The following is a 144,179-nucleotide window of genomic DNA, read 5'->3' as shown; positions in this document are numbered from 1 at the left end:
GGTAGTTACAGAACATCCCTATTAAAAATGTTAGCCCGCTGGATGTGTATACAGTACCTTTGGCAACTTACAGAACGTCCCTGTAATACTCTATGTACCGTGCCAATACACAGCTTGCCGTGATTGGCTCAGAGTGGTATATAGAGTATTACAGCACAGGGACGTCCTGTAAGTAGCCAAAGCTTACTGTATACACATCCAGTGGGCTAAACTATTCATAATAGAGAAGTTCTGTATGTAGCAGAAGCTACAGTACATATTAGGGCAAATCCAGCGGGCTAAAATATTTAATAGGGACGTGATGGCTCCACTGATGTTATGAAATGGTGTTGCCTCTGAAGGGGTAGTCTTATACGGCGAGTATAGGGCAAAACCGCAGAAGTGGACACAAACATTGCGGGTGCGGACGGGAGTGGACACAAACATTGCGGGTGCGGGCGGTCCTGGTCATACATTCAGCGGGTGCAGGTTTAATAAAACAGTCCCGTGCAGGGCTCTACTGCATACTAGTCCATTATAATTTAACCCTACAAGGTGGCCCACTATATTTTTATGGTAGTAGTGGTTTACTACCGCTTTAATATTATTTTTTTTTACGTGTTACAAATGCACCGTTCCCCCACACCACCTCTCCCCCCTTCCCAAGTCCCCATTTTCACAGCGAGCTTGCAGGGCTCCATCCATGCCATCCGTGACTGGGAAAACTACAAGTCCCAACAGCCTTTGTGGCTGACGGTTTGTAGTTCTCAATGAGAACATCACAGGGTGCTGTTGATCTCTGGGGTAGTTGATCCACTTGCTGCAAAATCACGTATCTGGTTCGTCATTTGACTTTAAGTGGTTTTTCCTGCAGCTGCATCGCCCCGGTACCGTTTTTAGAGCCGACAGTCGCTTGTCTTGTAATAACAACCAGAGCGGCAAACCAGCTGTTCAGTTGTTATTACAAGCAGCGGGAGCCCCCCCCTCTCACGGCTCGCTCGGGCTCTCTCATTCCACTGGGAGACCCGAGCTACTAGCTGGCTCATCCGCTGGCTCGTCTGAGACCTGAAGAAAGCTGGGATCGGCTTTAATTGGGTTGCTGCTATGGTAACCCAGAAGCGATGACATGACATTGGTTCTGGTTTGCCAGCATGCTAACGGCGCCATTTTTGTAAAAAAAATGGAAAGTATTCAAAAATGCAGATTTTGGCGTTTTGAATGCTTTCAAGTGCAAAGGGGGGGGGGGGGATTTAGGGTCTTATAGACCCCAGATTCCTCCATATAGAGTACATGTCACGTGCCTATTGCTGTCACAAGGATATCTACATTGTTTGTGACAGCAATAAAAGTGTTTAAAAAAAAATGTAAAGCAACAGTGTAAAAATAAAATAAATTAATCATTAATAAAAAAAAAAGTAAAGTGTCCCCGCCTCTCAACGTGCTAGCGTGCAAAGGTGGATGCATGAGTCAGTCCCACATGTGAGGTATGGCCGCAAACATCTGATCATGGGCAGTAATTCTAGTACTAGACCTTCTCTGTACATCTAAAGTGGCAACCTGTAAAGGCTTTTCAAGCGTCGCCTATCGACAGTAAAATATACATAATTTTCTTGCTGTTGTGCAGGTGTGCGCAATTTTAAAGTGTGACATCTTTGGTATCTATGTACTGGGCGTGACATTATCTTTTATATTTTACAAAAAAAAACAAATTGGGTAATATGCTGTGTTTTTGTGTATTAAAAAGTGTATTTTCCCCCCCAAAAACTGTGTTTGAAAAACCTCTGCGCAAATACCATGTGACCGAAAAAATTGCAAAACCCATTAATTTATTCTATAGGGCCTCTGCTTTAAAAATATAATGTTTAGGGGTTCTAACTAATTTTCTAGCAAAAAAAACAGTTTTTCACATGTAAACAAAAAGTGCCAGAAAATGCCCAGTCTTCAAATGGTTATTGATTCTTCTGTCAGAGTATAACTGCCTGCCCGTATCAGAAGTATGGGCAAACAGCTACACAGAAAGTCTGCAGGACTGTTATTTTTTTTTCCGTTCGGGACCAGTAAAGCATTGCAAGAGTGCAATGCTTTACAGGTCCCTATAAAAAAAAAAAAATAATAAATGCATATTTTTTTAACCTGCAAATAAATGTGCATATATTTATTTATTTTTAGAAAACTGAATGTATCCATACCTACCAACTTTTTGAGATGGGAACGAGGAACACCTTTTAGCAAAAGAATGTAGGCATGCTACGACCCTTAAGGCTAGATTTACACTAATGCATTTTTTCATGTTTTTTGCAGAAATGCATTTAATTTTTTTAACATGGGTTCCTATTATAGAACACGTTCACATCAATGCATTTTTGTGCCTCTGCGTTTTTTGAAAGGGTCAGGGACTTTTTTTCCTGCAAAATGCAGGATTTTGCATGTAATAGACTTCAATGGACCTGCATCCAAAATGCAAGTATTTGCTTTTTTACCGAGATTTTGCCGCAATTTGCGTTTTGCATTTTTGAATCTGCCCAACAACAACATTTTCACAACAAAAAACATAAAAAAATGCAAAACAAAAAATCGTGGTAAAAAAAAGTTGAAAGCACAGCAAAAAGCACTACAGAAATACTCAAAACAGGCATATGTGTGAATTGAGCCTTAAAGAGGTTGTAAACCCGCTCTTGGAAGTTGTAGCTATAGGTAAGCACTTTCTGCAGCAGCTCTGACATAATCGGGGTAATTTTTAAGGAACCTCTGCACCACCAAATTCAGCACATGCGCCAGGCAAGGGATGTTCGTCAAACCGGCTAGGCCCAGAGCTGCTACGAGATTTCGCCCATTATCGCACACCACCAGGCCGGGCTTGAGGCTCACTGGCAACAACCACTCATCGGTCTGCTGTTCCATGCTCCTCCACAACTCCTGCACAGTGTGGGGTTTTTCCCCCAAACAGGCAAGTTTTAAAACTGCCTGCTGTCGTTTACCCCTGGCTGTGCTCAAGTTGGTGGTGAAGGTGTTACGCTGACCGGATGAGGAGGCGGTAGAGGATGAGGAAGCGGAGTAGGAGGAGTTAGGAACAGGAGGCAAACTGAAGCACCCTGCAATCCTCGGTGGTGGAAGGACATGCGCCAAACTGCTATCCGCCTCAGGCCCAGCCGCCACTGCATTTACCCAGTGTGCTGTTAGGGAGATATAACGTCCCTGACCGTGCTTACTGGTCCACGTATCCGTAGTTAGGTGGACCTTGCCACAGATGGCGTTGTGCAGTGCACACCTGATTTTGTCACCCACTTGGTTGTGCGGTGAAGGGATCGCTTGCCTGGAAAAGTAGTGGCGGCTAGGCACGACGTACTGTGGGACAGCCACCGCCATTAGGCTTTTAAAACTCTGCTGTCACGAGGCTTACCTTTGTTGGAGTCTGTAACGCAGAGATGTACGCTCACCCTTGCAGATATCCACAGTCCAAGGTGACCAGGTAAGAAAGCCACCTGGGCTGTGAATTTGTGCACGGGGGCTTGGCGGGGAAGGTGCTCCAATAAGCAGGACCAGCAGGAATACAATGGGAAGGGAAGTCCAGGAATAACTGTAGTCACTGGATGACACGAGTCCGGATAAGGATCGCAGGAACAACAAGGAGCAAAGGTAAGGTTGGAAGCCGGGGTCAGTCTGGAACACACACTTAGAAAACAGGAACACAGGACCAAAGGAACAAAGTCTGTCAAACAGGAACTATCTGAAACATAGATCAGCAACAAGGATCAGCAATGAACTGACAATGTTCTAAGTGAGAGACAGTGTTTTATAGCGTGCTTAATTGAGCAATTAGCTTCAGGTGGACATTGATAGACAAGAGCACACTCAGATGAAGTCCAGCCCCCTAGTGCTGCAGGCAATACCAGATTAACAAGACTGGATCCATATGAGCTGAAGTGTGGCTCAGAGGCAGGATAACAGGACAGAATGTCAAAGTACACAGGTTCAAATCCCATGTCAGGTACTTAACAGCGACCACGCCTGGCTATCTGTAAACCTTGGCGAGAACCGTGACAGTACCCCCCCTTTAAAGACACCCTCCGGACAGGAACAGGTTCTTTGCAGAGGTCTTTTACAGGATAGGCATTCGCAGCTTTTAATACTTCCTCAAACAACTTCAGGTCCTCCTTACGTACCACAATGCCATTAGAAGCATATGTGCAGTCCGGTGAAAGAACTTCGTTGTCAGGGCAGGATGTAATGAAGGTGCTTGCTAGAACAGGAGTTTCTTTGGAAAGAGGTACAGACTTTACTGGAGCTGGAGGAGGGGCTTCCACAGGGTTATTGGTTTCAACGATTGCCAAAGTCTGGGTGCCCTTTTCAGACACAGAACGGGGACAGGGCTGGCAGCAACCTTGGCAGTTTCCAGGCTGTTTTTTTGGGAAGACAGGACGGATCTGCATGGTATCCACTGGGAGATCCTTAGACCTGGATGGACGAGTTGGGCAAAATGTGATAAAATGTCCCCTCTCTCCACAATGGAAACAAAGGCCACTGTTTCTCCTACGGTCTCTTTCTTTGGAAGACAGCCTGGTGCGCACCGCGCCGATCTCCATGGGCTCCTCTTTAACCTCTGGAGGATCAAGGCATACTGGATTAGTGTCAGGGTGACAAGGCCGGCTGGTGCAGGCAGGCTTGTACCGTGACCAGGCAGAGTCATCATATTTGTATGGGTTTCCTTTTTCTCTAGGTACCCGAGGTCTGCGGGAGCCTGGAGTAGGCTTGGAAGTAGCTTTCTGGGAGGTAAGACACTGAGAATCCATGGCAGTTATAAATGACTCCCAATTGTCCAAGATAGGACTTTTCTCCTGCAGCTTCTGGTATGACCATGTCTTCATCCTTCCGGAAAGCAGATTAATAGCGGAATGAACCTTGATAAAGTCACTGTAATAGGTCTTGGGCTTAAGGACAAACAGGAGCTCACAATTCATTCGGAAGGTTGTAAATGAGGAACGGGAACCATCAAATCTGTCAGGTAACAGGACATAGGGTTCTGGATGTGCAGGTTCCAGGGCTGGGCATACTGTGCCTTTAAGTATCAGGACTCCTTGCTGCAATTCAGCCACAGTCTGGGCCAGGCTGGACACCTGCTGGGTGAGCTGCTTGCACATCCCTGCGGACTCACTATGGTCAGTTTATTATGTCACGAGGCTTACCTTTGTTGGAGTCTGTAACGCAGAGATGTACGCTCACCCTTGCAGATATCCACAGTCCAGGGTGACCAGGTAAGAAAGCCACCTGGGCTGTGAATTTGTGCACGGGGGCTTGGCAGGGAAGGTGCTCCAATAAGCAGGACTGGCAGGAATACAATGGGAAGGGAAGTCCAGGAATAACTGTAGTCACTGGATGACACGAGTCCGGATAAGGATCGCAGGAACAACAAGGAGCAAAGGTAAGGTTGGAAGCCGGGGTCAGTCTGGAACACACACTTAGGAAACAGGAACACAGGACCAAAGGAACAAAGTTTGTCAAACAGGAACTATCTGAAACATAGATCAGCAACAAGGATCAGCAATGAACTGACAATGCTCTAAGTGAGAGACAGTGTTTTATAGCGTGCTTAATTGAGCAATTAGCTTCAGGTGGACATTGATAGACAAGAGCACACTCAGATGAAGTCCAGCCCCCTAGTGCTGCAGGCAATACCAGATTAACAAGACTGGATGCATATGAGCTGAAGTGTGGCTCAGAGGCAGGATAAAAGGACAGAATGTCAAAGTACACAGGTTGAAATCCCATGTCAGGTACTTAACGGCGACCACGCCTGGCTGTCTGTAAACCTTGGCGAGAACCGTGACATCTGTGTCTCCAACAGACGGAATGACAGCATTTCAAAGGCCAGGAATTTTGAAACGCTCAGGGCCAGGGATCGTGGGTGGGTAGGGGGATACTTCCTCTTCCGCTCCAGTGTTTGGGAGATAGAAAGCTGAACTCTTCCACGGGACATTGTGTAGATGGTTGTTGGTGACCCAGGTGGTGGTGTTGCTGGCAGAGCTTCTGTTTGCGGGGTGGCAGGTGCCACTGTCACTACAGATGAACCTGGATGAAGAGGCCGAGACTGCAGCAGAAGAGGAAGCAGGAGGAGCCAGAGACCTTTCTTGGTTTTTGAGGTGTCTACTCCACTGCAGCTCGTGCTTTGCACTTAGATGCCTGGTCATGCAGGTTGTGCTCAGGTTGAGAAGGTGTCACGATCCGGGGTCAGGCTCGAAGACCAGTAGCTATAGCAGTCGCAGGTCACACAGGAACCAGCAGGATAGGAACACTGACAGGTCACCCAGGCAGATGACGCAGGCTCACCTGAGGTGCGGAGTCTAAGTACTAACCGGTCTTCACCAGCGCTCCTGAAGGTGGAGATGGATTTTGCTGCGTGTTAGCACCAGGTCGCGGTCCTCAAGATCGCCCCACCAGGAAGTGAGCAAGTCAGAGTCCAGTAGCAGATAGGGATTAAGCTGAAGCGTAGTCAAGGAGTAGCCAAAGGTCGGTAACCAGTAGTTGCAGGTTGGGATCAAACAGAAGAGTAGTCGAGGAACAAGCCAAGTGTCGATAACGGATGGTAGCAAAGATACAGACGGCAGCAGGAGAGACAAGCGAGATATCGGCTGTTTAAGGCACAATATTCTGGCGACCAGGAAGTGCAAAGACATGGTTTATAACAGGAAGTTCATGGGAGGAGCAAAGGGTTCAAGGTTCAAGGCAATAAAGATTCACAGCAGGATCATTCAAGGATTTGTCCAGGGAGCTGTCCAGCATTCCAGGTAGCTCAGTGAGTAGAGTCATTGCCAGACACCATGGAGGTCCCAGGTTCAAGTCCGGGTCCTGACAGTACTCCCCTCCTCCTAGGACGTCCGCTGGACGTCTTAGGACCAGGTTTAAGGGGAAACCTCTGGTGGAACTCCTTTGTTAATCTAGGGGCATGAACATTTTCTTCTGGCTCTCAGGAATTTTCTTCTGGTCCATATCCTTCCCATTGAACCAGATATTGTAATTTATTCCTAAACATCCTGGAATCAAGAATTCTCTCCACTACAAATTCTTCTTCACCCTGTACTTCAACAGGTGGAGGAGGCGGAAGAATTCTTCCAGGAAAGGGATTTTCCTTAAATGGCTTGAGCAGTGATATGTGAAAAACTGGGTGAATTCTCATACTGTCGGGAAGTTTTAAACGGAAAGTGACTGGGTTGACCTGAGCAGAAATCTGGAAAGGTCCCACAAACTTTTGTCCCAACTTTGCAGATGGAACATGGACCTTCAAATTTTTGGTTGATAACCAAACCTTGTCACCCACTTGAAAGGTAGGAAGTGATCGGCGATGTCTATCAGCAGCCTTCTTGTAACATTCCTGAGCCTCCTTTAAAGTCTCAATTAATTTCTCCTGAATCTCTTGCAACATAGTTAATCTGTTGGCTACAGCAGGAATTGGAGTTGAGATAGGGAGATCAGGAATAAAAACTGGATGATAACCATTGTTTAAGAAAAACGGGCTTTGAGAGGTTGAGCTATGTCTAGAATTGTTGTAAGAAAACTCTGCCGTGGGAAGATAGTCCACCCAGTCATCCTGAAGATAACTAACAAAACATCGAAGGTACTGTTCTAAAGTTTGATTGGTCCTCTCAGTCTGACCATTAGACTGAGGATGAAAAGCAGAAGACAGGTTGATTGCTACTCCTAAAGCTGAGCAAAAGCTTTTCCAAAACTTTGAAGTAAACTGTACTCCTCGATCTGACACAACGTCTTCAGGAATTCCATGTAGTCTGAAGATTTCTCGAACCATCAACTCTGCAGTTTGTTCCGAAGAGGGTACCCCCTTAACTGGTATAAAGTGAGCCATCTTGGTGAGGCGGTCAACGACCACCAAGATAGTGGTCATTCCTTTTGAGGGGGGTAAATCAACCACAAAGTCCATAGAAATTGACCCCCATGGTCTTGATGGGATAGGGAGTGGTTGGAGCAACCCCAAAGGAGAAGCTCGGGGTGTCTTATTGCGTGCACAGGTCAGGCACGAGGCTACATACCTTTTAACATCTTTCTTGTACCCAGGCCACCAAAAGGAGCGTGATAAAAGTTCCTCTGTTTTAGAAACTCCAAAATGTCCAGCAAGTTTTGAGTCATGACTCAACCGGAGGACTTCAACCCGAGCAGACTCAGGTACATAGAGGCGATGCGTTTTAATCCAAAAGCCATTCTTGAACTCAAGACTGATGTCCATAGGAGGATTATTGAGGAGTGAGTCATTCTCGTAACCTTCTTTGAGGAGACTCAAGAATGCCTTTGAACTTGTGACACCTAGGAAGTTCTTTTGAGACAGGATTGTGCATTCAGCATTGTTCTCCTGGGAAGGCCCAGACAACATCCGTGATAAGGCATCAGCCTTACCATTTCTTGACCCAGGTCTATATGAGATAATAAAATTAAATCTAGAAAAGAACAGTGACCAACGTGCTTGTCTAGAAGACAATCTTTTGGCCGAACAAATGAATTCTAGATTTCTGTGATCAGTGAGAACAGTCACAGGATGCTTAGTACCTTCCAGCAAATGCCTCCATTCAGAAAAGGCTTCCTTAATTGCCAGTAACTCCTTATTCCCTATGTCATAATTCCTCTCGGCTGAAGACATTAAACGAGAAAAGTAAGCACAAGGATGAAGCTGCATCTTTTCACCGCTTCGTTGTGAAAGGATAGCTCCCACAGCAGAGTCAGAAGCATCCACTTCCACTACAAACGGTAGCTCAGGATTGGGATGTACCAATACTGGTGCAGAAGTGAACAGAGTCTTTAACTTATCAAAAGCAGCCTGAGCATTAGATGACCACACAAAGGGCACCCCTTTCTTTGTCAGCTGTGTAATCGGAGCTATCACCTTAGAGAAATTTCTGATGAATTTCCTGTAGAAATTGGCAAACCCGATGAATCTTTGAATTTCCTTAACGTTTGCAGGGACAGGCCAATCTACTACTGCTCTAATCTTCTCAGGATCCATGCTTACTCCATCTGGTGAAATAATATACCCCAGAAACTGGATCTGGGTTTGTTCAAACTCACATTTCTCCAATTTGATATAAAGTCGATTCTGCCTTAATCTTTCAAGGACAGTGCAAACATGCTTGCGATGCTCCTCTAGGTTATTGGAAAAAATGAGGATGTCATCCAAATAAGCAACTACAAATTGGTCCAACAGATCTCGAAAAACATCGTTGATGAAGTGTTGAAAGGTTGCAGGGGCATTACAAAGACCAAAAGGCATAACCAAGGACTCGAAGTGTCCGTATCTGGTTCTAAAGGCGGTTTTCCATTCATCTCCTTGGCGGATACGAACAAGGTTATAAGCCCCCCGCAAGTCAAGCTTTGTGAAAATCTTGGCAGAACGAAGTCTTTCCAACATTTCAGAGATCAACGGGAGAGGATAACGGTTTTTAATAGTAACTTTATTCATGTGCCTGTAATCAATGCAAGGACGTAAGGTAGAGTCTTTCTTTTCAACAAAGAACAAGGCTGCTCCAGCAGGGGATGTTGAGTGTCTAATAAACCCCTTCTCTAAATTCTCATCAAGCCACTCCCTGAGCACCTTTAATTCAGGTTCTGATAAATTGAATAGGCGGCCGAAAGGTATTTCTGCACCAGGGAGTAGCTCAATGGGGCAATCATATGGGCGATGAGGAGGTAACTGGTCGGCGTTCTTCTTATCACAGACATCCTGAAACTCATGGTATTGTGGAGGCAGTTTGAGATATGACTGTGCTGTAACCACATCCAACTGCGTTTCCTTAATCTGTGGAGAACTAATTGGACAAGGCTCTCTACAGTATTCCTCACAATGGGGGGATGTAAAATTTATAACGCGTGCTTCCCAATTGATTGAGGGATTATGGGTGGAAAACCAAGGGATGCCCAAGATCACAGGAAATTTAGGTGACGTAATCAGCTGAAAACTGATGGTCTCACGATGGTTAGCCTCAAATTGGAGAACCAAAGGGACTGTTTCATGGGTAACAGGTCCTGAAGTTAAGGGTGATCCATCCACTGTCTCCATATCGACTGGGGCTAATTTATTTCTTGTCTGAATCATATTGTTTTTGGCAAAGTCTATGTCCATAAAGTTCCCCCCTGCACCAGAGTCCAGCATAGCAGAGCAAGGAATCTCAATGCCCTCAGAGATAAGTTTAATAGGGAGGACAAAATGAGGTAGTGAAGAATTTACTTTATTTTCTTCCTGGACCAACGGGGAGATGGACTGGCTAATGGAGTTTATTTGTTCAGGCGTGATCACATCAACCGATGCAATTGTTCTTCTAACCTTGTTAGGGCAGTTAATTGCATAATGACCAGAATCTCCACAGTAAAGACATAGGTTCTCAGAACGTCTTCTTTCTTTCTCCTGAATGGAAATGGATCTCTTAATTGCATCTACCTGCATTGGCTCAGGAGTGTTAGAATTAGGAGCAACTTTGAAATCCTGCTGAACAAATGGAGTAGCAGAGAAACGCATGCCACTCTTACTTGCAAACATTCCCAGCCTCTCCTTCCTCCTTTCTGTAAGTCTCTGATCAATTTTGATACATAATTGGATGAAGGCATCAAGATCATCAGGAGTCTCAACTCTAGCGAGCTCATCCTTTACCTGTTCAGAAAGCCCTCGGCGGAACTGACTCTTTTGCGCAGCAGGGTTCCAAGTAGTATCTGCAACCCAACATCTGAATTCTGCTGTGTACTCAGCGACAGAGCGTCTTCCCTGCCTCATACTATGCAGCTTTGCTTCAGCAGTAGCACAGCGGTTGGGATCATCAAAAACCTGATCCATTGCGGTCAAAAAGGTCTGCAGATTATTTAAAATAGCACTGTCCTGCTCAATATATGGGGAGGCCCAAGCTAGAGCTTCTCCAGTCAGAAGTTCGAGAATCAAGGTTACCTTTCTCTTCTCAGAAGGAAATGCAGCAGGGTGTGTTTGAAAATATAAACGACACTGATTTAGGAAACCCCTGTAATGATGGCGGTCTCCATTAAACTTGGATGGTAAAGGCTGAGGCATATGTGTGATAGTATCACCTCGGTCCAGTAGTAGTCTCTGCAGAGCATGAATCTCCTTCTGTTGTCTTTCCAATAGACTTTCTAGTTTATTAACTTTTTCTTGGCAGGTAACACCAAATTCTTGCAGCTCAGCAATTTGTTGCCTAAGAGGAGTCACGATGCTTGCTATAGCGGCCTCCATATTTTGGGCCAGAATATTCTGTCACGATCCGGGGTCAGGCTCGAAGACCAGTAGCTATAGCAGTCGCAGGTCACACAGGAACCAGCAGGATAGGAACACTGACAGGTCACCCAGGCAGATGACGCAGGCTCACCTGAGGTGCGGAGTCTAAGTACTAACCGGTCTTCACCAGCGCTCCTGAAGGTGGAGATGGATTTTGCTGCGTGTTAGCACCAGGTCGCGGTCCTCAAGATCGCCCCACCAGGAAGTGAGCAAGTCAGAGTCCAGTAGCAGATAGGGATTAAGCTGAAGCGTAGTCAAGGAGTAGCCAAAGGTCGGTAACCAGTAGTTGCAGGTTGGGATCAAACAGAAGAGTAGTCGAGGAACAAGCCAAGTGTCGATAACGGATGGTAGCAAAGATACAGACGGCAGCAGGAGAGACAAGCGAGATATCGGCTGTTTAAGGCACAATATTCTGGCGACCAGGAAGTGCAAAGACATGGTTTATAACAGGAAGTTCATGGGAGGAGCAAAGGGTTCAAGGTTCAAGGCAATAAAGATTCACAGCAGGATCATTCAAGGATTTGTCCAGGGAGCTGTCCAGCATTCCAGGTAGCTCAGTGAGTAGAGTCATTGCCAGACACCATGGAGGTCCCAGGTTCAAGTCCGGGTCCTGACAGAAGGTTTATGCCTCGCTTCAGGCTCTGATTGCACAGCGTGCAAACCACTTCTGTCCTGTCATCATCACATTGTCTGAAGAACTGCCACGCTAGGGAACTCCATTGAGCTGGCTTTGGTGTGCTTGGTCCCTTCCTGCGTTGGGCAGTAGCAGGCGTCTAGGGCACGGCCGCTACGCTTTTGCACCCTGCTCCCTCTTCTGCTGTGCTGGTGGCTCTGTGCGACCACCGCCTCTTCCTCCAAACTACTCAGGTCACCTGCATGACCTTCATTCCATGTGGGCTTGAGGACCTCATCGTCTTCCACCCAGTCTTCCCCCCTGCCCTCCTTGTCGGTCTCCACAATTCGGAATTCCACAGCAGTTGGCACCTGTGTTTCATCATCATCCGAGACGGGCTGCGATGGTCCTCCCATGTACTCATCTTGAGACATAAGTAGTTGGGCATCGGTGCACTCAATCTCTTCCACTTCTGGGGCAGGGCTAGGTGGATGGCCCTGGGAAACCATGCTAACAGAGTCATCAAAAAGAAGAAGAGACTGCTGCATGACTTGGGGCTCAGACTGCTTGGCTGATTTGCAAGGGGGTGAGGTGAAAGATTGATGGACATCGGCTGCAGGTGCCAACTCTGACCTTTCAGTAGAAGACTGGGTGGGAGACAATGTGAAGGAACTGGAGGCACTGTCAGCAACCCAATCTACTGTACAATCGCCTGTACTTGTTCTGGTCTCAACATTTGTAGAGGTGCATTAGGCCCTGCCAAATACTGCTTCAGGTTCTGTCGCCTACTCGCAGCTGAGAAAGGTGTTTCACTTGTGCGTGTAGCTGGCACAGATCGACCACGTCCTCTCCTTGCAACAGGAGCTCCACCAGCAGCACCACGACCCAGCACTAACATGGTGGAGCAGTATGTGTGCACACGCCTAGACGTACTGAATGACAGGTCTGCCCCCTTCAACTTCTGGGTCTCCAAGTTGGGCACATGGCCTGAGCTTGCCCTTTACGCCTTAGAGGTGCTGGCCTGCCCTGCAGCCAGTGTATTATCTGAATGGGTATTTAGCACGGCTGGGGGGATTATCACAGACAAGCGCAGCCGCCTGTCCAGAGCCAATGTGGACAAGCTCACGTTCATTAAAATGAACCAGGTATGGATCCCACAGGACTTGTCCGTACCTTGTGCAGAATAGACATGTATACCGGCCTTACCCAGCCATTGTTGTATTTGATCTTTCTTACTCTTTTGGGGTGTACCCTAATTTAAAAAGAAATTAAATTAAAAACCAAAACCAGTTTTGGCTACCTCGTCACCGTCGCTGCCGCTTCCACCTACACCGCCATATACACCGCCACCTCAACCTCCTACTCCATATATGCCTTGTCCTCCTCCTACATCATTCAAGATTATTATTTTTTATTTTTATGTATTTTATGTATTTTATGTTATTTTAAGTTATTTCCCTATCCACATTTGTTTGCAGAGCACTTGCCATGCTCTTAAGAAGATGTTGCTGCCATTTGCAGCCCTCTAGCCTTTTCCATGTTTGTTTTAGAGCCATTTTAGTGCTCAAAAGTTTGGGTCACCATTGACTTCAATTGGGTTCGGGATCAGGGTAAAGTTCGGGTTAAGTCCGGGTCACGAACCCAGACTTTTTTTTCCAAGTTCGGCCGGACCCGCCGAACTCGGACGACGGACATCCAGGTGTTCGATCAACTCTATTTACAATCACTTTAAAGGAGAATTTTACAAAAAAAATGATTAGTTAAACCCACAAGTGCTTCTTTACCACTACTATTTTTTTATTTTGGCTTTTGAAGTTTTCCAAATGCAGCCATTTAGAAATTGGATGAAAGGTTTAGCACTGGGAAACACTTTTTGAAAGTTAGCCAATACATTTTATATACAACTTTATTGATTAGACCAAAATGTGGGACAAATGCGGACGAAAGAGGGACAGAGGGACTTTGTTCCAAACGAGGGGCAGTCCCTCTAAATCAGGGACAGTTGGGAGCTATGCTTATCCTCTAAAGTGGAGTTCCAGCCACACAAAAAAGTGTAGCTGCTGACTTTTAATAAACACACACTCACCTGTCCCACGATCCAGCGATGCGGCCACCCAACCCGGTCCCTTGGTTCTCTCCCTTGGCTCCCCCCCCCCCCCTGCGCCAGCATTACAAGTGTGGGCACCCGGCTGTGACAGCTTGGGGCCCCACAGCCGGGTGCGAACTGTGCATGTGCGAATTGCGCTGCGCCTCCTTAATGGCTGGCAATCTTCTGGAACCTGTCCCAGAAGATTGCAGGGAGGGAGAGGAGAACTTCCGCTCGGCGGCCTGAGCAGAAGTGGGAGCGCGGTACCTTTCAAAACTAGGTATCCCCCCCCCAAAATAAAAATGACATGCCAAATGAGGCATAGAAGGGGCATACCTCCCAACTTTCTGAGATGGGAACGAGGGACACCTATTAGCAAAAGAATGTAGGCATAGGACATGCCCCCCTTAAAGGAGAATTGTACAAAAACAAATGATTGGTTAAGCCCACAAGTGTTTTTATACCACTACTATTCCTTTATAGCAGTAGTATTATATGGAATTTACAAATGCAGAAATTTAGAAATTGGATGAAAGGTTTAGTACTGGGAAACACTTCTTGATAGATAAAAAGTGCATTTTATTTACCACTATATAGATCAGATCAAAATGAGGGAGAAATGAGGAGGAAAGAGGGACACAGGAAGTTTGTTCCAAATCAGGGACAGTTGGGGGGTAAGTTGGGAGGTATGGAGGGGGGTAAGGAAAGCATAACTTCCACTTTTTGGAACTCTGCTTTAAAGAGGTTGTAAACCTCAGATTTTTTTTTTTTTAAAGACGAACACCTGAAAGAAAAACACATAATGAGCTAGTATGCAACGCATACTAGCTCATTATGAAATACTTACCTAAGAATGAAGCCCCTGCAGTCCGGCCGCTTACCTGTCCATGGGCGACACGTTCTGTCGCCCTTCTTCCGGGTTTGCGGCATCCGGCCATCTGATTGCGCGGGAGCCGACGGTAACGGCACAGGGCTCTGAAGGAACGGCACGAGCGGCCGTTCCTTCAGAGCGCATGCGCCAGTAATGTCACTGGCTGCAGCTGTCAGGTTCCCTTAGCGTCTCATCAGGCACTGTGAGTGGATGGAGCCGCGGTGACGTCACTCCAAGTCCCGCGCATGCGCGCGGGGAGTTCGCTTTCCGGTGTTCCGTGAGAATTACCTACCCCGTGAGAAAAACCTACCCTCGTCACTTCCGGCCAGGAAAAGCTGAGCAGCGCAGCAGTACGCATGCTCACAGCCCCGGATACGTAATGGAACAGCTGAGGAGCTGACTAGTGCGCATGCGCACTAGTATGAAATGATCACGGTGTGCCGTGAAAAAAACCTACCCACGTGGCGGTTACATTAAAACAGCTGTGCTGCAATACGAGTCATCTCCGCTCCTGTCCCTGTCACTTCCCTGATCTTGCCTAGTAAATATAAAAGTGGCTCTCGGCTCCGTGATTTATGTTTTCATACACCCGCTGCCACTTTTATATTTACTAGCCCAGATCAGGGAAGTGACAGGGACAGGAGCGGAGATGACTCGTATTGCAGCACAGCTGTTTTAATGTAACCGCCGCGTTACGCACACTGCCGTGCACCGGCAGTGACGAGGGTAGGTTTTTCTCACGGGGTAGGTAATTCTCACGGAACACCGGCAAGCAACTCTGAAGGTCTAGCCGCTGCTAGAGTCAGCGGCTTCATGCAGTTCGAATATATCCTAAACCGTGCAAGTTTAGGAGATATTAATTGTACCTACAGGTAAGCCTTATTATAGGCTTACCTGTAGGTAAAAGTTAAGTATACTCCGATACTACCACTTTAAGTGACAGATGCAGATGCCTTGTTTTAGAGTTAGACGGCTCTGCTCTTCTATGCACATTTTTAACTCATCTCACCCTAATCTGGTTCTGGACAAATATCCTGTGTTATTGCTAAGTCTATAACTGTAGCCAATAATTGATTAATATATTTCACTATCACGTTCTGATTACTGACATCTTCCATCAGTCAGATCTCCGTATAGCCGCTGCATATTTCACTTCCTCTATACTCTATATAGTAATATACAGTAGAGGCGCTGACGTCAAATGACTGCCCCTTCCGCAATCCGCTGCTATTGGACAGTTCAGAGTCGGTGGCTCTACGATTGGCTGCCATGTGCAAAGTTCGCTGTGAATGGCTGGAGAGCTTTGCGCCTGGTTTGAATGCAGCAGTTACTAACAGGCGGGGAGCCAGGAGAGTGGAGGTAGCAGCGTACCGGTGCGGGGACTCGGTGAGTGATTGTAGACTGAGGGAATGCCGCTACTTCATATAGAATATTGTATAGTATGCTGGTTATGTATAGTGTGTATTATTCTACCATAGACGGCGTTCTGAATTTAGTCCATGCACACAGCCACCGCGTGTATGAATATATTCCATGTATTGCTGGGTGGTGTATCATTGTACTAGTCTGCTGGGTTTACAGCCTATCTGTCTCTCCTATGTCTCCTTGCTTTGACGAGGTCTCTGCATGAAGTGTGCTCCCATACCCAGCCAGCTACATAAAACCCCAGCATGCTGCACTTTATCTCTTCTTTTATTGATTATTTCACCTTCCTGTTGCTGGGTCTCTCCACATCATATGTGCTAATGAATTCTGCTTTATTAACCCCCCCCCCCCCCCTTCATGAACAGGCCATTTTTTTTGTGATATGGCACTGCGTTATTTTAAAGCGGAAGTAAACTCTTCCTGTTTTTTTCCCCTGCAAAATAAATGCATGATGTGCTAGTATACATTGCATACTAGCACATTATGTGACACCTGCAAACAAAGCCAGAGTTCTCCCCGCTGGTGGCCGCATCCATCCTCGCCAATCTTCTTTCCAGATCTGCGGACTCCGGCTGTATTACTGGCCGGAGCCATGTGACGTCACTACTGCACATGCGCGTGGGGGCGGCCGTTTCTTCAGAGCGCATGCGCCGATGACATCGGCTGCATGCAATGTAAATCTCTCCTAAGTGGTGCAAGTTTATGAGATATTTACAGTACCTATAGGTAAGCCTTATTAAAGGCTTACCTGTAGATAAAAGTTATAAAGGTGGGTTTACAACCACTTTAAAGCGGAGTTCCACCCAAAAGTGGAACTTCCGCTCTTTTGCTTCCTATCCCCCACCGGTGCCACATTTGGCACCTTTCAAGGGGGAATGGGTACCTGTTTTTGACAGGTACCCTTCCCCCACTTCTGGGATACGGCGCCGCGGTCCCTTGGAAGCTCGGCCCCCTCTGCCGTGCATTTTTTTTTTTTTTAACAAACATATGTAGCAGAAAACAAATTGGCCTAAAGTGTTAAATTTTGATTTTTTTTTTTTTTTTTTTTGGAATGTTGTATAGCAGAATGTGAAAAATGACAGAAAATATGTGGGGGTGCCCCGCGCTATGGACCAACCTGTGTACCAACTATTAAATATTTAAAAATGTTTCAAAGAGTTTCCACGGGGCGGATGCGAAGAAAATAACCCAGATCCAATGGTGGAAGACGCCAATCCACCCTATGGTGAATGGGCCATCGCATCCGCAACGCGGAAGGTCAAAGAAACAGGTAGGAGGGGCTGGCGGGATTTTTATGGTGTCCTACAAAAACGTATAGAAACAAACGTATAAAAACTAGAAAATGTATTATCAAGACAGACATTTCATTAAAAAAATACTCAAACTGAATAAATACATACATTCAGAGAACACATGATACAGCAAATGAAGATGTGTTATAACAACTATTAAATATTGGGTAGTGTGGCTGCTACCCTCACTTTAGTCAGCCACTGAAGTGGTGTCAAAAAGATGCTGGTGAGCAAGTGAGTGCTTAGAGTAAATTACCAGTGATTGAACTTTTTTTAAAAAACTAACCAGGTATAGCACCTGTATGTGAGTGGACTAAGCCACTAAATCCAGTAAAATAGGCTGCTGCCCTCACTCCAGACAGCTACTAAGAAGTGATGTCCAAAAATAAAAAATTCCTAAAGCGCAAGTGAGGAAATGGCATTGCCTAAAAGAAATAAAATTGTGTGATTGAAAAATGTATATGGTGGCAAACTAGGTATTACACCTATATGTGAGTTGGCTGAGTCACTAGATCCAACAGTGTATGTGATTGGTGTTTATGTGCTAAATCTAAATACCTGTGGTAACACGAGCATCACATACATATAATAAATTTAAATATTAGTAAATAACAAAAACCAAAAGTGCATGTGCTCCAATCATGAAATGTGAAAATCAAAAGTGCAGAAGTACTAGGGCTGCATGATATTGAAAAAAAAAATCACGTGATATTTTTTTTCCCCAACGATGTATATTGCAATATTTTTTTGCGGCGGATCCTTCTTTGCGCATTTTTAGTAGTGATGAATGTTAGCTGTGACTGAGCGGTGAGCAGCGGCACAGCAAACCAATCACGTCGTGAGCAGCGGCACAGCGAACCAATCACGTGTGCAGGCACGCGTTATTGGCAGTGGCGGCTGGTGCTCAAAATTTTTTGGGGGGCGCAAACAGAAAAATGTAATAGGCATTGCTTTGTGGCAAAAAACGCTATAAAAAATTGCTTGACTTTGAGGTCACAAAAGTGTGAAAGGGGCCTTCAGTAATCAATGTGTAGCGTGCCCCCTTTCAATGCAGAGTGACCAGCGTGCCCCCTATCAATGCAGAGAGACCAGTGCACTTACCTGCAGCGGAGGCTTCTCCTCAGTCTCCCGCATCTGCTCGAGTCCTCCCGCCTCCTCCTCGGTCAATGGCATGGGTACGCCTTTCGGCCAATCGGGAAGCAGGTCTTCCTGATTGGCCAGGAGGAGGATCCGTCTGACAATAGCGAATTTTCATTCGCTATTGTCACACAAATGGGTGGGCTAGGGCGCAGTGCTCTGCACCCCGGGTCCACCTTTTTCTGAAGCATATTAGAGCCTGTGGCTCTAATCAGGTGATTCAGAAAAAAAACCCCCATTGAACTCCATGCGCCCCGCATGTAGATTAGGGGGCTGGACGCATGGATAGGGGGGGCGGCGCCCCCAACGCACCAGCCGATTGGTTCGCTGTGCCGCTGCTCACCGCTCAGTCAGGAGAACTAGCTGCAGGGTGGACTTCTACTCACTGTGAGTCCCGAATTCTCTGCCTTCCACACTGTCTTCAATCGCATGTTCCGGCGATGTGACTATCGCTCAGGCTCACCGCACGATGTCGATGTGAACATTGAATATCTTTCAGTCCTAGTATGTACCCAATCCCTATAAAAAAAGAAAGGGACCACGGGAGAACCCCGGGTCACTATATGCTAGTGATGGTGCAATTGGTGACAGTCCATATGATGGTAACTAAGTGACTTTGGCCAGGTGAATACAGTCCGTCCTGTTGTGGTATACTTGAGAGACCCTCGGTCCCGGAACACAGCACCCGGTGTGCGGCAGTGCGGTCGGGCCTCCCCCCTATGGGTGAGCACTCACCAGAGAGATGGGTCCCCTGGGTAGGGGTAAATGCCTTGTATACTGGTGCTAACCTGTGGGTGGCTCCTCTCTCCCGCAATCTACCTCGGGTGATGGTTCCTCAGGGATGTAAGAACAGAGTACCCATAGCGTAGTATGCTCAAAAAAGGTTAATGCTTTATTGAATAAATACATCGCTTATATCAGAACAGTTAATAGCAGCGTAGTACAGTCTTATCTGCGCCGTTCGGAACTCTTCCTGCATTCCACGGGCGAAAATCGGAAGTCTCCCGTGGACACTTTTTTTTTAATAGGGATTGGGTACATACATTTGCACTTCTGATTTTCATTGTCTGTATATCATATGCACTTTTGGAATTGCATGAATTTTTTCACATTTCATGATTGTAGCACATGCACTTTTGGTTTGTGTTATTTACTAATATTTAAATGTATTATATGTATGTGATGCTCGTGTTACCACAGGTATTTAGATTTAGCACATAAACACCAATCACATACACACCATTGGATCTAGTGGCTAAGTCCACTCACATATAGGTGTAATACCTATTTTGCCACCATATACATATAGATTTGTCAATCACACAATTTTATTTATTTTAGGCAGTGCCATTTCCTCACTTGCACTTTAGGAATTTTTTAAGAATGTAAAAAATATAATTTTTTTATTTTTTTTTTCCAGAATTGTTGCTCTTTTTTTGTTTATAGTGCAACAAATAAAAATCACACAGGTGATCAAATACCACCAAAAGAAAGCTCTATTTGTGGGGAAAAAAAGGACATCAATTTTATTTGGGTACAGTGTTGCACAACTGCGCAATTGTCCGTTAGTAATGCAGTGCCAAATCGTAAAATATGGCCTGGTCATTAACCACTTGCCTACTGTGCACTTAAACACCCTTCCCATCCAGGCCAATTTTCAGCTTTCAGCGCTGTCACACTTTGAATGACAATTGCGCGGTCGTGCTACACTGTACCCATTTGAAATTTTTATCATTTTTTTCACACAAATAGAGCTTTCTTTTGGTGGTATTTAATCATCTCTGGGTTTTTTATTTTTTACAAAAAAAAAGAATAAAGACAGAAAATTTTGAAAAAAAAAAAAAGTTTTTCTTATTTTCTGTGAGTAAATTTTGAAAATAAATTTTTCTCCTTCACTGAAGGGCGCTGATGAGGCGGCACTGATGGGCACTGATAGGCTGCACTGATGGGCACTGATGAGGTGGCACTTATGGGCACTGATGAGGTGGCACTTATGGGCACTGATGAGGTGGCACTTATGGGCACTGATGAGGAGGTACTAATATGCCGCAATGATGAGCACTGATAGGCGGCATTGATAGGTGGCACTGATAGGCGGCACTGAGAGGTGGCACTGCTGGGCACTGAGAGGTGGCACTGCTGGGCACTGAGAGGTGGCACTGCTGGGCACTGAGAGGTGGCACTGCTGGGCACTGAGAGGTGGCACTGCTGGGCACTGAGAGGTGGCACTGCTGGGCACTGAGAGGCGGCACTGGCGGGCACTGAGAGGCGGCACTGGCGGGCGGCACTGATGGGCACTGGCGGATGGCACTGATGGGCACTGACGGGTGGCACTGATGAGCACTGATGGGCAGAACTGATGAGCACTGATGGGCAGCACCATCAGTGCCCACACTCAGTGCCCATAGTGCTGCCAGTCAGTGCTTATCAGTGCCTAGATGAGCAGGCACTGACTGGCAGCACTATGGGCACTGATTGTGGGCATTGATGGGGGACACTGATGGAGGGCACTGATGGGGGGGCACTGTGTATGTTTTTTACCTTTTAGTAATCAGGGCACTGGTAATCAGTGCCCTGATTACATGTCTCTTTGTCCCTGGCGCTGTGCAGCTCTCCCTCCTTCCTCACACTGCAGGCTCCGTGTGAGGAAGGAGCGCCGGCGATGAGAGATGATCTCATATGTTTACATATGAGATCATCTCTCATTGGATGATCCGATCACGTGGTGAATGGCCGCTGTGATTGGCCATTCACCACGATCTGTGATCGGCTGTGTCCAAGGGACACGGCCGACACAGATTCTCCCCGATGCGCGCTCGCGGGAGCGCGCGGGGGGCGTGTCACTGGGAGGCCGTTTTTAAACGGCCTCCCGAAAATTCGAGTCCGCGCTGCAGCCGTATATAGGCTGTAGCGCGGATGGGAACTGGTTAAGCAGGAAAATCTTCCGGTCCAGAAGTGGGTAAAGAAGAAAATAAATTTTTTCTCACTTTGTGCTATAAAACCTATCCAAAAATAAAATCTATAAAAAATAAAATTTCTTCATAAATTTAGGCCAATATGTATTCTGCCACATGTTTTTGGTAAAAAAAAAATTTCCCAAAGAGCGTATATTGATTGCTTTGTGCACAAGTTATAGCTTCTACAAACTATGGGATATTTTTATTCATTTTTATTTTTTTACTAGTAATGGCAGCAATCAGCACCTTCTAGCGGGACTTCCGATATTGCGGTAGACAAATTGGACTCTTTAGTGACACTTTTTTTTTGGAGACCAGTGACACCAATACAGTGATCAGTGCTAAAAAAATATGCAGTCACTGTACTAATGACTCTGGTAGGAAAGGGGTTAACATCGGGGCGATGAAAGGGTTAAATGTGTTCCCTGGGAGTGCTTTCCAACTGTGTAGGGGGCGCTTGTACTGTGGGAAGACAGAAATCTGTGTTCCTGCTTAGCAGAAACACGGATCTCTATCCTCCCTTGTCACAGAACAGCGTTCTGCCTTGTTTACATAGGCAAACCGCCGTTCTGCCTCTCTCGGGAACTGGTCTGGTGGACCTGCCGATTGGCTCCCACTGTGTCCAAACAGAGCAGGAGCAAGTTGCCGGCGGTGCGCATGCTTGCCGTAGACCTGGAAGCACAAGATGACGTACCTGTACGTGATTTCCTGTAGAAGAGCCATCGTCCCGCAGCATATGTATGTGGGGTGGTTGGCAAGTGGTTAAAGCTCCTCTAAAAACATGTAATATATGGCAGCTTAGCATTCCTTGGCTATTGAGGCTGCTTTAGTTGAATTTTAAGGCTCCCCAACCCCCCTTATTTTCACCGGGTGATCCTGTAGATTCATGTCTACACGTTTTTCTCCATTCTGTCTTGGATGGGAGAAAAAAAAAGTTTTATATTTAAGTGGTTGTTAAGCCACTGCCTATAAAATCATCGAATCCACTCTGTAATATAACACTAATGTAAGTGCTGCTGTGCCTGTTTTTATAAAAAAAATTTGCTGATCTGTACCTATAATCGGTGCGGCTCCCAGTGATCAGCTGATCCCTCCACTCTCTTCTCTGGCTGGGTGACAGCTTCAGTGGGCGGGCCTAAGCAATGCTGAGGGGAAGGGAGGAGAGAGAGTAGAGCTGTCACGTGATCGCTGGGAGCAGCTCTGATATGGGTACAGATTGGCATGCTTTTTTTCTATATAACAGGCACAGGAGAACTTAGTGTTAGATTACAGAGTGAAAGGGATTATTTTGTATTCCATATGAGAGCAGCAGGAGTGGAGTGGCGGGCGCTGACACAGCAGGCAGGGAAGGGGAGAGGAGGACACAAGAGTGAAGGGCTGCAGATGGGAGGCACATACCTTGACCATGGTGTCAGGGCTCAGCAGCCATGATACACTGTGGTCAGTTTACAGGGGGGGGGGTAGAAACTGGCAGGATTATCCAGGTTTTTTAGGTGATACAAATGACACAGTATCTTTTTTTTTTTTTTTTTTTTTTTTCCCCCCTCTCTCTAATCGTCTTCCAGGGTAGCACCTGTGAGATGGGCTTCTCCCACCTGAAACAGGAAACATATTAGTCCACCATTTTAAAAATGCCAGTCATGCCTTCAGCCTCAGTTTGATTGTGTTTCCTCCGGACCCACAGGAGCTGCATTAGTTTGTTTTTTTATTTTTTGTATTTTTCAGTCTCTGTGCTATTTGCAGAAGGCTCCCTGACCAGCCTCCCATCCAGCTCAGTGAGCCTTGGGCAGTGCGGCTCAGGGGCAGCACATTGAGGCAAGCAGTCCCCTACCTGAGGTTTCACCCTGCTGAGAGGTATGCAACCACCCCCCGAGCTGTCATGATGCCCCCCCCCCCCTTAGACCTTACCTGGTCATGGCCTCAAAGAGCTTTCAGGCTGGTCCCACGATCCCTCCGGACCTCGCGCCTGTACGGCGGGCTGCGCCTCATCCCCCCCCCCCCCCCGCCACACATGGCAGCCTCGCCTATTGGGCACCCCTTCCTGTCCAGGCTGACTACGTCGGCAGCACGGACAGAGTCTTTGGCTTTCTGGAGCTCCTTGCAGTTTGGAGGAGCAAGATGGCGGCGGGACCGAAACGTTGCATCACTTTGGTCGGCTCTGTCGACACCTCCCATGGTGTTATTGTAGTCTTATAACTACTTGTGGCTTCACAATTTCTTTCCCTCCTTTTGTGTGTCCCATAACAGTGGAGGTATTATGAACTGTACTTATTAGACACACATCTTTCTTGCCTCGGCATCGCAGTGCCATCACTTTGCCTTTCTGCCAGGCAACCATTTCTCCAGTCTTCAGCTCCTTATTGCCAAGCGTTGGTGGCATGTTGCGCCGGTTAATCCTACCTAGGGATAGACCGATTATCGGCAAGGCTGACAGGCTCTTTCCCCAATGTATCGGCCCCAGAACTGGCTGATATTGCCGATTTATTTTTGTGAAGTCATTCTGCCTTCTTAGGAGGCCTCCCTTGCCTTGGACAGACTCATCTGGTGTCGGGACTAGTTTAGCGGGAGTGTATCACAGCCAGTCAGCCACCCACATCCACAGGCCCTGTACCAGTCAGCCAGCCACCCACCACAGGGTGCCAACAAGCCAGCCATTAAGCATTAAACAAAAATTAACATATTCAGTACCAGATTTGTGTCAAAAATTGTGTTATTTTTCAAGACTTTAAATGTACAAAAGATTGGCCTATATTGGCCGATACCGATACGTTGTGACCAAAATATCGTTATCGGCCCTGAAAAAAACATATCAGTCTATCACTAGTCCTAACAGTTCCATAGGCATCTGTTTTGTTTTGCAGAAGAAACTCAAAGTTCAGGAGATGTTTAAAAGTTGTCAGTTGTTACACAATAGCCCTGATTTTAGCAATGGCTCAATGAGTGAAAGAACGGAAGATGTTGCCATTCCATAGTTGCTGTATTTTGTATTGAATTTTGTTCCTTTTCCAGTGTATATCACTGAATTCCAAATGTAGCCAGTTGATGATTCGCATAGCCTGCAGTAGGGCTGAACGATAGTCGATGTGCGATAGTCACATCGCCGAACATACGATATGGAAGGCAGAGCAGTCGGGGACTCAGTGGTGGTAGGACACAGCCTGACATCCGTCCCACATGTAGTCTGCCCTGCAGCTAGATCTCCTGATTGACCGGTGAGCAGCGAACCAATCACGCGTGCCTGCACACCTGATTGGTTCGCTGTGCCGCTACTCACGAGGTGATTGGTTCACTATGCTGTGGGGCGGAAGTGTGTTGTGGGGAGTGATTCTGATGCGTAGGGGCCTCCCGGGGGGAGAGGACTAAAACTCCCAGCGTTACCCCCCCCCCACTTCCCGCGTTTGTTTGCACCCAGCCAGGGAGATCCCTCCCCTCCCTCCAGGAGAACCGACTTCACACCCCGATCATGAGGGACAAACAGAAGAGGCAGAGGGAGCGCACGTGGGCCGAGGCCGCCAAGATGGTACCAAATACAGGGGGGGAGCGACTGTACCATGTACACTGGGAAGAGGGAGAGGGGCGGAGAGGTCTATATAGCGATATGTGAGGGGGGGGGGGTCTATAGCAAAAATGATCGCGATATATATCGTTGGGGAAAAAAATATCGCAATGTGATTTTTTTTTTTTTTTTTTTTTTTTTTTTTTTTTTAATATCGTGCAGCCCTAGCATGTAGGATTTTACACCAAATCGTGCCCTCTTTGATGCAATGTATTGTACCCAGCTGAGCCTTTCCTTTGTAGGCCATTATACTTTAATCTATGCTGATATCTCCTTCTGGCACATAGCTCCTATGGAAATTCTTTAGAATCATTTGAGAAACTTCCCAAATTTTCTTTAGTATTGGTGCAGGATTAAAACTGAAGTGAAATGGTTTCACACAGTAATGTAATCATGACAGATTACAATGCGTTATTATAGTGTGTGTGTGTGTGTGTGTGTGTGTGTTTTTTTTTTTTTAATTCCCGACGGGCTCTGCTTCAGTATGTCACAGTACATGTTGGCATTCATGGTTCCCGCAATGATCTGTAGCTCCCCAGTGCCGGCAGCACTCATGCAGCCCCAGACTATGACACTCCCACCACCATGCTTGATTGTTGGCAAGATGCACTTGTCTCTGTACTCGCCTGGTTGCCGCCACACAGGCTTGACACCATCTGAACCAAATAAGTTTATTTTGGTCTTATCAGACCACATGACACAATTCCAGTATTCCATGTCTGCTTGTCTTCATGACGACAGCCATGCAGACCAATTTGATGCAATGTGCGGCGTATGGTCTGAGCACTGACAGGCTGACCCCCCCCACCCCTTCAACCTCTGCAGCAATGCTGGCAGCACTCATACGTCTATTTCCCAAAGACAACCTCTGGCTATGACGCTGAGCACTTGCATTCAACTTCTTTGGTCGACCATGGCAAGGCCTGTTCGGAGTGGAACTTGTTCTGGTAAACCACTGTATGGTCTTGGTCACCATGCTGCAGCTCAGTTTCTGGGTCTTGGCAATCATCTTATAGCCTAGGCCATCTTTATGTAGAGCAGCAATTCTTTTTTTTTTTTTTCCCAGGACCCGTGTAGGGTCTGATAATGGGTCCAAGGATTTCATCCTGATACCTAATGGCAGTCGGGTTGCCATTGTCTAGCTTGTAGAGGTCTGTGCATCCCTTAATGGATATGCTTCCCCAGACCATCACTGACCCACCACCAAACCGTTCATGCTGAACGATGTTACAATTAGCATAACATTCTCCATGGCTTCTCCAGATCCATTCACATCTGTCACAGGGTGAACCTGCTCATCTGTGAGAAGCACAGGGTGCCAGTGGAGGACCTGCCAAGTCTGGTGTTCATAGAAACATAGAATGTGTCGGCAGATAAGAACCATTTGGCCCATCTAGTCTGCCCAATATATCTGAATCCTATGAATAGTCCCTGGCCCTATCTTGTATGAAGGATAGCCTTATGCCTATCCCATGCATGCTTAAACTCCTTCACTGTATTTGCAGCTACCACTTCTGCAGGAAGGTTATTCCATGCATCCACTACTCTCTCAGTAAAGTAATACTTCCTCATATTACTTTTAAACCTTTGCCCCTCTAATTTAAAACTGTGTCCTCTTGTGGTAGTTTTTCTTCTTTTAAATATGCTCTCCTCCTTTACAGAGTTGATTCCCTTTATGTATTTAAAAGTTTCTATCATATCCCCTCTGTCTCTTCTTTCTTCCAAGCTATACATGTTAAGATCCTTTAACCTTTCCTGGTAAGTTTTTTTCCTGCAATCCATGTACTAGTTTAGTAGCTCTTCTCTGAACTCTCTCTAGAGTATCTATATCCTTCTGGAGATATGGCCTCCAGTACTGCGCACAATACTCCAAGTGAGGTCTCACCAGTGTTCTGTACAGCGGCATAAGCACTTCTCTCTTTCTACTGCTTATACCTCTCCCTATACATCCAAGCATTCTGCTGGCATTTCGTGCTGCTCTATTACATTGTCTTCCCACTTTTAAGTCTTCTGAAATAATTACTCCTAAATTCCTTTCCTCAGATACTGAGGTCAGGACTGTGTCAAATATTCTATATTCTGCCCTTGGGTTTTTATGCCCCAGGTGCATTATCTTGCACTTATCCACATTAAATTTCAGTTGCCAGAGTTCTGACCATTCTTCTAGTTTTCCTAAATCCTTTTCCATTTGGCGTTTCCCTCCAGGAACATCAACCCTGTTACATATCTTTGTGTCATCAGCAAAAAGACAAAAAGATATGTTCAATGGCAGTCGAGCTCCACGGTGCCAGGCAGTGAGCAACAGGGCCCACTAGAGGACATTGGGCTTTCAGGCCACCCTCATGAAGTCTGTTTCTGATTGTTTGGTCAGACATTCACACCTGTGGCCTGCTGGAGGCCTTTTTGTAGGGCTCTGGCAGTGCTCATACTGTTCCTTTCACAAAGGGGCAGATACCGGTCCTGTTGAAGGGTTAAGGACCTTCTATGGCCCTGTCCAGCCCTCCTAGAGTAACTGCCTGTCTCCTGGAATCTCCTCCATGCTCTTGAGACTGTGCTGGGAGACGCAGCACACCTGGCAATGGCATGTATTGATGTTTCATCCTGGAGCAGTTGGACTGCCTGTGCATCTGCTATAGGGTCCAGGTTTCGCCTCATGCTACCAGTAGTGACACTGATCCTAGCCAAATGCAAAACTTGTGAAAACAATGTCAGTGGCCTCCACCTGCAAACCATTCCTGTTTTTGGAGGTCATCTCATTGTTGCCCATCTAGTGCACCTGTTAATAGCACCAAAGCAGCTTAAACTGATTATCAACCCCCTCTGCTACTTAACTGACCAAATCATTATCCCAGGAGTTTCATTGAATTGATGCTATACTCCGATTAAAAAGTGTTCCTTTAATTTTTTTTGTGTATATATAATATATATATTTTACATTAACTTGTAATTTATTTCCAAAAGGGGGGAAAAAAACAAGAACACCGCTCAACATGGCAACCAGTGTAATTTCTCCTGGTCTCGGGGTGCTGTCCGATGATGAGTCTCCTGTTTTTGAATCTACAGCTGCTGATTTTGCAGCAGGGATCCGCAAAGAGCTTCTTGGTGAATTCTCTGTCATTTCACCAGGACTAGGACACCCTTCTCAGGTAAGTGGGAATATTTATCTCACACCTACAAATGTCTTTTCCTGTCTTTGGTTGATTGACTTGTGGGGTGTTTTGATTGTTTGTTTGTTTTTTTTGCATGATATGGCAAGTGGTTGCCTGCATGATGTGGCCAAATAGATTTAAGGGCAGATTACTTTTGGAAAAAAAAAAAGCTGACCATTGTAGCATATTTAACCAAGTATTCCTCCACTGGATAGAGAAATATTTACTACTAAAAACTAGGGGTGCACCGATCCGACTTTTCTAGTCCCGATACCTGACTTTGTGTATCTACCGATCTGGAAAACTACACACTCATATCATATCATATCATATAATATATATATATATATATATATATATTTACAGTAATAGAAATAAGGGTACTTGCAGGGATTTTCTTGTAGGCACTGTGTCTGTCTGTGGCTGGCCCGGGAAGCATGCGGCTGCAGTACAGAGCAAAGCCTCGGCTTCATGTGTATGGCTCCTCCATTCACCGGCGGAGTGCATCTGATGTCACTCTGCCTGTGAGCCGGACCTATACAGGAAGTAGCGGCTCCGTGCTAATAAGGGACGGCTGAGCCGGCACTCGGCAGACACAGCGGTAGGTACTGCTGCGACAAAACTGGATCGGCCCGTGGACCTGTTCATTTTACAGATCCAGCTATTCAGGCAGTATAGAGGCCGCTAGCCGATCCGAATATTGCATCGGTGCATCCCTAATCAAAACCATTGACGTGTTGTGTGTGTTTTTTTTTTTTTTTTTTTTTTGAATTACAACAAACTATTTCCTATAGGGCTATTCCATATTCATCTGCCACAGTTCTCAAAGATGAGTAGTGAAATCCTGGTTCTTTAGACTTGATATGATTTTCCTGATGTCCTTTAAGGAGGAACTAAACTTTGTAAACCGTGCTGACTCACTTGGCCATCTTGAGATGGGGGCATGGCTTTTGCTTCCTTCTGTCAGAGGTTCCAGTAAGTAGAACCGTGAGAAACACAGTAGGAAATTGGCAAAATGCCTGACACATCAGTCGCAAGCATTAGGGCCCTAGTTTCTCATTGCAGGCATACAGCTATGAGACACTGCTGTTCTTTTAGGAAGAATTCCAGAAAAAGGGTACTCACCCCCCCCCCCCCCCCCGAGTGCTGCATAGGTACAATTAAAATTCGATTTCTCTTACGTCCTCCGACAGTCGCCGCCCCTTCATATTCGTCACTAATGGGGTTATTGACCTTTGCTCCGTAGGAGTAGCTAGGCAACAGAATATATTAATATCAAAGCTTTTAGCATATCCCACACCCAGGGGGTGGTCCCCTCAGTCAATACCTCCCTGCTTCCTTCATACCAACTCAGTTTCATATGCCTAGCTCAGGAGTATGCAGGCTGTTCCTGTGCTGGGGCTCTTGGTCTCAGCCACTTTTCTCTTTTTTTGATTTCATTTGAAGTTTTTTCTCTTTCTTTTACTTAGCTGTTTATTTTCAGCGTTAGTTCTGATAAAGATGTTCGTGCGGCGCTGGGTCTCAGTCTGGCCACCCTGGATCCCAGGGCTCAGGGCCAGGGGCTTCCCAGCCTGCCATCGAGCGTTCAGCTTAGGTTTTGCCCTGGCACATTGAACGACCCATCCCTGTTCGCTGCTGGGATGCTATCGGTGAGGTGGCTACCTCACTGGACGCCATTGCGGTTTCGCACCGCAACTCCACTGCGTCAGGCTTGCGACACTCCCTGTCCTCAGTACTGCGGTTTGGTCGCTGGAGCAGGCTCCCCACGCCATCCGGACTGGTAAGTGTAACTCTATGTGGGGACCTGTCTTTTTTGGGTGTCAGTCTGGGACTGTGTGACCCTGCATGTCTGTGTGGCTGCTGTGTTCCCTGTCAGCTCCTGTGTGCCCTTGCTGCCTGTGTGTGGGCTGTGAGGGGGGGGGCTCTCCCGCTCTGCTGGGTGTCATATGAAGCAGTCAGATTTTCAGCATGCTGTGCGGCGATCCGCCATTTTTCTGGGGCAAAAGTTATGGTGGCAGGTCCTGTGAGGTACTGCACAGCGTTTTTGGCGCCAAACGCCGCCATTTTGAGCGGCGATCGATCACCACGTCAGCGCCATGTTCTCTTTGCCCAGGGTTTTTTCCTCAGCCGAGCGGCCATGTTTGTGTAGCCTTGCAGAGGCTTCATAGGGGCGGTCAGTCTTGCATCACTTCCTTTTCCTCTGGGACAGCGATCGGTGCAGCAGCCTGTGTGAGCTCTCCAGGTTTTAAATCTCCTTTTTCTCCTTTCATCCTTCCAGGACGGCCTACATTTGGGAGATTGTGGCTCTGCCTCACAGGAAACACAACTAATTTGCAGCTGTTTAAAAGGGTCCCACCCATCCTTAGCTCCAGTTCAGTTGTTGTGTTTCCAACCTCACATCGGAACGTTTGTTTTTTTACTAACCTGAGGCAAATAGCTGGCCAAGACGGTACTCCTGGAAGGCAGCTTCGGTCGGCCTAATAGCAGGTTCCTCCCTAGCTGTGTCCTTGGAAAAAGGAGCTTTCAGGTCGCCAAACATACCAGGTAGTGCGGTTTGCCTTGTGGTGAAGGTCCCTCATACCTGAAGTCCTGCTGGTCTCTGCAGGAAGTCTCCTCCATTCACTTAGGCGGTAAGGATTTTGAATTTCCTGCCGAGCGGTGAGCCCCAAGCCTCGCTATGGAGACAGGAAGTTCCGGCGGAAGGGGCGGAGCGGCTGACTCCCGGAAGAAACCCAGCGTGGAGGAGACGCCGGATCGGAGCGAACTCGGTACTACCATGGCTGACTCTCCGACTCCGAGAGGGCGGAAGCCCCAGAAAGAGACACGAGCAGCCGCAATCCTTACAGGGGAGAACGCGGCAATGCAGGTGGCGACAGGATCGGGTAAGTGATACCGATGGCGGCCGACTGCTGTCTATTATGTGACAGGTATGCCATGCCATGCTTTTTCCTGTATATTGCCGTAGTGGTAGGCAAGAAGGTTATGTCGCTTCATGGTGTCCTCTCTTCTTGTCTTGTCATGTGTTGTCACAGGAAGCCCCTGCCAGACCCCTATCCTCAACTAAAAAATGTGGGGAATGCGGGGTTAGGTTGTCTAAATCTTACACAAAGCCCTTATGCCAGACCTGCATTAATAAATTGGCAGGGCAGGACCTAATGAAAGATTTGCTTAAATCTATGAGGGAGGAAATGGTAGCTACAGTACAGTCCTTTAAGGCTACAGCAGCTATCCCTCTAGTCCCAGCAGTGGAAGGAGCAGATAATGCGTCCTCCCAAGACGGTGGGTGGTCAAGGGGACCCCCATCCCTCTGGGAAGATTCTCTATCCATTCCCTCAACTCAAGTTAGGGAACAAGAGGATCCAGAAGAAGGTTCTAGTTATTTAAGAGACCCTTCTAGTTCAGAGGAGGACTCAGAAAATAACAGTGAAAGGGAAAAAAGTTAAAAATCTTTTTTCCTTGGAATATATGCAGGGTCTTCTTAAAGTGGTATATGACACTGAAGAAATTCCTATCCCGGCAAAGAAGTCTTCTTGTAAAGACAAAGTGTACAAGGGCTTGGGAAAAGCCCAGTACAGAACCATTCCCATTCACCAGTCATTAAAAGACATAATACACCAGGAATGGAAAGTGCCTACACATGCCTTTTCCAGACCAAAAAAAACTGGAAAAGAAGGTTTCCCTTTGAGCCTCAAGAATTGGAGGTATTCACAGAAAATCCTAAACTTGATGCTCCCCTGGCAGTTATCAAAAGGAACAGATTTATCCTTTGAAAATGCCGGGCATATTACAGATCCCGTGGATCGCAGGATTGAATCCGCTTTAAGTAAAGCCTGGGATTCTAATGCATACAATACAACTATAGCCTTAGCTGATACCTGTATGGCCAGGAATACAGACTTTTGGCTTAAGGAACTGTTAAAACGTGTCCGCAGTATTGCAGGATCACAAGATCTGATAGATTCCTTTAAATATGATTAGTAAAAGAGGTTGTACACCAAGAAATTTTTTTTTTGTCTTCTTTACAACCTGAAAGAGAAACCCATAATGAGCTAGTATGCATCGCATACTAGCTCATTATGAAATACTTACCTTAGAACGAGCCCCCGCCGTGCCGTCCGCTTACCTGTATGACGGGCGACATGTATAGTCGCCCGTCTTCCGGGATCGCGGCATCCGGCCATCTGATTGGCCGGAGCCGCGGTGACGTCACTCCCGCGCACGCGCGCGGGAGCCGACGGTCACGGCACGGGGCTCTGAAGGAACGGCACGATCTGCCGTTCCTTCAGAGCGCATGCGCCAGTGACGTCACTGGCTGCATTAAAGGTAAATATCTCCTAAACGGTACATGTTTAGGAGATATTTACAGTACCTATAGGTAAGCCTATATTAAGGCTTACCTATAGGTACAACTTCCTGAGGAGGGTTTACTTCCTCTTAAAGCAGACGCAGCTGTGGAGTCATTAGCAGCATCTGCTAAAACAGCAGCATTAGTAAATTCTGCTAGAAGGGCGCTTTGGGTCAAAGCTTGAGAAGGTGATACAAACTCTAAAGTAAGACTTTGTGCCCTGCCCTTTGAAGGTTCATTACTGTTCGGTTCAGGACTTGATGATACCTTGTCCAGATCTGCAGAAAAGGGGAAAAAGTTCCCCACCAAGAGAAAGGACAAATCGGGAAGATATTCCTTTTGAAACTTCCAAGGCAAGAATCAAAAAAGACCATTTAAGGCCTGGAAGAAGGGCTCTGGAAAAGGAAAACAAGGGGACAATTTGTTGTTCCTTAAACCTAAAGAATCTAACTGACGTCAGCGTCAGTGTAGGGGGCAGACTGACCCATTTTTGCTTCCCAATGGGAAAACATCTCGGCCAGTCCCTACTTTCTGCATCGGGAAGGGTACCAATTGGAGTTGGTCTCGCAACTGGTATCAAATTTAACTATGACCTGTCCCTTAAAAATAGAACAGAAGTTCATGGTCAGAAAAAATCTGTACCAAAATGTCTGTATGACAATGTTGGGTGTAAGAAATGCTTACCTACATGTTCCAAGGTAGATATGTGGATTTGGATAAAACCAGCAGATCTACTGGGAATCAGTTACCATCTCATCCAACAGGTAGAATGGGAACTGAACCCCATAATTCTCTAACACCTGGTCCAATAAATTGTCAATCAGGAGTGGACGTGTTTGTCACGCAGCAGAGCCAAAAAGTAGAGCAGTTCTCCCTTCTGATAGTACAGAAGGATATGCTGGGCTTGGAGGCCCCAGTAATACCTGGGCCTTTCAAGCTAACCTATGCCTTTCCACTACAGAATCCAATATCAAGAGTTCAAGGATGGTCGCAACCACGCCTCATCCGAGTCACGCCTGGGTAGCCAAAAACAATGTGATTTGCAACCCTGGTGTATCTATTAGTGACAGTACCTCGGAAAATACTAGATCTATCACTACAAGGAACTCTGATTCACCCCCCAGATCAACAATCTGGATAGGGAACTGGAACTTAACGCTAGTACTAGAGGCATTATCTAAGGAAGCGTTTGAACCCTTAAACAAAATTAGTTTAGACATTTTGTCTATTAAGTTAACCTTTTTATTAGCAATCACCACAGCCAGGAGAGTGGGAGATTTGCAAAGCTTATCCATAAAGGAACCCTTTATGAGAATTCTCCAAGACAGGGTGATTCTTAAACCAGATCCACTGTACCTGCCCAAGGTAGTGTCATCTTTTCATAAGAATCAAGAGATGGTTCTCCCATCATTTTGTGAGAAACCTAAGTGTGCAAAAGAAGAAAAATTCCATTGCTTAGATGTTAGAAGATGCCTTCTAGCATATCTAGAAAGAACCAAGGGCTTTAGAAGATCTAGTCACTTGTTGGTTCTGCATTCTGGACCAAGGAAGGGTTTACAAGCATCAAAACCCTCAATCTCTAGGTGGATTAAACAAGCCATTAGTATGTCATATAAGGTGTCAGGTACCCCCACACCAACAACTCTAAAGGCACATTCCACAAAGGGCATGGCAACTTCCTGGGCCGAAAAAGCCGGAGCATCCTGGGAACAGATCCGCCATGCTGCCACTTGGTCCAGTCAAGATACCTTCCTAAAGCACTATCGTGTGGAAGTACTGTCTCAACAAGACCTTGCCTTTGGCAGAAAGGTTTTACAGGCAGTGGTCCCGCCCTAAGGTAGGCCAGTATGGATTCCTTTATTATCCTCCCAAATGTAGGCCGTCCTGGAAGGATGAAAGGAGAAAACTTACCGTTAGTTCACCGGTAACGGCTTTTCTCTTCAATCCTTCCAGGACGGCCGGCCTACTTCCCGCCCTATGTGGTGGTGAGTTCTAAAAGAATATGTATATATAAATGTATATGTATTTATATGTAGCTGTTTGATTGACTATATTCCTTAAAGTTCGGTTGAAAACTACTTACCTATTACTGGAGCGAAGGATGGGTGGGACCCTTTTAAACAGCTGCAAATTAGTTGTGTTTCCTGTGAGGCGGAGCCACAATCTCCCAAATGTAGGCCGTCCTGGAAGGATTGAAGAGAAAAGCCGTTACCGGTGAACTAACGGTAAGTTTTTCCTGTATTCCTTGCCCAGTTTCTTGTCCCTGTGGGGGTCAGTGTGTTCAGTGGGTGCGGTGGGCAGCGCTCGCCGTGATCTTAAAGGGGCAGTACCCTTTATTAATTACTTTGCTGGGGCATGGATTCTCAGGATTGCAAGTTTTCTCCCACCCTGGTGGGGGGGCCAAGGGGCTGCTGCTTCCCCCGAGGGGGCTGATCTGGCCACTATTGTGGCTAACTTAGCTGCTCAGGTGCAGATGCTGGTGGCTGATCGATCCACAAAACGGCCCAGATTGTCTATTTCCTCTGATTCAGAGGGCGATGGGGCTGCTATGGCTGGAGTGCCCTTCTCAGGGTCTCACTCATCCCTTGACCTTGTGGGGTCTGACGGGGAGGCTGAGGTGGAAGGGGTTGATAATTCTCCCCCTGGCTCATCTGAAGAGCTTGCACTCATGGATGAGTTGGTTGCTTCTATCAAGCAAACGCTGCATTTGCAGGATGAACCATGTCCTCCTGCTTTGATGTCCTCTTATGGGACGCAGAGGAAACGCAAAACATCGCAGGTTTTTCCTTGCTCTACGGAATTTCAGCACGCGGTTGATGAGCAATGGCGCAATTTAAAAAAGCCTTTTGCTATGCCGAGTAGGTTCAAGCTGCGTTATCCCTTTACACCGGCTACTGATGAGCGTTGGTGTGTACCGCCTCAGGTGGATCACGCGGTGGCGATTTTGAATAAATCAACTGCGATCCCTGCTGAGGATACCCCGGTGTTCCGGGACCCGACGGACAGGAGATTGGAATCTCTGGCCCGTCATGCCTATACGGTTGCTGGCTCTATGCTGAAGCCTATTTTTGCTTCCATTATGGCAGCCCAGGCTATTGCGGATTGGACGCAGGTGCTCAAGCGCACTCTGGTGGCTGACTCTGCCCCGCCGACAACTTTGGCTATGGTGGATCAGATTCATCAGGGTGTCATGTATTTGTGTGATGCGGACTTGGATTTAGTCCCTTTGGCGGCGCGCCTTTCTAGTGTGGCGGTCTTGAACCGTCGCCTGATATGGTTGAAATGTTGGTCGGTTGACCAATCTTCTCGCAAGACTCTGGCAAATTTGCCCTACGCGGGATCTCGCCTTTTCGGCGAATCTCTGGATACTCTGATAAAGGGTATTTCTGGGGGTAAGAGCACTCTCTTGCCCCAATCTCACAAGAATAAGTTTGTTCGTGGTAAGAAGAATGCCTCGTTTAGACCCTCTCAGGGGTCCTTTCGTGCCTTTCGGTCGCACTATAAGGGCAAGCCCTTCAAAGGCCAAGGCTCCCAGAAGAAGCCGTGGACGGGTAAGCAGAAGTCCGGCCAGTCCGGATCCGCTGCCCACAACAATGCGGCCTGAAGGGGCGCCCTCATCCGTTTCTGGGGTGGGGGGACGTTTGCTCGGTTTTCTTCGACCCTGGCTGGACCGTGTTCGGGACAGGTGGGTTCAGGAAATCGTTCGATCTGGATACAAGATCGAGTTTCTCTCTCGGCCGGCGGGCAGATTTTTCCCTTCAAACCTTCAGCTGACTCCGGAGCGCTTGCAGGATCTGCACCTGGCGGTGCGGGACCTGCGGACCCAGGGAGTGGTGGTTCCGGTGCCTCATCGGGACAGATTTCGGGGGTTCTATTCTAATCTGTTCACTGTGCCCAGAAAGGAGGGCAAGGTACATCCGATTCTGGACTTGAAAGCTCTGAACCGCTTTGTGCGGGTTCGCAAGTTCCGCATGGAATCCCTGCGATCGGTGGTGGCTGCCCTGGTTCCGGGGGAATTCATGGCCTCCATCGACTTGAAGGATGCGTACCTTCACATTCCCATTTTCGAGGGTCACCAGAGGTACCTTCGATTTGCCATTGCGGAGGATCATTACCAATTCGTGGCGTTGCCCTTTGGTCTCGCTTCGGCTCCGCGGGTTTTCACCAAGGTGCTTGCGCCGGTTCTGGCCTTGTTGAGGGCCCAGGGCATTTCTGTCCTGGGGTATCTGGACGATATCCTGATTCGGTCCGCGACCAGTCAGGGCCTGGTGAACGACCTTTCCATCACGATGCAGACTCTGCAGGAATTCGGCTGGACGATAAATTTTCCAAAGTCAACGTTGTGCCCGTCAGTTCGTCTTCCCTACTTGGGGATGATTCTGGACTCGGTTCAAGCGAAGGTCTTCCTGCCGGAAGACAAGCTTCGGACACTTCAGTGCGAAGTCAGGTCCCTCAGGGACAATCGGTGCTCGTCCCTCCGGACGTGTATGAGGTGTCTGGGATTGATGGTTTTGGCCTTCGAGGCGATTCCCTTCACCCAGTTTCACACACGGGAGCTTCAGGCGGAGGTCCTGGCCAAGTGGGACGGGCGTCCGCAATCTCTGGATCTGCGGCTGTCGTTGAGCCATCTCGCCCGAAGGGGTCTTGTGGTGGCTCCAGTCCCCGGCGGTGTCGGGGGGCAAGTCTTTTCGTCCTTTGTCATGGACGGTGGTCACCACGGACGCCAGCCTGTCGGGCTGGGGTGGTGTTCTGGGCGTTCTATCCGCCCAGGGAACTTGGACGGAGGAGGAATCCTCCCTTCCGATCAACATTCTGGAATTGCGAGCGTCTTCTGCGTTGGACGGACAGGCTTCAGGGCCGTCCAGTTCGGGTACAGACGGACAATGCCACAGCGGTGGCCTACATCAACCACCAAGGGGGCACCAGGAGTGCCCGAGCGGCTCGGGAAGTAGCCGACATTCTGTCTTGGGCCGAGACGCACGTCCCGGCGATATCTGCAGTTCACATTCCGGGGGTGGAGAACTGGCAGGCGGATTATCTGAGCCGCCAGACCCTGGACCAGGGAGAATGGTCCCTTCACCCGGATGTCTTCCAGATGTTGTGCGTGAAGTGGGGGTCCCCAGATGTGGACCTGTTCGCGTCTCGTCTAAACAACAAGGTGGAAAGGTTCGTGGCAAGGACACGCGATCATCGGGCAGACGCCTCGGACGCTTTAGTGACGCCCTGGCATCAGTATCGCCTGTTGTATGCCTTTCCACCGATTCAGCTGCTGTCCAGGTTCCTTCGCTGGTTGGCCTCGGAACCAAACGGTGATTCTGGTGGCACCAGACTGGCCTCGCCGGTCTTGGTACGCAGACCTCGTGAATCTGGCGGTCGACGCTCCGTGGCGTCTGCCACTTCGAGAAGATCTCCTGTCTCGAGGCCCGATCTTCCATCCTGCTTTACAGTCGCTGGCTTTAACGGCCTGGCTGTTGAAAGCCAGGTCCTGAAGGATAGGGGTCTTTCCCCTGAGGTCATTCCCACTTTGATCAAGGCTAGAAAAGCCTCTTCGGGGAAGATTTACTACCGTACTTGGAAGGCTTACTTTTGCCTGGTGTGAGTCCAGGGGGTATTCCCCTCGCTCGTACTCGGTGTCGAGAGTGTTGGCTTTCCTTCAAATGGGCGTGGACCAGCGTTTGGCGTTGGCCACGATTAAGGGTCAGATTTCTGCGCTGGCCGTTCTCTTTCAACGCCCTGTGGCGTCTAACTCTTTGGTTAGCACCTTTGTTCAAGGGGTGCGACATTTGGTCCCTCCTAGGAGGGAGCCTTTACCTCCATAGGATTTGAACCTTGTTCTGTCCGTGTTGCAACATGCTCCTTTTGAAAATATCAGGGAGATCTTGTTGTCATTGTTGTCCAAGAAGGTTGCCTTCTTAGTGGCGATCACTTCGGCTCGCAGGGTGTCGGAGCTGGCGGCCTTGTCCTGTAAATCTCCGTATTTGGTGGTTCACTTGGATAAGGTGGTCTTGCGACCTAACCCGTCTTTTCTTCCGAAGAGGATCTCGGATTTTCACCTCAATGAGGATGTTGTTCTGCCTTCGCTTTGCGCGAAGCCTAAGCATCGGAAGGAGGTGGCTTTGCATTCCTTGGATGTTGTTAGGGCGATCAGGGTTTACCTGTCATCGACTAAATCCTTTCGCAAGTCGGATTCTCTTTGTCCTTCCTGAGGGACCTCGGAAGGGCATGGCGGCGTCGGCTGCTACCATCGCCAAATGGATCAGACAGACCATTGTGCAAGCCTATGCTTTGAAGGGGAAGGTTCCTCCTTTTCCTGTGAAGGCGCACTCTACCAGGTCTCTAAGTACGTCTTGGGCCTATCGTCATCAGGCTTCTGTGGCCCAGGTGTGTAAGGCGGCGACTTGGTCGTCCGTTCACACCTTCTCAAAATTTTACAAAGTGGATGTTCAGGCATCGGCAGATGCTTCCTTTGGCCGCAAAGTTCTTAGTGCGGCAGTGCCTTAGGGTCCCTTGTTTGGGCCTTTGGCTGTTGGGGTGTTTTTACCCCTAGGTTACTTGTTTTTTCCTGGGTTGTTGCTCCTGTTGAGCACGTTTTCCTGTTGCCCAGTTGGTGCTCTTACTTTGGTAAGGTTCCTTTCTCTGATGTGGGTACTGCGTTGCTTTAGGCGCGGCTGCTTTTTTTTCCCACCCCTCATGTCTACACTGCTTTGGGACGTCCCCATTAGTGACGAATATGAAGAGGCGGCGACTGTCGGAGGACGTAAGAGAAAACAGAATTTTTGTAAAATCTTACCTGTAAAATTCCTTTCTCTGAGTCCTCCGACAGTCGCCGCCCCCGCCCCTCTTTTGGGGTTTATGTACTCTACTGCTATTCTACTGAAACTGAGTTGGTATGCAGGAAGCAGGGAGGTATTGACTGAGGGGACCACCCCCTGGGGGTGGGATATGCTAAAAGCTTTGATATTAATATATTCTGTTGCCTAGCTACTCCTACGGAGCAAAGGTCAATAACCCCATTAGTGACGAATATGAAGAGGCGGCGACTGTCGGAGGACTCAGAGAAAGGAATTTTACAGGTAAGATTTTACAAAAATTCAGTTTTTTCCCTTATCGTCTTTCAGGACAGGCACTTCTGAGAGAACCTGGCTCCTCCCTTCATAGGAAACACCGCCCCAATCAATTAGATTTAAAGCTCGCCTTCAGCTGGCTGCCTCGGTTCTGGTGTTTCCTCCAGCGGGTAGACACCGTCCAAAGAGGAGCCATAGCTGAGGCTGAAGCTACAGGGAGTCAGCTACTCTCGGAAGCGGCCAGAAAGACCGCACCGGGGGGGACCCGCCTACCTGTCGGCTGCAAAAAGACCTCTATCACCCCAGCCCCGCTCAGGGGGGCTTCCAGGCTGGGGGCCTGCTCTCCACGCTCGGGGAGAGCGTCTGGCGATTGTGCACCCCCCCGCTGTACGGCCGGCGTGGAGCTGCCGGGCCGGATGACGTGGGACATCACTTCCGGTAGGGGCGGGCACTTTGGTCGGCAACCGCGACTTCCGGGTCGCAGCGGTGAGCGGGCCAGATATGAATACTGGTGCTTTCAAACTGCTGGGGGACAGCTGCCTGAAGGTGACTGCTCCGGTGGAGAACAGCACCAGCCAACCTAAGGTAAGGAGACCTGGGGTGGTACTCCCTTACCTTCTCCCACTAGCTCCATTTCTTTTCCCCTAGAGGGCTCTATAAGGGGATCAGGGAGGCTTGAGGGTTACACTGTGGGATCTTTTGGTGATGGTCGTCCCTAGTAACACCCTCTGTTTCCGGTGCTCTAAAAAGGTTTCCTTTTTCCGAAGATGATGATTCGGCGGTTTGGAATAAATCACCTTAACTAGACACAGCCTTTTCACAAGTCTCCAGGCATATGGATCTGGCTTTTGAGGATATGGGGTCGCTTCCTGATCCCATGGATAAGCGAGCAGACTCCCTCCTCAAAAAAGCATGGGACTCCTCTTTAGGAAACCTAAAACCTGCTATGGCAATTACTGTGGTAGCCAGAAACACGGAGTATTTCTTAACACAGATAAAAGCGCACATTGAGGCGGGTACTGCCAAGGAGACCATATCGTCCTACTTTCCCATGCTGCTACGGGGAGTAGCATACATTGCGGATGCCTCCGCGGAGACGGTGCGCATGACAGCCAGGTCATCTGCCTTAACCAATTCGGCTAGGAGAGCTCTCTGGTTAAAAACTTGGCAGGGAGATGGGGGATCCAAAGCTAAGCTGTGTGGGATCCCATTTACAGGGGACCACCTATTTGGTCTAGGATTAGAGACCATCCTAGATCAAACGGCAGATCAGAAAAAATCCTTTCCAGTAAAACAGGGAAAGAAGGTGGGGTTCATAAAAGATCATATCCCCAAAAGAATTCTTCGGCTCCAAGAAAATCTGAAGGACAGAGGAAATCCTGGAGTCAAAAAGGGAAGGGCCGTGGGGACTATTTTTCGCCGTCCTGAACAGCCCAGGAAGTCACAATGACAGCCTCACCACAGTGGGGGGAGACTGGGGACTTTTCTCCCACGGTGGGAAGGGATCACCTACAGCCATTTTATCCTGGAGATCGTAAGACGGGGCTATCAACTGGAGTTCTCAAGCCCTCCCCCTGCCAGGATGTTAATTGCCCATCTGCCAAGGTGCGAGAAGAAGGCCACGGCCATACTTTCCTCCCTCAAAGACCTAAAAAAACAGAAGGTCATCAGGAGGGTATCACCAGGGGAAGTAGAAGGGTTTTACTCCCACATTTTTGTGGTATTAAAGCCCTCAGGCAGTTACAGGTTGATCTTAAACCTAAAGCCCCTGAATCGTTCAATCAGATACAGGAAGTTCAGGATGGACTCTTATCTATTCGATAAGAGCTATCCTTCCCCCCACATTGTTATATGGCCTCGATAGACCTCGAGGATGCCTACCTGCACATTCCCATTGCAGAGAAAAGCCAAAAGTTCCTAAGGTTAGCCGTAAGAACAAGGGAGGACATACAGCATTGACAATTTCAAGCCCTCCCGTTTGGTCTATCCTCTCTCCCCCCCCCCCAAAATATTTGCCAAGGTCATGGCAGAGACCTTGTCATTCATGCGCCTACAGGGGTTGTCGGTCGTTGCCTACCTAGACAACCTGCTACTTTTTGCCCACTCCCGAGAGCAATTGTCCAAGGACCTCCGAGATGCAACACTGGTTCTGGAAAGTTTGGGTTGGCTTCTAAATCTAGAAATATCCTCCCTAGTACCAACACAAAGGATATTGTTCTTGGGCTAGGAGATAGACTCCACTGTCCAGAAAGTCTTCTTACCTCTGGACAAGAAGCCGAAGATAGACAAGTCGGTAGGGCAGTTAAAATCCAACCAAGCAATCTCAGTCAGACAGTCCATGTCTATACTGGGGTTGCTAACAGCCGCCATCCCAGCAGTTCAGTGGGCAGGCCTTCATTTTCGTCCCTTGCAGCTGTTCATTCTGGAAGCTTGGGACCGCAGTCAGGAATCCCTGGATGCTCTAATCCACATCCCAACCGGAGTAAAAAGATCTCTGTGGTGGTGAAGAAAGGCCTCAAACCTATCGCAGGGCCTCTATTGGGTTCAGATAGCTTCCACCATTATCACCACGGATACAAGCGGCACAGGCTAGCTCAGGGGGCTTGGGGACCGGAAGAAGCAAAACAATCCTCCAACTGGAGGGAATTGAGGGCAGTAGAGCTGGCCCTCAGAGCCTTCCAGGAAGACTTGCAGGGACGCCGAATCCATGTTCGGTCGGACAATGCCACAGTGGTGGCATATACAAACCGAAGGGGCAACCAGGAGCAATCTCCTATGGGGATTGGCAAAAAGGATCTTTAAATGGGCCGAAGTCCAAGTTCTCTCTCTTTCGGCGGTCCATCTCAAGGGAGAGTTAAACCAACTAGCCGACTTTCTCAGCAAGGAGAACTGTAAGGGAAGGCAACTGGACTCTAAACCAGGAGGTGTTCAATGTGATTACCCAGAGACGGGGAATACCAAATATCGATCTGTTTGCCTTGCGGCAAAACAGTCACCTCAATTCTTTTCCCTGAACAGATGGGACGGAGCTCTAGGAGTAGATGCTCTGGCTCAACCTTGGGTTTTCCCCAGATCTTATGCCTTCCCTCCACCGGTGCTAATCCCAGCGGTCCTGAGGAAGTTTCAGGAGGAAAATACGACGCTAATCCTTATAGCGCCACTGGCCAAGGAGGCCATGGTTCTCGATCCTAAAGCACCTAGCGGTAGAACCCCCCCCTGGTGAGGGAAGATCTCCTCTATCAGGGCCCAGTACTCTGTCCTCTGACACAACTTTGGAGCCTTGCAGCCTGGCTTCTGAAGAACAACTGTTAAGGAGCAAGGGTTTCTCGGACCAACTGGTGCTAACTCTGCTAAGAAGCAGAAAGAAAGTGGCAATCACTACCGCTAGATGGGTTAGTGAGCTAGAGGCCCTTTCAGTTAAAGCACCTTTCTTACAGATTTTTGCAGATCAAATTATTTTTAAGACCGATCCAACCTTTCTCCTAAGGTGGTCTCGAAGTTCCATAGAGACCAGGAGATAGTGCTACCTACGTTTTGTTCAGATCCTGTGAAGGAACAGGAAATGAATTTTCAAAAGTTAGATGTCAGAAGATGTGTTCTGCAATACTTAACCATCGTGAAGGAGTTCAGGAAGTCAGATTCCTTTTTTGTTTTATTTACTAGTTCAAAAAAGGGTACTAAAGCGTCTAGACGCTCAATAGCCAGATGGCTTAGGCTAGCCATTAGTGAGGCTTATAGGCTTTCCGGGAAGGAGATTCCTATGGGTATCAAGGCGCATTCTACTAGGGCAATGGCGGCCTCTCAGGCGGAAAGATCTGGGGCTACCCTGGAGCAGATCTGTCGGACAGCAACCTTTTCCAGACACTACAGACTGGACCTACTATCCGCTAAGGATCAGGCTTTTGAGCGAAAAGTCCTGCAGGCGGTAGTCCCACCCTGAAGTAAGTACTCGCTTATCCTCTCAGAAGTGCCTGTCCTGAAAGACGATAAGGGAAAATAAAAGTTACTTACTGGTAACTTCTTTTCCAGTAGTCTTTCAGGACAGCACTAATACCCACCCGAAGAACGTCTAAATATAAGATGATCAGAGGATAGAGGTTAGTATGATCTATCTTTGTGTCTCCCCAGTGGCCGGAGGTACTCTTGAAGAACTGAGGCAGCCAGCTGGAAGGGAGCTTTAAATCTAATTGATTGGGGCGGTGTTTCCTATGAAGGGAGGAGCCAGGTTCTTTCAGAGTGCCTGTCCTGAAAGACTACTGGAGAAGACGTTACCAGTAAGTAACTTTAATGTTTTTCCCGTAGCATACAAATCCTCACTTTTTGAGCTCAGTTTGACTTGAAGCATAACCAGGTGTGATGTTTATCCTGGTCTTGACTGATTTTTGGTCAAATTTTAGTGCTGACTTGTTCTGCTTGCAGTATAATATGTTGTAAAAAAAACTTACATCTTTAATTCTACCCCCCTTCTTCTTTTTTTTTTTTTTCTTTATACCTTCTATAGACAATACTCGATGAAGGAACAGACAAAGTAATGGTGTATGTTAGGATCAGACCTTTTGTAGATGGAGAATTGGATAAGAAAGAGGACCAGGTAAGATAGAATAGATCAGCTCGTGTCCTGTTGTGTTTTCCACTATATGTATCTTGACTTCATGTGTCTTTGCAGGGATGTGTGGTGGTAGAAAATCAGGAGACTCTCATCTTGAGAGCACCAAAAGATTCTTTCACAATGAAGAACACTGAACGTGGAATGGGGCAGAGTGCTCACAAATTCACCTTCTCTCAGGTAATGCCCACTAGATGTGAAGTACATACTGCTTATGTCTATGTATTAAAACATTGTGTTTTAGTGTTGTGCACTAGTGCAGCAACTCCAGCCGCGCTCTCTGTTCTCATTTGACAGATTGATAGCAGGAGCCATTTGCTCCCGCTGCTGTCAAATCCAGTAATGTGGGGGGTGGGGCCGAGTCTTGCTGTCTTGCAAGACAGCAAGACATCGGATCCGCCGGTCACAAGTGTGGGGGGGTCCATGACCACGCGGGAGTGCGCGCTCGTTCGCTCCCTAGACCCTCACAGGCTAGGGACGTAGATCTACGTCACTCTGCTTGTGAGGGGCTGACTGCCGCAGTAAATATACTGTGAGCAGTCGGCAAGTGGTTAAGGATTATTTTTACAGTTAACCATGAAATGAGATTATTCCATTTCTTCTAACTTTTATGTACGGTAAAAGGCATCACTCTTACTGAAAAGTCAATTGCCGGCTTTAAAAAAAGGGTTGCAGTTTGTTTTAATCACTTGTTATCCCAGCCATTTATATATGGCCTTTGGGATGTGAACTTGTAAACTAATATACACCTCATTATGGTGCCCATACACTAGCCGAAAAATTGTTTGAAAATCTGTCATTTGAACAAATCTACTATAAAATAGGTTGACGTTTTTGAGCCTAAGTTTGGAGTGACAAGTTTTTTGAAATTTTCTGCCAAACGAATGATAAATTGAAAGGTTCATGTGTTTCTCGTCTAAACTTTGCACTAGGTATATGTGAAAAACAAACAAAAAACAAAATCCTTTATGTCTAACAATTGATCGGTCATTACACAATGGCAAAATTGTTTGCTCTCACGGCCGAGTGTTTGTTTTTATAACAATTAGATTGAAAGATTTTTCATGTAGTGTATGGCCAGCATTAGACTTGTTTTTACACAGCAGAAAAAAAATTGTCTAAAGTTGTTTTATCTTAAACAATACAAGAAATATTTTAAAGGCAGCCCATAGTTTTTAATCTAACATAGTGAAAATTTATACAGCCCACTAAATCCTGCTGGGCCATGACTGGACTGCACTCAGCGTTTTCTGATCTGTCCAGGAGCTGTGTGGAGTACTTCTTGAACAGGTGTGCAGTTTTTCCAGTGGACAGCAAATGTCTCTTCCACTGAAATGTGGGCTACGCTATGCTCTCCCAGCATTTCCCAGGCTGACCTTTATATGCCACAGGGCTTTGTCACTGGGCTAGTGGCATCCAGCCAGGGGGGTCACTGCCTAAAGCAGTATTAAACCCAAACGCAAATATTAATTCTATTGCAGTTTACCAATTCTTATATGTGATGGCTGCATGACTATCATTTTTTTTCTCTTCTTTTTAGGCTTTGTCTTCTATTTTCACCTGGTGATCCAGCCAGTATGTCTGTCTGTTTTTCAAAAGAACAGGTTCTTCTGCAGATGTATCGGTTTACAGGGATGAGACAAACCATTTGCCACTGGCAAGGGTTTCCTACAGTGATCAGCTTTTATTCATGTTAGGCCCCATGCACACGGGGCGTTAGAAAAAACGTGCGTCAGAGCTAGTTTTGGCGCCGGAAAAAGCAGCTGTAAAAAACGTGCTTACAGTAGCTTTTTTCATTTGCGTTATTGCACATTTTGCCACGTTGCCTTTAGCAGCGTTTTTTTCTGCCTCCATTCAAAATCAATGGTTCCCTATGGGAGCCTATTGATTTGAATGGAAGTCGCACCGCAAGTCGGATCAGGATGATCCGACTTGCGCTGTGAGAATCTTGAGGGGGAACTCTATGCCAAAATGGGGAAAAAACAACGTGGGGGTCCCCCCAGGTTCCAAATCAGGCCCTTCGGTTCTGGTATGGAATTTGAGGGTAGCCCCACGCCGGGAAAAAACGGCGTGGGGTCCCCCCAAAATCCATACCAGACCCTTATCCGAGCATGCAGGAAAGGTGAGGGGACGAGCGAGCGGCCCCACCCCCACTGGACCACACCAGGCCACACGCCCTCAAACATGGGGGGGGGGGGGTGTGGGTGCTTTGGGGCAGGGGGAGCTCTGCACCCCCTACCCCAAAGCACCTTGCCCCCATGTTGATGAGGACAAGGGCCTCATCCCCACAACCCTGGCCGGTGGTTGTGGGGGTCTGCGGGCAGGGGGCTCAGCGGAATCTGGAAGCCCCCTTTAACAAGGGGGGCCCCCCAGATCCCGGACCCCCTCCCTATATGAATGGGTATGGGGTACATTGTACCCTTACCCATTCACCCCATAAAAGGCAGTGTATGTGAATAACAACAGGAGACGTTTTGGAAAGTTTATTAAAAATCTTCATCCGGTCTTCTCCTGCTCTGTTCTTCTCCCTCTCCGGTCTTCTGCTCTATTGCTGTCCGCTCTTCTGCTGTCCAATCTTCTGCTCTTTTGCCCTCGGCTCTTCTTCTTCTTCCTCCGGTCCTCCTCCGACGTCTCCGGTGATTATGCCGGTCTCTGAAGCTTATTATATAGCCATTAGGGGCGTGGCCGCCCGATGTCGTCTGACATAAGGGGGCGGGGCCTCCTTAGCGCATCCTAAGGAGATTGCCTTGCAGTCTCTGGATGTGGTTCAGGTGATCAAGGGTGTATCTGGCAGCAACCAAGTCGTTTAGGAAATCAGACTCACTTTTTGTCCTTACAGATGGACCTCGCAAGGGGTCGGCTGTGTTTTGCAGCGACAATTTCCAGTTGGATCAGACAGATAGTAGTGCAGGCCTATTCAATCAAGGGTCAGATTCCTCCTTTCCCTGTTAAGGCGCATTCTACACAGGCGCTTGGTGCCTCCTGGGCCTTCCGCCATCAGGCGTCAGTGATGCAGGTTTGCAAGACAGCCATCTGGTCGTCTGTGCACACTTTAACAAAATTTTGCAAAGTCGATGTGCTGGCATCTGCGAATGCTGCTTTTGGCCGCAAGGTTTTGCAGGCCACTGTTTGAGAGGACTTGATCCTCTTTTAGGGTGTATTGTTTTCAGGTGAGCTCCAGTTCTTGGTTGAGCTCAGTGTTACTTGGTTGGCTAAGGTTAGCCTTTGGGAATTTTTTTCTGCTGGTTTTTTTTTTTTTTCACTATCCCTCATGTTTGACACTGCTTTGGGACATCCCAATGGTCAAGAAGATTCTGGTGTTGAACGAAAGAGAAAATTGGATTTTTGTCTTACCGTAAAATCCTTTTCTCTAATGTTCATTGACACACAGCACTGCTTGCAACAAACTTAACGCCTATAGCAGGAAGTGGGAGTATACCCCCTGGGACTGCCCCATAGACGTGGTCTAGTTTTTTTTTTTTCCCTGCCTAATGTCCTACTCATGTAGGGGGCAGCATAACCCAATGGTCAAGAAGATTCTGAAGCTGTGTCGGTCAATGAACATCAGAGAAAAGGATTTTACGGTAAGAGAAAAATCCAATTTTTTTTTTTATTTTTATTTTTTTTTTTATTTTGGTATATGGAAGCCCCTTTGAAAGAATGCACCAAGGCTCAATATCATAATTTTAAATTGTCAGTTAAGAAAGGTGTTTTTCCTATAATAGATTTTCGGGCCGGAGGTTGACCAGAAACCGTTTTTTGATGGGACTATGAGGAGAGTGGTGAAGGATGCACTAAATGGACAAAACTGGCTGGTTTATACATATGGAGTCACCAATTCTGGCAAGACTTATACCATACAAGGTAGGATTATGTAAAAATAAATGTTGACTTTTTGGGCTTTTGCTTAATATACACATTTTGATGGAAGTTTCTGTTCCATTTTTCTTTTCAGGAACAAACAAAGATGGTGGCATTCTGCCTCGGTCCATTGCCCTCATCTTCAACAGTGCTCAGGACCGCCTGTACAAAAGCTCTGACCTCAAACCTCTCTCTAACGAAGTTATTTGGCTGGACAGCAAACAAGTGCGGCAGGAAGAGTTAAAGAAGATCTCCTTACTTTCTAATTTACGAGAGGTCAGTGTACTTAGAAAGTACCTAAAGCTTGACTTCATCCAAACGGGTGAATACAAAGAAAAAACTGTATAAAAAGAGAGCTGCCTTACCTGTCAAAGGATTTCCTGAGGTTTGCACAGCTCTGCCACACAGTACAGCAATGTCTGGCATAGCCAGAGACCTAATTTCTTTTGTTCACCGATGGACACAGTTCCATGTCTTCTAGGCCATTGAGCTTTATGCTGCTTTCTCTTCAGGAGTAGGACTAGGTGGAAACCTTTTGGTTATGCCTGTGAGGCAGTCCCATAAGGTATACCATCACTTCCTGTCTAGGACTTCGTTTTTTTTCTGCCTAGTCAGGAGTAAGGACCTGGCACTCTGCTGGGATCTGCCATTTATTCCCTTTTTTAAATGGAATTTTTTTACTTTATTTTGTTTCTGTGTGAACTACAGTCAACAGCCGTACTGGGCGATGCACTGGCTATCATGGATCCTTATGGTCTTCCGAGTTTGGCCTGCCAGCAAGGCCCAACTTTTAGCTCCGGGCTAGGTTGGCCGCGACATAGCCGCACTGGACGGGGGGCTGGCCGGCAAGTGAAACGCCTTGCAAGGTCCTGGCCACGACACCTCGCATAGCCCTGGTCACCACAGCAGTCATGATCGGAGATGCAGCGTACCTTAGGCTGCAGCACCCCCATTCAAAGATGTGTGGTAAGTAGTGCCCCCCCCCTTCTTACGGTATTGCTGGGGGGGTCACGGGTCACCCCCCACCTTAACGGCATGGGCAAAGATTTTATGCCAGGATCTGGAAGGGAGTCAACAACCTCCTGAGCTGACGGATCAGTTGATCCATGGGTTACAGTACATTTGTGATGCATCTTTGGATGCAGCCCTCTTGGAAGGCAGGGTATCTGTGTGACAGCAGTGATTCTTCGCCACATGGTATGGTTGTAGTACTGGTCGGCTGACCAGGCTTCTAAAAAGGTGCTGACTGATCTACTCTTTGTAGGTGACCGTTTGTTCGGGGCCTCTATGGAAGAGATCATGAAGGGTCTTACGGGAGGTAAGAGTACTTTACTTCAGCAGGTTGCTAGGGGCATGGAACCTCGTCCTAAACGTGGTCCTTTCTTCTCGGTTCACAAACGGCCCTTTCGTCCGTCTGGATCGCAGGAAAAGGGTTCGATATCCACCCGTAACTTTGCGGGAGGCTCGAAGAGACCCTGGAACGATACGTCCAAATTGGGCACTTCTGATCCCGCAGACAAGCCTTCACCAGCCTGAAGGGGACCCCTCACCCGCATCTGGGGTTGGGGGGACATCTTCGCCTTTTTCCGGATCCGTGGACTGTGCTCATTCAGGACAGATGGGTCCATGGGTTGGTTCGGTTACAAGATCGAGTTTCGGCCCTTGCCTCTGGCAAGGTTCTTTCCTTTCAACTTAGGCCTGTCTCACGAGAGGCTACAGGGCCTCTATGGGGCAGTGTAGGACTTGTTAGCACAAGGAGTTATTGTCGGTTCCAGAGTTGACACATTTTTAAGGATTTTATTCAAATCTGTTTCCAGGAAGGAAGGCAAAGTTTGTCTGATCTTGGATCTCAAGGCTCTGAACCACTTTGTGCGGGTTCAGAAATTTCGGATGGAGTCCATCTGCACAGTAGTAGCTTTCTTTCATCAAGGGGATCTTTTGGCTTCTATCGATCTCAAGGACGCTTACCTTCATATTCCAACATATGTCAGGCATTAGCGTTTTTTTCTTCTTTTTGCCGTGGGCGAGGAGCACTATCAATTTGTGGCGTTACCTTTTGATCTCTCTTCAGCTCCTCGGGTGTTCACAAAGGTTTTGGTCCCAGTTCTGGCCTTGCTACAACAGACGGGGATTGCGGTACTGGGTTACCTGGACAATCTGCTACTCGGCTCTAGAAGCCTACTTGAACATTACTCTACAGGAGTTCGGATGGAAGCTAAATTTTCAGAAATCTGTACTGACTCTGGATTAGTTGGGTCTGATGCTGGACTTAGCGTCAACCCAGGTGTTTCTTCCTCAGGTGACACTTATGAAGCTACAGGATGCTGTTCGGCTCCTGTTGTCCAACCATCGGACGTCGCTCAAAACTTGCATACAAGTGCTGGGTCTGATGGTTTCCACCTTCGAGGCAGTTCTGTTTGTGCAGTTCCATATCGGACCTCTGCAAAGGGAGATTTTGACCAAATGGAACAAGGATCTGCTTTCTTTGGACAATATGATCCTGTTGAGTCGGGGTTTGAGGGAGTCTCTGCTATGGTGGCTCAGCTCCCTTCGTCTGGGAAAATCCTTTCTTTCACTGTATTGGACTGTGTGATCACAACGGATGCCAGTCTGTCTGGATGGGGAGGTGTCTTGGGAGTGTACTCGGCCTAAGGTGTTTTTGACTCAAGACGAGTCCAGGCTGCCGATTCAACATCCTGGAAATTCGGGCGATCAGACTGTCTGTCTCAATGGACAGATCGTCTGCAGGGACGCCCTGTGCGGATACAATCGGACAATGCTGTGGCTTTGGCATATGTGAATCATCAAGGGGGCACAAAGGGTGCTGTGGCAGCCCGGGAAGTGGCCGGTATCTTGAGGTGGCGGCCCCTTAGTGTCAGTATCGTCTGATTTACGCCTTTCTTTCAATACAACTTCTGTCTAGACTGCTATGCAGAATTGAGGTAGAAGGGGATTCCAGTCGTTCTGGTGGCACCAGACTGGCCTCGCCGGTCTTGGTACGCAGGCCTGGTAAGGCTGGTAGCAGACGTCCCTTGGAAACTTCCTCTCAGGGAAGATATTCTGTCTCAGGGACCAATCTTCCATTCTGCTTGATGGTCACTGGCTATTGAAAACCAGGTGCTGAAGGACAGAGGGCTGTCTGGAGTCCGTGATTCCTACGCTGTTGAAAGCTAGGAAATCTACTTCCTGGAAGGGGGGTGGGGGGTGGGTTCCCTGTTCCTTGCCTGTTGGGAGTTTCTACAACTAGGTGTAGATCAACGTTTGGCTCTGGACACCATCAAGGGCCAGATTTCTCTTTTGGCCATATTTTTCCAAAGGCCGTGGGCAGCGAAGACCTTGGTTCACACTTTTGTGCAGGGAGTTTGCCCTCTGGTTATGCCGGTGAGATCCCTGGTGCCTCCATGGGACTTCAATTTGGTACTGTCGGTGCTTCAAAAGCCTCACTTTAAAAATATTTGAGAACTCACTCTGTCGCGGAAGGTGGCCTTCTTAGTCGCTATTACTTCCGCACGTAGGGTGTCGGAGTTGGCTGCCTTGTACTGTCGGTTACCTTACATGGTGATTCATAGGGACAAAGTGGTGCTGCGACCCTGGTGATTCATAGGGACAAAGTGGTGTTGCGACCCTATAAGGCGTTCCTTACTAAGGTGGTTATCTCGGGGGTTTAATTTGAATGAAGATATTGTTAACGTCCTTATGTCCTAAGCCCAAAAATCCTAAGGAAACTGCTTTACATTCCTTGGATGGTCAGGGCGATTCAGGTGTACCTGGCGGTGACTGAACCAATTTGAAAATCCGATTTTGTTTGTTCTTACGGGTGGACCTCGTAAGGGCCATGCCGCATCTGCTGCGCCCATTTCCCAAGTGGATCAGGCAGGCAGTAGTGCAGGCCTACTCTATTAAGGGACAGGTTTCTCTTTTCCCTGTTTAAGGCACGTTCTACGAGGGCGCCTAGTGCCTCCTTGGCCTTCCGTCATCAGGCGTCAGTGGTTCAGGTGTGCAAGGCAGCTATGTTGCTGTCTGTACACAATTCACAAATTTTATAAGGTGGATGTACTTGCATCTTTAGATGCGGCGTTCGGCCGCAAAGTTTTGCAGGCTGTGGTTGCAGAGGCTTCCACTTCTTGATGGTGTCCGTGTTTTTTTTTTTTTTTCTTCGTTATGGTGAGCTCCAGTTGTTGTGCTCCTGTTGTGGGTTTTTTTGTTTTTTTAACCTGGTTGGCTATGTCTAGCCTTGTTAGGAATTCTACGTATTGCTGTATTTTTCCCACCCCTCATATTGATACTGCTTTGGGACATCCCAGTGGTCTAGAACAGTGGTCCTCAACCCTGGTCCTCAGGGCCCACTAACAGGCCAGGTTTGCAAGATAACTGAAATACATCCCAGGTGATCTAATTTGCTGCTCAGTGATTGCAGTATACTAGTCTGCATCTCCCCAAGGTAATACTTAAAATCTGGCCTGTTAGTGTGCCCTGAGGACCAGAGTTGGGAAACACTGGTCTAGAAGACATGGAGCTGTGTCCGTCGGTGAACGAAAGAGAAAACTGGAATTTTGTCTTACTGTAAAAGCATCCCTTTTATTACACAGTTTGACAGCTGCTGTTGTGGCCTACAATGGTCTTCATTACATATATTATATTCTTGGTTTATAGATCTTTAAAATAAAGAGCTTGGATTTTTATTGGTATTGTGTTTTTGACTTGGCCTAAAGTAGGAAAAAAAGCTTTTGAGTTTTCTTTCCCTCTTCCAGTCTGTAAATAGACAATGAGCAGAGAAGCAACCGACTGATGAGCTGGTCTGTTTCTCTGATCTCCCCTTCTATAAGCATGCTTATTGCATTGCAGCATAACTTTGTCTTTGTGCTTGTATTCCCTCTCCTAATTGAGATGTGCAGGGGATGTACGATGCTGTTACCTAAATTCACGCTCGCCCTAGAATTACTCCATTAACAGTCTGTACCTTGATAAAAGCATAGCACTATTTGTTTTGACTTCTTTAATGTTCATGGAGTAATTCTAGGGTAAGCTTCCACATTAATGAACCCAGAGCATCAATATTTTTTGTCTGGAGTTCAGCTACTAGTATACCAAAAATAGTACTGTTCACATCAAATTGGCCATTTTTTTTTTTTTTCCGGAACTCTTATTGTAATGACTTTTTTTTTTTTTTTTTTTTTTTTTTTTTTTTTTTTTGCTTGGTATTTTTTGGTGATTGTTTGCTGTAGGAAGAACTTATGACTCCAATGAAAAGGAGTGCTGGCAATGAGTCCCAACTTCGGGCTGCTTCAAGTTTGAGCTTTGACAGTGGAATTGGAGGACTCTCCTCGACAAGTCATGCCAATCAGACCAGCATTCAGCTGGAAGGTATTGTAAAATATAACATTCATAAAAAATGTGCATGAAATACATTTACATTATTGACTGGTGTTTTCTTACACTTTAGAAACATGCTCCCGTTGGGGTGAGCAAGATGCCATTTCACTTCAGGAACCTTCTGATATTCAGCTGTCCATTTGGGTGTCTTACTTTGAAATTTATAACGAGTTTGTGTATGACTTATTGGAGCCTGTGTCCTCTGGCCCAAACCGCAAAAGAACAACACTGAGGCTGTGTGAAGACAGGAATGGAAACCCCTATGTGAAAGGTAAGGTTATACAGCCTTCTATAATTAGAAGTGTTCTAGCGCGCTCTAAAATTAAAAAAAACAATTGCTTGGTCTGCTTATTTATTTTCCCCTCTGCACTTTCTAAATAAAATGGGCGGGGCGCCTGTAGCTTAGAAAATCTAAATGTACTTGCTTTTGCCCCTGCTTGTCCATGGCACCTAAGAGAGGTGATGTCTTGCTCTTTCCAAGGAGACACCAGTGAATGCTGAGTAGGCCAGATTTTAAGTGGATTCTCCTGCAGTGTGCCTGTAGTGCCATCTCTTAAGACTGGGTTACTTGGTATTCCCTGTGATCTTGTTGTTTTCCAACATCATCCCTTAAATCTTTCCTTCAATAGTTTTTTGAGTTTAAAAAAAAAAAAAAAACTTCAAATTCAAACAGCTTTATTAATTTTTTGCATACTGCTGACTCAGCAGCTCCGTTTTTTAAATCAAGATGGTAAGCATTTCAGCGAAGAAGCTAACCTTTTAGAAAAAGACAGCTTCCCCCCCCCCCATATGTTTCTCTGAATGGTTTACGTTAAACGGTGTTTTTGCATTTGGTGTGTGTTTTGCCTCTTCCATTTGCTGGTTGCTCATCATGTTTAGTAGTGCAACATAATGATGGTTCTTTACATCTCCCTCTCCCTCCTTTTCTAAGCAAGAGGCCGGTTTACTGTAAGGGAAAAAAGGACACCAGAGGGGCCCCAAATGGTCACTCCGGTAAAGGAGAACTAACAACTGTGTAAGATCAAAAAATTCCTTTTTTTTAAAAAAAAAAAAAAAATTAAATTGCAAAAATGTGTCATTAAATATACCTACCCAAAATTACTGTCCACAGTCCGGCCCCCCCCCTCCTGCCCTTTAGTGGGGGTCGGACTGTGACCATTGGGAGTAGAAAATGCCCCAGCATCAGTGCCCCATCATTGGTTTTAATGGGAGGATTCGTGCCCCATTGTGTCAGTAGCGGGAATTAATACAGGTGTGTAAGCGCTTCCACCTTCTCACCCCAGTAGGGTGCCCATCGCAGGTGTTGGTGGAATAGATCCCCAAGGGCCAGATAAAGGCAAGCAAGAAACCACATCTGGCCCCCGGGCTGCTGTTTGAAGGCCACTGCTCTATAGCTTATTTTGAAATCCTTGGCAGTTCTATTAGGACACAGACTACACTGCCTGATATGATCAGTCATTGGAGTATACACAAATTTTTGAATGTTTGCTACAATCCTAAATAGAGCAAGAAATTCTCTGTCAACAAATATTGTCACACAAATGTTACAATCTTTTCAAACTATCATTATAAAATTAATTTAGTGTTTACCTTTTTACAAATGTTTCTCACAGACCTCAATTGGATTAATGTACACAGTGCAGATGAAGCTTGGAAAGTGCTGAGAGTTGGAAGGAAAAATCAGAGCTTTGCCAGCACCCACCTAAATCAGAATTCCAGCAGAAGGTGCAATGAAATGTTTGCTAAATATTGGAAATATTTTTAAAATAAAAAATCATCTAGGGATCTCGTCACAGAAAACTGACATCTGAATCTAACCTTTTTATAGCAATGTCATCAAAATTTACACCAGAATTAAATGGCCCTTAGTAGGTACCAGTATGATATTAGAATTTTTGTGTATGTGGCACTCCACATCTATAGAATGCTTACTGTATGTAATTCATGGAGCACACATGTTTTCAAGAGAAGGCGATTGCATAGAGTCTGTGTTTCAATTAATTATATTGATGCAGACAAAAATCTTTATAAATTCACTGATGCTCATCTCTTAGGCATAATTATACAAACATAGTAGCCATAAAGGATGGACATTTTTATATACACAAAACAAGAACACTTGTCACTTAAACATATTTTACATTAATTTACAACACTTTCTGCAGTTTCATTTTACATAGTGCTGCAATGTTCAGTTTGTGTGTTTTTTTTTTTGTGTTTTTTTTTTTTTTTTTCTGACAACTCCCAACCAATGTAAACAGCGGAAATGTGCAAATATCACAGATTGCAAACCTGTCTCAAAAAACCTATATACCAAGTGTGCCATCCCAAGCATTTGTACTATAAAATATCCACATATTCATAAGAACACTTATGGGACATTTAAAGCAGTGAATCGGACATTCACTGCAGGGGAATTTTCCAGGTGCATGTATTAATGAGTAACCACTAGTTAATATTTGGTAAAAGTCTCATTTACTGCTTTATAAATATATCCCTAATTTTATTGCACATGCAAAATACATGTATGCGTTTTGTTTGAGTATTCTTAACGCCAATAACTTTCCCCTTAATTTTTTTTTTTTTATTCCCTTTTTTTAGTCATAGTATATTTTGCATCCGGATCCTTCACTTGCAGGGAAAGCATGATATGACCCCAAAGATCAGCGAGTAAGTATGTGAGAACAAGTCCAGAAAATGGAAATTTTTCAAGACTGGTAAAATTAGAAATAGCGCTGCCCTTGATGTCTTTAAAGCCTAACTTGAGGCACAGTTCTTTATGTGAACTAGAGCTACACAATTCATAGTTAAAAAATCGCTAACTCCTTCTCTCCCCCCCCCCTCCCCTCGTGATACTAAAACGGCATGTACTCAATTTCTTTGCTAACTCACAGCTGTCGAAGAAAGAGCCTTTGAAATGTTTATCAACCTTGTTAAAGAGGTTGTAAACTCATGACACTTTTTTTTTTTTGCTGCAACCTGAAAGAGAAACCCATAATGAGCTAGTATGCATCGCATACTAGCTCATTATGAAATACTTGCCTAAGAACGAGCCCCCGCCGTGCCGCCTGCTCACCTGTATGACGGGCGACATGTCCAGTCGCCCGTCTTGGCCGGAGCCGCGGTGACGTCACTCCTGTGTGCGGGAGCCGAGAGTCACGGCACGGGGCTCTGAAGAAACGGCACCAGCGGCCGTTCCTTCAGAGCGCATGCGCCAGTGACGTCACTGGCTGTATGTAAGGTAAATATCTCCTAAACGGTACATGTTTAGGAGATATTTACAGTACCTATAGGTAAGCCTTAATATAGGCTTGCCTATAGGTAAAAGTGTCGATGAGGGTTTACTTCCTCTTTAAGGCTGCTAGATAACTATAAACACAATGTTTTACAATGTATAATTTTGTTCTTTTAGATCAAAGGAAACTTCCGTCTGTAAATGAGGGCAGTTTAACCTCTTAAATAAAGACTAAGCCTTTTTCTGAAAATTGCTTACAAGATAAAATCAGTATTTCTCTTTCGTTTGAAGGACATAGCTCCAGAATCTTCTTGACCGTTGGGTTATGCTGCCCCCTACAGGAGTAGGACGCTAGGCAGGAAAAAGCTTTACAATGCCTATGGGGCAGTCCCAGGGGATATACTCCCACTCTCTGCTATAGGCGCTAAGTTTTTTTTTTTTTTTTTTTTTTTTTTTTTCTTTGCCTAATTGGGAGTAAGGACCTAGTTCCTTGCTTGGGATCTCTGGTCCTAACATTTTTTCCTCTTATATTCTGTTCCTGTGCGAACTACAATCAACTGCTGGACTGGGTGAGGAACTGGATATTCTAGATCCTTAGCAGTCTCCCCAGTCCGGCCAGCGAGTGTGCACAGGCTTCAGCTCTGCGCTAGGTCAGTCGTGACCTAGCCCCACTGGACGGCGAGTTAAATGTCTCGCGAGGGCACATACAACCTGGTCCTGACCTGAGTGCAGCATGCCTCTTGGCCTGCAACACCCCCGATGGTGCGGTGGTCTGCCCGGAGCGGTGCCCACTCGGTTCCATGGTGTGGTAAGTAGTGCCCCCCCCCCCCCTTTTCCTTGGTGGCCTTTTGGGGTGGACGTGGGGACCTCCCAGGTTCCCCTACCTGCCCCTCTAAATTTCGGTCACACTGAGTCTTTCGGCCCCCCCCACAAAAATTTAGCCTGTGGCCTACTGGGCCATATGGTTAGCTTTGCACCTCTCTTGATCTGGGTGGCGCTGTGTGGGCACTTAATTTTTAGTGACAGTTTTGCCGTCGTTTGGACGAGGGTACCCTGCCTGCGCGTCACGGCAGGGGGCCTCCCTTTAAGGGGGTTATGTCCTCTATGGATGGCGACCACCCCCCCTTTTTTTTTTTTTTGTGGGGTCTCATGGGTGGTCCATTTGTGAACCCTTGGCCGGTGTTCCCTTGCGGGATCGCAGTCGACGACCTCCCCTGGTTATGTTTCAGGGTGAGCTTGGTATGTAGCGACCCTCTTCTGGGTCTGTGTCCACGCATTTAACAGTGCTCTGATAGTGGGGATGATTCCTCTTCTACTGCAGCCACGCATGGAAAGGCGCTGGTGGAGGCACTGATTGTATTGGTTTGGGTATCTTTAAAAATGGAGGATCCAGCTGCTGTGTCGGATGCGCCGGTCCCCTTTTTGGTACCTGCAGCTCCTCAAAAGTGGCAAAGGTATTCCCTTTTCCCGCCTACTTTGACAAAATTGTCGCGAGTCAGTGGGGTTGTCCTAAACACAATATGGCGATGTCTAAGCGTTTCGCTAGATGGTATCTCTTTATGGAGTCCCTGTTGAATAAAGTTGAGTCCCACCTGTGGTTGACTCTCAGGTTTCCAGGCAGATTAAATGCACCCCATTTCCGGTGGAGGAGTCTCCAGCTTTTAAAGACCCCTTTGACAGAGTCGAGACTTTGGTCTGCCATGTTTACTGTGGCCGGTGTTCACCATAGCCTTGGTGTCCCAGACTGTCTGAGTGGGCATAGATTTTGCACCAGGATCTGGAGGGGGGGGGGGGGGAGACAGCTTCTCCCTGTCTTTGTGAAGCTGGCGAACCGGTTGATCCAGGGGCTGCAGTTTGTCTGATGTCTTTCTGGATGCAGCTCCCTTAGTCTCTAGGCTATCCGTGACAGCAGTGGTCCTTCGGTGCAGGATATGGCTGAAATGCTGGTCTGCGGACCTGACTTCCAAGACTGCCTTATCTGATCTTCCCTTTGTGGGGGATTGCCTGTTTGGATTCTCCCTGGATGATATCATTAAGCAGGATCTCAAGACAAGGGATCCAAGTCTGTAAGGACCTCCTCCGGAGGTTTCAATAGGACCTGGTCTGGTAAGCCGAGAGCGGGTCCTTCCGGACCGGTGGACCTTCCTGATTCAAGACAGGTGGGTCCACGAGCTGATATGGTCTGGTTACTAGATCGAGTTTTGGGCTTATCCTCCCGAGAGGTTCTTTGCTTCCAACCTGTGTTTATCCCCAGACCGCCTGGGAGGGCTCTTCGGGGCGGTGTAAGACTTGCTACTACAAGGGGTGATTTTTTTTTCGATTCCAGAATCTGAACGTTTTCAAGGGTTTCTTCAAAGCGGTTTACAGTTCCCAGCAAGAAAGGCAAGGTACGTCCAATCCTGGACCTCCAAAGCTCTGAACCGCTTTGTGTGCGGGTACAGATATTCTGAACCGAGTCCATTCGTATGGTAGTGGCATCCCTACATCAAGAGGATCTCCTGGCCTCTATCAAGGACGCTTACCTTCATATTACGTTATATTACGATGTATTCTCAATTCATGGCAGGCCCGATGTTGGTATTGTTGCGCCAGCGGGGGATTGCGGTACTGGAGTACCTGGACGATCATCTTCTGCGAGCAGAGTCTCTGACTGAGTTTGGCTTTCCTCCACCGAGGTGCTGAGCAGCGTTTTGCCTCTGGTACCATCAAGGGCCAGGTTTCCTCCTTGGAGGTTTTCTTTCAACGTCCTTTGGCCATGCATTCTTTGATTCACACCTTTTATTCTGGGGGTTCGCCACTTGGCTCTTTCAGTTAGGTCTTTGTTGCCTCCGTGGGACCTCAGTTTGGTGCTGTTGGTTTTCCAGAAACTGCCTTTTGAAAATATTTTTGGGATTCCTCTGCTTACATTGTTCAGTAGCCTTGGTGGCTACTAATTCTGCACTTGGGCGTCGAAGCTGGCAGTGTTGTCTTGTCGTTGACCTTGCCTGGTGGTTCAGAGATAGTGGTGCTTTGCCCCTTTCAGTCGTTCTTTCCTAAGGTTGTTTTTGGTTTCCATCTACATGGAAATGGTGTTGCCTTCCCTGTGTCCCAAACCTAAATATCCTAAGGCGATTGCCTTGCATTCTCTGGATGTGGTCCGGGCGATCAGGGTGTACCTAGTGGCTACCAAGTAGTTTAGGAAATCCGACTCGCTATTTGTACTTGCGGGTGGACACCGAAAAGGGTTGGCCCCGACCATTTCCAGATTAATCAGACACATGGTGGTGCAGGCCGGTTCAATTAAGGGTCAGGTTCCTCCTTTCCCTGTTAAGGCGCATTTCTACTTGGGCACTTAGTGCCTCTTGTCATCATGCGTCAGTGATGCAGGTTTGCATGGCAGCCACCTGGTCGTCTGTGCAAACTTTCACAGAAATTTTAAAGGGGTTGTTTTGGCATCTGCAGATGTGCTTTTTGGCTGCAAGGTTTTGCAGCCCACGGTTTAAGAGGACCTGGTCCTCTTTGAGGGTGTATTGTTTTCAGGTGAGCTATAGTTGTTCCTGGTTGAGCTCCATCTTACCTGGTTGGCTAGGTTTCGCCTTTGGGTATTTTCCCTACTGTGTTTTTCCCCACCCTTCATGTGTCAAACTGCTTTGGGACATCTTTAATGGTCAAGAAGATTCTGGAGCTGTGTTCGTCAATGAACATAAGCGAAAAGGATTTTAAAGTAAGACAAAAATCAATTTTTTTTTGTTGGGAAATTACTTAGAACAAGATATTTTGTTTTAGCCGAGACCCTAGAGAATAAAATAACAATAGTTGAAATCTTTTTTTGTCACACTATATTTGCGCAGAGGTCATTCAGAAATTGTGATTCTCATTTTATCCAGAATTGTGCAGCTCTAATGTGAACTATTTATTTTGTAACTTTTATGTTAAAACAAATTACCTGTAGCTTTAGGGAGCTCCCTCTAAGCTTCATCAGGTGCTGCTAGAATGTACAGCGGGAAACAGGATTTCATCTCACTGCTGCATCAGGGTGGGGGGTCTATGATGGACACCAGTTCTGGTGCTTTGCCTCTGTTCCTCCACTCTGGTGTGCCGTTCACAAAGCACCGCTTCAAAGTAATCACTGTACTGTGCTTTTTTGAATACAGAACCTGCTGTACATTCCAGCCACACAAAGTGGCGCTTACTGAGAGCTTCTAAAGTAAGGGAAAAAAATAGTTAAAGCGGTACTTTACCTGTAAAAACTTGATAAAAAAAAAAAAAAAAAAATGTTCTTTAGCAAGGAACATACTTTTTACATTTACTTATGTCCTCAACCAAACTGTCAAATCATCAAAGAGCTGGTGTCATAACTTGTCACGTGTGCAGCAGCTTCCTTGGCTGTAAAAGATAGGGGGGCTTAATTCCGCTTAAAGCTGTCAGCTGATCGACCTATACATATTCAGCAGTGCCTTTAAAATGGAGAGCAACTGAACATATGCAGAGGCTGAGACACCTAACATGAATTACAATAAAATATTAAAGGTTCACAAAGTAAAAATACCATACCTGGCGTTGGTATTTAAAGTGAAGGTGTCTGTCTATGATAGTTTAACCTCTTGATTGCTTTACTGCTATTGTCACTGACCCTGAACAAGCAAGTGTGGCAGCATGGCCGTTCAAATGTATGCCATTTGAATTATTATGTTTTAAGCCATAGTTGACTTCTGTTTCTCCCCTGTAATAAGGCAATATTAAAACCTCGAGAAACACTCTTCCTTTGCATACAATATCTCTCTGTTTGTTTGTCTTTTGTAATGTAAGAATGTGTTCTCCTGCAGGCTGTCTTTCTGTGATTTGGCTGGATCTGAGCGATGCAAAGATCAAAGAAGCGGGGATCGGCTGAAGGAGGCCACAAATATCAATACATCTCTTCATACTTTGGGACGCTGTATCAGTGCCCTGAGACAAAATCAACAAAAGTAAGTGACTTTTGTACATAATGTGAACAATATTTGAGTCTTTCTGCACTATTGGTGTTTTGCCAGTAGAAGTACTCTCTTAAATTGTTCTTATCCTAAGGCTGCGACAGAATGTAGTTCCGTTCAGGGACAGCAAGTTGACTCGGGTCTTCCAAGCCTACTTCACTGGCCGAGGAAAATCCTGTATGATTGTGAACATCAATCAATGTGCTTCCACCTATGATGAAACCCTACATGCTATGAAATTCTCGGCAATAGCTAGCCAGGTAGGAGGGTGTTCTGTGTGTTGCCAGTTTGGCCTCTTTTTTTCTTTAATTGTTCTAAACTATTTATTTTTCTTACCCTAGCTTGTCCAAGCACCTCCTGTAAAAATGAACCTGCCCACTATTCAGTCTCTTCTCAAAGAGAGCAGTATTTTAGCCAATCGCAGCTACACAGATGATGAAGATGCTGCAGAGGCTTCTGATGAGGAAAGTGATACTCAAGCTGATATCACAATGTTTAATAGAGAGGTTTGTTGCAGATAGGCTTTTCTTTAAAGCAGTTGCTTAATTTAAAAAGAAAACAAATTGCTTACAGGCTTGTAAATTTCTGTCTGCTAGGAGCTGCTACAAGTAATTGAGAATATGAAGCAGCTTGTAATTAAAGAACGTCAAGAAAAATTGGCCATCGAGATGACGATTAGGAAAGAAGTCTGTAATGAGATGATGGAAATGATGCAGCAACAGAAATCTCAATTCAGGTACCTCCTATATATTGATTTTTAACACCTAACCAATATTGTACAGAAACTGTGCTAAGTTGATGTTTTTCCTAAAGTGAGACAATAGAAGATGAACGGGAGCTTTTGGAAGAGATGTATGAGGGAAGGCTAGAGAACCTAAAGGAATCACTCACAAACTATTACAAGCGAGAGCTTCAGGTAAATTCATTTTTTTTTTTCTTCTTCTTCTTCTTCTTCTAATGCTAGATTTGGTTAACTAATGTTTGGTTTATAGGACCTTTGTGCATCACACCAAAATACCATGCTTTTGCATACTTGAGTTTGCTTACGTTATGTCCTGGGATCTTTGCACATTGAACTATAATGCTGTGTCTCTTTTTAGTACTTGGGAGAGAATCATTGACGGTCGCAGTCTCTGATCTTCATATCAGTACGGTTATGCTGCCCCCTACAGGAGTAGGACACTAGGCAGAAAAATGTTCTGGCTACGCCTATGGACAGTCCCAGAGGGTACACCCTCTCTCTTCTGCTATAGGATGTCAGTTTTAATCTGCCTAGTCAGGACCTAGTTCCTTGCTGGGACCTCTGGTTCTGGCAATGTTTTTTTTCTAGATAGTGTTTTTTTTTTTTCCGGATTTATTCCTGTGATATCTACAAGCATCTATGCTGGATCTGGGTGATGGGCTGAATGTATAGTTCCAGTGGTCACCCCAGCTGGCCAACGAGCGCTCGCAGACCTTAGCTCCTCACAGGGTCAGCCGCAAAATAGTCCCACTGGACGGGGGCTGGCCCAGCGAGTTAACCACTTAAGCCCCGGAAGATTTTACCCCCTTCCTGACCAGGGCCTATTTTGCGATTCGGCACTGTGTGACTTTTAACAATTGCGCGGACATGCAACGCTGTACCCAAATGAAATTGATGTCCTTTTTTTTTTCCCCCCCACAAACGGAGGTTTCTTTTGGTGGTATTTGATCACCTGTGTGGTTTTTTTTTTTTTTTTTCCGGGACTGCGACATTGCGGCGGACAGATCGGACCCTTGACTGACATTTTTGACACTTTTGGGGGTACCAGTGACATTTACTACAGTAATCAGTGCTATACATATGCACTGTTACTGTAAAAATGACACTGGCAGGGAAGGGGTTAACTTTGAGAAGGAGGGGTTAAGTGTGTCCCTAGGGGCGTGCTTCTGTTATTGCATGTGGCGGTGTGTGTTGTAACTGCAGAGAAATACGATCCTGCATAGGACTGTATGATCTCTGCATTTACACAGGGGAGAATGACAGGTGGCTTTGTTTACATTAGCAGTTTGCCTTTCTCCCGCTGTACCGGACGATCACGAGTGAGCGGGTCCGTGAACGTGCCTCCAGCGGTGCGCGCTCGCCCCCTAGAGCCTCATAGGCTAGTGACGTAGTACTAGGCCGCTTTGCCTGTGAGGGGCTGGCTGCCGGCGTAAATAGTTGTGCGGCGGTCGGCAAGAGGTTAAACGTCTCGCCAGGTCGCTCGCATACGACCGGGTCTAGGCCCGAGTCGCAGCTATCCTATTTGGCCGATAGCCCCCCCACTTCGGCAGAGAGGGGTTCTGTCAGGAGATGGCGCCCGCCTGTTCCGGTATGGTGAGTAAATGTCCCCCTCTCTTCCCCTGGGGGATTTTTGGATTTTGGGGTAAATACGGGCCCCTCCCTGGGACGGTTGGACCCTCACAATCCCGGGTTCCCCTCTGTCCTGTCACGCACCCCACATCTACCTTACCCCTCCTCCTCACCACTAGGGATATTGAGACGTTGGTGACTGCTCCTGGGGGCAGGGTACGAGCTTCAGGCGTGGAGGGGGGGGGGGGGCACGCCGCCATACGAACCATAGGGGGGGAGGTGTTCTACCTGTTGGCCCAACTTCCAATCGATCCCATTCAGGAGGCTGGGGGGTCCCCCCGAGGTTCCTCAGTAGCTCCGCAGGCCGCCATTTTCTTGTAGCCCTTGTGCTTGCTGTATGAAGCTGCGGCTCTTGGTACACCTGGAGCCATTTCTCTATCGTCCATCGACAGATGCAGCCTCATCTCCATGAGCGGAGTGGGTTTATGCTCTTCCCATCAGGAGTAGTCTAGGCTGGAATTTGAATACACATGCCCAGGGGGCTGTCCCTTCAGGCATAAACCCCCACACTGCACAACCCAGCACATCAGTTTTGTTATCTGCCTAGAGAAGGAGTTTTTTTTTTTTTTTATTTTTATTCTTTTCAGAAATTTTTTTTTTATTTCTTTACTCGCTAGCTAGTGTTCAGGAAAGAAATTCCTGGTGATCTACAAGCAACGATGCCGGCCGGGGCTTCATACTGGATAATCTAGGGGGGGGGGGGGGGGGTTGTGTGACATGGTACCTTGAGCTTGCTGTTTCCTGTTGTGGTTCCTGAGGCCTTCATGTCAGTCCCTAGCCGCATGGTGCGCTGTGGGCGCCGCCATCTAAAATGTGGGCAATGGAATTTTTTCCCTATAGACTTGTATGGGGCAGCCATTTTCCCTGTAGCTTCCTATTGTTTTGTATGGGCATCCATCTTTGTGTAACCCTGGTGCTATACTTGGCAGTGTATCCCTACCAGTTGACATCACTTCCTGTGTGGTCATTTCCTGCTGCTGAGCCGAGGTCACTTCCTGCTTCACTCCATTCTGTGGAAGATTCAGGAGGCTGTGTCTGAGGTGGTAAAGTATTAAGGGTCCCTGCGGGCATATCCTTTCACTTTCTGCTATGAGTTTGGTTTAAAGGGGCTCTTTGCAGCCCGCTGCGATTGGTGGTGGATACCGCGATCTGCATTCTTAAAGCTACAGTAGTCTGTTTTTTTGCAATTTGCACTATGGAGTCCCAAACTGGAATTTCACTCTCAGACTCACTCTGTGCGACTCCTGGACATTCCGTATCGCAGCTGCTGGCCGCAATTTCAGCTTCCCTGGAAAGCCTTGCGACTAAAGTTGATTTAGTCATGAAAAGGGTTGATGGCTGTAAACGGCCGCTGCCTTCTCCATCTGTGGAGATGTCCCCTGATTCAGAGGTTGATGTGGTTGCCTCGGATGCTCCCCTTCCTGAGGGGTTGCTGCGCTCCTAGTCAGATGGTGAATAGGCAAACAAAAAATTGTCCTGGCGCTAATCCCTTGGATATGTTCCTGCCGGATCGTGGTACCAATTGGCTGTGGAAGAAGGGGTAGAACCAATGTATACTGTGACACCTAGGCTGCCAAATCCTTAATACAGAATGAACTGCAGACTCTGAAAATATGTAAGAAAGAGGGATGGAGCACTACGGTGTAGAAATAGGCCAAGTATCTTAAAACAAAACGCTGGCAATTGGTATCAAGAAATGTCATTGAATAAATCCTTAGCAGTGAATGCCGTGCCTGCACCGGAAGTGACGAGCGGGGCCGGTGCAGGCGCATTGAATCCTGGGAGCGATGACGTTCAGCTCCCAGGAATCATCGCAAACCGGAAGTGATGGCGCGGGCGCAGAGGGAGGAAGTGGAAGGAAGGTGAGTAGATTTTCTTCTATAATAAGGTAAGTGACCAAAAAAAAAAAAATCGCCAGTATCCATTTCTTTTTCAGGTTCCCCTTAGCAAGCGGATGGCCCAAAATCGATTATCAATTTTTGAGGCCGGAACTCCGCTTTAATTTCAGATATTTTACATGTGAATGGTTGGAATTCACATATTTTGTCTTTGACTCTAGGAACGAGATGAGCAAATTGAGGATCTGCAAGCTGCTCTGGAGGAAGCTAAAGATGTTCCTGATGCATTAAACACTACAAGTACCAAAAAGGACGGTGTTCCTCTGCGCAGATCCAAGCGGCTGGCATCATCTGATATATCAGAAGTAAATAAACTTAAACTGGATATTGCAGATCTGAATGCAACCCTAAAGTCTAAGAATGAAGGTGAGCACTTGTGTGTGTTCTTAGGCATGATAATTTGTGGAGTTTGTAGTATCAGTTTTAACAAAACCTTTTGCATCCCAATAATAATTCTGCCTATTGGGAGCACATTTAACATACTGGGAATTTTCCTACCTTTTGTAGAAAAATAATGCATTGTAATATATTGGATTTTTTTTTTTTAATCAAAAATGTAATATGGTTGTAACCTAGAAATTGAAAGACTTAAGATGATACGTGAGCCGCCTTCATCTGCAAGGACATTCACTGCTGATGTAGATCGAAAGATTCAAGAAGGGCAAAAGGTAAGCCAAAACATTCTTGTTTTTATCATAACTGTACCAGTTTTGAGTTTCATCTTACAGAAATCTTAGAGCAATCCAGTTCGACTTAAGGAGTGCCATTATTGATCCTTTTTGATTGCAAAGGTTTCATCTATTTAGTAATAGGATAGTTTATAATGTGATTGTGACCAGTTTTCTCTTCTGCCCTTGGTATTTTCACATTATGAACATAGTGTTTTGCATTGCAGTTGTAAAGTTAATGAGTTTTCCAAATTGTATGATACAGGGCACTTCTTAACCATGACTACTTGGGTTGCGCTAACACGTTTTAAGAATCGGATCACCTTTTTTAAAAAAATAAAATAAATGCACATCTTTTTGCAGGTAAAATGTGCATTTAATATTTTTTTAATTGGGAGCCTGAAAAGCGTAGCACCCATGATCAGCAGATTGTGGGTGAAATGCAGGGCTCTTGCAGACTATGTGTAAGCTGTTTGGCCGTACCGCATACGGCCAATGACACTAACAGGTAGCATCGATGAACTACCACAGTGCTCAACAGCGCCGTGGCAGTTCATTGAGAACTATAAGCTGACTGCTGCAAAGGCTACCGGACCTTGTAGTTTTCCATTCACAGAACTGTGAATGAATGATGTGGATGGGCGGAGCCCCACACAGCCACGTTCTTTGCAGATTGTGAAAAAGTGTGTGTGGGGGGGGTGGGGGGGGGGGTAGAAGATACCACTCCCTGTCACAATGGTGTATTGGGGGTTGCAGGGGCCGGTGGATATGTTACACCCTATATATAGAATATGTTAACACGTTCCAAAAGGTGAACTTATCCTTTTTGTGGTGACCGGAAATTGGCCACAAATAGGCTGAAATCCCTGCCCAAGTGTAACCCTCCCAGCTCAGCTAAACCTCAGTTTTTAGATGGCACTCTTAGGTGATGCCTGTGCGAACAGATTTCTTTCTGAAGATCTCCTTTCTTGGGCTTTAGTCTCATGCTGTGGGCCTATTCCTGGCACTCCTGATGGGATAGTGGAGGGCTTCATCCGGAAGAGTCACTACGCCCAATAGCGGAGGGCATCATCCCGTACAGTCACTATGCCCAATAGGCCAAAAGGACTGTACCCGGGCCCCTTGTACAAGTGCAGGAATGACTTATAATGAACTGTACCCTGGAGATCCTGCAAGAAGCCATCTCTAGGGTATTGTTGTACCAAATGGCCTAGCAGACTGAATATTCTATGGGTCTGTTATCCCTGCAGCAGCTTGGACTGATGAGTATCTCTGTACTAGTGGAGCAAGTGGAACCATCTCCATATAGTGTATTGGTTGCTACACTACAGTTTTTTGAGCAGTATGCAATAGCATATTTTTAAGGTAGTCTGGCACTACGTGTGATATTTTCACCTTGTGTCTCTTAACGGTTCCCTACACACAACATTCACATTCTGAATCCCTGCCTTTTTATCTGGTATTTCCACTATTACAGGGGGGAAAAAAAATAATTTGTTTCATTTGTCTAGAGATTTTATGCTGCTATTTCTGGTTTTACCAAACTATATAATATCCTGCGAGCTTCTTGTTTCCCTGAATGAATAAGCGAAGTCGCTGACAATGGTCACAATCCCACAGCTGTACTGAATCGACTCAATTTATAATATATTGCCATTCTACTAGTACGCAAACAACCTCTATAATCAAACCTATATATATATAAATCAAATGTATGTTGATTTATAAACAAAGTGTCCAAAGTGCTCAGGTACTTAAACACAAATATGTGCAAAATTGCAGAAATTTATATATAGCAAACAAGTGTCCAAAATCAAATACTGTGCAAATGATATAGTTGTATATATTGCAATCACCACACAAACGTATACATCAGATGAACATGCAAGTGAAATAAACATATAGAAATTTTTAAGTGATGATCCATAAACAATGTTGGTGCAACTTTTTTCCGTGCATACAACTTGTAAATAAACTCCAAGTGACCCCCCCAGGAGCAATCTCACCTGGGGTGGTGCGACCACCACAATTCAGTAGGGTCAAAAAATGCTTTATAGCCTGCTATTGGCTGCATCGCTCCTCCGATCTACTCTGTAATCTCCTCCAGTAGGGGTTATGACATCCAGATATCATTTGTGTGTGTGTGTGTGTGTGTGTGTGTGTGTGTTAAAAAAAAAAAAAAAAAGTAGGGTGTAACTGTGCTACGGAATGGGTGGGATGTGACACTAATACTTGAACATAAATGGAACAGGTGGTTGTGCTGCCTCCAACTTACCACTAGGGTAAAAGGTAATTGGAGTTTGAGGATTTGTTGGTCTGGGGCGCTACCACCTTGCACGAACCAAATTGTGCAAAAAGTATATAGATTATAATAATCTTAAATAATATTAAAAGTGCACTGTGCTCAGAAGGTTTGGTTTTTTTTAGGCAAAGATGTGCAAAAAATATAACAAAGTGCCCAGTGCTATTGAAATGATCTGTATTCTATTTAGTTGAAGCCGAAATTAATTAAAGTTCACTTGTGCTATGTAAACCAACCGGCTGGTGCTACTTACATAAGTGCCAAAGTGCTATAAATAAGTGAATAAAAAGTTGTTGCTATAAATACATTTATTGTGAAATCCCCATGTTGGGGGTGAAACTTATAATCGTGATCAAAGAAAAAGTAATACAATTCCAATCTATGTGTGAGTGGTGCCAGTCGGCGTGTGCTAGGAGTGCAAGCAGTGGCGTATTTAGGTTTTGTGCTGCCCTAGGCCTAACTAAACTTGTGCACCCCCTAATTTAAATATGACCCACCCCTTCCTGTTTATGACACGCCCTGTCATCTGTAAACCACAGACCACAACCAGTCTATTAGTGCAGCCTCATCAGTTCCCATAAGTTCAGCCTCCTCAGTGCCCATCGGTGCAGCATATCAATGCTGCCTTATCAGTGAAGCCTCGTTAGTGCAGTTTATCAGTACCCACCATTGCCGCCTCATCAGTGGACATTAAAGCAGCCTATTAGCACCCATCAGTGCAGCATATGAGCACCAATCAGTGCCTGGGGGCGGAGGAGGGTAGGCGGAGCATTTGGCTGCAGTGCCACACTTATCAGCATTGGCGGCCGTCAGGCCAGTTGTATTAAGTGTGGTCGGCGGTCTGTCTGAATGTCCTCACCGGCCGGTATTATCATACTGGTAGGTAGCAGTGTGACCGCTTTATGGGGGTACCAGACTGATTTGCCTCCTGGACCCTGCCCTCCAGCCCAATTCACCACATAAGACTGGCACTATACAAAAAGTGAAGCGTAAACCGGCGGGGACCCTTTTCGTGCCGCGAGGAGACTGTTTTTTTTTTCGTGAAGGGTGCAGCTTTTTGCTGCCCCCCCCCCCCCCCCTGCAAAGTGCCGCCCTAGGCCTGGGCCTTGTTGGCCTAGGCCAAGATACAGCACTGAGTGCAAGTGCTTGTACCCATGGTAAAAGCACTTACCAGACTGCTTCCCTTGTTCCAAAAGGGCTCGGCTGTTACTTCTCCCACTGTATCACTTTGCCTATTTGTTTCTGCTGCGCCTATGGGGCTCCTGTATTAGGCTCGTTTGTTCGCAGTTTGCTCAGTGATAATCATCTAGGGAGTCAGTATACAAAAAGCAGAGAGGCTTCCATGACGTAGTACAACTGTATATCGGGGGAAAGTTAGTATAAACTCACTGTTAAGGAAGTTCACGATCAGCTCATCGGGTGTTCCCAGGTGTTCGGCCGTCCAGTGCTTCCGCGTTCCACGGACCGAAACCACCTAACCGGAAGTGACGAATGACGCTGTGTTGCTGCTGGCTGTTGTGTTGTGCTGGTAATCAGAACATTGGGGGGTGCCACTATAGGCACCAGGGATGGCAATCAGGGAGCTGGCCAGTGGTGCCCTCCCTATCAGTGCTGCCCACCATTGCCATCTGCCCACCATTGCCATCTATCAGTGCTGCCTATCAGTGCCCACCATTGCCGCCTATCAGTGCTGCATATCGGTGCCCATTAGTGCTGCATATCAGTGCCACCCCCTCAGTGCCTGTCAGTGTGGCCTCATTAGTGCAGAAAAAAACGCATCTATTTTATAACCTAAACAAAAAAAATTTTCCAACCTTTTCAGTCTTTTTTTTAATTTGTTTACCAAAAAAGAAAAAAACTTGCGGTGATAAAATACCACCAAAAGAAAGCTCTATTTGTGGGGGGGAAAAAATGACAAATTTGGTTTAGGTACAGTGTTGCATGACCGCGCAATTGTCATTCAAAATGCAACAGCACTAAAAGCTGAAAATTGGCCTGGGCATGAAGGGGGTGTAACTGCTGGTATCAGGACAAAATCCCACCGGAAAACATCCCCCTGGACTTAGGGTTAGAGGGGGGATATTGTCCTAGAATCGTAACTGCTGTATGGAAGTGGTTAAAAAAAAAGTTTAGTTTTTTTTTTTATTGTTGCGCAAATACCGTGTGCCAAAAGAAATTGCAACACCCGCCATTTTTTTTTCTATCATGCCTCTGAGATGTATGTATGTATGTATATGTGTATGTATGTTTTGGGGGTTCTAATAATTTTCTAGCAAAAAAAAAAAATTTTTGCATGTAGGAGTGAAGTGTCAGAATTGGCTCGAATGTCAAGTTGTTAACCACTTGCCGACCGCCGCAGTTAATATTAACTGCGGCGGTCAGCTCCTCAAAGGCAAAGTGACGTAGTACTACGTCGCTTGCCTGTGAGGCTCTAGGGAGTGAGCGCTCGCCGCTGGAGGCGCGCTCCCGCTCGCTCTCGGACGTGTGACCGGCGGACCCGATGTCCGCCGGTCACTCGCGATCGTTGGTTACACCGGGAGAAAGGCAGGCGGCTAATATAAGCGCAGCCGCCTGTCATTCTCCCCTCTGTAACAGCACAGATCATACGGTCCTGCTATGTAGGACTGTAGATCTCTGCTGTTACACACACACAGCCACATCCAATCAGTTAGAATCACGCCCCTAGGGACACACTTAACCCCTCCCTCTCCAATAAAGTTAACCCCTTCCCTGCCAGTGTCATTTTTACAGTAACAGTGCATATCTATAGCACTGATTACTGTAGTAATGACACTGGTATCCCCAAAAGTGTCAATGTCAGTCAAGGGTCCGATCTGTCTGCCGCAATGTCGCATTACCGCAAAAAGATCGCAGATCGCCGCCATTACTCGTTAAAAATAAATAAATAAAAATGACAAAAATCTTTCCATTAGTTAGTAAATGCAATAACTTTTGCGCAAACCAATAAGATTTGCCAGCAATCTTCTGGGACCTCTGACATGTCCCAGAAGATTGCAGGGAGGGGGAGAGGAGAACTTCCGTTCAGGGCGGCGCTCCGAGCGGAAGTGGGAGCGGGTACCTGTCAAAACTAGGTACCCGCTTCCTCCCCAAAAAAATTACATGCCAACCAAATGTGGCATGTCAGGGGGCTAGAATACCTAAAGCGGAAGTTCCATTTTTGGGTGGAACTCCGCTTTAAACTACCTTATGCCGTCCACATTTTTAGAGCAACGAAGTGCATACCTCTATACAGCAGTCACTAAGAGCCCCTTGACATTAATATGCATTAAATTACTATGCTTTAAGGTGAGCCGATTCATTTTAGGCAGGGGACTTTAATGCATGAAAAATCAGACTTGCACATGGACTTCTGCATTTGGGTGCCATTGAAAATGAATAGTTCTTCAATGCATTGTAGTATTGTGAAAAACCATTAACACAGTACTTTAGCACAATGTAAATATCTGAATTCTACAGTGTAGTTACAGTGCTAAGTAAATCCTGCAGTTGATATCTAGCCAAAACCAAAGTATTGACTTTGGATGAGATGGCTCTTCAAATGGGGAAAAAAAAATAAAATGTGTGCATAAATAAATAGTGTTGCATGTGGCCGTTGTATCCTATATTGGCTTTGCAAATGTTACACCCAATTGCATGTGAGCTAGTATGATTGTGCAGAAAATCAGTTATTTGCATGGTTCTTTATTTAGCAGTGTTGTGCTGACCTCAGAGAAGACGGTTGGCAGTGTATTCAGTGTGAAATGGTCTTTCTATGCTGTAAATTTTCCTTTTTATTTTGCTCTTCCAGAAATATTTTCTGGGCTCTCATCACACGTGCACAGATTTTCAGCACACAAGAGCTCTTTGGGTAACCATCTTATATCTCTTTTCACACTTCCATCACCCAAAGGTTCTGGGGAGCAGATGTGATCCCATTGCTTTGCAGACCTTTATCTGTCCTTGCTTTGCTTGCATTAAATTGGTGTTTGCAGGGTCCCTTGTCTTCTGACTGATGATGCAGGATGAGATAGATATTATTTAAAGATGTGAATCCTAGCTTACATTTCTCTCAAAATGTTTTTAAAATTTTATGTTGGTTTAATTAAACCTAAAACTGTCACTGGGCCTAATTTATTAAAAAAAGTGGAGAGAGACTCTGTATAAATAACTAACTACTAATCAGACATTAATAAAAATGCTTTTCTAATGAAGGTTAAACTATGAAAGTCAGCTAACTGCTATGGACAACACATTTTTAACATTTTTAATAAATCCTGCCCACTGACTTCTAGTTTAGAATACAAGGGACTCTGACTAATGATAAGAAGTCAACATAACAGATTTTGACTGAGTTTTTTCTGGACCGCATGCTCCCCAGAATTTTTCATTTTGCAGTCCTGCTTTTTTGCACGGACACCCGCCTGCTTTCTTTTTTCAATAGTGGCTAAGAATCTTTAGGGTAGATCTGAGGGTGGTGGCTTTCAGCAGGTATTTAGAGTGATCTTTTACCATAATTTTTTTTTTTTTTTTTTTTTGTTTCCTTAGAATGTCAGATTATTACGCACCGAGATACAGAAATTTGGAGACTCTCTGCAGCAGATGCATAGGGCGTGCTGCCACTCTACTGGTGCAGAAAAACTAAGACAAGCTCTGGGAACATGCGATGATATCTTGTCTAAACAGGTTGGTTTCTCCATGTCACTGCATTTCTTTTTTAGATCTACCACATTCACATTTTTAACAATGCTTTGGATCTAAGGCCTTTATAGTGGTGGAAGCCTGTTTTTATCCATCTTGCTCATTTACTATGAAGCTTTTTTATGGTAACCTCCACCCTCTTTACATATGAGATAGTACCACGTGGTGCTGGATTCGCTGATGTTATGGAAACCCTGTTTGGTTTTTGCACTATCACCAGTCTGTCTTTGTGGACAGAATGACACCGTTGTACTCAGTAACCCATAAAATGTGACCTATCACAACCTGTATACCCAACCTAAATGCAGCTTTTTTTTTTCTTAATCATCACCAAGTATTGGTTAAGGCTTTTCCCAAAGACCGTTTCAGGATGACTCCAAGGAGTTACTGTGTAGGAAAGGTCTTTGCTAAGATTGTGATTTTTGGAATGGTCAGTCATCTATAGGATTGTTTTTCTCCCTTTTTTAATTTGCTGGTCAGCTTGCCTCTCTCCTGTCTAAGTGACATTATCAAATATTTTTCCCCTTCCTAGGAGAAGACACTAGCAGAACTACAAAACAACATGGCCCTGGTAAAGATGGATCTTCGAAAAAAGACAGCTTGCATTGCAGAACAGTACCAGACTGTACAACGATTACAAGGGACACCTTCTGGCTTCAAACGCTTTTGTAATAATGAAAATGTGCAACCTGCTCAGTCATCAGAGAAAAAGCCTTTCCTGCGCAACCTGCTTGCCAGGACTCCTGGACAGAAAGCTCTTATGGAGAACAGCCCTTACAGCCGCGTCTTGAGAGCACGCCGTTCCCCTGTACTAAAGACTGTTGCATTCGGTACCAAATATTGACTATAAGCTGCTTCACAGTGAATGGACTCCTAACAACACTCTGCTGTGGCTAATGGTGGCAGTAACTGTACAGTGCCTATCTTTATATAGTCTATATATCCTTTTTACGTCCTATCTTACCAAAGTATTTATGTAAATAGTTTCTTGTTTTAAAAGGAATTTCATTGGCAATTGCCGTTTTTATAAAAAAAAAGTGATAACCTGCATTGTTGATGAAGAGGGGTGCGGAGTTGTTTTTATAAGGTCTACAGGTTTTATGTTTTGTTTTGGAGCGGTTCTGACTTTTCACATGTGCAATATTCATCATGTATGTTAGTTGCTAGCAATAAACCACTTTGTACAGCTGCTTTGGTTTGTATGGTCTACAGCTGCTTCTTTATTTTTGATCTGCACTGATTGACTTTTGTAAACATTATCTGTTATAGTAATGTCCCATAAAGGTTAAATGCAAAATCTCAAACCAAATCGCAAACCAAAAGTTGTGGTTTGCCACATTCTGAGGCTTCATTCACATGGGCGTAACTACCCAAAAGGGCATTCTTCACCTGCAAAGGATTCACATGTGATCCAGGATAGTGTTCCAACTCATACATCAAACCCACATAGATTTACATTCCAGGAAGCACTTGTAGATCCATGCAGTTGTCTGCCTGTCATTGATTTCAACAGGCTGCGCAGAACACCTGGGCATCCTGTGACGGTGAAGAACACCCTTTGACTGTACGGATTGGTGCGCCTGTGTGAATGAGGCCTAAACCTCCTTATTTGTCAGAGACCACTCATCACATCAAAGTAGAGGGATAGGATCAAGTTTAATCTTTTAAAGCTGAATTCCAGGCATAGATATTTTTGCATAGTTACATTTTTCCAAGGCTCCAAGCTGGAAAAATGTAAGTATACTGTATATATTTTGTACCTGGCTGATCCATGTGGAAGCAGAGAATTCCTGTAGTATCCACCACCACTATAGTGATCCTTGCTTTTACAAATGCCATGCCAAGTGGCTGTCCTGCTGCATTGTAACTAATGGGGGTTGCACACTTGGCATGGGCACCGTTCAGGGAATGCTTTGTATGTTCACAATGAATGCAAAGCATTCTGGGATGAGGTGGGGCATTGTCCAATCAAAGAATGCCTTGTACACCCCCCATTTCTGTGTAACGCTCCTATGCAGCAGGGTAGCTGCTTGGCGCAGGATACAGAAGGCAGCGAGAATCACTGTAGAGCTGGCGGCTCCTACTATTATGCTCCACTTACACATGGATTAACCGGGTACGGAATATGTAGGCTTACATTGGTCCCAAGGTGGACCAATGTAACTTTAAAAAAATATATCTTTACTTGGAATTCAACTTCAAAGCGGGACTAAACTATAAGGCTGAAAACTGGTAGGCGGTAAGAAATTTTTGGAAGAGAAAAGCAGACTTCTGTGCCAAAAAATCTTCCTTTTTTCACCCTAGCAATTTGTTTCCTAGTCGCACAGTACAGAACATAGGCTCTTTAAATCATTTAACCCATCCCACGAGCCTTTGTTGTTTTTGCTAAACAATACAACCCACATACAGTAGATGTACATTCCAGGAAGCGCTTGTAGATCCATGCAACAAGAACAATACAACAAGTAATCACACTGACAAATGCATGGAATTGGTAATGGGGAAAGAAGGGGGGGGGGGGGTTTGTTGCTTACCCAGAGTAAACCAGCAGTCAGATATAGCAGCAACAGCAGTAGGGGAACCTGAAGGTACTTCCCTACGGCAGACACTGGATAACCGCAAGGCTGTGTATCTATAGGTTGTTTCTGATTGAAAAGTAATTATGTTTAGTGACAAATTTATGCCTGTAGAAACACTATCTCACTCTATTGTGAATCCGAAAAGGTGGACATAAGACTGGGTGCCAAAACCAAAAGAGGGGGAATACGAGGCAAGAAAGGAGGCTGGGGGAGGATCGTAGGGAAGAAAAAAAAAATGTGGATTGAGTAAACTAACCTATGTATCGATTAAAATGGTCATATGAATTCCACCTTGGGGGAAGAGGTATTTAACCAAGCCACTGCGCATTTCACCAAAGTGAACAATCATTTTAAAGTAAATCTCACTAGCCTGCGACCCGACTATCTAAGACGTATTAGGGCCCCTAAAAAGATGAATATAATGCATAATACATTGCTCAAAAAAATTAAAGGAACACTTTGAAAACGCATCAAATCTCAAATGGGGAAAGATATCATGTTGGATATCTATACTGATATGGACTAAGTAATGTGTTAGGAATGAAAGGATGTCACATCATCTGATGGAAATGAAAATGATCAACCTACAGAGGGCTGAATTCAAAGACACCCCAAAAGTGAAAAAATGATTCAGCAGGCTAGTCTATTTTGCTGAAATTTCATTGCAGCAACTCAAAATGGTACTCAGTTGTTTTTTATGGCCCCCACATGCTTGTATGCATGCCGGACAACGTCAGGTCATGCTCCTTTTGAGACAATGTATGGTGTCCTGGGGTATTTCCTCCCAGATCTGGACCTGAGCTCCTGAACAGACTGAGGTGCAACTTGGCAGCGTCAGATCGACCAAAACCTAATGTCCCAGAGATGTTCTATTGGATTTAGGTCAGGTGAGTGTGGGGGCCATTCAATGGTATAAATTCCTTCATCCTCCAGGAACTGGCTGCATACTTTTGCCACATGAGGCCGGGCATTGTCATGCACCGGCGTAGGGTCTGACAATGGGTCCAAAGATTTCATCCTAATACCTAATGGCAGTCAGGGTGCCATTCTAGCCTTTAGAGGTCTGTGCGTCCCTGCATGGATATGCCTCCCCAGACATCACTGACGCACCACCAAACCGGTCATGCTGAACGATGTTACAGGCAGCATAATGTTCTCAACTGCTTCTCCAGACCCTTTGACGTCTGTCTGCTCAGGGTGAACCTGCTCTTATCATTACAGGGCAGTGTATTCAGTGTGAAATGGTCTTTCAATGCTGTAAATTTTCCTTTTATTTTGCACTTCCAGAAATATTTTCTGGGCTCTCATCACACGTTCACAGATTTTCAGCACACAAGAGCTCTTCGGGTAACCATCTTGTATCTCTTTTCACACTTCCATTACCCAAAGGTTCTGGGGAGCATCTGAGATCCCATTGCTCTGCAGTCCTTGATCTGTCCTTGCTTTGTTTGCATTAAATTGGTGTTTGCAGGGTCCCTTGTCTTCTGAGTGATAATGTAGAATGAGATAGATACTGTTATTTACAGATGTGAATCCTAGCTTACATTTCTCCAAAATGTTTTTAACATTTTATGTTGGTTTAACAAAACCTAAAAATGTCACTGGGCCGAATTTATAAAAAAAAAAAAAGTGGAGAAGACTGTATAATAATCAGACTGTTTTTCTAATGCAGGTTAAACTATGAAAGTCTGCTAGCTGCTATGAACATCAGGCCATGCTCCTTTTGAGACGATGTATGGTGTCCTGGGGTATTTCCTCCCAGATCTGGATCAGGTAATCATTGAGCTGAACAGACTGAGATGCAACCTGGCGGGATCAGATGGACCAAAACATAATGTCCCAGAGATGTTCTATTGGATTTAGGTGGGGGCCATTCAATGGTATCAATTCCTTCATCCTTAAGGAACTGGCTGCATACTCTCGCCACATGAGGCCAGACATTGTCACGCACCAGAGTAGGGTCTGAGAATGGGTCCAAAGATTTAATCCCAAAACTTAATGGGAGTCAGTGCCATTGTCTAGCCTGTAGAGGTCTGGTCATCCCTCCATGGATATGCCTCTCCAGACCATCACTGACCCACCACCAAACTGGTCATGCTGAACAATTTTACAGGCAGCATATCATTCTCAACGGCTTCTCCAGACCCTTTGACATCTGTCCCATATGCTCAGGGTAAAAAACAAAAAGAAAAGCGCTCTTAAGTGCAGACAAATTTATTATAAAGTATAAACAATAACTGTAGCAACTCACAAGATGCCACAGTATTCAGGCTGTATACAATCGGGAAATGTATGAAGCTCCTAGGTGGTGCCATCTATCCACACAACAGGCAGTGTATAGTAAAACCGTCCGACACAGGAGGGAGGGTGCCGGCTGTCTCAAGTGGCGACCGGAGCCAGCATCACCTGATGAAAGAGCGCGCATGTCCGATTGGGACCTTGTACATGCTCTGAAACGCGTCGTGCATTCCGTTCATTCCACAGCTTCCTGGTGACGTGGCTGCATCTCCACATTGCAGTTTCTGCTCCAGACGCCGCTTGAGACAGCCGGCACCCTCCCTCCTGTGACGAACGGTTTTACTATACACTGCCTGATGTGTGGATAGATGGCACCACCTAGAGGAGCTTCATACATTTCCTGATGTTATACAGCCTGAATACTGTGACATCTTGTGAGTTGCTACAGTTATTGTTTGTTTTATAATAAATTTGTTTGCACTTAGAGCGCTTTTCATTCTGCTTCAGAGTTTTCCTCACTTCTGACAAGAGCCGCTCAGTGCCATTGGACATCCAGATTTTGGGACTTTATCCATGAACACTTGGTATTTATAAATAAGTCCCCTCCTTTTGTTATTTCCCATCCCCAACTTCCCTCTCCCCTTGTTTAAGTGTTGCCTTCCCCCTTCATATGCTGGAGGTTTTTTTAGCTCTCTTATCATTTTTTTTTTTTCTCCATATGCTCAGGGTGAACCTGCTCTCATCATTACAGGGCCCACTAGAGGGTGTTGGGCCCTCAGGCAAACCTCGTGAAGTCTGTTTATGATTGTTTGGTCAGAGGCATTCACACCAATGGCCTGCTGGAGGTCATTTTGTAGGACTCTGGCAGTGCTCATCCTGTTCCTCCTTGTACAAAGAAGCAGATAATGGTCCTGCTGATGGGTTAAGGACATTCTTTGGCCCTGTCCAGCTCTCCTAGAGTAACTGCCTGTCTCCTGCAATCTCCCCCATGCTCTTGAGACTGGTTTGGGAGACACAGTAAACCAGTGGTCCTCAACCCTGGCCTACAGGGCCCACTAACAGGCCAGATTTTAGGTATTACCTTGGGGAGATGCAGACTAGAGTACTGCAATCACTGAGCAGCAAATGAGATCACCTGGGATTTATTTCAGTTATCTTGCAAATCTGGCCTGTTAGTGGGCCCTGTAGGCCAGGGTTGAGGACCACTGCAGTAAACCTTCTGGCAATGGCATGTATTGATGTGCCATACTGGAGGAGTTGGACTGCCTGTGCAACCTCTAGAGCAGTGATCCTCAACTCCGGTCCTCAGGGCCCACTAACAGGCCAGATTTTAAGTATTACCTTGGGGAGATGCAGACTAGAATACTGCAATCACTGAGCAGCAAATGAGATCACCTGTGATGTATTTCAGTTATCTTGCAAACCTGGCCAGTTAGTGGGCCCTGAGGACCACTGCTCTAGAGGGTCCAGGCATCGCCTCATGTTACCAGTAGTGACACTCACTCTAGCCAAATGCAAATCTAGTGAAAAACAGAAGAGATGAGTAGTGAAAACCATCTCAGTGGCCTTCACCTGTAAAACCCTTCCTGTTTTGGAGGCCCTCTCATTGTTGCCCATCTAGTGCCCCTGTTGTAAACTTCATTAACACCAAAGCAGTCGAAACTACTCTGATTAAAAAGTGTTCCTTCAATTTTTTTGAGCAGTGTATATCCATGGTAGTATATTGTCAGCAAGGGATGCAAGAAAAGGCTAGAGCATAGATTATAAAAGCAAGGTCCATAAAGACATGGATGAGCGAGTGTGGGGTGGAGGAACTTGACTGAACTGCATAGAGTCCTGACCTGAACCCGATAGAACACCTTTGGGATGAATTGGAGCGGGCGGGCCAACTCCATATTGAAGCCTACGGACTAAGACTGGGATGCCATTAAAGCTAGTGTGTGTAAAGGCAGGCGTCACAATACTTTTGACAATATAGTGTATTTAGTATTCACAATGTTTTTAGCAGGGTGCTTTACTGGTCTAGGGCCACAGTTTGCCTGCATCAGGGTCCTGACCTGAATACCCCTGCAGTGCTATGCCCATTTTGGAAGATGAAGCCAGAATGGGTTCATTCTTCTGTTACTGCCTACTAGATTTACTGTGGTAAAAAAGTAGGCACATTTTTATAATGCGTGTGTGAAAACTCTTCTTTTCCCTCTGCTGAGAAGCTGCTGTTCCATACCAGACCTCTGCAAAGAGAGATTCTTGCCAAATGGAACAAGGATCCACAGTCGCTGGACAATGTGATCCTGTTGAGCCGGGGTATTAGAGGGTCTTTGATATGATGGCGCTTTGCCTGGGGAAGTTTTTTCTTCCCCTGTATTGGACAGTGATTTCCACAGATGCCAGTCTGTCCGGGTGGGGAGGTGTTGTCTTGGGAGTTTACTCGGCTCAAGGTGTTTGGACTCGAGAGGAGTCCAGTTTGCCAATCAACATCCTGGAGATTCAGGCGATCAGGCTTTGTTTGCCTCAGTGGACGGATCGTCTGCAGGGATGCCCGGTGAGGATACAATCGGACAATGCTGGGGCATATGTCAATCATCAAGGGGGCACAAGAAGTGCCCTGGCGGCCCAGGAAGTAGCTGGCATCCTGAGGTGGGCAGAACGATATTTTCCGGCCCTCTCTGCTGTACACATTCTGGGGGTAGAGAATTGGCAAGCAGACTATCTCAGTCAGTAGACGGATAAGGGAGAATGGTCTCTTCATCCGGAGGTGTTTCATCTACTGTCCAGTGGGGGACTCCCGATGTGGACCTGTTGGCCTCCCGTTTCAACAGGAAGGTGCAGAGGTTCGTGTCAAGGTCTCTGGATCCTCTGGCTGACGCCGCAGACGCCCTGGTGGCCCCCTGGGGTCAGTATCGTCTAATTTAAGCTTTTCCTCCAATACAACTTCTGTGGAGACTGCTTCGCAGAATCGAGGTAGAAGAGATTCCAGTCATTCTGGTGGCAACAGACTGCCCTCGCTGTTCTTGGTACGCAGGCCTGGTAAGGCTAATAGCAAACGTTCCTTGGAAACTTCCTCTCAGGGAAGATTTTCTGTCTCATGGACCAATCTTCCATCCTGCTTTACAGTCGCTAGCTTTAATGGCCTGGCTATTGAAAGGACAGAGGGCTGTCAAAGTTGGTGATTTCTATGCTGTTGAAAGCTAGGAAATCTACTTCTAGGAAGGTTTATCATCAAGTTTGGAAGGCGTACATTACTTGGTGTATCTCGGGGGGTTTCTCCCCGCTCCTTCTCGGTGTCTCACCGGTTGGAGTTTCTACAACTAGGTGTAGATCAACGTTTGGCTCTGGGCCAGATTTCCACCTTGGCCATATTTTTCCAAAGGATGTTGGCGGCAGAGTGCTTGGTTCACACTTTTGTGCAGGGAATTTGCCATCTGGCCCCCCAGTGCGATCCCAGGTACCTCTGTGGGATCTCAATTTGATACTGTCGGTACTTCAAAAGCCTCCTTTTGAAAATATTTGTGAACTTCCTCTGCTATCTCTGTCATAGAAGTTGGCCTTTTTTGGTTGCTATTACTTCTGCGCGTAGGGTTTCGGAGTTGGCTGCGTTGTCCTGTCGGTTGCCTTACCTGGTGGTTCACAGGGACAAAGTAGTATTACGACCCTGTCAGGCGTTCCTTCCTAAGGTTGTCTCAGGGGTTTCATTTGAATGAAGATATTGTGTTGCCGTCTTTATGTCCTAGGCTAAAACATCCTAAAGAAATTGCTCTACACTCCCTGGATGTACAGTATCCCACGAAAGTGAGTACACCCCTCACATTTTTGTAAATATTTTTACATCTTTTCATGTGACAACACTGAAGAAATTACACTTTGCTACAATGTAAAGTAGTGAGTGTACAGCATGTATAACTAAGTTTGCTGTCCCCTCAAAATAACTCATCACACAGCCATTAATGTCTAAACCGCTGGCAACAAAAGTGAGTACACCCCCAAGTCAAAATGTCCAAATTGAGCCCAATTAGACATTTTTCTCCCTGGTGTCATGTGACTCGGTGAATGGGGTGCAGTTGTGTTAAATTTGGTGTTATAGCTCTCACTGTCTCATACTGGTCACCGAAAGTTCAACATAGAACCTCATGGCAAAGAACTCTGAGGATCTGACAAAAAATAATTTTTCCTCTACATAAAGATGGCCTAGGCTATAAGAAGATTGCCAAGACCCTGAAACTGAGCTGCAGCATGGTGACCAAGACCCTACAGCAGTTTAACAGGACGGTTTCCACTCAGAACAGGCTTTACCATGGTCGATCAAAAAAGTTGAGTGCTCAGTGTCATATCCAGAGGTTGTCTTTGGGAAATAGACCTATGAGTGCTGAAGGAGTGGGTGGTCAACCCGTCAGTGCTCAGACCATACGCCGCACACTGCATCAAATAGGTCTGCATGGCTGTCGTCCCAGCAGGAAGCCTCTTCTAAAAGATGATGCACAAGATAGCCTGCAAACAGTTTGCTGAAGACAAGCAGACTAATGCCCCATACACACGTGCAGATTATCTGCAGACTTTTGTCTGCAGACTTACCAAAACCATATAATATGAGGTCAAACCTAAACACTTTCAATTTGTATGCAATCCGGCAGGCCCTTGCACTACATAGAAAAGGTAAGTCTGCAGACAAAAGTCTGCAGATAATCTGCACGTGTGTATGGGGCATAAGAACCATGTCCTGTGGTCTGATGAGAGCAAGATAAACTTATTTAGTTTAGATGGTGTCAAGCGTGGGTTGCTGCAACCAGGTGAGGAGTACAAAGAAAAGTGTGTCCTGGATAAGGTCAAGCATGGTGGTGAGAGTGTCATGGTCTGGGGCTGCATGAGTGCTGCCGGCACTGGGGAGCTACAGTTCATTGAGGGAACCATGAATGTCAACATGTACTATAACATACTAAAGCAGAACATGTCCCCTCCCTTCAGAGACTGGGCCACAGGGCAGTATTCCAACATAACGACCCCAAACACCTCCAAGATGACCACTGCCTTGTTAAAAAAAGCTGAGGGTAAAGGTAATGGACTGGCCAAGCATGTTCCCAGACCTAAACTCTGTTGAGCATCTGTGGGGCATCCTCAAACAGGAGGGTGGAGGAGCCCAAGGTCTCTAACATCCGCAACATCTCTAACATTATGCAGTGTGCGGCTTTTGGTCTGAGAACTGACAGGCTGACCCCCCCACCCCTCCAACAACGCTGGCAGCAGTCATACATCTATTTTCCAAATACAACCTCTGTATACGACACTGAGCACGTGCACTCGACTTCTTTGGTCGACCATGGCGAGGCCTGTTCTGAGTGGAACCGGTCCTGTTCAACAGCTGTATGGTCTTGGCCACCATGCTGCAGCTCAGTTTTGGGTCTTGGCAATCTTCTTATAGTCTAGGCCCTCTTTATGTAGAGCAACAATTTTTTTTTCAGAGTTCTTTGCCATGAGGTGCCATGTTGAACTTCCAGTAAGCGGTATGAGAGAGTGAGAGCGATAACACCAAATTTAACACACCTGCTCCCCATACACCGAGTCACATGACAACCAGGGAGAAAAATGTCTAATTGGGCCCAATTTGGACATTTTCACTTAGGGGTGTACTCACTTTTGTTGCCAGTGGTTTAGACATTAATGGCTGTGTGTTGAGTTATTTGGAGGGGACAGCAAATTTACAATTATATAAGCTGTACACTCACTACTTTACATTGTAGCAAAGTGTCATTTCTTCAGTGTTGTCGCACTTTTGTGAGATACTGTGTGTGTATTATATATATATATATATATATATATATATATACACACACACCTATGTGTGTGTCTACCATTCAAGCTATGATTACGCACCGTTGAGGTGAGAAACACGTTAGTTGTTACTGTCTATCACCATCTGCTGTATGGTTTGTCGTTTTTATTGCATGGAACAAATAAGGTGATTGTATGAGTGTGGCCATCCGCTTTACAAAACTGGGAACTACCTGTAGCCCAAAGAGCTTACTTGGGGGAAGGCTTAAATCCAAAGCTGGCTTCAGATGAGGCTATATGTCCATCGTGAGAAAGTAGGATTAAAGTCCAGATGGCAGTCTTGCAGATCGTAAAAACAGTCATTTGAAGTTCAAACCTCATACATGTTTTATAGTGCATCTTGTCAGAAAAGGTTTGAACCCTAGACCACAAGGTAGGATGATGGTCAACCTGAAGTGCCTCAAGATAATAAAACTAGAAGTCAAAGCATTGGTACAGGGTCTATCCTGGAGAACAAAGGAAATAGCCTTTCTGAAAGAAGTGGGGCTTAGAGATAGACCCTCGCAAACTAAAACCACATTCAGACAAAAAGGACAACTTTTTTCCTATTTGGGTGACCTGGAGGTGGACCCAGGGACAGGATAATGTTCTTGGTGACTGGTAGAAACTACCATTGGCAATGGGAAGAAGTGACCCTTCGTATCACCTTGTCTTATACAGAACTGACAAGGGTTCTTTCCCAGAAAAAGTCTCCAGTTCATACGCTCTTCTCACCAAAGCAAAAGAAAAGCAACGCTACAAGAGAACCCACGGAGTCACAAGGAGGAACTATATTGGCAATCAGAGCCGAATGCCGGCCCAGACCCAGTAGCAGGAGACAATTTGTCCTCTGAGCATGACAATTTGAGCCCTGAGGCTTACCTCAAGCGAAGCCTGTCAAATGAAGCTTTGGCATCAAATAATTCAAAAACTCAACAATGCCCTTTTCCCTCAGAAGATACATTTCAAACCACCACTCAACTAACTCTTGTGAGGCTTTATGTACACTGGCAGCTCTTATACTTGAGTTTAGGAGCCTTTAGCGTTTTTTTGCCAAAGATCCTAAATTTAACTCCATAAAAGCCTATGTGTACATGTACACATAGGCTTTTAGCAGTTTAGGAGCTGCCACATTAAGGGTCCTTTCACACGGCCGCTCCGTGTGTCCGCAAATCATCCTATTTTTTTGCGGATGATTTGCGGACATAATGTAAGTCAATGGCATTGCGGATGTCAGCGGAATACCATCCGCTGACATCCGATTTGCCTCCTTTCAGTTCTGTTCCGTTTTTTGTAACGGAACAGAACCCTATTTTTTCATCCGTTCAAAAAACGGAAAGGAAGGAAAATCGGATGTCAGCGGTGTCATCCGCTGACATCCCCAATGCCATAGACTTACATTAGGGCCGCATATCATCCGCAAACGGATGGGATGATATGGAGGACACACGGAGCGGATGACACAAATGTCATCCGCTCCGTGAAAAAAAAAAAAAGCACCAGAGCGGAGAAGAAATCCGGAGCGGCCGCGTGAAAGAAGCCTTAGAGAAGGATTGCGGATTGCCGCGTTTTTCCCGCGGCCGCAGTCAGGGTAAGCTAGTATACATGTAACCTAAAGGTGAAAATATTTGTTTATTTTGCCAATGCTGGTGTCTTTTTATGTCCAAATGTCCTGTTGAGCATTGTGATATAACATTTGTTGAGAGTACAAGTAAACAAGGAGTAATTAGTTACCTTTTACAATCATCCCACCAAATCAAATATTTCAGTTAGTAATTGTATAAAAAAAGTTTATTGACAAGAAATGCAAGAATAGGAAAGTAACCTTGTGGTGAGAAGTCACAGGATTCATGATGTTATATGCCCCCACAAACCTGGCCAGCCCTAGAATTGTGTGGCAGCACGATTTCATTTGACTACTTCATAGACATGCTTTAAATGTAAATTGCCTGAGCTTCAATAGAAGCAACATTTTATATAGTTCATATAGCACTGTCCTTACAGCAGCCATAACACCAAAGAGTGATGTAGATGACTATGCTATGGTGTGACGGACGAAAGATTCAGTGGAGATACTCTTCTTGTAGGTGTGTTGCTTGCTGAAAGGGATTGAGGGAATAAAAAGTTTGCATTTGTCGGAGGATCAGCAGAAGGGCTTTCATTCTGATTACGAAGCTGAAGAATCTGACGCAAAAGGGCTTTGCCTTCCTCTCTCGTCTACAAAAAAAAAAAAAAAAGAAGGATTTATAAACCAAAAGTAAAAAGGGAAATGGGTTACTTTTAAAGGATTCCTATACTGAAAACATTTAGTCTACAGTAACACGAGTCTTATAGTTTTGAGGACTGGTTTCTCCAGTAATTCCCCTCTATAACATCTGAGAACATCACTAACAGTGATGATGAAAACTAAGATGTGCCACTGTAACATATATGCACAGTTAGTGGCAAGTGCCCACACATTCAGTCAAAGCCTATTACTAGCATAATTTATATTGTGGTCGGCTAATTAATGATGATTAGAACCTGCAGGTATGGATAAGTCGGTGTGGTGTGCCGGAACCGACGTAGGGGGTAGGCCTGTAAATAAAAAAGAGGGCCCACCCGAGGGATAGAGTATTAAAAAAGGGTGAAGGTGGGTGGGGTGACAGCGTGTGACGCGGCAGGCGGGGAGGGGAGGAGCAGCGTCTTAAAGGCACGCTAGCTCCTCCCACAAATATAGGCCTGCGGCCTAACACTTGTGGTCGGCTAATTAATGATGATTAGAACCTGCAGGTATGGATAAGTCGGTGTGGTGTGCCGGAACCGACGTAGGGGGTAGGCCTGTAAATAAAAGAGGGCAAAAAGTAAGCGGTAAACACACTAATACTTGTCACAACTCACGATACAAGATTCTTGAAGGCTAACCTTACCTCTTTCCCCGGGTGAGGGGTGTATGCGTGGAAAATAGCTGATTCCCATCGCCCTGGTTATAATTATGTGCCCTGGTGTATTGGCACTAGAAGCAGCTGAAGCCGCCCCTGTTCTGAATGAATGTCCGGAATGCGAAGAGGGGTCCCAGCCTAATTCAATGCACAACGAGCGAATGTAGAACATGAATTAGGTAGTGGTTAGGGGACTACCTGTCAGGGAGAATAGTGGAGAGCGGCTGGGAGAGCCCCGAGCTGGAAGATTCTCAGGATTCCAATTAGGCACCAGTTAACCTCGGTCGGGTAGACGGGGATGCCAACGGATGGTATGTCTGCCCGGCCTTTGAACGTCGGAGTGAAAGGACAGCGGTCCTCTACCTACCTAACCTCTCGAGGAGGCACGATTGCCTAGCCGACCGGGTTGCAAAGGTGAAATCCCGGGACCAAGAGCCCATGGACTAATAAATGGAAGTTGATGACTAGGAAGTACGAGGTTCGAATGGTGACGTGTCCAGTACGCCAGAAGGTCCGGAATTCCCATCTAAGGGCAGCGCTTGATGTCTCGTGATGCTCTCCCTACCAAACCTGCAATACCTTCTTCACTGGACAACCCTGAGGAAAAGGAGAAAGGCTTGGAGCAGATGACAAAGAGTGGATTGTACGCTAGACAAAGTGAGTTTGCCCGTGTTAAAGAGAAGTCTGAGCTAAAAGGTGGCAAAAACAGCGAATGCGACCATGGTGAACTGAACGACCGTGTAAAACAAGTTCAATTGAGAACCTTGGAAGATGGTCAAGGCTCTGGCGTGAGTCCTCCTGGTGTCCGCAGATACGGCCACCCGGGACAATTGTCACCGTGAGCCAAAAACCGGGCTAGCCCAGGATCAACTTGACGAACTTGGGGAACTTGTGAATATCGCCAAAGAGGAAGAACTGACCGGTGGCTGCCTCCCAGGTCAGCCAGCGAACCAGCCTCATGATGATCAAAGAAGATGAACGGCCCTACTTGATCTCGTCTCGGCTGCCTAGTTGATACTAATACTTCACAGCCATACCTGTCCAGGATTGCCCCATGCGAAGCCGGCGTTACTATCAGGTAAAAAACCCTAATAAGGCCGAAGTCTCACGAGAGGCGGATAAGTCAAGAGACCTAACCGGCCAACAAACACCTAAGGAAGAGTTTATGAGTGCTGCCAACCCGGTAACGGCGGCTGCGTCCGGCCAGACGTAGAGGGTTTGCCAAATGTGGAGGATCGGGCGGATCCCAGGTGGGATGAACATGGAGACCCCATGCTGGTGTACCAGGAATACCAATCACATAGCCAGGACTACCCTAGCCGGGGAATCTGAGCGTCCAAGGTACATCTGGAAGGCCCGTTGATAAGCCCAACAGCCTAGAAATAAATGAACTACCTTGGGGAATAAGGCGCGTAGCAGAATTCAAGGAACCAACCAGAATGAAGATCCTTACGAATAAGTTCCAACTAGTAGGAACTTAACTACTTCCTAGCGAAACGCCCGAGTTTGACCACGGGGGGACTAGACTGTGTGGCGTGGAACGAGTGTGACGCCTAAGAGGACTAGACTAGTGGTGGGTACAGTAGTCTTGTCTAGTGACAGGGGGACGCCTAAGGTAGTGACGGTGCTACAGTGCCAAGGGATTGACAGGGTTGCAGTCGCTATGTGCGACCAACAGGAAATCATCCACGTGATGAACATCGTGGGGCATCTAGAGAAAAAGAGGAGGAACCAGCAGGGAGTCTCAGCAAGTGACGAAACTTCCCAGGCTACTCAAGGCCCCAAACGTGAGACTAACAGGAAGGAACATACTACTGCCCTTGACACCATGAACAAGGAAGGACGAATGGGTAGCAATTCAAGGCGTAGGGGTGACGGACTAACTGAGCCATGCGGCCCTACCTGCCTTCAAGTTGGCTTGGATGGCATGACCAGGGTGAAACGGTAAGGAGAGAATGAGTAGATAGAATGAGGGGAAAATACAGGCTCGGGTTAGTGGACGAACGAAGAGCAGACAGATAATGACAAGATGTTTATTGGAATATGCGCTGGAGCCTACCCCAATAGAGTTTGGCGGCATAGCAGGCCCATGGATTTGGCATGGGCCCTAAGGCATATGGAACAGATGTGCAGCAGACTGCAGGCACTAAAATTACAGGCACCTCCATAAGGGTAAAGCACAATTGAGCCAAACAAATGACGGGACGACCAAGCCTGTCCCTTAGGCTACGTAGATCGGGTTTGCTAGCTCCCCCATGAGGAACCAGGAAAGGAGGGATCAGCCTCCGAGGGGCACAGGTCGGCAGTAGGAGAGGTGGAGGAGCAGACTGCCTAAGCCTGCGAAAAAAAAAAAACCTGAAAAATAGTTCTGAGCCCAAGAGGCTCCAGTGAGAACGGACGTAAAACTGGGCCAAGCTGCCACTGCTTGCTGATACAGATTGTGGAAGTCGAAGGACAAGAAAACCCCCGTACTGCCGCCTAAGTCAACCAACACAAGAAGTTGAAACCTAATACCTTCCGGCATTGCAACGCACGGAGCACGCAATGTCCCTGTGGATGCCGAAGGCTAGGACAAAACTGGTATGGAAGCTTGTAGAGTCTTGGGTCTCCGGCCTTCATCATGATGGCCGAATCACCGTAACTGTACACCCAGTTTCCTAGATCAACTAGGGAGGCAGATAGTAAGGAACCAGGTACACGTCCACCCCTCAAAAATGTCCTAGCGGAGTGCTGGGGGGACAATGTGCCGGGGAAAAGATAGGGGAAGCAGAAGGGAAGAAAGGCGAGGCTGGGGGCCTACTCCATCAGTTGTTAGGAGTGAGAGCCTGCAACGGCTTAGAGGGAAGTGGGACCATGTGGGATGGTCAGCGTTTTCAGTTTGGACAGTCTGACACTGTTTGATTGTAGTGAACAGAAGATGGAGTCTAGCGTCCTTTAATGTCCGTCCGAGCCCCCCCCCCCGAGAGCTGGTACCCAGTCCAGGAACCCCAGGATGTGCTGAGAGCTGTACACAGGATACAGCCTCCTTGCCGTAGCTGAAAAGGGGAGCCCGTATGGCTAAAAACAGACGAAGACCTGGGGATGGTCCAGGGTCTTACAAGGGGCCTGGCGTGGAAGGTTCTCGGAATTCCCTGGGGGTACCAGTTCTCACAGGGGTGGTAGGCTTAGCGGGTGTGCCTGGAGGGGATGACCCTTCGCCTACGATGACTGCTTGAGACCTGCTGAAAAGAGAAAATAATACACAAGAAAAATTGGTTAAACAAACACCGTTGAGCTAAAACAGAACTGGCTGGCTAACTAGTGCCGAGGCGAAAGCTGACTACCCCGTGACAGGTGAGGCCCTGCTAGTTGCCGAGCGGCAGATGAGAGGCTCTATCTATGATTTGGGCGTGGGGCACGAGCCACTAGCGTGGTGGCGGGGGGTTGGCCTCTCGGTGACTGGTAAAAGATTAACGTGTGGCCGTGACAGGTGAGGCCCTGACTATGACCCCAAGAGATGGGTGGATGCGAGGCACTAACTATGATTTGGCCCGAGGGCGAAAAATCTCCGTGTTGAGATTGGGGTGTTGGCCTCGCGGGACCAGCTACCAGGGAGACTAAGGCCAGCGCCTAGCCCTAAATAGCCAGTTCTCTAACCCTATACGGAGGCTTGATGAAAGGGTAGTGCAACATACGAAGTAGTAGTAGTACACACGGAAGTAGCGTACGTAGTGTAGTAGTATAACAGCGGCACCACCTGCGTGCAGGAAGTCAAGTAGTGTAGCAGTGTAACCGTAGCACGGCGGTGGTAACAGCGTAGGTAGTGAAACAATAATGTATAGTAGTCATGTGGTGGGAATAGTATCAATGATGATATAGCGTGGCCGTATGGTAGTGACATGCATGACGGCATGTAAGCAATGGAGCATGAAGGAATGATATTGGCAGCGCCTCTGTAGGTGTAAGCAGTAACGCGTGCGGTGGAAATAGAAAATGTGGCAGTATATACCGTCATGGTGCACACAGTACCGGCATAGCAGTGTATCGGCACGCAGTAGTTGTGGTATTTAACAGTATAGCCGTGTAGCTGAACAGTAGAACACGACATGGGAGTGAAGTGGCACGAATAGCAGTAGACCAAAGATAACAGCAGTAACAGTAGTGACAATACATAGCAGCAGTACCCATGGAAATGGTATTACGGAGTAGTATGCCTAGTACCAATAGAGTAACAATACCCGTGTTGACAATAGTGTAGGAGTAGCAATGCCCAAGGCAAATAGTATAGCAGAGTAGCAGTACCCCTGGTAGCAACAGTATTAAGGTAGCCGTGCCTATAGTAACAACAGTAAAGAGTATCAACCCAAAGCACAAGTATCAGTAGTAGCAGTACCCCTAGTCACGACAGTATTAGAGCGGGCAGTGTCCATAGGCAGGGCAACAGAACCCAAGTAGCAAATAGAAAAATAACAGTAGAAGTACACAGCTAGTACAGTGGTACGGACAGAAAGAGTAGAAAGAAGCAGGGCCGTGGCCTGGTGCAGGCAAGGCAGAAACAAGACCCCCCAGAGACCCTCGTATGAAGTGTAGCCGTGGCCTGGAGCAGGCAAGGCAGAATCAAGCCCCCGCAGGACCCCCCCAGTAACGTCCCCCCCCCCCCCCCAGCAGTACCTGCCGCCCGGCGGCCGGACGGATGGACGGGCCGCCCGAGCGGAAGATGACGGTGCATGAGGCTGGAAGTCAGCTGCAGACAGGCCGGGAGGAAACAGCGGTGGTGGCGGGGGCGTCAGCGGAGTGGCGGTGTCGGCCGTCAGCGGAGATGGCGGAGATGGCGGAGCCGGCCGTGACAGCGGAGATGGTGGTGACGGCCGTGTCAGCGGAGATGGCGGGGGCAGCGGCGGCTGCTGCCCAACCGGAAGTTCGGCTGTCCGGGGTGACAGCGTGTGACGCGGCAGGCGGGGAGGGGAGGAGCAGCGTCTTAAAGGCACGCTAGCTCCTCCCACAAATATAGGCCTGCGGCCTAACACTTGCGATCAGTTATGAAACGGATGATCTCATGATCAAGCATTACCAGTCAGTCTTTACCAAACACCCTAACAGGACTGGAGGATGATGGGGCTAGGTAGTTCAAGTTAAAAAGTAGAACTACTGCAAAGACAACCGTCGTGATCTCTGCAGAGGCTCTTACTGTCTTAACATTGTTCAGTAGAAAAACTAGGACCTGCAATATAGTTCACACATAATGTTTGTAGTAACCCAATTTTACTACAGGAATACATCCGTACAATGCAACAACCTAGCAAGCAAGCAACATTCCCTTGTACAATCCCAAACATATTATTACTACCAGAGGGGTGCAAAGGGTTTTTTTACTCACATCATTAAAATTAAAGCATTTCTGGGCACACGCAGAGGCCTCATCCCACAGTTTACATTTGAAGTAATACTGAGCCAAATAACGGAATGCAGTGCTCACTTCCTGGTGCTCCACCATTTCCTGGAGGGAAAACACAAACAATAAATCGTCTAGATTAAGAAGCAAAAGGAAGATTTGTATTCATCAGTGCTTACCCCACAATTATTGATATCCTGGATATATTTGATGTAACACTGGGCAGCCTGCTCGGTTTCATTCAGTTGTTCGTGAAGTCTTAATAGGAAAAAACAACAATTGCAGAATTATTAAATTCTGAAAGATGTAAAAGCATTAAAGTAAAATACAGATTAATTAAATCAAAAGGCCATGCGCTACAATTTTCAGCTTTCAGTGCTGTCACATTTCAAATGACAATTGCGTGATCATGCAACACTTTACCGAAACAACAATATTATTTTGAGACAGCTATAGCTTTCTTTTGGTGGTATCTAATCACCACTGGGTATTTTATTTTTTGCTTAACAAAAAAAAAAAAAAAGTTTTGGTTTTAAAATTTTGTAAACAGGTCATTTTTCTGAAGAGGCTGCACTGATGGGCACTGATGAGGAGGCACTAATACGCAGCACTGAAATGCATCACTAGTGAGCACTGTTGGGGTTTTACTGATAATCAGGACACGGATGATCAGTGGCAATTGCCAGTGCAGATAAACACGCTAAGGAATACTGCTTACCAGCTCTCCTCTCCTCATGCGCTGTCAGCGTGAGGAGAGGAGTGCCGATAACCAGCATTTCCTGTTTACACTGGTCAGCTGTGTTTGGAGACAGCTGATCACATGTTAAAGAGCTTATGTCATAGGCTCTTTACTGTATATCCCAGGGACACGGGCACACTACTGATTGCCAAGCTGTGCACCAAGAATGGGAGGACGTCATATGATGCCCTTCCAGAACAAGAGTGCTCCCGTCTGTCCATCAGTTTAATTTACAGCGGGCGGGAAGTAGTTACAATATTCTTCCCTAAAATTTAGAGATTATACACACACACACACACTATATATATATATATATATATATATATATATATATATATATATATATATATATATACACATACACACACACACACACACACACACACCTCAAAAAAATTAATGGAACACCTTTTAATCAGAGTATAGCATTAGGTCAATGAAACTCCTGGGTGTTTCATGATTGTGTCCCACTTGTTGATTCTTCACAAAAAAATTACAGTTTTATATTCTTTATGTTTGAAGCCTGAAATGTGGCAAAAGGTTGCAAAGTTCAAGGGGGCCGAATACTTTCGCAAGGCACTGTAGGTGCTTATTAAGTAAAACCATATATCAGTACTGTTAAAAACATTGATATTTATTAACTTAAAAATTGATAAGAACAATGACATTGCCAAGTATCACCATTAGTAAGTAATGCAAAAATATTGCTTTTTAGATTGTATTGGTGTTTTCACGCTTGTGTTTTGACATGTTTTGCCATACAGGCTTCTTCAGGAAAATGATTGGTACATTTTACTTCTAGACGAAAAATACACACACACACTTTAACAATCTCCATATAAAAATCCAAAAGCCATATATTGGATGGTAGATAAAAATACATTCAGACTGGTAATAAAGATACATCCCTTTCCCCCAGCACAAAGGTTCCCCAAACATGGCATCCTACCTAATGAAATGGTGGAGCCATGTAAATAATCAAAGTGAAGAGAGTCTGTTGATGGTGGTCGTATGTACCCATCAACTGGAAGGGAGCCTTTTGGGCACCTGCATGCCACCCCCAGAGAGGTGGTTAAGTGGGTGGAGTATCAGTCTGATTTGATCTGGTGTCTCCTTGCCTGGTTTCCATGGGTTGGAGACACAGGATTTGGCACTCAGGAGGTGCGGCTGTTGATCAGCAGGCATGCTGTCTGTGTCAAGTCCTCTTCCCAAGGTTTGTGCAGGCCCATGGGTGTATCTGCTCTGGGTGTGAGACGTCACCGGGCGATGTGATCGGCATGCTCCTCGCATGCACGGTTTTTCCCCAATAACGTACGCATCAAATCATGGCATATACACGTCGGCGGGGTGAGGAGGAGTACAAATAGACCCACATGGCGGAGGCCATATTGATGGAGTCTTGGGAAACAGGATTTGCTACACTCTGTAGGCAGGTTGTATATGGCGTTCCTATCTTATCAATACATGTTGTTTATAATATTTGCTTTACAACTGGCTTTTTACCTGATGGAATATCCTTCATTTCTCATTAGAACTGGATTGGCCCTTCATCACCATCTGGGTGTTTGAACAACCTTTGAGTTTTGAGTTTTAAAAGCACAAGCTTATTTTTGACCATTAGGTAAGATGCCATGTTTGGAGAACCTTTGCTGTGGGAAGGGGGATGTATCTTTATTACCAGTCTCAACGTATTGTTATCTACCATCCAAAATATGGCTTTTGGATTTGTATATGGAGATTGTTAATATGTATATGTGTTTTTATGTCTAGAAGTTGTACCATGCATTTTCCTGAAGAAGCCTGTATGGCCAAACATGTCAAAACAGAAGCACGGAAACACCAATACAATCTAAAAAGAAATATTTATATTAATTACTAATGATGATACTTAGATATGCCATTATTCTTATTAATTTTAGTTTAATGTAATAAATATGAATGATTTTAACAGTACTGGATATATGGTTCTACTTAATAAGCACCTATGAAGTCATGCATCTCATGTTTCTTTGTTCTAAGTATCTGTTACAATGGGATGTTGGTGCCCTCATGTTGGCCACTTATTAATTCTGGTCTTGTCCGCACAACCAACTCAAAAAAAAAAAAAAAAAAAGCGAATCCTGTGCGTTTCCCACATTGCATTACATTTGCATGGCGTCCATCATACGATCTGCTGCGGGTCTCAATGTTATTGTAAAAGAGAAGTTTGGGATTTGTTTTTTTAGAATCATACTTACTAGAGATCGACCGATTATCGGCAACACTGATATATCGGGGGCCGATATGCACTTTCCCTGATGTATCAAAATCAGCCCCTGAGGTTACCGATATGGACGATATTTAGGGAAAGTGCATGTCCCAGGGTGATGCCTGCAGCTAGAGGCATCACCCCGGTGTCCATAGCCGACGGTCGGCTGACTTGTAATGACAACCGATCCGACTGAGAAGCCGCTCGGCTGTCATTACAAGGAGCAGGAGGGGACGTCCCCCCCTCTCGCCGTCTTCCACGGCTCACCCAGGTCTCCTGTCCCACCGGGAGACCCGGGCATCCTACCTCCACCGCCGCCGAAGAGAAGACCTGGCGTAGCATGAAGATGTGTCCCCGTGAAAGTCGGTTTCCCTGCCGCAAGTGCACATGCGCCGGTCTCCATGTAAAAAAACCCGGAAGTGATGTTATGACATCACTTCCGGGTACTCGGCGCCGAACTAAAAAAAACTGACAGCATTCAAAACAGCCAAACTTGGCGTTTTGAATTCTTTTCAGTGCCGAGGAGGGGTTTGGGGTCTTTTAGACCCCCAGATCCCTCTACAAGGAGCACCTTTAGAAAACAAAAAAAAAAAAAACAAAACATTTTTTTTACCTTTCCGAAAATATCGGCCGATACCAATATCCGATGACCAAAATATCGGTATCGGCATTAAAAAAACGATGTCGGTTGATCACTAATCCTTGCCTAGGTAGATAAAGCAACAGTTCAATGCGGCATCTGTCCCCTGCCATCTCTAACAAGCACTGTTGATCACTCAGTTCTCACAGCTCCGTGAGAGGAGAGCTGGTGACTGTCAGTCACCGGGTCTCTGCTCTGTCGCCCTGCGCTCATTGGAGCCCTGAGCTGTGGAGGGGGCGGGAGCGACCAGCTCAGGCTCAGCGGCTCGCTCAGAGACTGAGCCGGGTGCTGGTCCAGGCACGTGGGTAGATCCTGACCATATGGTTGCAATCTTGCGCAAGCCTGAGCCAACTATAGGATGTCAGCCGACAGCAGACTTCAGTCCGCTGTCTGTGGAAAACGGGTCACAGGAGTGCATAAAAGACTGCACTCCTGTGATTCACAGGAGAAGTACAGCCAAGGGAGCTTTGGCTGTACTTTTCCTTTAACGACACTCGAAACAGATAGCAAAATGCAGTGCTTTTGCCAGAATCGTATGGCAGGGGTGTTCAGGTGCAGGGGAAATAAAAAAAGATCCTGCACCGTTTGGTGCAAGTGCAATTTCAGCCATACAAAATGGCTGAAATTGCACTGAACAGACATTGCATGTGATGTGCACAGGAATGCGGTGCGAATCACATGCAGTGTCTAAATTGCACAACCGTGAACCCAGGCTTAAGGAAGACAAAGAGACTGAGTGAAAAAAAGCTTATTTAGACCCACTGATTGTTGTATGGGTTAGCAAGAATGTTTGAGATTAGACCTACCGGATATACTTACCTGTTGATTGGTTAAAGAAAAAGCTGCATATGTTTTGCACTGATTAGCAGGAGCCAACATCATCTGGTAGTCTCTTGTGACCCCGAGACCAATAATGGAGTGCAGGAGGTGTAAGGAAACACGCTAGGCCCACAGCCTTGGAAGCTTGGTCAGTACTCCCATAACAGAGTGTCCTAGGTTTTTGGGGTTCAGGAGCACACCACAAAAAAACAGATGTGACCTGGATGTGCCTGCTATTTAAGGTCTATTTCACCTGTTTATTATCACGTAAAAACAACTCTTCATATGCTTTCCCCTCTCCTACACATACTCCTTCTTGGTGCTTTTTAAATAGCTGTAAAAGAGACTCAAGCAAACTAGTGGAAAAGGAGAGTAACAAGAGTAGAGTAAAATTACAACCTTTATAAGTAAGCTCTTATGGCAGAATTACATCACTTGTTACCACAATACACATGGTACAGTAAAGTGTGCTGCTCCGTTATTCACTTCCACAATGCACAACCCCCCGCGTACCACAATGCACGGATATGCACAGATATGAACACAGTGGGGTACATTTATCGGATAGTTACACCCTTTGCAGTGGTTCTACTGTTGCACTACTGTAAACCTTCACATGTGTGTCTTATTTGGCAATCTGTATGATATCATGTGACAGCTGCTATAAAGCCATTCAAGCTGCCATTTTCTGTGCAGAACCTTTACCTCAACTAGCTAAGTGGAGCTGCTAAGTTATTGGGTAGCAGATATGGTGGGTGCCCAATATTTATTGCAGGAAAGAGGCTTTACTTTCTAGCTGTTTGAAGCCAAATTTTAAAGCCAGGGCTTCTGCTTCAGTGGAAGATCAGAAGCCAGGAGAGGGGGCATAAAATTGAGTTGGGGTGGGATAAAAGAGCAAGGAGAGGAGCTTGGGCTACAAAACTCCTTTCTCCACATAATTTACAAAAAAAAAAGCGCACCGTTTAAAAAAAAAAAAAAAAAAAAAAAAGCAGATCTATACTCTTTTTTTTTTTTTGCTTCTGGAACCAATCGGATGTTTTTTTTTCTGCTACAGCACGTGACTAATGTATGAAAGGGACAAGCATTCACTGTTAGCACTGATTATTAACTGTCAGATTGTAAATTATTTGTCAGAGGTCATTCCAATGCTTTGACCGTTTGAAAACCAACGCAACTGTGTTGATAAATGTCTGCATTGGGGGGGGGGGGGGAATAAAAATAAAAAAAAGGTGCAGGTGCATGTTTACATGAATTGCTATCCAATTAAAAATGAATAGGCTGTCATAAAATATGCGTTAACATACAGTATCCCACAAAACTGAGTACACCCTTCACATTTTTTGTAAATATTTTATTATATCTTTTCATGTGACAACACTGAAGAAATGACACTTTGCTGCAATGTAAAGTAGTGAGTGTACAGCTTGTATAACAGTGTACATTTGCTGTCTCCTCAAAACAACAACACACAGCCATTAATGTCTACCGCTGGTAACAAAAACGAGTACACCCCTAAGTGGAAATGTCCAAATTGTGCCCAAAGTGTCAATATTTTGTGTGGCTGCCATTGTTTTCCAGCACTGCCTTAACCCTCTTAGGCATGGAGTTCATCAGAGCTTCACAGGTTGCCACTGGAGTTCTCTTCCACTTCTCCATGATGACATCACGGAGCTGGTGGATGTTAGAGACCTTGCACTCCTCCACCTTCCATTTAAGGATGCCTCGCAGATGCTCAATAGGGTTTAGGTCTGGAGATATGCTTGTCTTGTCCATCACCTATACCCTCAGCTTCATTAGCAAGGCAGTGGTTGTCTTGAAGGTGTGTTTGGGGTCGTTATGATGTTGGAATACTGCCCTGCGGCCCAGTCTCCGAAGGGAGGGGATCATGCTGTGCTGCAGTTTGTCACAGTACATGTTGGCATTCATAGTTCCTCAATGAACTGTAGCTGCCCTTTTTTCAGATCCTCAGAGTTCTTTGCCATGAGGTGCCATGTTGAACTCCCAGTGACCAGTATGAGAGTGAGAGCGATAACACTAAATTTAAAACACACCTGCTCCCCATTCACACCCGAGACCTTGTAACACTAATGAGTCACATGAGACCAGGAAGGGAAAAATGGCTATTTGGGCCCAATTTGGACATTTTGACTTAGGGGTGTACTCACTTTTGTTGTCAGCGGTTTAGACATGAATGGCTGTGTGTTGAGTTATTTTGAGGGGACAGTAAAAATTGACACTGTTATACACGTTGTACACTCACTACTTTACATTGTAGCAAAGTGTCATTTCTTCAGTGTTGTCACATGAAAAGGTATAATAAAATATTTACAAAAATGTGAGGGGTGTACTCACTTTTGTGAGATACTGTACCTTAATGTGAATTCACCCTTAGGGAGAGATTTACAAAAATGGCGCACACAGAATCAGGTTCAGCTGTGCATAGCAACCAAACAGCTTCTACATTCAGCTTAATTAAGCTTTGAAAAAAAATCTAGAAGCTGACTGGTTACTATGTACAGGAGTCTGTGTGCTCCAGTTTTAGTAAACCCCCCTTAGTGCCCATCCTCTGACAATTTTCATAATTGAAAGATCATTAAAATGCCATATACTCACTTTGCCAGTTTTATCAAGGCCATTTTCTCCACATCGCCAACGGCATAGGCTCTCCAGTAACACTGCCAAGAGAGTAACAGGTTTATTTTACGACTTCAACTTCTAAAGCTTTAGAGATTCCAAGCACCCTTGTATCTTAAAAACTAGGCTGTGTAAGAAGAGATTGAGAGAGTTAGATTTGTTTTTTTTTTTTCAGTGATAAAGTTGGGATTTGAACATGTCATACATGATTGCGATCATTATGGCATTGCTAGAAGGTAAGAAGGTGTGACAGACTTACCAATATTCAACATCAGATGATACCAAACTTTTAGGCAGCTTTTTTTTTGAAAATTGATTATACATAGGATAGGCAAGTTTCATAACCGCTTAGCCGGTTTTATGATCACACAATTCTGCAATGCCTTCAAACCAAATAAGTAACATTTTTATATGCTGGTTTAGATTTGCTGCATTCAAGTCACCTTTCCATATACAGCTTAACACAGACTGGATAACTCTCACCCAAAACTACAGAACTTCTTTATGACTATAGGAGTAACTGAAAGAAACTTTGTTAAAGTATGTTACACCGATACCACTTTTTGTTTAGCAACGAGTGTCAATATTTTTTTTTTGTATTTGCTGATACTAATTACCAATACCTTTTGCCGGAAATTATCAAGATGAATAGGAGGAGGAGCAGGGAGGTGGGGTCTCTATCATCTATAAGTGTGCTGTGTAATATTACCATCTGACAGACAAAGCGATGAAGAAACACAGCACTCCCAAAACTCTGCACTTCCAGCCCGGCCACACAGATAGGAGGACCATGCTGTCATCCCCACTGGCCTAAAGCTCCATCCTTTTCTTCTTCCAACACTACAATTGCCCTTTGTGTATTAAGGGCTCTCGCCTCCTGCCCCTGAGCCAAGCACCAATCATGTGTAGCATCCTACAGGTAGGTGCTAGGTAAAACTATAGTGGGCCTTGTCTGCCTAACAGCAGGGCTATGATTTATTTAGCTAGGGTGTCAGGGCTTCCAGATGTGCCTGCTGAGGGGAGAAGTATCCCCACTGGCTCCTGTGAGAGGATTCTCATAGGGCAGGGGACACATAGATCAGGGGACACATCCCAGCTTGTAACTACCCCAGAAGGCAGATTATGCTGCTGCAAAGGATCCTGGGAATGGGTATAAGTTTGGGGGGGGATGTATGGCACGGTGTCTTTGGTGGGAGCAGAGTCCCAGGAAGGAGAGTGCGGCTGTCTGAGGAAGCGGATTTCCCAGGGTGTCACCCGAGTGTCCAGAGAGTGCTGAGTTGAGCTGAGGGGATCCGGTGTGCCGAGAGCCTGTGGAGAGAGAGAGAGAGAGAGAGAGAGAGAGAGGGGTCCAGTCCCAGGAAAGCCCACACAGGTCGTGAGTACTGAGGATTGCCCCTGGGGGGTCTGCCTGAAGTTAGAGGGGACCACTCCGGAAGAGGTTCTGTGATCCAGTGTCAGCTAGCTGCAAAGGAGGTACCTAGGTTGAGGACCCTGAAGCTACAGAGGGGAGTACCTAGTCAGTGGACCCTGAAGAGTTCAAGGTCAAAGGGGGAACCTGCAGTTTGGGCCCTGAATTGTACAGACCGTGTCAGTTACAGGGACAGCTATACAGAGTTCTACTACATACTACCACAAGCTGTGCCAGGCGGGGGAAAGTATTCAGTGACTTTCACAGTACAACAGTGTCAGGAGTTCTACAGTTCTCAGTCTTGGATCTTCTGGACTAGAAGTCGAGGATTCAGCTCTTCTTCTGTTCTACAGTGTTCTCAGTGTCAGTGAGCATTGGCTGGCATCAAAGAAGCGCCAACGGGCATTTCAGAAGTAAAGTCCCAATTGTAATTAGTTCAAGCCTCAAGGAGTATCCCACCCCCTTTATTCCAATAAGAACCACAAACAAAAGATGCCGGAGTTGTTGCTACTTCAGTTGTCACACCCAGGGTCACAGCTCACATGGGCTGGAGAGGTAACCGGTACTAATGGCAGACCCACATCAGGCCACAGGCCTGGAAACCTTGCTACACATGGTTATATTGGGAATTTTTCATACCACACCTCAGCCACTGCATTCAGGGGCACTGACATTTTCTATCATGGTGCCTCCTACTGGTCAGTCCACCCATGGTTTTGTTTACATTTCCTACATCTCAGCTGTCAGCAGAGTAGCTCTGCTGACAGCTGAATGAGAAAAATCGGTTAAGGACGCGGCGGCCCCGCTCCTTAATCAATAATTGCCAGCATTCTTTTGCTTACATTTCAGCTGTCTGCGGGGGGGAATGCTGCTGACAGCTGAAAGAACTGAGCCTGGAGGTATTGGTTTCTAGCATTGGTGCATTTGCACAAGTACCAATACTCTTGCAAATGCTTGGTATTGGCACCGATACCCTTACCCTAAATACTTTTTTTGTTTTCAAACATGTATTTTATAAATCATAGTGTCCACCATTATTATGTACTTATTCACCTGAAGTACTTAGTTAATCCTGCCAGTCACCTTCCTTCCTGGTTCCAAACTGATCACACAAAACACAGAAGCAGATCTGTGTTAGCAAGGTCAGTTTTCATCTTTTGGCCAGCCATTCAGATACAGGACACAGCAACTCTTGATTCAGTAGTTTGCTCAGCCACCAAAATCTAACCCCCCCCCCCCTCCCCAAACAATCACAGCCTGCCTTTTGAATTTACCCCCTGCTCAAGCACAGCCTGCATTTTACCTCAGGCTGAATAGACTATGGAATAAAGGCCCACTGCACAGTTTCATGTAACCCCCACCCCCAATCAGGAAGAAGAGCTACATGGCTGCATGCCAGAACTTTTTTTTTTTTTTAAAGTAGGAAAAATAATTTTTTAAAATAAGCAAAAGGTAAATGGTGTCTGCATAATTATAACTGTATTAGAAAGGGTATATAACATTGTGGGGGTTGATGTACTAAAACTGTAGAGTGCAAAATCTGGTGCAGCTGTGCATGTTTGCCAGTCCACTTCTAACTTCAGCTTGTTCAATTAAGCTTAACAAAATACCTGAAAGCAGATTGATTTCTATGCAGAGCTGCGCCAGATTTTGCATGCCCCAGTTTTAGTAAAATCAGCCCCTGTATGTTCACAACTACTTTACAAAAAAAGGAAAAAACGATTGTTCTATTAATTTTAACTAAATATAACCTGCAGTTTAGTTTAAAAAATGTTTGGGGGATATACAGTACCAACAGCATAATGCAAGGTGTCTGTGAGTGGGGCGGGAAAACACTGTCAGACCCGTACCTGTACAGCTCTCCTGAAAAAAAGGAGGGGGGGGGGGGTGAGGGGCTTGTCAATAACTAACGTGCAGCACTAAACCATAAATGTGACACAGTGAAAATATCACAGATAAATATTGGGATGTGAATCCGATCTTAACATACAAAATGAAGTAAAATTGAAGAAAATCAAAAAAGTGAGTCCAGTGATTAACACATTATTAGTGCATGTGAAACATAGTCCCAAGTGAGGACATGGCATCCACAAAAATCATGAGGGGATAGTGAACTGAGAAAAATTCCCACACCAACATAATATGAATGCGCTCACCGGAACGTATGAACCCAAATTACAGTGTAGTAAATGGGTCATACAGGCTGAATATATATATATTATATATATATATATATATAGCTATAGATAAAGGTCTCCCAACGTGGCAGGATCTCCGGATGTCAGAGGTAGAAAACCACACAGCTCTCCAGGGAGGTTACCAGGAAATCCCATCCACAGATGAATATATAGGGATAAACCAAAACACAGACAGTGTAAAATGATTCACATCCCAATATTGATCTGGGATATTTTCACTGTGTCACATTTATGGTTTAGCGCTGCACGTTACTTTTCCCCTATATTTATACGAGCAGCAGCTTATTTTATTCAATTTCTTTTATTTATCACTTGGTTAGCGCAGTTGGATATTCTTAGCTTTATACAAAGTTCATAAGGGTTCCTTCCAGTGATACATGGAAATAAGAGTGACAAAGTAAAAGCATCATGGTGCAGTATGTCATTAACCACTTTACCACCAGAGGATTTTCCTGCTTTACGTCTGGGCCACTTTTTGCAACTTAGCACTGCGCAACTTTAACTGACAATTGCGCAGTCATGCAACGCCGTACCCAAACGAAATTTACGTCCTTTTTTTCCCACAAACTGAGCTTTCTTTTGGTGGCATTTGATTACCTCTGCGCTTTTCATTTTTTGCGAGATTAATAAAAAAAAGAGCGAAATTTTTGTGAAAAAATTGACATTTTCTACTTTGACAGTTAAAAAATATCCAACATATTCAATTTTTGTCATATATTTAGGCCAAAATGTATTTAGCTACATGTCTTTGACAAAAAAATTCTCAATGAGTGTACTTTTAACTGCTTTAAGACCGGAAGATTTTACCCCATTCCTGACCAGGCTATATTTTGCAATTCAGCACTGCGTTACTTTAATGGACAATTGCGCGGTCGTGCGACGCTGTACCCAAATTAAATTGATGTCCTTTTTCCCCCCCACAAATAGAGCTTTCTTTTGGTGATATTTGATCACCTGTGCGATTTTTAATTTTTGAAAAAAAGAGCAACAATTTTGAAAAAAAAAAAAAAACAATATTTTTTACATTCTGATATACAACATTCCCCAAAAAATATATAAATCGGATTTTTTTTAACATTTTAGGCCAATTTGTTTTCTCCTACATATTTTTGGTAAAAAAAAAAAAAAAAAAAAAAATCACAATAAGCGTATTTTGATTGGTTTGCGCAACAGTTATTGCGTTTGCTAACTCGGGAAAGATTTGTCATTTTTATTGTTTATTTTTACTAGTAATGGCGGCGATCTGCGATTTTTTTTGCGGGACTGCGGCGGACAGATCGGACCCCTAACTGACATTTTTGACACTTTTGGGGGTACCAGTGACATTACTACAATAATCAGTGCTAAAAATATGCACTGTTACTGTATTAAGGACACTGGCAGGGAAGGGGTTAACTTTATTGGTGATCAAGGGGTTAAATGTATGCCTGGTGCTTACTGACGTGTGTGGGGGGGGGGGGGGGGGGGATTGTGTGACACAGGCACAGATCGCAGGTTCAGCTATGCTGAATCCTGTAATCTGTCCCTGTCTGTCACATAGGAGATCCGCCCGCTTTGTTTACACAAGCGGGCGGATTTCCTCACTCGATCCCCAACGATCGGGGAAGAGCGGCGGTGATCACCACCTCTCCTCCCCTGGCCCGACTCCCGCTGTGTATGAATACAGCGGGAGCGAGCCTCCGGCGGCGCGCGCGCGCCCCTGAGAGAGGGGGGAATGTCTGGTGACGTAGGTCTACGTTGCCAGACGATAACGAGCCACTTTGCCGCAGTAGAGGCACAGTGAGCAAGTGGTTAGACCATTGCACAGCAGACAGACACAAATATGTAGTGCTTCACTCCTTCAACCCCACTTGCAATGCAAACTCACCAGATGCTAACTTGTAAAAACACCCATCATCCACAAAATGGCATTCCAGCAATGGTGTCTCCACCCCAGGGTTCACAGCCTTAGTATGGTAGAAAGAAAAAGTTTTCCCTCTCCCCGGATTAGGTAATGGAATCTTCAACCTCTGATTAGCAGTGTCCCCATCAAGATGGCAGGTCTCCTCAGACTCCCAGCACTACAAATTTGTGTGTTAACCATCATGGGTGCACCTCCCCTGTCTGCTGTGCAATGGTTTAATGAGCACCATGATGCTTTTACTTTGTCACTCTTATTTCCATGTATCGCTTTGTGGAAGGAACACTCATGAACTTTGACAAGCCCCTTCCCTCCCCCTTTTTACAGGAGAGCTGTACAGGTAATTTCATTGAACCCAAGCTACTTATTTCTGGGATATCTTCATAAGTGTCTTTCTTCATTCCAAGGATTAAGACGTTTTTGCTGTATTTTATGGTTTCACTATCTGGCTATGAAGGATTATATTTATAGAACTAGATTTTAATTTATTTTTGTGTTTATTAGTGCTGCAATTTACTGGTATTGTTGAAGTGAGATGATCTTGAATTCTATTTAGGTAATTCACGTGCTTCTCCTCTATTCACATAACTCTTTGCCTTCAGGGGAAATACAAGGAGTTTGGTGAATGGAGAAAAGTGAGAAAGAGGCACAAGTCCTTCAAAGTTAGGGCAGAAGTAATTAACCCATGCAGCATCAGAAGTTCACCACTGTAAGCAGGATCTGGCATTCCTAAAGACAGAATTCTTACAGTAATCAGCAGGATACACTTCATCAGAGGTAAGTTATATATGTTGTGGCTTTTAAGTGGTTTACTGGTGTTATTGCTGAAGCCATCAGCCCGGTATTTTTTTTTAAACCGTTTCTTCTCATAAAAGTGCTGTCTCTCAGGTCGGCTCTCCCATCCTCTATGATCTAGGAGGAGAGGAGCGACATCATGATGTCACTTTCGGCCTAGGATGGAAGTAAAAGAGCAAACTTTTTTTTTTTTTTTTTTTATCTTTTGCTTTCAAAAAGGTAGAAGAGAGATTTGGGGGCTAAAAGACCTAAGATCTCCATAAATAGGACCTGTCATCCCTTATTTCTATTACAAGGGATGTTTACAATAGGGCCAGATTTGGACATTTTCACTTAGGGGTGTGCTCCCTTTTGTTGCCAGCAGTTTATACATTTATGGCTGTGTGTTGAGTTATTTTGAGGGGGGACAGCAAATTTACACTGTTATACAAGCTGTACACTCACTACTATATATTGTAGCAAAGTGTCATTTCTTTAGTGTTGTCACATGAAAAGGTATAATAAAAACGGAATTTTTGTAAAATCTTACCTGTAAAATTCCTTTCTCTGAGTCCTCCGACAGTCGCCGCCTCTTCATATTCGTCACATATGGGGGTATTAGACTTTGCTCCGAAGGAGTAGCTAGGCAACAGAATATGTTAACAATAAAGCTTTAACATATCCCACCCTCAAGGGGTGGTCCCCTCAGTCAATACCCTCCTACTTCCTCCAACCATATCTCAGTTTTAGTGGAATAGCAGTAGAGTATACATTCAAACCCCAAAAGAGGGGCGGGGGCGGCGACTGTCGGAGGACTCAGAGAAAGGAATTTTACAGGTAAGATTTTACAAAAATTCCGTTTTCTCTTACGTCCTCCGACAGTCGCCGCCTCTTCATATTCGTCACATATGGGGACGTCCCAAAGCAGTGCAAACATGAGGGGTGGGAAACGCATCCGCGCCGAAAGGCAACGCAGTCTCCACATCAAAGAAAGGAACCTTACCAAAGGAAGGAAACCAGCTGGGCAACAGCAAAAATAAGTGCTCAACAGGAGCAACAACCCAGGAAAAGACAAAAAACCCAGGGGATACAAAAAAACTATCCCAACAGCCAGGATTCCCCAACAAGGGACCCTAGGGAACAGCCGCACTAAGAACCTTGCGGCCAAAGGAAGCATCCGCCGATGCCTGAACATCTACTTTGTAGAATTTTGTGAAAGTGTGCACGGTCGACCAAGTCGCCGCCTTACACACCTGGGCTACAGAAGCCCCATGACGGCAGGCCCAAGACGCACTCAGAGATCTAGTAGAGTGCGCCTTCACAGGCACAGGGGGAACCTTCCCCTGCAAGGCATAGGCCTGTTCAATGGTCTGCCTGATCCATTTGGCGATGGTAGAGGCCGAAGCCGCCATGCCCTTCCGAGGACCCTCTGGAAGAACAAACAAGGAGTCCGTCTTACGAAAAGACTCAGTCGATTTAAGGTAAACCTTTATCGCCCGAACAACATCCAGAGAGTGCAATCTCATCTCCTTTGGATGTTTAGGCTTCGTGCACAACGAAGGCAAAACAATATCCTCGTTAAGATGGAATTCCGAAACTCGTTTCGGCAGAAAAGAAGGATTAGGTCGCAAGACCACCTTATCCAAATGAACAACCAGGTACGGAGACTTGCAGGACAAAGCCGCCAGTTCCGACACTCTGCGAGCCGAAGTGATCGCCACCAAAAAGGCGACCTTTTTGGACAACATAGACAACGAAATCTCCCTGATCTGTTCAAAAGGAGCACGTTGTAACACAGATAGAACGAGATTCAAGTCCCAAGGGGGCAAAGGATCCCTCCTAGGAGGAACCAGATGCCGCACACCCTGAATAAAGGTGCCAACCAAGGAGTTGGAAGCCACGGGACGTTGAAACAGAACGGCCAGCGCAGACACCTGACCCTTTATCGTAGCCAGCGCCAAACGCTGATCGACACCCGTCTGAAGGAAAGACAGCACACGGGAAACCGAGTACGTGCGGGGTGAAAACCCCCTGGACTCACACCAGGCAAAATAGGCCTTCCAAGTACGGTAATAAACCTTCCCCGAGGAAGACTTCCTCGCGTTGATCAAAGTATGAACGACCTCTGGAGAGAGACCCTTCTCCTTCAGGACCTCGGTCTCAACAGCCAGGCCGTCAAAGCCAGCGACTGTAAAGCAGGATGGTAAATCGGTCCTTGAGACAGTAGATCGTCTCGAAGAGGCAGACGCCAAGGGGCGTCGACCGCCAGATTCACGAGGTCTGCGTACCAGGACCGGCGAGGCCAGTCCGGTGCCACAAGAATCACCGTGCTGCGTTCCGAGTGTAACCTGCGAAGGAACCTGGACAGCAACTGAATCGGTGGAAACGCGTACATCAGCCTGTACTGATGCCACGGGGCCACTAACGCGTCCGACGCGTCTGCCCGAGGGTCGCGCGTCCGTGCCACGAACCTCTTCACCTTGTAGTTGAGGCGAGACGCGAACAGGTCCACATCTGGAAGACCCCACTTCGCGCACAACATCTGGAAGACAGCCGGGTGGAGAGACCATTCCCCCTGATCCAGGGTCTGGCGACTCAGATAGTCCGCCTGCCAGTTCTCCACTCCCGGAATGTGAACCGCCGTTATCGCCGGGACATGAGTCTCGGCCCAAGATAGAATGTCGGCCACTTCTCGAGCCGCTCGGGCACTCCTGGTGCCCCCTTGGTGGTTGATGTAGGCCACCGCCGTGGCATTGTCCGCGCACGCAATTCCAGAATGTTGATCGGGAGGAAAGACTCCCCCTCCGACCAGGTCCCCTGGGCGGACAGAACGCCCAGAACACCACCCCAGCCCGACAGGCTGGCATCCGTGGTGATTACCGTCCACGAGATCGGACGAAACGACTTGCCCCCGGACACCAACGGGGACTGGAGCCACCACAGAAGGTTTTCCCTGGTGCGATGACTCAACGAGCTCTGAAGATCCAGAGATTGAGGTCGCCCGTCCCACCTGGACAGGATCTCCGCTTGGAGACCCCGCGTGTGAAACTGCGCGAAAGGAATCGCCTCGAAGGCCGAGACCATCAATCCCAGACATCTCATACACGTCCGCAGAGACGAGTGTGGAACGTCCCTGAGGGACCTGACTTCCTCCTGAAGAGTCCTGAGTTTGTCTTCCGGCAGGAAGACCTTCGCCTGCACCGAGTCCAGTATCATTCCCAGATAGGGGAGACGAACCGACGGACTCAGTGTCGACTTGGAACATTTATCGTCCAACCAAACTCCTGCAGAGTTTGCATTGTGACAGACAGGTCCTCCTCCAGACCCTGTCTGGTCGCAGACCGAACCAGAATGTCGTCCAGATACCCCAGGACAGAAATGCCCTGGGCCCTCAATAATGCCAGAACCGGTGCAAGCACCTTGGTGAAGACCCGCGGAGCCGAGGCGAGACCAAAGGGCAACGCCACGAACTGGTAGTGATCCTCCGCAATGGCAAATCGAAGGTATCTCTGATGACCCTCGAATATGGGGATGTGAAGGTACGCATCCTTCAAATCGATGGAGGCCATGAATTCCCCCGGAACGAGGGCAGCCACCACCGAGCGCAGGGATTCCATGCGGAACTTGCGAACCCGCACAGAGCGGTTCAGAGCCTTCAAGTCCAGAATCGGACGAACCTTGCCCTCCTTCCTGGGCACGGTGAACAGATTGGAATAAAACCCCCGAAATCTGTCCCGATGAGGCACCGGAACCACCACTCCCTGAGCCCTCAGGTCCCGCACCGCCAGGTGCAGATCCCGCAGGCGCTCTGGAGACAGTTGAAGATTTGAGGGAAAAAATCTGCTCTCCGGCCGAGAGAGAAACTCGATCTTGTAACCAGATCGAACGATTTCCAGAACCCATCTGTCCCGCACACGGGCCAACCAGGGCTGAAGAAAACCGAGCAAGCGTCCCCCCACCCCAAAACTGGGTGAGGGCGCCCCTTCAGGCCGAACTGTTATGGGCTGCAGGTCCGGATTGGCCGGACTTCTGGGGAAATGGGGCAAGAGAGTGCTCTTACCCCCGGTGATCCCCTTAATCAACACATCCAGGGACTCCCCAAAAAGGCGAGACCCATCATAAGGCAGATTGGCTAAGGTCTTACGTGAAGATTGGTCCACCGACCAACATTTCAACCAAACCAGGCGGCGAGACAACACCGCCACGCTGTGCACACGTGCAGCCAACGGAATCAGGTCCAGGTCCGCATCACACAGATACATGACACCCTGGTGGATCTGATCCACCATATCCAGGGTCGCCGCCGAGGCCGAATCGGCCACTAGGACGCGCCTAAGCATCTGCGTCCAACTTGCGATCGCCTGGGCCGCCATGAGAGAAGCAAACAGAGCCTTAAGCATAGAACCCGTAACAGAATAAGTATGACGGGCAAGAGACTCCAGTCTCCTATCCGTGGCATCACGGAAAACAGGGGAACCCTCTGCAGGAATCGCAGTGGCTTTGTTCAAAACCGCAATTGCATGATCCACTGGCGGAGGCACACACCACCGTTCATCAGTGGCAGGCGAGAAAGGATAACGCAGCTTGAATTTACTTGGTACCGCAAAAGGCTTGCGCAGATCGCGCCATTGATCCTCAACAGCGCGCTGAAAATCAGCATTGCAGGGAAAAACCTGCGGCGTTCTGCGTTTCCTCTGCGTCCCATAAGCCGCCAAGGCAGCGGGGGGACACACTTCGTCCTGCAAACGTAGCGTCTGCTTAATGGAAGCAATCAACTCATCCATGATTGCAAGCTCTTCAGGCGAGCCAGGGGGAGAATTATCAACCCCCTCAACTTCAGCCTCTACCTCAGACCCTACTAGATCAAGAGAGGAGCGGGACCCCGATAAGGAGGTCCCTGCCAGAACAGCCCCATCACCTTCACCCTCAGAATCAGAGGACAGAGCAACTCTGGGCCGTTTAGTAGATTGAGCAGCCACCAGCATTTGCACCTGGGCACAATAGTGGCTAAATCCCCCCCTTGGGGGGAAACAGCGGTCCCCTGGCTTTCCACCAATACTGTAGGAAACTTGCCCTCCTGAGAATCCATTGCCCCTGTAATGCCAGACAACCAAGGGTTAACTGCCCCCTTTTAGCAAGCGCGGCAAGCGCAGCCCACCGCACCACACTCAGGCACAATGAGACCCCCACAGGGAATATACAAACTGAATACAGGCAATGGATAGCAAGAACAGAAGGATAAAACCTGAGGAGACCCCGCTGCTGCCTCGATCGGTGTTCCTGGAAAGAGGAAGTGATGCTGCCAGGGCGCTCTATGTAAGCCTATGGAGGCTACAAGAAAATGGCCGCCGTGCATGTAAACCATGCGGCCGGAGCGGGCGCCGGTAAAATGGCGTCGTTTGGCGCCGAAAACGCCGCTCCACAGTGCATAAAAACACACACATTACATCCCAATATAAGGATACATGTTAGATCGCCGCAGCGATCGCTGTATATGCCCAAACATGCCAAGAAAAAACATGCCCCACAGCACACAGCTTCTCACACTGCCCAGCCTGACACACACGGTGTCATACAGCTCCCCCCCCCCCCCTTGCAGCCCACAGCATGCAGCCGAGAGATAGGGAGACAAGCAGTGTGATTAAAGGCAGGTTACACAGTCCCAGACTGAGACCCCCCCAGACAGACAGGTCCCCACATAAATACACTTACCTCACATGGCGTGGGGAACCCGCACAGGCGAACAAGCCGCTGCACATGAGGCAGGGAGAGTCGCAATTCAAGACGCACACAATGGAGGTTAAGAAACCGCACAGCGTCCGGTGAGGTAGCCACCTCACCAATCATCCCTGCACCGAACAGGGATGGGTCGTTCACTGTGCCAGGAGCGTTACCTGGCTGAACGCTCGATGGCAGACTGGGAAGCCACTGACCCACGACCTGCGACCAGGGGGATCAGCCCGAGACCCAGTCCGCATGATCCTCTTCGTCCGAAGAACTAACCAACGCTGACAAAAATAACAGCTAAGTAAAGATAGAGAGAAAACTCAAACAAAATATTAAAAAGAAGAAAGAGTCTGGGACAGAAAGTCCCAGCACAGAGAGAGCCAGCCACTCCTGACAAGCTAGACATTAAAACTGAGATATGGTTGCAGGAAGTAGGAGGGTATTGACTGAGGGGGACCACCCCTTGAGGGTGGGATATGTTAAAGCTTTATTGTTAACATATTCTGTTGCCTAGCTACTCCTTCGGAGCAAAGTCTAATACCCCCATATGTGACGAATATGAAGAGGCGGCGACTGTCGGAGGACGTAAGAGAAATATTATTTTAATATAATAAAATATTTACAAAAATATGAGTGGTGTACTCACTTTTTGTATACTAGATTATATATCACACACACACACACACACACAGCGGGTAAAAGTATTGAACGTGTCAGCATGTTTCTAGTTAAATATATATCCACCGGCCACTTTATTGGGTACACCTGTTCTTGGTAACGCAAACTGCTAATCAGCCAATCACATGGCAGCAACTCAATGCATTTAGGCATCTAGATATGTGGTGAAGACAACTTGCTGAAGTTCAAACCGAGCATCAGAATGGGGAAGAACAGGGGATTTAAAGTAATTTTAAAACTGGCATGGCTGTTGGTGTCAGACGGCTGGTCTGAGTATTTAAAAAACAGTTGATCTACATGGATTTTCACGAACAACCATCTTACAGAAAACGGTCCAAAAAAAAGAGAAAATATCCAGTGAGTGCCAGTTGTGTGGATGAAAATGCCTTGTTGATGTCAGAGGAGAATGGGCAGACTGGTTCGAGATAATAGAAAGGCAACAGCACAACACATTGAACCTTGAAGCAGATGACCTACAGCAGCAGAAGACCACACTGTGTGCCACTCCTGTCAGCAAAGAACAGGAAACAGAGGCTACAATCCGCACAGGCACACCAAAATTTGACAAAGGAAGATTTGAAAAACGTTGCCTGGTCTGATGATTCTTGATTTCAACTGTGACATTCAGATGGAAGGGTCAGAATTTGGCGTAAAGAACATGAAAGCATTGATCTATCCTGCCTTACAGCGGAGTTCCGGCCTATTTTGCAACTTTAGTGATTCCTGGAGTGCTCGCTATGCTGATCAACAATTGGGCATTTTCAATTTTTTTTGGGGGGTCCCTTACCTTATTTTCAGGGCATTTTTGATTGTACTTCCTCCTTCTCCCCCCTCTGTGGCCCCGGCCACCGACATCACTTCCGCCTTTGCATTGCATCCTGGGAGCTGTTTGTCATCACTCCCAGAAGGCTGGAATCAGGAAGAACTCCCAGAACACTCCCTGGAATCAAGAAGGACACAGCAGATTGCACTGTGGCTTCAGATGCCCACATCCAAGATGGCCACGCCCAGACAGCGTTTTTAAAAGTAAGATCGACTAAAATCCAATACTATACACCTTGTAAGTATGAGAATAGCGGTTCTGTAAAGGGCGATGGATTAGTATTATAGGGGTATTTTTAGTTAAAAAAGGTATTTAAGGCCGGAAAGGTATTTAAGGCCGGTGGTGTAATGGTGCGGGGGATATTTTCTTGTCACACTTAGGGCCTCTTAGTACCAACTGAGCATCTTCGAAATGCCACGGCCTACCTTAGTATTGTTGCTGACCATGTCCATCCCTTTATGACTACTCATCTTCTGATGGCTCCTTCCAGCAGGATAATGCACCATGTCACAAAGATCAAATCATCTCAACACTGGTTTCTTGAACATGACAATAAATTCCCTATACTTCAATGGCCTCCACAGTCACCAGACCTCAATCCAATAGAGCACCTTTGGGATGTGGTGGAATGGGAGATTCGCATCATGGATGAGCAGCTGACAAATCTGCAGCAACTGCGTGATGCTATCATGTCAATATGGACCAAAATCTCTGAGGAATGTTTCCAACACCTTGTTGAATCTATGCCACAAAGAATAATGGCAGTTCTGAAGGCAAAAGGAGGTCCAACTCAGTACTAGCAAGGTAATAAAGTGGGCGGTGAGTATATTTCTATAGAGGTAGGTCAAACAACGAATCGAGTAAATCGACAACTAATTAAAAAATAGTTGTCAACTATTTTCGTAATCGATTATTTGGTCAGCCGATTAGTTGTCCTGCATACAGAATGCATTATTTGTTTACATAAACGAAAAAACAGTGCAACGCACATACAGCTCAGTACACCATACATGTATGTGGATGGCAGAGAACTTGTGAATGTGTGAGGAGCAATGCCTCATGGGAAATGTAGTCCTGGGCAAGACAAGTAACCAAGTGATTCTAAAGGCAGAGGTTTTTTTTACCTTGCTATAGGGACACTCTATACAGTACTATACTTTGCTGCTTCCTATAGGGGCACTTTGAAGGCAGAAGAGGAGAATCAGTGCTGCTCTGTGTAAAACCCTTACACAGAGTAGGTAAGTATGACAGGAAAGGATGTGCTGGAACTGGAAAGAGTGCAGAGAAGGGCAACAAAAATAATTAGGGGAATGGAGGACATCAGCTATGAGGAAAGACTACAAGCACTGAACCTATTCTCTCTAGAGAAGAGACGATTAAGGGGGGATATGATATCAATGTACAAATACTGTACTGGCGACCCTAGTATAAGGAACAAACTATTCAGAGAAAGGAGATACAATAAGACATGTGGCCACTCACTAAAACTAGAGGAAAGGCGGTTTTAACCTTAAAGTACGTAGGGGGTTCTTCACTGTCAGAGCAGTAAGGATTTGGAATTCTCTTCCGCAAGCAGTCATATCAGCAGGGAGCATCGATAGTTTTAAAAAACTATTAGATGGGCACCTTAAAGACCACAACGTACAGGGGTATACAATGTACGGTTAACAGCAAACACACACACACACACATCATAGGTTGAACTGGATGGACTGATGTCTTTTTTCAACCTCACTATGTAACAGTTTGCGCAGCGCTTTACAATAGGAGGGAAGACAATACCGTTACAATACAATCCAATACAGGAGGAATTAGAGGGCCCTGCTCGTTAGAGCTTACAATCTAGAAGGGAGGGTCAAGTGAAACAGAAGGCAATAACTGTGGGGAATGAGCTGATGGAGAAAATCGAAGTATGATTGTTAGGTGTGGGTAGGATAGGCTTCTCTGAAGAGGAGGGTTTTCAGGGATTGTCTAAAAGCTAATAGAGTAGGAGATAAATCCGAAAGATTGGGGTAAGGAGTTTCATAGGATTTGAGAGGCTCTGGAAAAGTCCTGGAGGCGAGCATGGGAGGAGGTGACGAGGGAGCTAGCGAGCAGGAGGTCTCGAGAGGAACGAAGAGAGCGATTAGGTTGGTATTTTGAGACTAGGCTAGTGATGAAGCTGGGGGCTAAATTGTGGATGGCTTTGTAAGATATTGTATTTTGAATTGAATTTGTTGGGTGAGCGGAAGCGGGTGAGGGATTGACAGAGAGGAGTAGCAGACACGGAGCGATTGGTAAGGTGGAGGAGTCTGGCAGCAGCATTCATGATGGATTGAAGGAGGTATAGCAGTAGTCGAGGTGTAAAATAAGGGAGTGAACTAGGAGCTTGGTTGTGTCATTGCTTAGAAAAGGGCATATTTTGGAGATGTTGCGGAGGTTAAGGCGGCAAGATTTGGACAGTGATTGGATGTGGGGCTTGTTGAGGAGAGTTCAGAATCCAGGACTACACCGAGGACCTTGGCATGTGGGGATGTGCTGATAGGTGTTCCATTGATTTTGACAGAGAGATCGGTGGAAGGGGCATGTGGTGGAGAAAAAAAATTCTAAGTTTGGTTTTGGATAGATTGAGTTTGAGGAAGTGGTGCGACATCCAGATTGATATTTCTGCTAGTAAATTAGTAATACGTGAGGAGACTGAGGGAGTGAGTTGGGGGGGGGGGGGGGATAAATAGATTTGGGTATCATCAGCGTAGAGATGGTATTGGAAGCCATGGGAGGCTATCAGCTGACCCAGAGAGGAGGTGTGTAGACTGAAAAAGGAGAGGTCCAAGAACAGAACCTTGGGGGACCCCTACATGGAAAGGAAGAGGAGAGGAGGAAGTAGAATTATAAGTAATGCTAAAGGTGCGGTTGGATAAGTAGGAAGAGAACCAGTTAAGAGTAAATGTCACGAAGACCAAAGGCATGAAGTTTGAGGAGAAGGGGGTGATCCACCGTATCAAAGGCAGCAGAAAGGTCCAGGAGTAGGAGTACAGAATAGTGACCATTGGTTTTGGCCGTTAGTAGATCGTTTGTTAGTTTTAGGAGAGCAGTTTCTGTGGAGTGTTGAGGCCGAAATCCAGACTGAAGGGGATCAAGAAGGCTATTCTCGGCAAGGTGGTTGGCTCAGTCGGTTGTAGACAAGACGTTCAAGGAGTTTGGATAAAAAGGAGGAGCAAGGAGATAGGGCATAGGTTGTTAAGATTGGTTGGGTCCAGTGAGGGCTTTTAAAGTATGGGGCTGACTAGCCTCTATAATTAATTATATATATATATATATATATATATATATATATATATATATACACACACACCTCACTCATTTTATACTATACTAGCTCTTCAAATATCGGGGTTTCTTTCTCAGTGTACAATTATATCCTATGTTAAATGTGTCACAGGCCTTGTTACTGCCACCATTCCCCTATCCTAAAATGGGCACACTATAGCTGGTAAAAAGAAAGACTATATAGTGCAAAGGAACATCAATCTGTATCCACATAAACAAAAAATAAATGTACATACTTTTTTAGCTTCAACAAGCTGGTTGAGCTTTTCATAGCATTCCCCCAAGGCAACAAGCATCCGAGAGTCATTAGGTCTAAATGAGAAATAAACATGTCGGTCTCTTCAGAGAACAGCTATAATTATTTTTTTTTTTCAAATGGAAAAGTAGTATTACCTGAGTTGGTGGGCACGTCTATAATAATAGAGACAATAAAATGGCATCTTTAGGATCTCATAGGTCTGCCCCAACCCGTACCAGGCTCGATAATCTCTTTTATTGACTTCAATAGCGTGTCTGCAAAATACATATACAGAAAGGTCTACAAAATAAAAACGCTTGAAACTATAGAGCACTACACAACTGGCCAAACACTTTGTACTAAAGTATATATATATATATATATATATATATATATATATATATATACACACATACATACATACATACATACATACACACACACACAATTTCTTTAATGCATCTGGAATGCATTCAAGTAATTTAAATGAAAGATGTAGTTGGTCTTACACTTTTGGATCAGCAAAAATGATATATTTTCGCACAACCGATGAATAATACTCCTATTTAACCCAATCTAGCAAAGATAAAGCTGTCCATGACCATTCGAATCCAAACAACCAAACTAGCATTAAGGCTGTTTAGAGGTACTCCCTGGGAAACTTGCATTATTTTTTAGAAAATAAAATAAATGCAACGAGGTTGACTTACTAAAGGAAAATATAGGGTGAACTGCAAGTGCAGTTGCTCCAGAGCAAAAGTAAATTAGCGTCGCTTTGCAAAGAATACCCAATTACATGCAAGGGAACCCCCCCCCCCCCCCACACACACACACACACACCAAGAAAAAGTAAACAAAAAAAAGCATTTTTGCTTGCACAGAATTGAATAAAAATCAGCACAGCTTCCCCTCCTCCCCCCCTTACTACTGCTTTAACCCGTGCCTAAGGGTAAAACAAATCTAACTGCCTAAGCCCAATTTTGCAATTTTGATATGTGTTAGTAAAACTGTACATATCATCACAACCACTTTGTGCATCTAGCTGGATTACACCTGGTAAATGATAATGGATATTTTTTTTTTTTATTATCAAAGGAAAACTGGCCCAAAATAGTAAAAAAAATATTTTTGAAAGTTTAACTGTATATTTCTTGCTACTACCATACCCCACCACCAAAGAACAACCCAAAATAAATTCTCCAGCTTCTGACGATCACAGCGATACCACATATGTGTATGTTAGTTGTGGTTTGTACCCGTAGTGCAGCCCAGAAACAAAAGTGCGCATTTTGCTTTCTTTAATACTACCTAAAAACACACCAACACTGATACGAATTATATAAAAAAAAAAAAAAAAAAAAAAAAAAAAAACACCTGTCCAAAAAATACTGACCCTGGCCTTTGACCTTGATCCCCCTAGGCATTTTTATTATTTCTATCTCTGCAAGGACACAGAGTGGTACGATGTTTCTCTCTCATCCATTCACGAGACAGAAAACACAGGGGCGGGCTTCACAGTGACTGATCACTGTGATAGCCAATCAGAGGCTAGCACAGCAATCAGGTGACCCGGTTCAGGACGTTCCGGGTCCTGTTCGTAAAACAGGGCCTGGGGCTCTCAGTGAGACCCTGGTCTCTGTGCTGGGAGCGCGCCGTGCAGGGCACTCCCAGCACAAAAGTAGATGCGCAAATATGCAGCCCCTCAGAAAAAAAGCCCAGTCTAGTGGGGCCACATATTTGCATACTGTTGGCATGAAGGGGTTAACCGAACAACATGAAGACAGAAGCAGATTGGTTGACATGCCCATGTGCTTCAGATTCTGGCTGCTCCAATTTTGATAAATTCCCCACTATACGTACTGGTAACACAACTATACAGATCCTACTGCTTACAGAACATGTGTTACTGTTCCAAGGCCCATTCATACCTATATGCTTGTATTGCTGCAGAGGTGTTCTTCATCTCCATGTATTCATGACCCATCAGTGTCCAAGCACCAAGATATCGAGGGTTGAGCTTTAACGCCCTTTGAAAATACAAAGCTGCTTTCTCATGCTGGGAGCGCAAGCTATAGTAATTGCCTATAAAAAAAAAAAAAAAAAAAAAGAGGATTTCTTTGGAATAATTATGCTAGCTAACTGGATGTCAGTAATATGTTTGAAGTGCTGCTCACCAATCACACAGCAGGTTTCCACACGATACTTGTCAATGTCACACAGGTTGTGTGCCAGGTAGCTCAATTCTGGCTTCAGACCCTTGTGAAGGAAAAAAATGTTACTCAAGCAGAAACATCTGGGTAAAAAATTAAAACATAAAAGTAGAATATAGAGAGCCTTACTCTGACATACAGGAGGTTTGAAAACGTGTCCATGTTTTCTATCCTATAAGGATCCTGCTTCCGTAACTCATTGAAAATAGAGAGAGCTTTATCAATATCTGTTGGAAAAAAAAAAAAAAAAAACGTAATAAACATGAACGAAAACATTATTTTAACCTTTACATCTGCCAATATCATCTGGCTTTACCTCTAATGTTATGGTATGCAACAGCGATCTGGGAAATAATATAAGTGCTCTTAGAGAAACCAGCATCAATAAGGCTTTGATATTTTTGTAGGGCCTCCTCAATCAGCTGCTGCTCAGTGTATATGTGTGCCAGGAAAAACTCCTTTATCCAACAATCGGGCAGAGAAAGAAACTTCAGCTGCAGAAGTAAAGAACAAAGCTCAGTAAGGAACGCCAGTCCTAATAAAAACAGATGCTGTTCTGATCACTAGCTGTCTAACCATTTTATCTACATTCCTTTAAGGAAGCAGCATAGAAGCAATGGAAAGGTGAGTATGTGCTGCTAGGAAAGAGGGCATTTAAGAGAACCTGTTTTTCCAGCATGGGTAAAGCAGAGGTTTGTTTGAATATACCCTTGTCATGAGAAAGTCATGTGGGCTGTCACTGCCGACATAACTTCTTACTTGCCATGAATGTTGTCCAGCTGTAATGCTGATGTTTTGACTACAATACCTTTTATGCCAATTAAACAGAAGTATAACCGAATTCCCTATTTGCTAAATAACTCTTACTCAGGACATTTATTCCAGACACAATCAGGCGTCGGTGTGCGCATCTAGGCTTTAGTTTTATATAGGAGAATATTCACTATATGGCTTAAAGTCTTGACACCTAACCAATATTTTCTTACACTAGATTGCCTAAAGTATTTGGACAACCTTCCAAATTATGGAGTTCAGAGGTTTCCACTAAAAGGTTTTGGTCACCCTCCAAACTTCATGCTCTATCTTATAAAAAAGAAAAAACCCTTCTCAAAAATAAAGGCTGTTAAGGCGCAAAAGGGGTTTGGGATGCGAATCTGCATATTAATACCCATGAATTTGGAATGGGATGTTCATCAAGCCCAAAGTGGTGTTATGGTCAGTTGTCCACATACTTTTGGCCATATAGTGCATGAGTATTAAGTAGTCTTCTCTTGAGCCAACAGGTACAGCTTTGGGCACTTTATGGTTTCCACTATCTTCCTTTGCTGTAAAAAGGCTTAAGTAGATAAATGTGTGAAACATCACATACAAGGGAATCAGAAGCATCTCATCCCTTATTGGATGGCTCATTCCAATGTTTCAATCAGACAGAATGAGCCTGAAGGCATGCAATGGTAGTCCCTTTAGATATCCATATAGTAGTCCTAATAAAGAAAACATCTTCCCTTGCATTGGCACTGCCATTGCACGTTTTAAGTGCTTGTTTATGTCTGGGGGACTGTGAAAAGCACTTTTACTTACCTGATCATCGCTCCCCTGTCACTCTGCTAATTCCAGGCAGTGGATTGTTTCTCAGCATCCCCTTATCCAAGGAGGAGCTATGGGCTCTGCAGTGTAGTTGATGACATCAGACTGCTTTCTAGCATCCTGGAGGAAGCATGGGGGAGTGTGGGGGGGAATAGGCAAGTAAAAAGTATTTTCCAGTCCCCTAGACAATCGAGGTTTAACCCTTGCAGTGCTGGGGCATCCCCATGTGCAGCAGGATTTTACCTTTTTCAAGTTAAGCTTTAAAGGTTTACTTGTAAACAAAATGTATACTTAAGTAAAAACAGATAAAATGTGTTAGGTTTAAAAAAACAATAAGATTGACCCACAACCATTACAGTTCCTCTTCAATCACTCAGGCATTCAAAGACAACTGACTTTCACATGCTCCAAGTAATCTTTTTTACCATTTCTTTGTCTGTAATTAGGTTGCAAAGCTCTAGCCATGTTCCCCAGTGCAATGGCAAGACGTGTGCCGCCTCCACAAACACATCCAATGCTTCTTTAACCAGGTCCAGTTTCCGCAAAACGACCCCATATCTACACACAGAAAACAGAACTGTGATGTGTGGAAGAAGAATCATGGCTACAGGAAAAAACATAGGTTGTCTTGTAACTTACAGATAAAGTCCAAATCCATCCAGTTCCCTGGCTTTGTGCTTCTTACTAAGTTCTACACGAAGCTCACGAAGAGCCTCATTCTTCACCTGGCCTTTCTCCAGAGGACCTGGAAACAGATGGTTATATTCCCTGTCAGTTTTGTGCTTTGTGCCCCATTGAGAAAAAGTCCCTTTACTTTTATCCTGGTGACACAAGAAAGTAGTGCAAAGATCTCTTTTTTAGATTGCCGCTAGCAACAATCACATGTAAAATACCCGACGTACTGGTCGTACCCAAGTTGATCAATCAACTTGGGTACATTCAGCCTACCCATATATGGTTTAAATCCCGGCCAGTCCCTGCTGAACCAGCTGAGATTTGAACTGTCTTTGATAGGCTATACTTCCTCACAAGTCTGCAATACACACTCTCTTCACACCAATCAAATGCACAGTACATCATCAACACATCATGATTACAGAGGAGTATATCGAAATTAAAAACCCATCAGGTTTTTATTGACGTCTGTGTACCCATTAGAATAATTCGCCCTCTCAATTAAGTCTTGGAGACCAATATCACTGGGACTAAAAAGCAGAGAAAACCCTAAATTGTGAGACGTCACAACACTAGAGTGAAATTCTTCCAATTGGGGCCTTAATCCAATGACAATTGTCCAGGTTCCTGAGGTACTGGATGAAATTCACTGAGCGGATAGCCCCATTGGCTGCCTCCCACTTGACATGCATCGAAGAAGCCAGGCAGAAAATTGTAGGCTGAACAAACGGGTACATTTAATCAGATGAAGCCGCAGTTGATGTAGTCAGTAATTATCGAGTAATTATTTCAGAAGACTTAAAGGTGGGAAGACAATGTAATAGAGCAGCACGAAATGCCAGCAGAATGCTTGGATGTATAGGGAGAGGTATAAGCAGTAGAAAGAGAGAAGTGCTTATGCCGCTGTACAGAACACTGGTGAGACCTCACTTGGAGTATTGTGCGCAGTACTGGAGGCCATATCTCCAGAAGGATATAGATACTCTAGAGAGAGTTCAGAGAAGAGCTACTAAACTAGTACATGGATTGCAGGAAAAAACTTACCAGGAAAGGTTAAAGGACCTTAACATGTATAGCTTGGAAGAAAGAAGAGACAGAGGGGATATGATATAAACTTTTAAATACATAAAGGGAATCAACTCGGTAAAGGAGGAGAGCATATTTAAAAGAAGAAAAACTACCACAAGAGGACACAGTTTTAAATTAGAGGGGGCGAAGGTTTAAAAGTAATATGAGGAAGTATTACTTTACTGAGAGAGTAGTGGATGCATGGAATAACCTTCCTGCAGAAGTGGTAGTTGCAAATACAGTGAAGGAGTTTAAGCATGCATGGGATAGGCATAAGGCTATCCTTCATATAAGATAGGGCCAGGGACTATTCATAGGATTCAGATATATTGGGCAGACTAGATGGGCCAAATGGTTCTTATCTGCCGACACATTCTATGTTTCTATGTTTCTAGTCCATCTGCAGGGTTTAGTGTATAGCCAGCCCTAAGAGGACATTATGTTATTTTGGAGAGATTTCCACTCTCCCTTTTCATCTCTGGGACAGGAAGTGAAGAGAAAGCACCGCAAGACAACACAGACAACCAAAAATAAACTGACGCGGGATTTAACCATTTCCTTCTCTATTCAAAATTAGAAATAAGGTTCTGGCTACACATACACTAAAAATCCATGGAGGAAAAAGCAATTAATGCATGTGAAGCTCAAATAAGGACTCGTGTTTCAAAATTATTCCAACACTCATTGCATTGGCACAATCCTCATAGGTTTGGTATACACACAGTAACTTTCTCATAGTAGTATACATGCTGAATATAGACATAGACAGAAAAAAAAGGATAAAAACATAAGTTTGAAGACATAAATTAGCCATTTACAGTTTCCCTTTAAAGCAGGGACCCTCGAACCCCCGGGCTGTGGACCGGTGCTGGTCTGTGGCCTGTTGCTTACTGGGGCCTGCTATGCCACCATGCCCGTGTGTCCACTTCCGTGTCCTCCCCCCACCCGGCAACATCATCCTATCAAGCAGGGCAGGAGGCAGAAGGAGCTGCTGATTGGAATGGAGAGCTCCTCCGGCCCTCTGCTGTGCTGATAGGATTACATTGTCCGCTAGGCTGGCAGGCAGACGAGCTGGAAGAGGACACACTGTTAACAGCCTCTGCCCTGCAGATAGGAGCCCTGAGCAGGGGAGGCAGAGATTGAGGTTAGGAAAGGAGGGGAGGGGGCACTTTAATATAAAGGGACAGTGTAATAGTGCCCCCTCTTTATAGTGGCCTTTATATCACAGTGCTCCCTTTACATCACAGCCCCCTTTACATTACAGAGCCCTCTTTACAGTGCAGTACCCTTTTTTATCACTGTGCCCCTTTTACAGTGCAGTCCTCTTCACATCACAGCCCCCCTTTACAGAGTAGTCCCAGTTACATTGATGTACAGGGGACTGCATTGTAAAAGGCCACTGTAATGTTAGGAGGACTGTTATGTGAAGAGGAACTGAGGACACTGTGGGACTGCTTTAACGGGCGAACAGTGATGTAAAGGGGGACTGTGGATACCCATTATAAAAAGGGGGGGGGGAACTGTGCTGTAAAGGGGGGGGGGTTGTGGACAGAGTTTGTGAATATCCCGTCCCCCGACCCGTCCACCACAACCACTATCCTTGCCTAGCACACCGCCCCCTCCGGTCCCTAGGAAAATTGACTGCCATAAAACTGGTCCCTGAAGCCAAAAAGGTTAGGGTCCACTGCTTTAAAGGTGACACTACAGTGTTAAACATCATGTGGGACTGGGATGTGATAGAAGAACCAAAGCGTAGTCCATTTTTTTTTTTTTTTTTTTAATAAAATCACTAACATGCTGATAATTTCACAGCATATATATTGAACTACAGTTTCCAGGTTTTGCAGATGGATATTCTACTGCAGGAGCTCCCAACCAGCTGCCAGTGGGGTTGACTGACTAAAACTGGACAGTTAAAAATCTGGTGCAGCTCTGCATAGAAACCAATCAGCTTCCATATTTTTTTTTTTTCTCCCAAAGCTTAATTGAACAAGCTAAAGCTAGACGCCAATTGGCTACCATGCACAGCCATACAAGATTTTGTACTCTCCAGGTTTAGTACAGGCAGTCCCCGAGTTACGAACATCCGAGTTACGAACGGATATCAATTTCGGTCACTTGTGCTCCATGCTGGTCACAGTTACCGCTGAGCAGCCATCTTGCACCGCCAGACACTTAACACACTGCAGTAGTGTATGTATTGCATGGCCACACGAGCCCCAGATAACATGACTGCACGCCCAGAAGCACTCAAAACATCCCACATCCCTGCACAGACTGAAGTTTCAACTTACAAACAAATTTGACTTAAGAACAAACCTACAGTCCCTATTGTGTTCGTAACCCGGGGACCGCCTGTAAATCAACCCCAGTTTGCTTTCCGAAGTGTTAGTGGATGGTTGTGTTGCATAAAATAGTAGTCTCAGGGGTGGACTTACTAAAGACAAAAAGATTGTGCAGTTGTACTCATTTTCCATAGAGCTTAATGAATGTAATAAAGCTCTGCTGGTTTCCATCATCCGATCACATGCAAACAAAAATGCTGTTTTTTTTTTTTCCCCCATAAATTTCTTTGCACCTAATTGGGTATTCTTTACAAAGTGAAGCTTTACAACACTTACTAAGCTCTGGCAAAAATAAGTGGAACTGCACTTGCAAATGCAGCCAATTTGCCTTTAGTAAATCCACCTAAACCTAAAGGAAACCTAAAGATTACAGAAGAATGGATCATAAATCCAAAATCCAATAATTTGGAACTTCTTTGAAAGTCAACTTGTTCACCTGCAATACTGTATGCGGTTCAAAATTTAGAAATCATAACATTAATGAAACATTTGTATGCTAGGGGTGTGGGGATAAGGAAAATGTTGGGAACCACTGTAATACAGCTAGATATGTGTTAAAAAAAAAAAAAAAAAAAAAAAAAAAAAAAAAAAAAAAAAAGACACCACGCACACAAAACTTCATCACATTGCTAATGCCTCGTACACACGTACCGATCGATCGGCCGTCTTTTGTCCAGGGCTGTTGTGTCTGTTGAAAACTGCAAAAGACTGCACACAAATTTTGTCGGCCAACAACAGCCGACTGCAGAAGTGATGTCATGTGATGGTTAACTTTCCTTGTCTTTTTTCTTTTCTTAGCATGCCCAGTCTTGCAAATCTGCTGTCTGTCGGCCGAAATCTGTACTGACTGGCGAACAATCGGCCGTTCTGGTGTTGGCCAACAAAAATTTTAATGCTTGCACGACAGATTCTGTTCGGCCGAAAATGCGCTGTCGGAAGCATCATACTAACAAGCCTACAATCGGTTGATCGGTCGAATATTTACGGCCAACAATCGGTACGTGTGTACGGGGCATTAATGTCCTGCAAATTCACACACCAAAGGAAAACAACTAAAATACAGACCATAAAGCACTGCCACTCCAAAATTGTATAAAAAAAGAATGCTTACCCAAACTATCTACAGTTTCATCATCTTTCTTCTTCTCTCCAGACTAGAGGAAATAATGATGGTAATCATAATTAGCTGCTGTAGTGAAGTCTCTTATTTACAAGATAGCCAGATCAATATAATTATCAATAAACATGTTTCCTAAAACTCAAAACATTAAAAGCGTACATTTAAACCGACTCTCTCCGTTTTGAATTAAAGATCAGCTCCCTAAATAGAAACAATAAATACACTGAACAAAATTATAAAATGCAACACTTTTGTTTTTGCCCCCATTTTTCATGAGCTGAACTCAGAGATCTAAGACTTTTTCTATGTACACAAAAGGCCTATTTCTCTCAAATATTGTTCACAAATCTGTCTAAATCTGTGTTAAGGGCCATACACACTAAGATTTTCTGAAGACTTTTTCCTTCAGATTTACCTTTTTTATGTAGTACAAGGGCCTGCCAGATTGCATACAAATTGAAAGTGTTTAGGTTTGACCTCATATTATATGGTTTTGGTAAATCTAAAGGAAAAAGTCTTCAGAAAATCTTATAGTGTGTATGGCCCATTAGTGATCACTTCTCCTTTGCAGAGATAATCCATCCAACTCACAGGTGTGGCGGTTGCGAGTCCGGTTGGATGTACTGCCAAATTCTCTGAAACGCCTTTGGAGACGGCTTATGGTGTACGTTTAGTAAACTGAGATAAGCCGGTTTAAATTACTGAGAAGAGTAGTGGAGAACATATTCTTCTCTTCTCATCTCAGTACACAAACGGCTTGCATTCACTGCAATAGAAACGGCCAGTTCAGTAACACATGATGTCACCTGATCACTGTGCTTCTCTTTGAAGATCTCGTCTTCCTGCTTCTCCAGCTCAGAGGTGGAGAATCAGGGGGAGAAGCTGTGTGATAAGAGGAAGAGGACTTATTTTTTCCTATATATCAGCACCAGTGGGTTCAAAATGAATGTATATTATATATACATACACACACACGTGTGTGTGTGTGTGTGTGCGCGCGCGTATATATATATATATATATATATAGTGACAGGAAGTCAGGTAAATCTGTGGATGTTGTCACAGATAGGAGATACATTTCCACCAGCTTTAGAAAATTCACCAATTACTATAGGGTGTCAGCTGCACAGGTAAGGACGTTAATTGCCTCATCCTGAACACAGATGTCTTTCAACGTCCTAACACCTTTCTGGCTACCTCTGTAGCCGACACCCTATAGTAATTGGTGAATTTTCTAAAGCAGGTGGAAATGTATCTCCTGTCTGTGACAACATCTACAGATTTACCTGACTTCCTGTCACATAATAAATATAAATATATATATATATATATATATATATATATATATATATATATATATATATATATATATATATATACACACACACACACACACTGTATGTACTGGTATGTATGTATGCCTATATATACACACACACACGTGTGTGTGTGTGTACATTATATATATATATATATATATATATATATATATATATATATATATATATATATATATATATATATATATATATATATATATATATATATATATATATATATATATATATATATATATATATATACACACATACATACACACACACACACACACACTGTGCATGTGTGTGTGTGTATAGATAGGTTTTCATGTGTCAGAACATGTCATTACGAGTTCTTTTAAACTTTAGTTTCACTTTTTAAACTTGGGGGCGGCTGCAATCTCACAATATCTCGTGAGATTACAGGCAGTCCACCCAGTTATACACAGATCACGGCAGTTCTCAGAGAAAAAAAATTCTCCTCTGATCACCCTGTGAGAAGTGAAGTTCTCCACCTTCTAAACCGGGTGCCAGAGGAGATATTTTCTCTCTGAGAACTGCCGAGAAGTGAACTGAGAGAAAACTTCTCAGTTTACTAAACGTACACCTATGGTAGAGAAATTAACATTCAATTCACGGGCAACAGCTCTGCTGGACATTCCTGCAGTCAGTATGCCTATTGCACGCTCTCCCAAAACTTGCGACATCTGTGGCATTGTGCTGTGTGATAAAACTGCACATTTTAGAGTGGCCTTTTATTGTGGCCAGCCTAAGGCACACCTGTGCAATAATCATGCTGTCTAATCAGCATCTTGATATGCCACACCTGTGAGGTGGATGGATTATCTCAGCAAAGGAGAAGTGCTCACTAAAGGCCCGTACACACATACCGGCCGTAAATATTCGGCCAATGTCCGATCGGCCGATTGTCGGTTTGTTAGTATGATGCTTCCGACAACCGACAGACTTTTCGGCCGAACAAAATCTGGTCTGCAGGCTATAAAATTTTTGTTGGCCGTCACCAGAACGGCCGATTGTTCGTCAGTCAGTACAGATTTCGGCCGACAAAAGCCAGACGAGCAAGACTGGGCATGCTCAGAGAAGAAAAAACACACGGAAAGTTAACCATCACATGACATCACTTCTGAAGTTGGTTGTTGTTGGCCGACAAAATTTGTGTGCAGTCTTGAGCACTTTTCAACCAACACAACAGCACTGGACAAAAGACGGCCGATCGTTCGGCCGACAATCGGTGCGTGTGTACGGGGCTTAAGGCTGGCCATACATGGGTCGAATTTTGAAAATCTTATCCGAGCATTTTCATTCGAATTTTGCACCATTAGTGGGCCGCAGCAACAGCCGATTTTCGTGTGGTCATCGAATTTGAGTGATCGGGCATGTTGGAGATTTTTTGAAATGTGCATGATTGCAAGAAAAGAAAATTCTTGGAAAGAAAAGAGGATTCCCAGGTCACAAAAATTATTTTCTGTAGCAATATAAGGTGAAATTGAAGGCTTGGTCGGTCGAATTTTGAAATCAACAGTGGCACCATTGAATCATAAATTACACGAAATTTCTAAATTTTTCCAAAGAATGTTCTTTTGAAATTCAACACATGTATGGCCAGCCTAACACAGATTTATACAGATTGGTGAATAATATTTGAGAGAAATAGGCCTTTTGTGTACATAGAAAAAGTCTTAGATCTTTGATTTTAGCTCATAAAAAAAAAAAAAAAAAAAATAATAGGGGCAAAAACAAAAAAGTGTTGCGTTTAAAATTTTGTTCAGTGTACTTACCTTTCCTGATCTCCATTTCCTTGCTCACTCAAGACATCTCTAGTATTCTGTACACTTCTTGGTGTTTAGGATGTCTGAACCCCATTTGCGCTTACTTCCCTCAACACTACTGTCCTGAAGGGACATAGGGTCTGAGTGCAACGGGGACACCAGAATCTAACAAATGTTTGATAATGAACATTCAGCGAAGCTTGGACATTCAAAAAAAAAAAAAAAAAGAAACAGAGTTTGGCAGTGTGGACAACAGTATTCAAAATCCCCACTTGCTTTTGCTGCACTCCTAGCACGCATTTTATAAATCACTGTTCTGTGCAAAGCAAATTCCACAAATATTTGCACTCAGCTTGCTATTTTGTGGAGTAAACTGGAAAGCATTTCACTAAAGCCCCATACACACGCACAGATTGCTGGCCGTAAATTGTTGGCCAACGTCCGATCTGCCGATTGTAGGCTTGTTAGTATGATGCTTCCAACCACCAACTGCGAATTTTCGGCCGAAAAAAAAACTGGTGTGCATGCTATAAAATTTTTGTTGGCCAACAAAGAACGGCCGATTGTTCCTCAGTCAGTACAGATTTCGGCAGACAAAAATCATATGAGCAAGACTGGGCATGCTCAGAGAAGAAAAAACACAGGAAAAGTCAACCATCACATGACATTACTTCTGAAGTTGGTTTTTGTTGGCCAACAAAAGTCCAGTGCAAGTCTAGAGCACATTTCAACCAAGAAACAACACTGGACAAAACTTGGCCGATCAGTTGGCCAACAATCTGTGCGTGTGTACGGGGCTTAAGACAAGTTCCGATCAAGATGCTTGGTATTGCACTCTGTCTGTGCATACCCTAGACATGCTGCTTGTGGTGTTCAATAAAACCTTAAAGAATCAGGAGGTGAATGCACCAAAAATTCTGATCAAGCTGCACAGAACCAGGTGATTTTAGAAGGACCATGTTCACCAATCCTCATCCACCTCAGCAGTACTATTCAATAAAAATGTGCATCAGTGCATCTTTGGTCATTTTTTTTGGGACAAAAAAAAAAAAAAAAGCATCTAGGGAACCACCACCCAAAAAACAACCAACATTACAAATGCATTTAAGGACCATGGCATCTATGTGCCTCCTAAAACTGATTTTTTTATTAAAAAATGACGATCTAGTGCAGTGTTTCAACTTTTTTTACATCATAAATCCGTATAGCGGTTAACAGTGTGGGGGTTATTTACCAAAACTAGAGTGAAAAATCTGGTACAACTCTGCATAGAAACCAATCAGCTTCCAGGTTTTATTTCCAGGGCTTAATTGAACAAGCTGAGGTTAGAAGTGAATTGGTTACCATGCACAGCTGCAGCAGATTCTGATTGCAAGCGTTTTAGTAAATCTACCCCAGTGGTCACCAAATCTGATGTACCTCTTAAAGGCAAACAGCGAAAAAACACATGCGAGATTCCTATATGTCAAAGGATTTGTAATTCTGTCCAGTCAGATTATCATTAAGATGTTAAGATTAAGGCTGGCCATACACTATACAATTTTCTTGTTCAACTTTCCTTTAGATTTACCAAAACCATGCAATATAGGGTCAAACCTAAACACTTTCAATTTGTATGCAGTCAGGCACTACATAGTTTAAGGTAAATCTAAAGGAAATTGAATAAGAAAATTGTATAGTGTATGGCCAGCCTAAGGAATACTGTGGCGTCACTTTTTAGTCTAGTCAGCCTGCTGACTAGACAAGAAAGAAGCATTCGCAAACACCAAGTCAGCAACACTGCTATCGCTGCATGTAGCAGAGTGATTACCTACAGGTTCTGCCCCCCTCTCTTCCAGCTCAAATGCGGATGTGCGGTGAAAAACACAGGATTCAGAAAGATTTCGGTAACTATGCTAGTATGTTAAAATACACGTAAATAGGAAAAACTCTAGTGAATATGGTGATTTCCCTGTACAAGGACACATATCTCTCCCGAGGTTGTCCTCAGAAATTCCACAAAATTTTGGATAAAATAGTTTTATTCCTCCAATACTTGACTATTATAGGCGGGGGGGGGGGGGGGGGGGTTACCAGCTTTTTTCTAGCTTTTCTGATGGCCTGGGACACCTTAGTTCTGTCTTTTTAGATGTAACCCTTATGATGCTTGGCTTCCCAGTGACTTCTTGGCTGCCTCATAGACTTCAAGGGACATTATTTCTCCAGTGACAGCGTCCTTACTTGTTGATTTTTTCCTGGGTCTGAGCAGGTCTTGTCACCCTGTGTTGTGACTGAATGTACAGTTATGGTTTTAAGTGGTGTTTACACGTTTGGACAATTTGAGCCGGGTAAGCTAAAGACGTTCTGTGTTGTAAAACGCTTTGCTAAACTTAAATTGTTAAGGCAGAAGGTTTTTTTTATCCTAATGCTTTCTATGCATTAAGATAAAAAACCCCATGTGTGCAGCAAACCCCCCTCATACTTACCCGAGCCTCATCTCTATTCAGAGTAATGCCTGCAGCTAGAGGCATCATCCCGGTACCAGCGTCCATAGCTGACGGTCGTCTGTCTTGTAATGACAGCCGATGTGGCTGAGAAGCCGTTCGGCTATCATTACAAGGAGCAGGAGGGGACGTCCCCGCCACCTTCTGCCGCTCGCCCGGGTCTCCCGTCCCACCGGGAGACCTGGGCAACCAGCCTGCAGGGCCGCCGAAAACTCGACCAAAACCGCATTCGGCTCTGATCAGGTCTCCATGCACAAACCCGGAAGTGATGTCATGAGTGACCTCACTTCCAGGTACTGTCTGGCGCCAGATTAAAAAAAAAAAAAAAAAAAAGACAGCATTCAAAAACATCAAAACTTGGCATTTTGATTGCTTTTAAGTCCAGAGGAGGGGTTTGGGGTATTTTAGACCCCCAGATCCCTCCACAAAAGTACCTGTCAAAAAAAAAAAAAAAATTAAATGTACAAAAATATCGGCCGATACCGATAGGCATTGGCCAAAATATCGGTATTGGCAACGAAAAACCGATATCGATCGAACACTAGTAGTAACCCTTGTAAGATTTTTTTTTTTTCCCCGCCATCTCTTTCCCATTGCGGAGATTTCCCTTCACTTCCTGTACTATAGCCTAACAGGTAGTGAGAGGAAAACCCTACAATATAAGGGAATTCCTTGGGGACCCCCAGGTCACAAGAACTAATGCCCCCATTGGTACATTTCCCCCTCTATTACTTTTTTCTGGGGACAACCCAATATTTTGGGATTTTTTTACTTTCAATGATAATGGTAAACAGGACAATGAATGGGGGTACAGACAGCAATAAAAACTGACCGGTATCCTAATCCACCTACACTCTATTCAAAACAAACAATAAAAACTGTTTTGGCTTCAGTTATACTTTAAAAAAAAAAAAAAAATTACACGTGTATTCATATTTTCAGAGATATAGATATATTCACTGTGGGACACAATATTGGGAATAATATATTTTGAGATTTGTTTTATGTATTTAAATTATGGAGAATGTAACAAGAGGTGCAGAACACCCAAAATTCCAATGTAAACAGAAACAGTCAGGATTATATCAGATGGGTCTCACTGTTGGGATATCCAAGGCACATGAAGATAGGGACTGACACTATCTATAAGGATTCACCTATATCTAAATATTTTGGATGGACTGACCTTTTAATTCTACAAACAAAAATAGACCATGTTCTTACCAAATATCTTGAGTACATGTACAGGAAGTAGGCTTTCTGGCTCTTGCACCCTCGAAGGAAGTAAGCAGCTCTATCATACTCTTTTAAGTCAAAATAAGACTTGGCCAGTGTATAAGCATCCAGATCCTGGGCATCTTCCTGGCAAGAATAAAACATTTGTTGTTATTTGAACAGAGGAGGACATCCTATTTAGTCTGAGGAAAAAAAAAAAAAAAAAAAGGAAGAGTGGAGTAATTATTTACAGCAGGGGTGTCAAACTCAATTTAATCGCGGGTCGCATCAGCATTATGTTTGCCCTCAAAGGGCCGGTTATATCCGTAAAATTAGATGTCCAGAGCACCCCACGCCCCCTTACATGAGATGTCAAGAGTCACCCACCCTTCCTTACATCACAATGCACCCCCTACCTTGTGCTACTGCCAGGAAGAAGATGCAGGTGGATATGGGAAGTGCAGGGTCTGGAGGAGAACCAGAGGAGGGCTGGAGTCAGCTTCCAGAGTCTGCTGAATACTGAGACCAGGGGAGGCAAAGACAAGGTGGCATTGCGGCTGCAGAGTGGTGCAGGATCCGTAGGAGGAGTTCAGCCCTCCTCTTGGCTGCCGACTGCTGAAAAGGGGGGGGGGGTGGGTGGGCAAAGAGGACCCTTTCTGCAGTTGCACAGAGGAGTGCAGGATTTGGCAACGGAGTTCTGTCCTCTCTGCTGCAGACAACTGAGACAAGATGGGGAAAGACAAGGGAGGTGCCGCACCTGCAGGAGAGGTGTGAGGGCCACATGAAATGGCCTGGGGGTGCCTCATTCTGGCCGCGGGCCTTGTGTATGACACCTGTGTTCTACAGGAATCAGTCTCTTGTTTTATTGTCCCAGTTATTTTGAATATAGTGTGAATTAAAGCATATTAAACACTGATTACATCAAGCATAAATGAATACAACAAGACTCTGGAAAGGCAACCTGTGCACTTAAGCCAACCATAGACAGTTCGAAACCAGTGGAGATTCAAACCATGTATGGGCAGGCTGAATGGGGAGCCGTCCCAGACAGGAGAACACACTGGGATTATAGCCGCTGGTAATAGTCACAAGTTGATCGATTTGATTTTTTATGTGATTATTACCAGCGGCTATAATCCCAGTGTGTTCTCCTGGCTGGGATGGCTCCCCCCACCAGAAGAACACAATGGCTCTGCAGGAGGGATTCCCCATCAACACTGACCATGTTGATGGGCAAATGGAGCGATTTTCTTCAAATAATCTATGGCTGGCATTAAGTTAGTGGAGCTTGGAGAAAAAAAAAAAAAAAACCATGCTCCGTTTAACCAAAAAGCTGTGAACAAATTAGTTTTAATAGTTTGTAAAAACTACTGTAGGGGGTGGATACAAGACCAATCATCCTGCACAAGGAGAGGGATCAGCAGTTACCGGTCTTTATTACAGGAAGCTTTTACACAGAGATAAAATTTCACAATTAATTACTTTACAAATCTGGAAGAAATACACAGAGCACACCAAGATGCACATAATATATGTCTCATATTTGCTCATCCCAGAAATCAACTTTAGAAAAGAGAAAAAAGTGTACAAGTTAGTTACCCTGAATGTAAACTGTACTGTACACATGCATAAGCTGGATATCAGTCGATTCGTATCCTACTTTGCGAACCTTGCTTAATCAGCTTTATCAAAAGTAAGTAGGCAGGAAGAATAATAATATGCGTGTTCTGCTTCCAGTGTACCACATGGGACCTTTCTTAGCAAAAATAAAAAGGTAGCATTACTAGATAATGAAGTGTAAATACTTAAGCATACCTCAGTGAGTGCAGGCGTTGGCGGTAGCTCATTTAAAGGAATGGATTCCAATGAGAATGCAAGTTCAGATGCCCTGCAAAAGCCAAAACAAAAAACTTTGTAAAAGTGATACTTTTTTTTTTTTTAAGCTATAAAATTCCTTTTTTTTTTTTAAGCTATAAAATTCCTTTTTTTTTTTAAACAAACCATTGAATTCACTATATGTTAAATTCCTCTGCAGGTTAGCCTGGTCTGCTCTTTTGGATTAAATAACAGCACTAAGGAAAACTTGCAACCAAACAAGTACAAATGTACTTACTGTATCTTTAAATATACTAGATTTTTCTACCTGCAGTTTTTTAAACTAGGATCTGTTTAACCATTCCTTACGCCAGGGCTTAACACTTTTGCTTTGAATCTAGAATCCAGGTAAAAACTTAGGAGCCATTTTTTTTAACCATCTGCCTTCCTGCCCAAGCCAATTTTGAGCTATCAGCGCTGTCAAACTTTGAATGACAATTGCGCAGTCATGCAACACTGTACCCAAAATAAAATGCTTTATTTTTTCAGAGAAGTAGGGCTTTCTTTTGGTGTCAATCACCACTGGGTTTTTTTTATTTTTTTTGCTAAATACAAAAAAAAAAAAAAAAAAACTGAACATTCTGAAAACAAACAAAAATAAAAACATCTTTTTATTTATAAAACTGTTATAAAACTTTGCAAATAAGTAATTTTTTATATTCACTGATGTGTAGTGATGAAGCTGTTCTACTGTGGATTCACCGATTGGAGTGCCCTGATTATCTGTGTAAATGTTCTGTCACAGAATAGCTGGTTACCAGTGTTCCTTTCCTCACACTGTGACAGCGCTGAGGAAAGGAAATGCTGATAACCAGCATTTGGAGTTCTGGAAGGACATCAATAGTCCCCCCTGAGAACTGGATGACCGCGCTGTAGCAGTCTTTCAGCTTTAGCGTAGTTGGCAAGTGGGAGGCGGATGTGGACAGTTGACAAAAGCCCAGATGCCAGGGCGCAATTTTCAATCCCCATGGCGACCTAGGATTTGAGCCCTGCCTTATTCCATTCAAAATGATTGAACACATTTTTGATATAGCCATGTCAAAGGAAAAGATCCATAAGCCACACATCATGAAGCAGACCCATGTGCTCCAGCCAGGCCACGCCCCCCGATGCAATGATTAAGCTCAAGGGGGCAGAGTGAAACATTTTGGGGGCGTGGCATTGCTGCAGTCTGTGCTGAGGTTGACATTTATCTCACTCCATGCACAGGGTCGGCTTCATGATGTGCGGCTTATGGATCTATTCCTTTGGCATTGCCACAGCTTGGAGTTAGGACGAGCTCCCTGTCCCTATATGCACTCACAGAGGTCTAATTAGACTTTACCTCTATACATGATAAAAAGCCTTCTGTGTATAGCAGCCCCCCTAATACTTACCTGGGCCTCATCTCTCTCCAGTGATGTCCACGAGTCCCTCGGCTGTCCTGGCTAGTGGAGACACAGCAGCAGCGCCATTGGCTCCCGCTGCTGTTAATTAAAGTCAGTTAGCCAATCAAGAGAGAGAGGGGCAGAGGCCGAAAGGCAGCTTAGTTTCTGAATTGACACACGGAGCTGAAGCTCAGCTCGAGTGTCCCCATAGCAATCTGCTTGCTGTGGGGGCACTTGACAGGAGGGAGGGGCTAGGAGCACCAAAGAGGCACTCTAGAAGAGGAGGATTCAGGCTGCTCTGTGCAAAACCACTGCAACAGAGCAGGTAAGTATGTTATTCCTCAATATAAAACACAATGATCAGCAAGATGCATATTTAGTAAAGCTTGTATAGCAATAAACTAATCACGAATCAACCAGATTTTTTTGATCTTGCTCGCTCTAAATTTTGTGATGCGATAAGATCTAGCACAATAACATTGCCCTGTACAAATGACGAACAGACGTAAGCTGGCCAAAGATTATTCTAATTTCAATCCATGTATGGCCATTCCCATTTCTGTCAAAGGGGAATGTTCAACAAATTTGTTGATCAGTGGCTGCAACCACTAATCAGTGTGTTCTGACAGCAGAGAGTCCTGCTGTCAGAATACAATGTCCCAGCTGGGGGATTCCTCCATCCACTTCACTTGTGTGGATGAAGGAAATATTTTTTTTTCCCTCAATCAATCAAATGTCTTGCAAAGAAACTGCAGCCTGAAGCCCAAGCGAATGCAGAAAGCCAAAGCCAGGAAGCAATGACAGACTGATCAGTGGTCACAGCTGTCAGGCGGTGTCCAGAAGTAATCACACAAGGAGTGATTAGCTGTGAACAGGAAAAGATGATCACCCCGGGATGCACGCTGCTCGCATCCAGAGGCTATCATCTGTCCTGCACACACCTGGGTGCCCGGCCTCAGTTTGCTGCAAGATACTTACCACGCCATGACCAATTTAGCTTTGTGAATAAGGGCCAACATCTACTTAACTGCTTCTGGACTGCCCACAGCATTTACACTGCGGCAGGGCTGTCCCACTGCACCAAATCATGTACACATATGTGATTTAGTATCTCCGGGTAGACGGCGATCACCCCGGCGATCACCCCCCCCCGGTTGTGCTGTCATTCACTACAGCACAAGCCAATCAGCGGGTCCTGGCAAATCTTGGTGGCAGGCGACGGCGGCAAGTGACAGGCTGCATCTGGTTGGCAGGCAACGGCGGCAAGTGACAGGCTGCAAATGGGTGGCAGATGGCGGCGGCAAGTGACACGCTGCATCTGGGTGGCAGACGGCGGCGGCAAGTGACACGCTGCATCTGGGTGGCAGGCGGCGGCGGCAAGTGACAGGCTGCATCTGGGTGGCAGGCGGCGACGGCAAGCGACACGCTGCATCTGGGTGGCAGGCGGCGACGGCAAGCGACACGCTGCATCTGGGTGGCAGGCGGCGACGGCAAGTGACACGCTGCATCTGGGTGGCAGGCGGCGACGGCAAGTGACCCGCTGCATCTGGGTGGCAGGCGGCGACGGCAAGTGACACGCTGCATCTGGGTGTCAAGTGATACACTCAGGGCTCCCACTGATTCTGCAATATCATCCTGACATCATATCAACCATGGTGTGGTGATGATTGAAGCGCTAACACCAGCCATTGCCCCAACAATTCACCCGCGGCTGTGTTACTTTGGGTGCAGCCCTGTATGACCGTGGAAGTCTCTTTACATTTTGGATCAGTGGATCCAGCATTATCCTCTTCCCTCTGACATTTCCCGTCCCACGCCGCCATCTTCCTTTTTACACCATAGGGAGGTGACTGTCCCTTCCTGACTCTTGCAATCTGCCCCCAATCTCACCCATGTGCAGATAGATATCTGACACTGCCTCTGTTTACATACTGTTCTGTGAATAGGGAAAGTAATAATAATAATAATAACTAATGCTTCCTCCTGTGATATGTCATGTTGGTATTCCAGGAGGCTGCAGGAAGAAGATAAAGTGAGAAGAAAAGTAATCAGAGAACATTATTTTAAAATCTGGCTATTTTAAACAGTGGTAGGGAGCATTAGAATGCTGCAAAGTGTTCTGTGTGAGTGCAGTCTGCCTTCCATGGGGCTGAGCCATATGATCACACTCATCCAGAGAATGTCTCACCATTTCACGCTGTGTAGGAGGCCCCGCTCCCGGCACAGCCAGCTCACGCTAAGAAGCTGCTTCTTGATCTCCCGGAGATCGGAGAATAGAGCACTCGTCGCCGCCATGTTTCCCAACCAGCGTCACCGATTGTGTTTTGACATCTTCCAATCAGGAGCCAGCTTACTGTTTCCGCTGTACCAATATGCATGCCACGGCCTCGATGCAGAGCCGCCCTAGGAGAGATCTGATAGGCTGAGGTGCGCCAGAGCACGCCGTCACGTGACTGAGCGCGAATTATAACTGATCGGTGTGGTTGGTGGCTGAGCTTTCAGTGTGGATTCTGGAAGTAATCTGTGTGTAGCGCTCCGGGTTAGAGGGGTTCCATGGAACCAACCCCGTATATTTAGGACATGGAAGTTATTTCCCGCCTTCATGTTTTCTCGTTACCTCAGATATATTGGGGCTGTGTTATCACCTCATGGTTTCTGTTCTTTCCTAGAGCAATACATACCTCTATAGTGTATTGGCAGATAGGGATGTGAATGATGTGTGTGAACTTTGGAGGGGGATCAGAAGTAGTGGCATGCACATTTTTCAGGGGGTTAAAGTGTATCTAAGGCACCTAACACACTTGTAAAACCGAAGTCACGTGACTTGAAGCAATGCCTGTGTCATTTTGAGGTCTATGGACCTCAAGTTGCATCAAAGTAGTGCAGGGACTACTTTGTAGTCGCTGCGACTTTGAACGGTATTCATTGGAAATCATGGGGTACGACTTGTCACGTGACTTTGCGATCTGAAGTTGCAGAAGTGTGGAAGGGGCCTTAAGCACCATTCACACTTGTACGGCTCCAAAGTTGCGCTGACTTTGGAGTGCAACTTTGACGCAACTTGGATATGACTGTCTTTGACCAGTGATAATGGACAAATGTTGCATTGTATAATATTCAGGTATGACTTTCATGCAACTTTTGTGGGTTAACATTGAAGTCTATGGTCCTCGAGTAGCGCAATAGTCGGACCAAAGTAGTGCATGAACTACTTTGAAGTTGCTGCAACTTTGAGGCCCCTTTCACTTTTGTGCGACCTAAAAGTCACGTGATTTTTTTTTCTTTTTGCTGCGATTTTGTGACTAGACTTGAAGCAACGTCTGTGTAATCTTGAGGTCTGTGGACCTCAAAATGCATCAAAGTCGGACAAAAGTAGTGCAGGGACTACTTTGAAGTTTCACAGATATGAATGGTACTTATTGGAAATCATCAAGTACAACTTGTCATTTGACTTTGCAGTCCCAAGTCACAGGACAAGTGGAGAAAGCAAAATGTGGTGCAGCACTGCATAGAAACCAATCCGCTTCCAGGTTTTTCTGTCAAAGCTTAACCACTTGCCGACCGCTGCAAGTACATATACTGCGGCGGTCAGCCCCTCACAGGCAGAGTGACGTATCGGTATGTCACTAGCCTGTGGGGCTCTGGGGAGCGAGCGCGATCGTCGGGGGAGAGGGAGAAAGTCAGGCGGCTAGTGTAAACAAGCCGCCTGTCATTCTCCTCTGTGTAGAAACAATTATCATACGGTTCTAATATGTAGGACCGTTGATCATTGTTCCTACAGCTCAAGCCACAGCCAATCACTTAGAATCACGCCCCTACCAGCTGCGGGAGCAGGGGAGCCAGGCGAGAGGCCAGAATCTTGGTGAACAGCTTTAAGTTCCACATTAAGGAGCGAGCTCTCTTCTTCCTCCACCACAATAGCTTTCCGCGGTCTTCTTATCGGAAATCAATCTTGCCGCTTCTACTTACGGCGGCTAAGAGCTGTATCCCTCTTCTCTGGAAACAGGCACACCCTCCCACGGTGGCAATGTGGCTGCGAAAAGTGGCACATATCAATGAAATGGAAGACCTCGTTGCGACCGACAGGGGCACCAGAGAGAAGTTCCTCAAACGGTGGTACTATTGGCATGAGTTCAGCTTCTCCGATGAATATAAAACTTTGATCGCCTAGCTGACTGTCGGCAGGCCGGGTGGCCATCCTCCCCCTCCCTCCTTTCCATTTTAACCTTCTCCCCCTCTCTTTTGCGCTTTCTGCTTCCTTCCCATACCCTTTCCCCCCTTCTGCACTGTATTCTCCCCTTCCTTTCTCTGTTCGAATGCTTCCTCTCTTTCAGGACTTTCCTTCCCCTAGGCATACGTAATCTACCTGCCTCTCGGAATTTATGAGCGGGGCGGGCCACCGGATCGGTTCCACTCTATCTCCATAGGCCGGCCATTTGATAGATGCCGGCGGAGGTTGGGGTTCGGACCTTTTTGGAGGGCCAACGCCCCGTATTCAGCTCTTAGATCTTGCCTTACGTGTTTATCTCTGTGGGATCACTTGTCCTGAAATATGTTTTTGTTTATTCCCTCGTACATTGTCTTCTGCTTGCATACTGTTTTTGGACTTGTACCACTGCTCTTGCATATGTTGTATGCCTATTCCTTTTTCAATAAACATTGAATTTATAAAAAAAAAAAAAAGAATCACGCCCCTAGGGACACACACAGCTCCTCCCTCTCAAATAAAGTTAACCCCTTCACTGCCAGTGTCATTTTACAGTAACAGTGCATATGTATAGCACTGATTACTGTAGTAATGTCATTGGTAACCCCAAAAGTGTCAAAAATGTCAGTCAAGGGTCCGATCTGGCCGCTGCAATGTCGCAGTACCGCAAAAAAAATCGCAGATTGCCGCCATTACGCGTTTAAAAAAAAACAACAAAAATTACAAAAATCTTTCCCTTTGTTAGTAAACGCGATAACATTTGCGCAAACCAATCAAAATACGCTTTTTGCGATTTTTTTTTTTTTTTACCAAACATGTAACATAAAACAAATTGGCCGAAAATGTTAAAAAATTTAGATTTTTACATTTTTTGGGGGGGAATTTCAAATAAAAAAATGTGAAAAATATTGTTATTTTTGCAAAATTGACACTCTTTTTTTGTTTATAGCGCATGATCAAAAAATTGCACAGGTGATCAAATACCACCAAAAGAAAGCTCTGTTTGTGGGAAAAAAAGGACGTCAAATTCGTTTAGGTACAGGGTCGCACGACCGCGCAATTGTCTGTTAAAGTCACGCAGTGCCGAATCGCAAGATACCCCCTGGTCTTTTAGCAGCCAAATCCTCCGGGGCTTAAGTGGTTAAAGCGTTTGTTAACCTAAAAAAAAAAAAAAAAATTGATCCTGCTCCTTTAACCACATCAACGCAGGGCACTTTCACCCCCTTCCTACCCAGGCCAATTTTCAGCTTTTAGCGCTGTTACATAGTTACATAGTTAGTGAGGTTGAAAAAAGACATCAGTCCATCCAGTTCAACCTATGATGTGTGTATGTGTCCGCTTTTAACCGTACATTGTATACCCCTGTATGTTGTGGTCTTTAAAGTGTCCATCTAATAGTTTTTTGAAACTATCAATGCTCCCTGCTGATACGACTGCTTGTGGAAGAGAATTCCACATCCTTACCGCTCTTACAGTGAAGAACCCCTTACGCACTTTAAGGTTAAACCGCCTTTCCTCTAGTTTTAGTGAGTGGCCACGTGTCTTATTGTATCTCCTTTCTCTGAATAGTTTGTTCCTTATGCTCGGGTCACCAGTACAGTATTTGTACATTGATATCATATCCCCCCTCAATCGTCTCTTCTCCAGAGAGAATAGGTTCAGTGCTTGTAGCCTTTCCTCATAGCTGATGTCCTCCATTCCCCTAATTATTTTTGTTGCCCTTCTCTGGACTTTCTCCAGTTCCAGCACATCCTTCCTGAGGACCGGAACTGGACAGCATACTCCAGATGTGGCCGGACCAGAGTCTTGTAGAGTGGGAGAATAATCTCTTTATTTCTGGAGTGAATCCCCTTTTTTATACATCCCAGTATTCTGTTGGCTTTGCTTGCGGCGGCTTGGCATTGCATGCCACTGCCAAGCTTGTTGTCTACCAGTACCCCCAAGTCCTTTTCCATCCTAGACTCACCCAGAGGTTCCCCCCCTAGTGAGTAGCTTGCTTTCTGGTTTCTGGCCCCCAAGTGCATTACTTTACATTTTTCAACATTAAATCTCATCTGCCATGTAGTTGCCCACCCCGTTATTTTGTTCAGGTCCGCTTGCAAGGTTTCCACATCCTGCATAGAAGATATTGGCAAGCCCAGTTTAGTATCATCTGCAAATACTGAGATTGTACTAGATATCCCCTCCTCTAGATCATTTATGAATAAATTAAACAGGATTGGTCCCAGGACAGAACCCTGGGGGACCCCACTTTCCACACCCGCCCAATCCGAGTACTCTCCATTAATCACCACCCTCTGTACTCTCCCCTGGAGCCAGTTCTCTATCCAGGTACTCACCTTATGGTCCATACCTACCTTCCTTAGTTTGTACAGTAAGCGTTTGTTGGGAACGGTGTCAAAGGCCTTTGCAAAGTCCAGATACACCACATCCACAGGCTTTCCTTTATCTAGGTGGCAGCTCACTTCATCGTAGAAGGTTAATAGATCGGTTTGGCACGAACGATTTTTCATGAATCCATGCTGATTTCTACTTATAATACCGTTTTCATTACTAACGTCTTGTATGTGGTCCCTTAACATCCCCTCCAAAATTTTGCAGACTACTGATGTTAGGCTGACCGGCCTATAGTTACCCGGGATATATCTCGGCCCCTTTTTAAATATTGGTACCACGTTGGCTTTTTTCCAATCAGCTGGCACCATACCCGTCTGTAAACTATCCTTAAAGATCAAGAATAATGGTCTGGCAATCACCTGGCTGAGCTCATTAAGAACCCTCGGGTGCAAGCTATCCGGTCCCGGGGATTTATTTATGTTAAGTTTCTCTAGTTTAGCTCTAAGTCTATCTTCTGTTAGCCATGGCGGCACTTCCTGGGGTGTATTATTTAGTTCGGCCTTGCAAGCTGGGTTAGTGTAGCCCCCCGATTCTTTTGTGAAGACTGAAGAGAAGAAATTATTTAACACTTCCGCCTTTTCTCTGTCCTCAGTGGCCATATTTCCTTTATCATCTTTTATGGGGCCAATGTGTTCTGGCCTCGCTTTCCTACTGTTTATATACTTAAAGAACTTCTTGGAGTTCTTTTTACTCTCCTCCGCTATATGTCTCTCGTGTTCTATTTTAGCCGCCCTGATTTCATCTTTACATTTCTTATTGCACACTTTGTAATGCTTAAATGCTGCCAATGACCCCTCAGTCTTGTATTTTTTGAAGGCCTTTTCTTTAGCACTAATATACATTTTTATGTTGGAGTTTAGCCACCCAGGGTTTAGTTTTGCTCTTTTACATTTATTTCTCTTTGGAATGCACTGGCCAATCCCCCTGTTAAGTATGCTCTTGAAGCACTCCCATTTTTCCTCCGTGTTCTTTGTTCCCAGGGTTCTATCCCATTTGATATTTTCTAGCAGCGAGCGCAGTTTAGGGAAATTGGCTCTTTTGAAATTCAGTGTCCTTATATTACCCTTGTGTTTCCTATAACTGTAATTAATACTGAAACCAATTGACCTATGGTCACTGTTTCCTAAGTTGTCCCGTATTTCTATATCCGTGAGCAGGTCTGTATTGTTGGTAATCAGTAGGTCAAGTACCGCATTGTTTCTTGTCGGTGCATTCACCATTTGACCCATGAAATTGTCCTGCAAAACATTTAGGAACTGCCTAGCCTTGGCTGAGTGCGCGGTTCCTTCTGCCCAGTCTATATCTGGATAATTAAAGTCCCCCATTATAATGACAATTACCATCCTTGCTGCCAATCCTATCTGTAACATGAGGTCCGCCTCACCCTCCTCCCTCTGGTTGGGGGGCCTATAGCATACGCCCAATATTACCTTCCCCACCGTGCCTGTTGCATTTTGAATGACAATTGCGCGGTCATGCAGTACAGGTGTCACAATCTGGATGGAGGCCAAAGTGCAGAGAGGGCTTCCCTTGCAGCTCAGTGCGAGTCACCCCTGGAAGTGGTACAGGAGGTGAAGCGTCCCAAGTAGCACAGGTCGCCTGTGGTGAACACCAGATGATTTCAGGAACTCTGGGTAAGGCAGGCAACTGGAGTAGTAAAAGCCAGGCCGAGGGTCAAACACCAATGATCAGTCCAAGAGCAAGGTAAGTAGCAGAGCAGGGACGAGCCGGGGGCATACACAGGTGAGCAGGCAGAAACAGAGTC

At 45.6% G+C, this 144,179-nt stretch overlaps 2 protein-coding genes across 3 annotated transcripts; one reads left to right on the top strand and one right to left on the bottom strand.

The window, feature by feature from the left end:
• The first annotated feature begins 28,151 nt into the window (after positions 1-28,151).
• On the top strand, positions 28,152-74,673 carry KIF20A (kinesin family member 20A). 2 transcript variants are annotated; one of them, XM_082256609.1, is made up of 19 exons: positions 28,152-28,334; positions 44,248-44,337; positions 44,413-44,532; positions 48,078-48,216; positions 48,308-48,489; positions 53,439-53,577; positions 53,657-53,857; positions 55,200-55,311; positions 56,188-56,256; positions 61,627-61,767; positions 61,868-62,033; positions 62,115-62,279; positions 62,370-62,509; positions 62,587-62,689; positions 66,204-66,408; positions 66,619-66,710; positions 72,821-72,880; positions 73,558-73,695; positions 74,243-74,673. In XM_082256609.1, the coding sequence occupies exons 1-19, from the start codon at positions 28,179-28,181 to the stop codon at positions 74,552-74,554; spliced, it is 2,730 nt and encodes a 909-aa protein (XP_082112735.1). In that variant the 5' UTR covers positions 28,152-28,178; the 3' UTR covers positions 74,555-74,673. The 2 variants fall into 2 exon arrangements, with proteins under 2 accessions (XP_082112735.1, XP_082112736.1); XM_082256610.1 differs by lacking the exon at positions 72,821-72,880.
• An 11,432-nt stretch (positions 74,674-86,105) lies between these two features.
• CDC23 (cell division cycle 23) lies at positions 86,106-138,204 on the bottom strand. Its single transcript, XM_082255997.1, has 16 exons — positions 137,999-138,204; positions 134,384-134,456; positions 132,578-132,715; positions 125,753-125,795; positions 121,193-121,298; positions 120,979-121,111; positions 119,283-119,460; positions 119,096-119,193; positions 118,931-119,012; positions 118,685-118,838; positions 116,912-117,031; positions 116,755-116,830; positions 99,681-99,742; positions 92,801-92,879; positions 92,607-92,726; positions 86,106-86,546 (listed from the first exon to the last, which is right to left on the bottom strand). The coding sequence occupies exons 1-16, from the start codon at positions 138,103-138,105 to the stop codon at positions 86,370-86,372; spliced, it is 1,746 nt and encodes a 581-aa protein (XP_082112123.1). The 5' UTR covers positions 138,106-138,204; the 3' UTR covers positions 86,106-86,369.
• Positions 138,205-144,179: the final 5,975 nt, after the last annotated feature.

This window comes from Pelophylax lessonae (genome assembly GCF_965119305.1).
Source record: "Pelophylax lessonae genome assembly, chromosome: 4".
Lineage (NCBI taxonomy): Eukaryota > Metazoa > Chordata > Amphibia > Anura > Ranidae > Pelophylax > Pelophylax lessonae.
The sequence above is the reverse complement of the archived record's forward strand: the minus strand, read 5'-3'. Positions and strand labels throughout refer to the sequence as shown.

Excerpts from the sequence above, each read along its gene's own strand:
- KIF20A (XM_082256609.1), top strand. The coding sequence starts at position 28,179 with ATGGCAACCAGTGTAATTTCTCCTGGTCTCGGGGTGCTGTCCGATGAT. Across the intron at positions 56,257-61,626 it reads ATGACCCCAAAGATCAGCGA|GCTGTCTTTCTGTGATTTGG; the intron begins GTAAGTATGTGA and ends GTTCTCCTGCAG. Across the intron at positions 72,881-73,557 it reads AGCACACAAGAGCTCTTTGG|AATGTCAGATTATTACGCAC; the intron begins GTAACCATCTTA and ends TTGTTTCCTTAG.
- CDC23 (XM_082255997.1), bottom strand. The coding sequence starts at position 138,105 with ATGGCGGCGACGAGTGCTCTATTCTCCGATCTCCGGGAGATCAAGAAG. Across the intron at positions 125,796-132,577 it reads ACATGTACTCAAGATATTTG|TCTGGAGAGAAGAAGAAAGA; the intron begins GTAAGAACATGG and ends TATTTCCTCTAG. Across the intron at positions 119,194-119,282 it reads TGCATACCATAACATTAGAG|ATATTGATAAAGCTCTCTCT; the intron begins GTAAAGCCAGAT and ends TTTTTCCAACAG.